The sequence below is a fragment of the Strongylocentrotus purpuratus genome, unplaced genomic scaffold (assembly GCF_000002235.5).
Source record: "Strongylocentrotus purpuratus isolate Spur 01 unplaced genomic scaffold, Spur_5.0 spur5_scaffold_17, whole genome shotgun sequence".
NCBI classification, from domain to species: Eukaryota; Metazoa; Echinodermata; class Echinoidea; order Camarodonta; family Strongylocentrotidae; genus Strongylocentrotus; species Strongylocentrotus purpuratus.
In genome coordinates this window covers 4,708,903-4,828,719 of record NW_022145602.1, presented here as the reverse complement: position 1 = coordinate 4,828,719, position 119,817 = coordinate 4,708,903, and the positions used below count along the sequence as shown (strand labels likewise).

The 119,817-nt window shown below is 37.2% G+C and overlaps 5 protein-coding genes, 1 long non-coding RNA gene and 1 other non-coding gene across 9 annotated transcripts; 4 read left to right on the top strand and 3 right to left on the bottom strand.

The window, feature by feature from the left end:
- Window positions 1-14,185: 14,185 nt before the first annotated feature.
- LOC591072 (28S ribosomal protein S35, mitochondrial) lies at window positions 14,186-23,190 on the bottom strand. Its single transcript, XM_011672267.2, has 9 exons — window positions 23,007-23,190; window positions 21,835-21,905; window positions 19,564-19,731; window positions 18,620-18,680; window positions 17,821-17,960; window positions 16,877-16,986; window positions 16,350-16,419; window positions 15,251-15,364; window positions 14,186-14,694 (listed from the first exon to the last, which is right to left on the bottom strand). The coding sequence occupies exons 1-9, from the start codon at window positions 23,179-23,181 to the stop codon at window positions 14,509-14,511; spliced, it is 1,095 nt and encodes a 364-aa protein (XP_011670569.2). The 5' UTR covers window positions 23,182-23,190; the 3' UTR covers window positions 14,186-14,508.
- A 9,463-nt stretch (window positions 23,191-32,653) lies between these two features.
- On the top strand, window positions 32,654-41,051 carry LOC584825 (proteasome subunit alpha type-1). Its single transcript, XM_030988513.1, has 9 exons — window positions 32,654-32,741; window positions 33,511-33,657; window positions 34,323-34,426; window positions 35,583-35,671; window positions 36,299-36,369; window positions 37,567-37,696; window positions 38,171-38,250; window positions 38,744-38,815; window positions 39,888-41,051. The coding sequence occupies exons 1-9, from the start codon at window positions 32,739-32,741 to the stop codon at window positions 40,029-40,031; spliced, it is 840 nt and encodes a 279-aa protein (XP_030844373.1). The 5' UTR covers window positions 32,654-32,738; the 3' UTR covers window positions 40,032-41,051.
- A 1,384-nt stretch (window positions 41,052-42,435) lies between these two features.
- LOC755119 (protein inscuteable homolog) lies at window positions 42,436-60,230 on the bottom strand. 3 transcript variants are annotated; one of them, XM_030988512.1, is made up of 13 exons: window positions 60,100-60,230; window positions 55,336-55,383; window positions 53,332-53,468; window positions 52,900-52,963; window positions 52,108-52,228; window positions 51,127-51,179; window positions 50,435-50,543; window positions 49,608-49,853; window positions 48,891-49,062; window positions 48,208-48,383; window positions 47,192-47,468; window positions 45,542-45,618; window positions 42,436-44,440 (listed from the first exon to the last, which is right to left on the bottom strand). In XM_030988512.1, exons 2-13 carry the CDS (start codon window positions 55,377-55,379, stop codon window positions 44,303-44,305), a joined length of 1,614 nt encoding a protein of 537 aa, XP_030844372.1. In that variant the 5' UTR covers window positions 55,380-55,383; window positions 60,100-60,230; the 3' UTR covers window positions 42,436-44,302. The 3 variants fall into 3 exon arrangements, with proteins under 3 accessions (XP_030844372.1, XP_030844370.1, XP_030844371.1); XM_030988510.1 differs by having other exon boundaries at window positions 60,104-60,230; XM_030988511.1 differs by lacking the exon at window positions 60,100-60,230 and adding an exon at window positions 56,592-56,960.
- A 1,200-nt stretch (window positions 60,231-61,430) lies between these two features.
- LOC579236 (histidine triad nucleotide-binding protein 1) lies at window positions 61,431-67,310 on the top strand. The gene is made up of 5 exons (XM_030988509.1): window positions 61,431-61,558; window positions 63,126-63,275; window positions 63,889-63,993; window positions 64,809-64,881; window positions 65,325-67,310. The coding sequence occupies exons 1-5, from the start codon at window positions 61,451-61,453 to the stop codon at window positions 65,414-65,416; spliced, it is 528 nt and encodes a 175-aa protein (XP_030844369.1). The 5' UTR covers window positions 61,431-61,450; the 3' UTR covers window positions 65,417-67,310.
- Window positions 67,311-70,849: 3,539 nt separating this feature from the next.
- LOC100891469 lies at window positions 70,850-97,216 on the top strand. The gene is made up of 6 exons (XM_030988508.1): window positions 70,850-71,796; window positions 78,269-78,604; window positions 79,194-79,253; window positions 90,118-90,213; window positions 91,174-91,217; window positions 92,729-97,216. Exons 1-6 carry the CDS (start codon window positions 71,682-71,684, stop codon window positions 92,891-92,893), a joined length of 816 nt encoding a protein of 271 aa, XP_030844368.1. The 5' UTR covers window positions 70,850-71,681; the 3' UTR covers window positions 92,894-97,216.
- A 3,427-nt stretch (window positions 97,217-100,643) lies between these two features.
- TRNAS-CGA lies at window positions 100,644-100,725 on the top strand. The gene has a single exon. It is a non-coding gene; the product is annotated as a tRNA-Ser (tRNA).
- A 6,926-nt stretch (window positions 100,726-107,651) lies between these two features.
- Window positions 107,652-111,716, bottom strand: LOC115925163. Its single transcript, XR_004064572.1, has 2 exons — window positions 109,203-111,716; window positions 107,652-108,979 (listed from the first exon to the last, which is right to left on the bottom strand). It is a non-coding gene; the product is annotated as an uncharacterized LOC115925163 (long non-coding RNA).
- Window positions 111,717-119,817: the final 8,101 nt, after the last annotated feature.

Below are 119,817 nucleotides of genomic sequence, written 5' to 3'. Positions count from 1 at the left end.
TGCTCATTCAAAAAAGAAATCAATCTTTTATATACCAATTTCTCAAAAACCTTTGAAATACTTGATAATAATGATATGGGACGATAATTTTGAAGTTTAGATGGGTCATCTTTTTTATGAATCGGTATAACCTTAGCAATTTTTAATAAGTTAGGACAGGAACCAGTAGAAAGAGAAATGTTACATATATGAACCAATGGAGAAACAATAAAGTGTATTAATTGCTTAATGAGATTCATACTTAACCCATCTGGTCCTGATGACTTGCTTGATTTCAGTGATTGAACTATACTAACTACCTCATGAATTGTTGTGGGAGTAAAGAATAATGAATTTTCAGAGGGTTCTAAAAGATATTGAGAAAAATGATTGTTGCCAGCATCTATCTTAGAGGCTAATGTGGGACCTACATTAACAAAGTACTCATTAAAATAATTAGCACATTCATTCAAATTATTAATGTCTTGTCCATTAACATTAATGGTTGTATAAATATGTTTTTTCTTACCCGTAAGATCTTTGATAATATTCCAAAGAGAATTATTATTTTGAGTACTCGCAATTTTATTTGAGTAATATAATTTGCGGGATAGCCGAATAATAGATGTTAACTTATTTCTATATTTTTTATATTTATCTAAATCAATATGATCTTTACTTCTTAATGCTTTCTTATATAATCGATTGCGAGTCGCAATCGATCGTAAAATGCCCCTCGTTGTCCATGGTTTCTTAGCCTTTTTTTTATTTAACTTAATTCGAACCAAAGGTATATTTTTGTTGTAATAATACATTAATTTATTCAAAAATATATCGTAAGCATCATTTGCAACTACTAAATTAAATACATCAACCCAAGATTCTGATGCTAAGTCCGCCCGAAAGATCTGAATATTAGCATCCGTTTCTTTCCGAACGTATATATACTTCATGGACTCATGTTTAAATAACTGAATTGTAGGGGAAATAACAAATATGGGGAGGTGATCAGAAATATCAGAATACAATATTCCATTCTGACTGTTTTCATTAAAAATATTCGAAAATATAGTGTCTATTAAAGTTTCAGTTATACTAGTAGGGAATAAGAAGAGAGTGTAGTTAGTAACCTAAGTCCAATATTATTCAATGCAGATGGTAGAAGATTAATATTATAATCCCCCATAAGATATATGATTTTATTTTCACGCGATATTAAAGAAAGACTTTCTTCTAATCTATCTACAAACATATCAATATTACTATGAGGAGGTCTATACATTACTCCAACAAGTATATTTTTAGCTTGTTTATTTATAATTTCAATAAAAATATATTCGGAGCCATCTACACTTAAGTCAGGTCTCTCTTTAAATGTTAAGGAATCATTAATGTACAAGGCTACTCCACCCCCTCGTCCATAATTACGATCAGCCCTAATAAGTTTATAATTTTCAATATTAAATAAAGGAGGTGATTTATTATTCAACCATGTTTCCGTTATCCCTATTATGGAAAACGGAAAATGTTGTATAGAAGAAAAAAATAAATCCATAGAATCGAAGTTTTTATTCATGCTTCTAGCATTAATATGCAACAAACTAAGGGACTGTTGATTATGGCCATCATTATTTAAATTAAAAGCAGCGTTGAAATCGTCAGTAGTAAAATATGTTGACTCATTTTCTGTTACATCTTGGTTAATTTCTAAATCAAAATTCATATGACTAAATTCAATATAGGCCTACAATTATCAAATAAAATAATTAAGAAATGGGCCCATGTAATGATTTGAATATGATGTAGAATAATAAAGTCTGTTTGATATGTAACGTTAAGTATGTAAAATGTTTCACTTCGTACTAGTCTCAATATAAACAGTCGTTTCACCGTGGGTGCATGTGCAATGACTTGTGCAAGTGCTAAAATAATATAAAGAATGGTGAGTGAATGAACGGAACAGCGAATTGCAGCCATTGGTGGCGGTTCCGGTTGAGTACTGACCACCGCCAGTTCAGGAAAAAAAAGGAAAAAAAGAAAAAAGAAAGAAAGGGGGGGGGAATAATTAAACATGAGAGAACGTACAGTATTTAAAGGCAAATATGTGTGGGTATATACAGGGACAGGTAAGAGGAATGCAGGTTAGAATAGATCATTTAAATGCGCAAGAGTGTATAGGTTACGAGGCTCCAAAGAAATGGATCAGGGTCTGCCATTCATATGCTACAACAGTATTGATGGTAAACAGCAAGGAATTTATATTACAATGAGTCGTATCGACACAGTTAACAATGTATTTTTATTCGACTTTATTTAACAATAAGAATGTTACACCTGCGAATTACCACGCAGTTAACCTCAATACATGTGGGCAGTTCTTAAACAAATAATAACAAAGACAATATAAAGAAAGAGGAACAGATCGCAATCTGGAGTCTTAATCTGTAAAAAGGGAATTGTTAACAATCAAGATAAAGTTGTTTAAGATCAATCCTTCCAATATAAATGTGTTTATATTACATAACATAACAGACGTAGGGAATAGAATTAAAATTTTAAAAAAACGGAAATTCTACAGTGTTAACATTTAGAAAGCATGTTTTCTGTTGTGGGTAAAGGGCACTCACCCCGAAAACGCACACACGACCCGGGAAGCACGACAAAAGGAACCGATACGCTTTACAAATCGTATAGAGCACGAGCTCCAGCCATGCATACCAAGCCGCGGGCAGGTCCTCGAAGAGAATGTCGTTAATTAGCATAGCAAAATATTTATTTCAAACAAAATTTTAAAAAGAAAAAAAAGAAAAAAAGAAAAGAAGAAGAAGAAGAAAAAAAAAAAAAAAAAAAAAAAACTCTGCGATAGGAAAAATTTCTATAGTATTTGAAAGGATAGTATTTTTAAGTTATCATAATACCAATACTGAAAAAAAAAAAAAAAAAAAATTGCAACTGGTAGAATTCATTTCAATGTCGATAACATGAGGAAAATACATGCATAACATTATGGCTAGTACAAATCCATGAAATATAACAAGTATAATGTATCACAGTGCAACATCTTTGGTTTCAACTAGTCTTTCGAGTCTGTATAGTGGTCACATAATTACAAACAAACAAAAATTCCATGATTGAAAATATTGCGGAAGTGACAACAAACGATTATAAATACAAAGAGGAAGAAAAAAAATCTATATATATATATATATATATAATATGACAAAAATACAAAAACATCATGGCGGGTACAAAATCCATGAAATAAAACAAGTAAATGTGCCACAGTACAACATTTTCAATTTCTACTAGTCTTTCAAGTCTGTATAGTGGTCACAACATTTTTAAAAAATTCCATGATTGAAAATATTGCGGAAGTGACAACAAACAATTATAAATACAAAGAGGAAGAAAAAAAATCTATATATATAGGATATGAAAAAAATACAAAAATATCTTGACATTTTTGCGTCAAGAAAAACAAAATATGTCATGTACTTAATTATATGCGTAAGTACATAAATACTTTAACATGCATTATGTATATACGTTTGATTTTTAAAGCGTATAATTCATATCATATGCAAGGGCGAGACATAAATAACCGAAGTTGAAAGTCGGTGTGTCCATACAGAGTTCTATTTCGGTTTAAGCATGTCCATTACATATTTCCTTAAAATGTTATGTAGAGGTTTTAATGGGCGAACATACAAGAGTCTAAAATAAATGTTCAATCAAATGTATAATTTGATCATTGTTCATTCTTTGTATGTAAAGTCATTGTTTCTCACATAGTATTTTTTCAATTTTTTTTTTCTCTTTCGGCGTAAATTAGAGTCTGTAATGTTGAACAGAGAGAAATATAATACAGCAAGCAAAGAAGAAAAAAAAGAAAACAAAAAACGTATTTTTATCGTAGAATAAATACGTAGTTCATGCTTACATCTTTTGTTGTTTTGATAGGTATCATTCCTGGTGATTATTCCATGTGTTGGTGCCTTTGTTTTTCCATTGTAAGATCACAGAGGTGCCTTGAACAATTATCCTGGTGGATAGACCTCGTTCCTTTCGGAGCTTGTAGGCCTCGTTAGCTAAGATGCCGCGTCGTTGTTTCAGTGATACGGCTCGCTTGGGCAGGTGGGGTGGGCGTTGGCTGGTTACCTCCTGGTCCGGCTCCTAGGGTGCGGCTGCGTAGTTGGCGCTGGAAGAGTGATAGGACGTGATAGGACGTGATCGCGGTCGGCCATGACGGCAAATCGGGCAATGATGGGGGTCGGTGATCGGGGCTGGTTGTTCTGACCCTGTGGTAGACGGCGGGGCAATCGGTGGGCGTTGATTAGCGGGATAGTTTCTGCTCTGGCATTCTCCATTCCGAGCTCTTTAAATGCTTTACGAACGATGATATATGTATCCTCGCTCTGCTCGGTCTCGTGTACTCCATTATGAGAAGGTTTTGCTTTCTGTTGTAAATCTCTAGTGACAACATTTTGTCCTCCATTTTTTGTATCTCTTCCTTCATTTTTGCTTTCAGAATAGGCAGCTCGGTCGTTTCAATATCGTGCAGTTTGTTAGAGTTGAAAGACCAAAGACCAATTCAAATACAAATTTAAATTTAATTTAAATTTAATTATTATATCAATGTATATCATGTATTCTAGTCATAACATATTTGTGTATTCATAATTGAACAATTGCACTAAATATTGTATTTTATAGAATTAAAATATCATATTTTAATCTTCGCTCTATATTTGAAAAGTTTAACCATGTACAATAGAAATATATATCATATAGCCTACATGTATATTTTTATATCTCTTTCAATATGATATTTGTGGTGTATTTTTGTAATATTCCTGCATGCATCTTTTAACATGTTCTATATACAAACATTGCTCCAAATTTGCCTGTTGGGTCGTTCATGGTTACGAAATCCCAAAATATGTAGCTTTAGTGTGCTTCTCTACATGTGTTTGTTGATGACTTTTCTGGTTTTACTAGTCAAGAAAATACAAAAAAGGAGATATACTGTTAAGATTATTTGTTCCCTTACCAAAAAAAAAAAAAAAGGTACAGTATGTAAATAAAATGTATTTGTCCCTATTTAGGTTTTTTTTTATAGAATTTACATATGAAGGTATTCAACAACGTCCCAATTCAACTATTTCACCTTTCTTTCTTGTTTAAAAAAATTCAAACATTGAAGATCAAATGTACAAGGGGAATGAATAAATCAGTTCTTTGTTATGTACAAACTGTAGACAGACATATTTTTATGAAGAGATGAATTTTGATAAGCTGTCCCAAACTTTCAATGGATTCAAGCACTGACTGGTATTCATAGGTATCCTGAAAATCAGGAAAAATCAGGAATTTTCATGCGATCCAAACAATAGGGCAGTCTGTATTATTTTGCTTTTTGTCCAAACAGCTTATCCACTGGATGGTTCGTGGATTTTATTGAAGTAAAATTCCTCGATTAATGTTTATGTTTAAAACTCTATCAGGGATTTTTGTTTCATTTCAATGCACGGAACCCAGTAGTATTTTTCTCGCATCCGTCAGTTTGTTGAAAAGTTCTTAACTGGTTTTAAATGAAAATGACAATCGGTATTAAATAGAGGTATAGATTTTTGAAAATAATTCATCACTGCCTGATTTCACTCCTCAAATTGGTATACAGTATACAGTATACATTTACGTGAATTTGCGTTCCAAACGTACTTGTCTAAAATATTAACTTTGTATTCCATATACATATGAAAATCATATTATGTATACAGACATGGATATGATTTGTAAGACTATCTGAAGATCGCACTGCTGTTTCTGTTTGAGGCGAACATTTTATTTAAATGCTTTGCCGTTCATTTAAATCGTTTATCATTCCTATAATTATGCGTTAATGTAACTATGTTTGCCATTTTGGGGTTTGTTTCATCATTAAACATCTTACAATCCACTTTCGTTTTAGTATATGAATTTCAAATCTATGCATGTTCCCAGAGAGAGAGAGAGAGAGAGAGAGAGAGAGAGAGAGAGGGGGGGGAGTCAGACAGACAAAAGATATGAGAGAGAGAGAGAAATAGAGAAGGAGAGAGAGAGAGAGTCGGACATACAGAAAGAAAGAACGAGGGTGAGAGATTCACACAGACAGACGTAAAGAAAGAAATTAAGATATGGGAGAGAGAGAGGGAGTCGGACAGACATACAGAAAGAAAGATATGAGAGAGGGAGAGAGTTTCAGACAGACAGACTGACAGAAATGAAGAGAGAAGAAAAGAATAGGAGGGAGACGGAGGAAGAAAGAGAGCGAGATGAAAGAAATGGAGAAAGGGAAGAGAAAGGGTAAGGTAGAGAGAAAGAAAAACAAATATTCATAGAAAAGACGATTCTTAAATGAAAAAGGAAAGTGTTTGATATTAGAAGATGTAAGTACTCATTTTACCCCCAGACCATTCGCATCTGAAATCAACTACCAGCCACCGCAGCAACTGCCTCAACAGTCGCTGCTTTCCGGATGACCGCCCTCCCTGTCATCAGAGGGTAGGAACCTCCTGTAGGTTCCAGAATGCTGTAAACCATATAGCAGCATGATTTTGTTTACTTGCACGTCACGGTTTTACTGTACATATAGAAATTATACACCCTTTTGCTGTCTGCACCTTCACCTGCTGTCACTACACATCCCATCCCAGTATAGCTTGGCAAAGCTGCTTCAGAGATTACCTCATCAAGTACGTATCAAGTATTATGAAAAAGGAAGTTAAAAGTTTTTTGAAAAGGAAGAAAAAGATTCTTTGGACATTCCGGAAGCTTCCACGTTCCTTGAGATCATCCACCCTGTTACAAAAGTTCATTACGCCCCCTTACAGACAACTGTGGCCTGATTACGTCACACTGCGCGGACAATAACGTCTATTTAAACGTCAATATTTGTTTGACAAAAGACTTTTTTATTTTGTTTTAGCGCCAAACAATAGCGTGATTTTAGAACAAATAGATCACTATTGTGTGACAAGCAGGACGTAGGACTGAGATGGCTTCTGCTATACGACGTCATTATAATTAACATTTTAAAGATGACTAATGGCTGAAACGCTGTTTCTTTGCCAGACAAAGGGGAGGGAGGAAGAGAGAGAGAGAGAGAGAGACAGACAGACAGACAGACAGACAGAGGGAGAGAGAGAGAGAGAGAGAGAGAGAGAGAGATAGATAGAGAGAGAGACAGACAGAGGGAGAGAGAGAGAGAGAGAGAGAGAGAGAGACAGACAGAGAGAGAGAGAGAGGGAGAGAGAGAGAAAGAGAGAGAGAGAGAAAGAGAGAGAGAGAGAGAGAGAGAGAGAGCAGCTGAATAACAAAAACCCTTTCCATATAATGGAATGACCTCTGCCATTTTGACTTCAATAGCCCATTTTAATGTGCTAATTAGGTCGATACACTGACCATGACGTTAAAACAATGTGAGGTTCTTGCTGCGGGGAAAGTGATCGATGACGAAATATATTAGTATGTTGAAGTTAAATAATGGTCCCCGCTGGTAATTTTGTTCAACAGTTAAATGTATTTGAAGCTTATTCGGCGCTAGTTCAGAAGTCTATCCAAAATTCGACCCGTTACTCTGGCGTGGAGATACCTTACCATAACATACCAACAATGAAGTAAATATTCATCAAATGTCCAAATAAAGGTCATGATTTAAAAGTCGATATGTTTGTTACCTGTTTCTTGTCAATTTTCTTATCTTTTTCGGAGTATTTTTCCTAAAAACGAAGACTTAAAATATGCATTCAGACAAGGATGAAGAATCGAGAACGGTATAATGAATTGCTTCTTTCTCTAATAGTTAAATGAAACGCCATAACTTTTGCGCTTCGCGCGGCGGGGGGGGGGGGGGGGGGGCGAAACAAGAATTAAGAGTCGAGAACGGTACAACGCATCGTCTTCTTTTTCTAAAAGTTTAATGAAGTGTCAAAGGGGGAAACTGAAAAATAACTTAGTTCCTGGCCCAGGGTTTATAGGGTTAAATTTGTAGACATTGGAACATTGGCATCAATATATTTGTCGGTAATTGGTGGCTACTTTTGTCGTAAATCGGTGGCCTCTACAACCCTCCCCCCCCCCCCCCACTGAAAAATGTCTAGCAACGCCCCTGGTCCCAAGTAAACTTGACATTCAATCTTAAACAGAGAAAATGAAAGGCCCCTCGAAACAAAATTGTGTAATATGAAATTTTTTAACCATACGAGAATATTAAATATGAGTTGTGTATCAAAACACCTTCACCTTTAAAAAAAAAAAAATCTTCGTTAAAAAGAAAAGAATAAACGATACAACAACCCCCTCCCATATAAAAAAAAAAAAAAAAAAAAAAAAAAAATCTTGATTATAAAAGCGTGACTATTTCTTTTTTTGTCACATCTTAATGTTTTCGTCAAATTATCTCCAATCCCGTCAAATCTCCTATGTTCATAATAATTTGCTTATCTCAGCACGCGCTAGGTAGGTCACAGAGGCTATACTCAATAGCAAATAACTCATAATCGTACGAGTTTTTTACGACTATATATTTGAGATAGAGGGCGAACTGGGAATAATGAATTTATTGGGGTGTAGTGAGTATTCCGGGTATATGTGAGGGTTTATTTTTCCAGACTGAACAAAAGAGCATGTCATTTTTCTGAAGGCAAATCAGATGAGAAGCTGTTTGTAGGTCTACATCACTTTTTTAATGGAGGTATCGTGGTAATGTGGTCACTCACCGTAACTCTTAATCAAAGGGTTGAGGGTTCGAATCCCAGTCCGGCCCCAGCATCATTTGGCAAGACATTAATCCACATTTGCCATTCTCCACCCAGGTGTTAAATGGGTTCCCGATAGGATGCGAAAGTCATTTTAGTTTGCTCAGCATTGTGAGCGTCTGTAAAATGGTGCCTAACTGGAATGCTCCCCATGGAGTGATGAATGTGCGCAGTGACAGATTGAATGTATACGACACTCAAAATCCCAGGAGACTTACGATTGCTTCGCAGTTTTTGAGATCCTATATACTAAACCATAGTCTGAAATGCAACCCTTAACCACGAAATGGGCTAACCCTGAATCCTGAGTATTATCAAAAATCCAATTGCAATTAACCCTATAACTCACAAAACAAGGGATACGAATTTTAACCCGGAGAATCGCAGGAGTGGAACTTTTTGAACCCTTTATTCCCCCCCCCCCCCCCCCCCCACCCAAGGTTGTCGCCAGCGAACAGATGGACATATCAAAGTAAATAATGTCCAATGGAAATGTAGTCACTCTGGGGTCTATTCAAGATAGTGATTTATATATTTGACTTGATCATAAACCTTTGCCCGATCTAATTGCCCTTTATTTGATCTTTTGTTGCATTTATTTCGACACTTCACTGCAATTCTGTCAAGTCATGAAGCGACGAATTGTGGTTTACTTGAGTAATAATGGTTTTAGGACAAGCATGCCGCGGGAAAGAAAATGTTTGTGTAGCATGATAACACGAAACCTCCACAAACCCATTAAAGGCCTTAATAGTCATGATGAATAACTGTATACATTCCTCAAACAATTATTTTATTGAGCCTTCTATATTGCGTTAACCATTCCCTCTACCCTACCCTCCCCGGCCTCCTCTCTCTCTCTCTCTCTCTCTTTCTCCCCCTGTTTTTTTTTTTTTTAAATTTTGCTCCATATTCACTAGACATTTCCTTCTCTAGTAGGCCTATTCCCTCTAACTTCTCAAATCCTTCAATCGCTTTCTCTCCTTCCATCCTCCTTCCCTCGATCCTCCCTCTTTCTCCCCCCCCCCCCCTCTCTCTCTCTCTCTCTCCCTCTCTATCTCTCTCTCTCCCTCCCTCCCTCTCTCCATCTGTCAATCCCCCCTTTCACCGTCTTTCCATCTCTATTAAACCATACCAAACACACGAGAGCAAGAAGAGTGTTAAGTCTGTATCAAAGTATTGCACTTAACGCCATTCTGGCTCTCGACAGACCGATTGTCATTTCAAAGCATCTACTGTGCGAGTCCAAAAGAAGTTTACACCTAGAAAATTGCAAATTAGTTAAAAAATCATCTATGAACAGTATATTATTATACATCCTATGAAGAGTGTTTTATCCCAAATTATTTGGTATCATTTTTGAGTGGTATGTATTTACGCTTGGATGAACAGGAGGCATTGTTTGTGAGAGTGCAAAAATATTCTTGCGCCAAAGTGAGAGAATGAATTGAATGTATCAAATGAAATGCATTGCACATGCTTTTTGCAGAAGCAAAGTCACACACACGCGCACAAATATTCGTTGGTATTTTATATTCGATATTTGATATGTGTGGCATGATTAATTCTGTTGGGGATGTTATTTGGATGTGCAAAGACCGAATTAATATCCAAATCCCAATTGTTTTATTCAAACATCACATAAGCAACTTTGGCGCAAGTCGATTTTTGCACTCTCGCAAACAATGCCTCCTGTTCGTCCATAAATGGGATAAAATACTCTTTCATAAGATGTATAATAATTTACTGTTCATAGATGATTTTCAAAATAATTAGCAATTTTCTTAGTGTAAACTGACTCACACTGTACTTGTCTAATGCCTCATAATAGAATAAAGTTCATTACAATAAATGTTCACTCATGAAAAAGACGATCATGTTGCCATACCTGAACATTGCGCACACACACACAATGCTTCAAAAATGAAAGTAAACAACAACAAAACAAGTTCAAGAAACTTTTCTCTAACATTTTGGCACAAGAATCTGTCACATCATCAAGTTCATTTGGAAAGAAAGATCATGATTTAGAAATGCTTCTGTTTTCTGAAGAAGAATTTAATTTGTTTGAAGAAGACTCTGATATAATGATAACAAAATGCCAATCAAAGCCTGTGTAGATATGGCTACATTGCAAACAGACGTGTGTAATGATAATGGCCTACCTAGTCAAGTTCAATGAACTGAGTTTCCTGCCAAAATGGTAAAATAAACGATATAATCGCATCAGGGATGAAACTCTCTTTGGAAAAGTTCCAGGGCTTACTAAAAAAATGAGGTGTGTTTTCTTAGAGCACAATGAAAGAAGTGTAGTAAATATCCATGAAAGGATACCGGTAGCTTATTGTGACAGATTAGCATCCACTTGGTTTTTAACCTGTGTCCTTCCACTCACAAGACCACTGCTCTACCACTGAGCCATCACAGAACTCGGTATTCAGAAGACCATTTTTGTAATGTAACCAAATTTAATGATTATGTCTTTGTGAAGTGCCTCAATACAAACATTTCATTCACCTGTAGTGAATAATTGCATTTCAATAGTCAGAATGCAAAATGCATATGTAAGGTGTTGATAGGTAGGGCAAGCCATAATGTTTGTCCTACCTAGCAACAACTAATGTATGCAGTTCACATTCTGACTATTGAATTACAATTTCTCATAACAGATAATTGAAATAATTTGTAACATGGCACTCAACAAAGATTTATGCATTAAATTTGATTACATTACAAAATGGTATATTGGTTAACTATCAGCATAATAGTAATGTTCACTCCACTACTCTCAATCCAAATACAGTCAAACGTGTCTTAGTGACCACCTGTCTACAAAGACCACATTTTTGTTTTCCTTGAAAACAGTTTCTCATTGAAACATGTACTATAGGAACCTGTCTACGAAGACCACATTTTTTGTTTCCCTTGAAAATGATTTCTTATTGAAACATGTACTATAGAAACCTGTCTACAAAGACCACTTTTTGTGTTTCCCTCAGGCGGTCACTATAGACAGGTTTGACTGTATAGCAATATCACACAGTGTATCAGAGCCACACATACTGGACATCCATAAATCATTCATAGACAGCCGGTGAATAGTTTCTCAATCGGTTTTCTTTTTACACAATACTTTGTAAACAAACAGGATGCACGCGTGTATCAATAAAACAATTGTAAAAAGACAATCAAGTAGTTTTCAATCTCTGTAATCTTTTTATACAATACTCTCAGTAAACTGGGCGATTTTTTAATTGTTGAGAATACAATACTCTCTTTAAGCAAAACATAAGGTAAAGAGGAAGGGGTCAAGGTAACAAATTTTGCAATGGTAATCAGATTTATTGCAGCCCGTTTTTTTTATGAGGTCACTAAACTTTGACGTTCTTGTGTAACAAAGCCATAAACCCACTTGCTTTGACCTTCACAAGAATATAGAAGGTGATCTTCCTCCAATGGCAGATATTTATCAAAACACTTCAACTTTCATCCGGGGGTTTATGGAGCGCTTAGTGTTAATCTCCCCATCTCTTACTGTTCTTTCTATGGCAATGCCCAACCTATTTTGCCTCATTCTTTTGCGAACACATGTATGATTTAAAGCGTATCTGCCATAGTTTACAGGAGGGATTAGACTGCCCTGCAAGGTCAATGGACAGATGGTTATCTCATCAACTCAGCTCTCAGTTAACATAAGAAAAAGAGGATCATGGGGGACCAATGGTCACCGATTAGGCATGGTTTGTTATATAGAGGGCGCAAGTAGCTACAAGTAGTGCAGTGGGCCTTTAAGTATTTCCAAAGACCACATTGATTTGAAAGCCCTATTACAGCTTGAATCAAATAGAATATCAAGTATGACAACAAATTTTGTATCAATCTATGTTCATAATTACTTTAAATCCTGTCTATACTAGTTTAGCCAGGGGGATAGATCTCCCTGCAAGGTCACTGACAGGTGGTTAACTCAACAAATCACCTCTCAATTAACATAAGGAAAAGAGGATCATGGGGGACCAATAGGGACCGATTAGGCATTGTTTGCTAAATAGAGGGCGCAAGTAGCTATAAGCAGTGAAGTGGGGCTTTAGGTCCATCCTAAAATCAATAACATGCAACTACTGACAACTTTGAGAGGCACAGTTAAAACTATTGATCTTCAAACTAGTGATCTTCAAACTGTACTGTTCCCTGAGATTAAAGGTAGAGACCAGTTCTGCAGCCTTTTCACACACAGCTAAAATTCTATAAACATGACTAGTATAAACGTGTTTCGAACGTGTTTAAACTAATCACGAGCCTTTCACACACAGAAATTTCGTTGCGATCGTTAATAGTTTCGTGATTAACTACTGCTCGTAAAATGCGCAGTAGTGCCATTGCGCATTGAAGATCATGTCATATCAATCAAAGCGCACGCTCCATCCAGTTTAAACACGTTTAAACACGAATTTCCTTTCACACACAAAATGTCAAGCTCTCTAGATACGAACTTCGTATCTGCAGCCTGCTTTTAGGGGCGTATGGATCGCGACTTCGTATCTATCCCAACATCGTATAAACGATGTTCACACTGGGAAATTTTGTCTATAAACATGTTTAAAAATGTTGAGTGATTCTAATCATCTCTAGATACGATGAATTTTAGCTGTGTGTGAAAAGGCTGCAAGTCATGCGATTGCATTTTTGGAATCATCAAAATGATAAAAAATTTGGCCCAGTCTTGGGAAAGTTACAAGTACTGTACACAGAAAGATGTATATGGGACTATGCGATATCTATCCAGGCCTGATAGATAATGATAATTTACCAAATATATCAATTAGTAATTTGTATCATCATGTATTAGTCAAAACATATTCTTTCACCTGATTGGTAAGAAGAGCTTCCGTTAAATGTTTTAAGAGGGGGGGGGGGGCGATTCCAAAATGGGTCTTTACTTTTAAGTCGAGGGGGTAAAGTATAGTCTCAAGATCACAGAGGAGCTATAGTTTTATCCATGACCCCCAAAATAAAGGGTGAATAATTGTTTTATGTAGAGCACTCCCTGCATCGATTCTCAAAAAGAGATTTTTAACAAATTATGCATGTCAGAATGTATTTATTTGTAGGGACATTTACTCATCTAAGAGTATTGTGCATGTCTCACTACGCATATTCATAGTTAAAGGTAAAGACCAGTTAAGGTCATGTGATTGCATTGTGAAAGAAACGTTGTGGAATTGATCAGAAAAGGTTGATCATCTAGCATCTAGCATCTGCAAGGTTCTGGAATCATCAAAATGATAAGAAATTTGGCCCATTCTTCGTAAAGTTACAAGCACTATACACAGAAAGATGTATAAGGGACTACCCTATATCTCTCACAGACCATGAGAGAAACAAATTTACCAAATATATGAATTAGTAGGCGGTTTCCTGGTAAATTTGTTATCATCATGTATTGGTCAAAACATATTCTTTCACATGATTGGTAATGAGAGCTTCCATTTCATTTCTTGAAATTGGGGCGTTTCCAATACTGGTCTTTACCTTTAACTCCCAACTCAACCATTGTATCCTCACATGGTACACTCAAGTAGAACTAAGCCTGGTCAATGTATTTTGCCATAATGACCAGCAGGCAACGGTCAGTAGCGAATTTCATGCCTGCACTGTTGACCAATCAGAGGGCGAGAATCTCCATACACGGTTCACAAATTCATAAAGTCCATCGATAAAGGAAGGGTTATCAACTGCTTGCTAGTGTAGCTTTACTACGAACGATCCCCAGCACTGCTTCTTTGTATCTCTCCAGATTGTCTAAGGACTCTCCTGCGTTTCTTATGTCTAAGACGGAATCTCTGAGCTCCTGAACTTCTTTGCTCTCCAAGATCTCCTCCTCCAGCTGTGGGTCTACTTCGCCGTTGCCCATCGTCTGAAAGAAAGAAAGGGAGAAACAAATTGAAATATACTGACTGGTAGTTGATATTGCGCAATTCTTTTCTTTGAAGGGAAATCAGGGAAATGAGCAAATAACTGTTGGAATCATTACAATTGATTTTAGTTACATTTAACCGTATCCGGACACCTACCCCTTGGACATCCATTCCTGGATAACCACCTCGAGGATAAGCAACCTCTAGGACAACTACCCCATGGGGCAAGCACCCTCTAGGACTACCCCCTAGGACAACTACCCCCCAGACAATTACCCCGTTGGTCAACTACCCCCTGGACAACTACCCCCCAGACAACTGCCCACTAGGATAGTTGTCTGAGGGGTAGTTGTCCTAGAGGGTGGTTGTCCAGGGGGTACGTGTCCTAGGACCACATTTAACATATCACCTAAATTTCTTCACCTTTCTCCGTAATTCCCTGAAAAACCTCATAAGGCTGGCTCTTTAAACAGAAGATGTATCACCAGGCTTTTACGATTAAAGGCTACTGCATGTCAGCTAGAGCCTCAATTGTTAAAAGTGGAGAAGACATACCTTATTCCTTATCCTGGCTATTGTACTGATGATGGAGGTCTTTGAAGGACTGATGTCCCACACATACTCTTCCATGTCATCATCAGTGATCTCTGATTCCCAGGGCTCACAGATCTAAGAATGAATCATTCAAAAGAACATTTAAATATGATCTTTAATCATTATTTCTACTCTCCTATTTTAGAAAATACATAATTTCATTATTTTTCCATTTCAAAAACAATTAAATTATCATGCCATGAAATATTGAGTTTCACACAGGTAGCTAAACTTCATTCTCTTTCAAACTTTAATAGTGAGCAAAAATAATTATCATGAATATATTCAACCACTGTAAAATTTCATGCACCTACAGATTCTGTATATTTTCACAAATTAGTACAATAAAAATCGGTATATATTCTTGTTTTTCTCCTTGTTTTTCTTCTTGTTTTTCTCCTTATATGGTTCACAATTTGAATCCCACTGCTGCACTACTATCCTTTGGCAAGACATCAGTCTACATTTGCCACTCTCCACCCATGAGTTAAATGGGTACTGGTAGGAATTAACTCCTTGAATGCGGTGAGCACCAAAAATGGTAGCCTAGCAGAGCCGGCGGAGCACCTTGAGAGGTGGATATGTGTGCTATAAAACATACAATATTATTATTAAAGGGATTGGGAATCTTTGTCTCAGATTCTGAAACAAAATCCTGGATTTAGCTCATGCTGTTATGATAATTATAAATCTTTCGGTCAGTTAGGAACCCCATCACTTTAAGAAGCTGATCGCCTGTCCGATTATCAAGATATTAATGATTGGAAATCGAGATTTCAAAAACCCGTCTTCCTAACGGTTGTCATAACACTACAGTCTATTAGGGGAAAAGAGTATGGGAAAACCGGTCACTCAAAGATTTTTACTTTTTGAGGCACTTCCTGATCATTTTGAAGTGCAAATTTTTTAGGGCTTCTATATTACACCATATCACAGACACTGATAACATGTAGGGCCATGCATCTCAGATTTAACATTGTTAAACGATGCTTTTAATTGATTTACAACATCACTAATACAGAACAAATTTTAGAACAGAATATTTTGAATGAACTCTTACCCATGCTTCATGATAGAGCACACTCATGATATACATGCAGTAATCATAATTCTGTTTCTTCAGGGGGCACCTACATGTAAAGAAAAAGGATAAAGGGACAATAAAGTGGATGCCTTTTCAAGATTATGTAAACAAAATTGCATTTAATAGATAAGATATATAGACAACGCGAGAAGTCAAATTGATGCATTTTTAAGAGATTCAAAATAGACAAAATCAAAATTTCAAAGATAAGATGAAGGCAAAGAGAGAACTTGAGTGGATGCCTTTAAAAAGTAATCCCTGCAGACAAAACTATACGTTTATTAATATATAACAATAGGTCTCATTATCGAAGGGATAATTTCTTAATCTCAAAAGGAATTATTAACACTTTTCATTCACCCACCATGCCAACATATTTTCCAAGACAATTGCAGAAGGGGTTTGAAAAAATAATGAATAAAGATCAAAATCCATTACCACATGGATTATTTAAATGCCTAGTTTCCTCTAAACTTTTCATTTCATGATCTACATTGACTAACCTGTCTGCTGAGATAGTGATTATATCTGTCTCCTTGTCGTATCTATCTCCGACCAGTTGAATGTACTTCCATCGTGCGTGCTTGTCCAGGGATAACTCACTTAATTTTACCTGAAATTAATAATTAAGATAATTAATTAAGATTATTACCTGGGAAATCAGTTAAACAAATGGTAGAGGTAGACTAAAGTGTGTTCCTTTTTATGTACAGTGTTATATATTAGATATGTACTGGATATTGGATGAAAAATAAGATAAATTATGGAATTTTATAGTTTCACATAATTTCATGAAATAGTGATATACATCACATGGGCTGTATGCAAATTAGGGAGTTGATGATGTCATCCTCTCACATTTATTTATCTTTTTTTTGCATAAATTAAACTAAAATATGACTTTTCTGCTCTGGAAGTGTAGAAGATGGCTTGAATCCTCATGGAATACTGTGCAAAGTCACCATTACTGAAACTTATAAAGGAACACTTTTATACAGGGTGTCCAAGAAAAGGATAACTGTGTAATTTCATAGACAAAATACATAGGGAAAGTGAAGGGGATGTATTATCAACTCACTAATTTGTATACAGCCTATGTGATACATTCACTGTTTCATGAAATTATATGAAACTTTAAAATTCCAAACTTTCTTATTTTTCATCTGATTCTGATGAAACTTTCAATGTTTTATTAATTTAATTTTTTTCTTGTTTTATTCTATTCAACTTGCAACTTTAACTTAAAAACCTAAAAGGTAGCACAAGTGCTAGTCGCGATTGGTTCTCTGAGTTTCTAAAACTGTATGCAAAGTCATATTAAGTATATGTATTCACACTCAACAATTAAGCAGAAACATATTATTTGAACCTTATGATCCATTTCTGAATCAGACTTGACCTTAAACACCCTATCCGAAGGACTTAATACAGATGACCTAACACTGACCTTTACAGTGACCTCCCTTGACTGTGGATGTCTGAGAGACGACCCAACGAAGGTGTAATCAGATTCCACTGTCTCTAGAGGAAAGTGTCTTTCACAGTCAGCGTCTGTCTCTAGACCTTCTGGCCAGTCTGAGCACAGCTCTGTAAATAAACAGAATAGGTAGAAAAATAGCAGTGATAGGAATAGCATACTGGCCTAATGGGTTAGCTGTCTCATATAATGAATAAATATTATTGGTGACCCGACATCATTCTTACTTAAACCCCCCCCCCCCCCCCTCTTCTCTCTCTGTCTGTCTCTGTCTGTCTGTCTCTCTCTACATTTTTCTCTCTTTCTCTTTTTCTTATGCACCCCCTATCAGTGAATCCTGGAACTACCAATAATTCACACTACTAGCAATCTTAGCACTAGACGAAAATAAATATTTCCCGGCTTATAGTTTACTGCACTGTAAGAGGAGAGGCTTGGTTTGAACCAGGGTAGTTTAATTAATTTTGACATTTTTCTCTCTTTCTCTTTTTCTTATGCACCCCCTATCAGTGAATCCTGGAACTACCAATAATTCACACTACTAGCAATCTTAGCACTAGACGAAAATAAATATTTCCCGGCTTATAGTTTACTGCACTGTAAGAGGAGAGGCTTGGTTTGAACCAGGGTAGTTTAATTAATTTTGACATGTTTCATTTAAGATTCAAAAATTGCATCTTGGACACTAGGCAAAGAACCTTTTCAAGGAATTAAGAAATACAACTTTTATTTTCACAACAAAGGGATCCCTGAGTTTGTGAATGCTCACCTTTCAGAGCTGCGCAATGTTTCTTGATGGCCGGTGGAGTCAGATGAAGGAAATTGGGAATCTGTTCATAAAAAGATGTGGAAAAATATCACAGATAACATACATATCATGTAGTACACAGGTTTGAAAATTTGAAAATCAATAAAATATTACATCACATATGCATTGTGTGTGAATGAACAAATCTACATGTACTGGATAATGTATTCAGATACTAATGAGCACAAGTTATGTAGTTCATGGCAATAAATAAATACTATAAGTATTAATACTATTGTCTTTTTCTATTGCATCATCCCCCCCCCCCCCCCCCCCCCCCGCCTGCCATGAACAAGAGCATAAATGGAATACAACTATTTTTATTTTTTTTAATTACCACTTTCACACTATCCCAAAGGGCGAGCAGTGCAGTGAATGGAGGTGGGGGGGGGGGGGGGGTCAGGGCCTGCAGTGATGCTAGGAGGACAAAATAATTTCAAAGTACAAGTAGTAGGAAATTAAATCCAACTATCATCAATTCAATTCAGCTCAATAATCCTTTACATCAAGGGCACTGCCTTGTTCCTGTCATAATGGTTATCAATCTTCCTTAGAATTGAAAAGTAATGACTTCAGATAATATTATTTTTAAAAGGAAATTTCTACATAATATGTTGGAATTATTTCCAACAACCTATGGTAATCAATGCTCTGAATGTATATTATTTTACCTACATGTACAGTGAAACCTGTCTGTTAAGACCACCCAAGGGAGACAAGAAAAGTGGTCCTTATAGGCAGGTGATTTTCATGTACAGGTTCTTGTAGTACATGTTTCAATCTGAAACCACTTTCAAGGGTAACACAAAATGTGGTCTTTGTAGACAGGTGGTCTGTCTGTACTGGTGGTCACCTTAGTAGGTTGACTGTACATGTAAAAACTCCATAATTAGACTAAAACCAACCTTGATAAGTTCTAGATTTCCAAACTTATGAGGGGGAATTCCCCTCCTGACAGGGTATCCCATCCGGAGTGGGAGGGGTACAGCAGACCACTTGAAGCTGGCTGCAGTGGGGTACACCCCCGCCCATTCCTGGTCGTCCACCATTTTGGATTCCCTTGGAGCTGGAAGCTACAAAAGAACAAATATAAAAGAAAATATAGGAAAGAAAGAGGAATATAGAATGATTCATGACTTTAAACATTCTGAACAATGTTGAAGAAATGAAATACAGATAACCATTTACTAGTTTTGTTTATACTGTCTGCAACAATATTCTGTCAGTAAAATAAATATTGTAGTATGTATGTACTTGCCATGCTATTTCCTAATGTTATGGTTCATTCGCCTTTTATCAATGATTATTATTTGTATTGTGGTAAGAAAATGTGAATACAAGGCATATTAAGTTCAACCAAAATAATAGGGCATTACTTTTAATAGTAAAATAAATAAATGATATAATTTGGATTTTTGTTTGCTTCTGATATGTAAAGATGCAACTCATCCTGATTTAATCAAGTAAATGAGAAATAATTTGGGTAACTTGGGATGCTTTTAGATAATACAACAGGAAATTGGAAAGACATGTGTAAACATTGGTTTGACTGTTTGGGAGGGCTGCATCTACTGCTCAATTGCAATTATACTGATTATACTTTAAATCTCTTAAAACTTAGAAATGTCCCATATTTTTACATAGAAATATTACATGCATGGTACCTCATAAACAAATACACATCAGCTGAATGTCAGACACAGAAACATGTCGACGAAAATATTTTATGGTATAATCAAGATATTGTTTTTGAAAAGAAAATGTTATTTTATGAAGACTGGTATAAAAGTGGTATTATATACTTAAATGATATCTTTAAAAATGGTACTTTTGTTTCAGTAAATGAATTATTTATCCGCCTTAAAACTAGGAGAAGTAAACAATTTTTGATTTTTGACTATACAAAGTTACAAAAATCAATTCCAAAAATTTGGATAAATGATAAGCATAGGGTACCTTTGGTTTTCAAAGACCATAATTTCTCTATCCCCCATTTTGTATTTGGAAAATCAGTTAAGCCTGTTAGTCTTTTGAGTAGTAAACAGTGGTATAATATGATTAGTTTTTGAACAAATTAAAATAAATAAATGTTGTTTGTATTGGGAAGATGTCTTGCAGAAGGACGTTAAATGGTCCTCTGTTTTTAATAGGAATTTGATTGGGATAAAAGATTTTCGTCTACGTGAATTTAATTTCAAGCTTTTATATAATATGTAACCAGTTCGTAACAATCTGTTCAAGTGGGGTCTCTCATACGATGACCTTTGTTTAAAATGCAAAAAGACTGAAGATGTGCTTCATGCGTTCATGTAAGGCAAATGAAACCTTCTTTGCCTATTTAAAGGACTTATTTTCACGTGCTTTCAATCTTAGAATAGAGATAGATATTGTTTTATTACTCAAAATGAATTCGCAAACCGAAATCGATTTGATAATGACTATTGCTTTTTGGTCGATTTATAAAATGATTATTTTTCGTAATAAGTATGGGTATGATAATAGAGATTTGAGTTTGATTTACTTATTTAAGAGAGAAATGACTAACAGAATAGAAATAAACGAACATTTGAAAGTACAAAATATGAAATTTCCTGCGAATTTGCTTAGTTATATTTGAATAAATAACTTGTGTATTATTGATGTTCCATTGATTTGCTGAATTGTAAGCAAAATTATGTTATTGTTTGAATATTGAATAAACACCTCTAAGAGGCAAAGAGAAAAAAAAAAAAAAGTTCAACCAAAATAATAGGGCATTACTTTTAATAGTAAAATAAATAAATGATATAATTTGGATTTTTGTTTGCTTCTGATATGTAAAGATGCAACTTATCCTGATTTAATCAAGTAAATGAGAAATAATTTGGGTGAAAATAATATTTTCTTTGCAGAAATCGTAGGAAAAGTTCCTTTTAACTTGCTTTCTGTAGAGTAGTTATATCTCATTGTATATACAGTCAAACCTGCTTTAGTGACCACCTGTCTAAAACAAACATATTATTTGTTTCCCTTGAAAATGGTTTTACGTTGAAACATGTACTAAAGGAACCTGTCTACAAAGACCCCTTTTTTTGCGTTTCCCTGGGCGTTCGCTGTAGACAGGTTTGACTGTATAATATTATGAACATCTGAGGGTGCTTGGCTCTAAGAGCCACTGCCATTATATTACTACTTACTGGTGTGAATCTCTTTAATCTCATCTCCATGGCTCTCATCGCCTTCCCTCGCATGGAGTGTGGAGATACCTCTGAAAAAGAAATAAGGATAGAAAATAATGTTTTCAATCATATGTAACTCTTTATATCATATATGCCACACAAATAGTATCCATGTGCTACATTGTATTTGTCATGAAATATAAATACTTCAAGCTTTCTCAATATTATCAAGTGTTTCCAGTACAAGATTAATCTATAATAGTTTTGTCATTAAGCTAATGTACTAGATTTTCAGGACAAAGATTTTATCCTGCATCTTTCTGGTGATACACATGTATTGCAAAGTTCTTGCTTGTAAACATTACTGTGAAAATCTATCTTCTAGGCCTACTGATCAGCTGATTTACCGGTAGGTATTTTCAGTCTTATCTTCTTTTGTCCTTTTCTGGCTTCTCTCAGAAAGAGTTTCATTTTTGCTCCTCTTTTTTCGTCTTAAAAAGCAAGGAAATGGTCATTCACCTTGGAAACTTGTGAAGGCTTAGACAAATCTAAAACTTTACTTAGTGAGGCTCTCTCTCTCTCTCTCTAGCTTCCTCTTTCTCTTTCCTGCCTTTTCTCTCTCTCTCTCTCTCTCTCTCTCCAGATTTCCCTTGGCCTTGCTTCGTCTTGCTCAATTTTTGTTCTCCTACCATCCCTCTGACCCTCTCCCCCCCCCCCCCCCCCCCCCTCTCTCTCTCTGACTCTCCATTTTCAAGGCCTATCAGTCTAGTCTCTAGTTGAACATAACTCGGGTCGAACTATTTCACTTGTCTTTAAAATTGTAATCTTTAAAAATTATTCTAGAGTCTACTCTAGACTAGATCTAGATTAGTCTAGATCTAGTCTACGTCTAAGTTCTAACTGAGTAGGCTAACTCCCTATCGATCATTTCTCAATCTCTTCCTGATCTTGCCATAGTAGAATAGACCTATGCCATAGATTTACCATATTTCTTCATCTATTTCCCCCATTCTTCTCATATTCTTGTTATTTGTATAATTTTCATTTCCTAAAATTAAAACTAACAGAGATTAGACCTATTATGAAGTCCACACTACTAGATCTATGCACTACACAGCCTACCAGCATGACAAACTCACACAATAATACACAGGTGGGACTACAATGGATCATTCATATATTTAACTCACTTTCAATTTCTGAATCTACATCTGGTAAACTTGTTGATACCAACGATCCGTAGAATTCTTTATTCTTTTTCGCCGTAGTATATCTGGACACCACACCAAGCTCAGCTCGAGCAGGAATTTTACAGGTACAACTCAATATTAGAGGACGAAAAGTTGCAGACATAACGGCCGCCATGTTTTTTGGGTGAAGCTTTTCTTCACACACCTAATCGGAGATGAAGGTAGCCCATCCAATGTGTAAAAATTGCCAATTTGATAAGTGTAAGGATCGCATTGTACACATACAACCGCTATACTACACACACGCAATATATTCTTTGTGTATTGTATCCGTCAGGCATGATCAATGCAACGATGGCTGGCTACCAATTAAAATAGGCATGGTGGTCGGATATAATGAGAGTAGATGATGGAGGGGGGGGGGGGGGGGGGGGTAAAGCGCAGTACTTAGGGGGCAAATCAAAGAATTATACTAAGACCTCACCTCATGTATGTTAGAAATTAAAAAGTTATTATCTTCTTTTGAATTGCAATATATCCCCGCACCATAATTATAAGTCATGCATGAATGTTATTTGTCATATGTTATATATTTGAAAGGTGGTACACGATTCAAGCTCTATTTGCTTATGTTTCATCACGTACCTTTGTGTGTTCTTTCTTCAAACTGTATATTAGTTGCAACGTGTCTATGATACATCATTGTTATATTCTTTTTCATGTGAAGTCAATTCAAATGGATTGTAAAATTGAAATGATTTGTTATATTATTTTATATTCATTTTTCATGTGATGTTAACTTCAATGAATTATGAAATTGTGAACATGCATGCATGCATGCATAAATAAATAAATAAATAAATATGCCTTCTCTGGGAAAAGGGGCATTGACTCTTTAAATACCAAATCACAGAAACTATTCACCATTATGTCACCGTCATGTACATATTTTCTATGGATATATTTTTTTAAATCTCAACTCTTTACCACATCAGCGTCATGTACATTGTCGATGGATAAAGTGGAATATTTATTCTTCACCACCCTACGCTATCTATTCACCACCCTAGCGTCATGTACATTGTCTATGGATAAACTGGAATATTAATTCTTCACCACCCTACGCTAACTTTTCACCACCCTAGCGCCATGTACATTGTCTATGGATAAAGTGGAATATTAACTCTTCACCACCCTACGCTATCTATTCACCACCCTAGCGTCATGTACATTGTCTATGGATAAGCTGGAATATTAACTCTTCACCACCCTACGCTAACTTTTCACCACCCTACAGCGCAATGTACATTGTCTATGGATAAACTGCACTCTTAATTTTTCACCACCCTACGCTAACTTTTCACCACCCTATATAGCGCCATGTACATATAGTCTATAAACTGGAATATTAACTCTTTACCGTGTTAGTTTGTGTTAGTTATGCCTATGCCTTCACGGCGACCATAATGGTAGGAATACTCCCCAGCAGAGGCCGCACTCCTGGGGGGAGTAGGGGCACAGTGCCCCCTCCCCCCACTTTTTCAAGCACCCGAAAAGTGCCCCTTTTTACATAGGAATAGTGCTCCTTTTACTCTGATAAGTGCCCCTTTTATTTTGACACGTGCCCCTTTTCCTTCGACAAGTTCCCATTTTCCATTGCCATAAGTGTCCATTTTCCATTCTCATAAGTGCCCTCTTTAATCTCTAGTACTAGGATAGGTGTGGGGAATTGGAGACCCTTAAGCACATTTCCATAATTTACATAAACATGAAAAATGTTACACATACAGAAAGTTTTGTTTTCTCTTTAGTAACTTCTTCTCTTTATTGGGAAACAAAATTGTGGTCATGATGTAACTGATTAATAAGATAAAAATAATTTATGACGTCATCACCAAAGGTCTCTCATTACCAATATGCGTAGGTAATAAGGGACAGTTACAAATCAAGACATTTCAAATCAAGATATCAAGACAAAAATGGGATTGTTATAGTTAGTTCAAACACTTTTTGAAAGAGATACATGCAGCCAATAAACTTACTGTAATTTTGAAATGATTTTGAAAGAAGAAATTAATCCCATGTTATCCGCTTGTTATGCTTTATAATTCATTGATATTACAGTATATAACATATTGCAATTTAGTATTGGCCACCAGCGCCAAAATCAAAATCAACTCTATTTATTTATTGCAAAAGAAAGCCCTTCGTATTATGTACTGGTTCACCATTATTTATCGCACACAAGTCCAATATTTTACAAACTGAAAACCTTTACAGTATTCGACATAAATTCGCTACAATGTTTACTGATCATGTTTAAGTATTTAAAAAATATGCTCCCTCTTTCATTTCAAAACTTTTACACTATGAATAAAGCTATTCACTCTTACCCTACTCGTAATTCCTCAATTTTCATCTAGTATACCCGAAATAAATCCATAAGACACCATGGTCCTGACCTATGGAACTTTCTCCCAGAATCTATTAAATCATGTTGCTCCCTCCCAGGGCCGTAGCCAGAGTTTGATGTTTAGGGGGGGGGGGGGACACATACATGTAATTGATCGACGTTCTGGGGAGGGGTCTAAACAATTTCAATTTTTTGGGGGGGGGGCACGTGCCCCCCCCCCCCCCCCCCCCCCCCGTGGCTACGGGCCTGCTCACTCTACTCATTTAAGGCCAAAGTTAAAACGATGTTATTATCAGAATACTCAAGGTAGAATTTCTGTGTCAACTATTCATTGTTTATCATGTCATCTCTTCTTTCATTCGAATCATTATCATCATCATCATCATCATCATCATCGTCTTCATCATCATCATCATCCTCATCTGCATTGTCGATATCACCATCATCGAAATTTGTACTTTAAATTACCTATCCGTATCTGCTTAATATGTGTTAATATATTCATGAGTTTTTGTCTAGGGTTGTCGTTTTATCAAGCAATCTGCTTACGATGACAGTCCTTCTTCCGCAAATAATAATATTGTATCATGTTTTATAATGTTTGAGGAAACTTAGTATTTATGACATATTTATGACACTCACCTTCCAGGGGCAGTGACGTAATGAGAAAAAACGTTCGGAAGGGGGGGGGGGCAGAGGAAAAAATCTGCATCACCACCAGTCTTACATGTTACATGCAGCTCCCGCGGAACGTTTTTCAAAGTGGAGTATTAACGATCAGGTAGAGCGTAAATTGGCGTAGGGTCCAGGGCATGAGTCTCGGTAGGGGGGTCAAGGGGCAGAGCCCGCGGAAGCTCAGGTGCTTAGGTATTTAATTACGGTCAGATGAGCATCCAGGGCCCGCCTTAGGGCCATTGACGTGTTCCAGGGGGGGGGAAACCCCAGAAGCCCAGAGGTTTTACTATTTGACTACGGTCAGATGAGCATCCAGGGGCCCGCCTTAGGGCCATTGACGTGTTCCATGGGGGGGGGGACCCCCAGAAGCCTAGAGGTTTTAATATTTGACTACGGTCAGATGAGCATCCAGGGGCCCGCCCTATAGTGGGTCCAGGGGCAGAGCCCCGGAAGCTCAGGGGTTTTAGGTATTTAATTACGATCAGATGAGCATCCACGGGCCCGCCTTAGGGCCCTTGGTGGGGTCCAGGGGGCAGAGCCCGCGGAAGCTCAGGGGCTTAGGTATTTAATTACGGTCAGATGAGCATCCAGGGCCCGCCTTAGGGCCATTGACGTGTTCCAGGGGGGGGGAACCCCCAGAAGCCCAGAGGTTTTAATATTTAACTACGGTCAGATGAGCATCCAGGGGCCCGCCCTATAGTGGGTCCAGGGGGCAGAGCCCCCGGAAGCTCAGGGGTTTTAGGTTTTTAATTACGATCAGATGAGCATCCACGGGCCCGCCTTAGGGCCCCTGGTGGGCTCCAGGGGGGCAGAGCCCGCGGAAGCTCAGGGGCTTAGGTATTTAATTACGGTCAGATGAGCATCCAGGAGCATCCAGGAGCCTGCCTTAGGGACATTGGTGGGGTCTAGGGGGCATAACCCCCGAAATCTCGGGTTTTTTAGGTATTTAATTACGGTCAGATGAGCATCCAAGGACAGAGCCCCCGGAAGCTCAGGGTTTTAGGTATATTACGGTCAGATGAGCATCAAGGGGGCCGCCTTAAGGCACTTGGTGGGGTTCGGGGCGGAGCCCCTTAAGCTCTGGGGTTTAAGGCATTTAATTACGGTCAGATGAGCATTTTTTATACCTTATTTGTGACATTGGCAGGTCACTTATTTTCTCTCTCCGTCTTTCTTTCTTTTTCTATTTAACATACTTTTTCAAAAGTGAGGGGGGGGGGAGGCTAGAGCCCAACCACTTTGCAGACCATGACATAAAGGCTTCTAAATAAGCGTATTTTTCGCTCGACTGTAATTTGGGAATTTCTTATCGTCCAACAACGCATAAAAAGGTAAGACTTACACAAAAAAATGGAGAAAAAATATCGGAAAATCATGTCATAACAAGAACATTTATAAATTACTGGTATCGAATAAGAAATACACCCCCCCCCCCCCCATCAGTACGCCAGCGTTCGGGGGCTCATGTCTTCTCACCCCTATAACAACAAAAACAGACACACTTTCCCATTTTCGCACAATATGTCCATGATTTGCGCTATTATAAAGACCTCCATTGATAAATACCGTATAGGTGGCATGCGCAATGTTTATGAAATTTAATTCCTGTGAACGTTTCTTTTCTTTGAATGGAATTGTATATGTGATTTAATTCAGGATTTTATTATTGTTATGTTCTTTTGGGTTAAAAATACAAACCATGTTTACTCCTTTTTTTTTTTCTTTTTTTTTTTTTTGGAGGGGGGGGGGCGTTTTTGTGTGGGGGGGGGCAAAATGCGTTTTGTTAACAAATTCGTTGTTATTCACATTCTCTCTAGTATAATTATATGGGAGATAAATTCAATGTTGTACAGTCAGTTTACATCTCAAATGCAGCTGTGCACATATTTAAAACATTAGACATGGCAACCAAGTCACAATGAAAACCACATATTATTAAAAACATTTACGAGACCAGCTTTGCCTTCGTGCTTCATTATGTTGTCATCCCTTTGGAATCAATGTGGAATTGTGTGGAGGTCCTACATAAACAGCACAACAATTTGGCCGTTCATTTCCGATTCTCTTGAATTCATAACGACTGAAATAAGATCCATTCAAGTTGCAAACTTCCGACGAATCAACAGTTTCCCAGTTGCATGTACCTGCATAAGATCTTGCGGTACCGCAAAATATTTCGGGAACAAGGTAATTTGCCAGGTATATCGAGGTTCATTTGTAAAATATATTCCACATATTACAGAATGTTACAATATATGTTTTCTCTACAGTTGTATTAGAAAAAGATATACAGGATAGTACAATATAATTTTAAATTCTTGACGATAATATTTTGGAGAGTGCAAGTTTTATAATTTGTTTTTATAGTCTGTTAAATGAAGAGGACTGTTTCATTGTTAAAGTATCTCACCCGTCTACATATCAAGCCCTATATATTTTTTTAAAATTTATATAGGCGACAGAAGGGGATCGCATCTGTTTATTTCAGTTCATCCTCGTGAAGCAATTGCTTATACATAAACCCACCGATCGGAAATAATAAATCTCTTAAAGGTTTTATTTGAACCCCATGATCTCTTTTTCAGCCAACATGAAAGTCTGAAGAACTTTGCAGGAATTGTGAATATGTCACGTATATCTGTTAGCAGTGTCCTATAGAATTCAAATTATGCAAGGAAACCTGTTTACTTTTAAGACTTGACCGTCAGACGCTATTGAATGAATGATTGACTTGCTTTGGTAATAAATAGAGCTGTAAGGGGTACATGCAGGCACGGATCCAGGATTTCTTAGGGGGGGGGCAATTTGAAATCATGCGAGCCAAATATTGGTACGTTATGGTGACCAGCAGTGACGTAATTGGGAGGGGGTGGGTGCAAGTAGGGGCGAGTTTTCCCCGGAAGCTTTGACATTTCAAAAATTATTAGAGAAAGAAGACGATTCGTTGTACCGTTATCGACTCTTAATCTTCGTCTAAATTCAGTTTCCCCCCCCCCCCCTCCCGCGCGAAGCTTTTACGTTTCATTAAATCATTAGAGAAAGAAGACGATTCGTTGTATCGTTCTTGACTCTTAATCCTTGTCTAACTTCAGTTCCCCCCCCCCCCCCTGTGCGAACCGCGGAAGCTTTTACGTTTCATTAAATCATTAGAGAAAGAAGACGATTCGTTGTACCGTTCTCGACTCTTAATCCTTGTTTAAATTCAGTCTCCTCCCCCTCCTCCCGCGCGAAGCGCGGAAGCTACGACGTTTCATTAAATTATTAGAGAAAGAAGACGATTCGTTGTACCGCTCTCGAAGATAATCCTCGTCTGAATTTATTTTCTTCCTCCTGCGTGAAGCGCGGAAGCTTTTACGTTTTATTAAATCATTAAAGAAAGAAGACGATTCGTTGTACCGTTCTCGACTCTTAATCCTTGTCTAAATTCAGTTCCCCCCCCCTCCCGTGCGAAGCGCGGAAGCTTCGACGTTTCATTTATTTTTTAGAGAAAGAAGACGATTCGTTGTACCGCTCTCGAAAATATTCTTCGTCTGAATTCAGTTTCCCCCCTCCCGCGCTCCCTCGCTACGCGTTTTTTGGGGGACCACCCCACCGCCCCCCTGGCTACGCGCCTGCAGTCAGATGAACTTATGTTGATACCTTGTCTGCCCATTGTGACATTTGCAGGTCACTAATTGGCGTGGGGGTCAAGAGGCGGAGCCCCCGGAAACTCAAGAGTTTTAGGCACTCAATTACGGTCAGATGAGTATCAAGGGCCCGCCTTGAGGCTTTTCGTTGGGGTCAGGGGCCAGAGCCCCCGGAAGCTCAGGGGTTTTAGGCGTTTAATTACTGTCAGATGAGCATCTAAGGGCCCGCCTTAGGCATTTAATTTAATCATGGTCAGATGAGCATATTTTGATACATCATTATAATGTGTCACTGGCAGTTAACTATTTTTTCTTTCTTGCTCTCTTTCTTTCTATTTCTCTTTATATACTTTTTCAAAAAAAAAGTGGGGGGGGGAGGCTCGAGGATCCCGATCCCCGCCGTTCCGCGGGCCCTGACATGTAGGCATCTCAAGAAGCATTTTCTTGCCTGGCTGTAAATTTAGGAGTTTGTCATTTTCCAACAAACGCATACAAAAGTACAATTTACTTAAAAGTGATGAAAAATCTCGGAAAATTATGTCATTTCAGCATTATTTGTAAACCACCGTTATGGAATTAGAAATTAACCACGTTTGAATTTTATTTCCCCAAAGCCCCCCCCCCCCTCCCCTATCAGTACGCCAGTGCCCCCCCCCCCCCCCCCCCAGATTTACACCTTGTTGACGAGAAAATTACAACTGATATCCCTTACCTTTCTTCATTCTCTTTTTGCTCTTTCCCTTTCTCTCCTCTTTCCCTTTCCCTTCCCTTCTCTCTCTTTTAAGTTTGCCTGGGGGGGGGGGGGGAGGTCATTTTGGCCCCACTCCGCTCCACACATTGTTGATTGATCTCCCCTTCTTTTCTCCCTTTTCTTTTCTTCTTCCTCTTTTTTGTTCCCTTTTAGCTCTCCTCTTTTCCTTTTCCTTCCTTCTCTTTTTTTTAACGCGGGGACGGGGGGGGGGGGGGGGAGGCAAGGGCCTTTTGCCTCCAACCCCCCCCCCCCCCGATCGGGAAAATTGCAACTGATATCCCCCTTCTTTTCTTTTCTTCTTCCTCTTTTTTTCTTCCCTTTATCTCATTTTTTCCTTTTTTTCTTCCCTTTCCTTCCTTCTCTTTTATTTTTTGATTGGGGGAGGGGGCAGCAGCCTGGGAGGCAATTCATTTTGCCCCCCCCCCCGATCTCCTTCTTCCCTCTTTTCTTTTCTTCTTCCTTTTTTTCCCTTTTTCTCCTCTTTCCCTTTCCCTTCTTTTCCTTTTCTTTCTCTCCTTTTTTTTCGGGGGGGGGGGGGGCAAGGCCCGCTCGCCCCCCCCCCCGGATCCGCGCCTCTCTACATGTACTAAATGTACATTTGTCTATTATGTAAAAATCAGACTAATTAAACGAGCGTGCTCGCTAAATTCAATTTGACAACTAATGATCATTATTTTCTCACAAAAAGACATTTTCAAACCTTTTGGTTTTGAGGGAAGTTCTAAATTATTATTATCATTCAAATTACGTTGGAATTTAACCTCGTCATTATTTTTGGCCTGCACATAGGACAATACACTGTATTGTAATTGGATGGTGACAAATTAATATTCCAGTTTATCCATAGACAATGTACATGACGCTAGGTTGGTGAAAAGTTAGCGTAGAGTGGTGAAAAATTAATATTCCAGTTTATCCATAGACAATGTACATGACGCTAGGGTGGTGAAAAGTTAGCGTAGGGTGGTGAAGAGTTAATATTCCACTTTATCCATAGACAATGTACATGGCGTTAGGGTGGTGAAAAGTTAGCGTAGGGTGGTGAAGAGTTAATATTCCACTTTATCCATAGACAATGTACATGACGCTAGGGTGGTGAAGAGTTAGCGTAGGGTGGTGAAGAGTTAATATTCCACTTTATCCATAGACAATGTACATGACGGTAGGGTGGTGAAAAGTTAGCGTAGGGTGGTGAAGAATTAATATTACCATTTATCCATAGACAATGTACATGACGGTAGGGTGGTGAAAACTTAGCGTAGGGTGGTGAAGAGTTAATATTACCTATCCATAGACAATGTACATGACGGTAGGGTGGTGAAAAGTTAGCGTAGGGTGGTGAAGAGTTAATATTCCACTTTATCCATAGACAATGTACACGACGCTAGGGTGGTGAAAAGTTAGCGTAGGGTGGTGAATTTATGTGATTTGGTATTTAAAGAGTCAATGCTCCCTTTCGCAGAGAAAAGGCATATATATGCATGACATGCTTATAATTCTCATCACCAGGTCCCGCGGAGAGGACCTAAAGCCGTCGGCCGTCTGGTTGCTTACTTATACAAGCATTAATGCTTTCTTAGCAGTCAGGTAAAATAACCACCACCATTCCATTCCATTCCAATTATGGTGCGGGGATATATTGCAATTCGAAAGAAGATAATAACGTTTTAATTTATAACATAAATGAGGTGAGGTCGTAGTATAATTCTTTGATTTGCCCTTAAGTTCTGCGCTTTAACCCCCCCCCCCCCCCCCCCCCCCCATCATCTACTCTCATTATATCCGACCACCATGCCTATTTTAATTGGTAGCCAGCCATCGTTGCACTGATCATGCCTGATGGATACAATACACAAAGAATATATTGCGTGTGTGTAGTATAGCGGTTGTACGTGTACAATGCGATCCTTACACTTATCAAATTGGCAATTTTTACACATTGGATGGGCTACCTTCATCTCCGATTAGGTGTGTGAAGAAAAGCTTCACCCATGTTTTTTCAGCAATGTCGTTCATGCAAACTTGACAATTGTAAAAGAATAAATGAATTTTAAAAAGAATGATGTTGATTATTGTTATTTAATTAAATTTATTGGATATTTTTAATTATTTTTAATATGAATTTAATTTTTTGCAAAACTTATATCATATCTCTTTCATTCTTAAAAACAACTTCTTGCGAAAAGATGCGATTTGCTTGCTCACGTTTCGTTTGACAAAAAGGGAGACCGAGTAATCCAAAGAAATACTGTCTAAATTAGTACATAATGGTAAGTTTTTTTTAATTATGGTACGGTCGATATAAGAATGAATTTTATTATCTTTTTAAAATGTATACAGTACTTAATTCTTAAATCTTCAATATGATATGAGACTATAAACAAACATCTTCAGAGAGGGTCGCTGCGCGCTGGGCAGTGATCCTCTGAAGGTTAGCGGTTACTCTAGCGAGCTTTGCCCCGGAGGAGTGCGAGGGATATCGGAGCTGATGGTACGGGGGCTGGCAGCTGCAGTTGGGAATTGGGCTGGACGTAATTGGCTGCGCTGCACTGCTGAGTGATATTGCCATTGATGACTTCTTTCATTTGCCATTTCGTACATTAAATTCTTCGTTATTTATATCTTTGTGTGTAGATAGATCTATTGTTAATTGTTAGGCTAATTATCTGTAATCAGGGCTGTAGTGTCATTCAACTTTGGGGAACTGCTTCGAGGGAGATCATAATTTCATATGCAATTCTTTTTGGCTCAACCCAACAGGGGAGGGGGCAAAATAATTGCTGAAAAACATCAAAAATAATACCAAAATCATCACCCTAGGTCAACAAATAGCGAAATAACGATTAATGTTTAAAAAAAAAACACCCTTCTTCTTCTTCGTCGTCGTCTTCTCCTTCTTTTACTTTTCATCTTAATCAATGTGAATTGTTAATTCATTTGTAGATTTAATATACTTTAAACTAAACTAAAGTGCACTCATTGCTCCTTCAAAACAGCACATTTTACTCAAACTTATCATCTGTGCTTATCTTTGTTTAGTTTCGTAACCAGTATGACAACGACGTGACAGTATGGAGTCCCCAGGGGCGGATCCATCAGATCGAGTATGCCATGGAGGCCGTCAAGCAGGGCTCTGCAACCGTGGGTCTCAAGTCCAAGACCCATGCCGTACTTGTAGCCCTTAAGGTAACCATTCTTCTTCTGAGTATTGTTTCCCTAAACTGTCATGAGTACAAATTCACTGGCACCCTATTGAAACATGTGTTAATTACAATACTAAAAATACCTGCATATGAGATGTAGGTGAACTTGTACTTAAAACAGTTTGTAAAACAAATTAAACAATGTCTTGGTATTCTTCATAGGGCTATGCAGGCTATAATGAAGATGAAGTTCAGATTGCTACTAGTGAGGAGGAATTCAAGTGTTCTATGTTCAGGGCAGCCTTTTATTTTCTAAATTTTCTGTGAAACTTCTACACATAATATTGCTATTGCATTATTAATTTCTTTTGAAATCGCACTCTTAAGGCTTATTGAGAGCTCTTCTTTGAAATTCAGTTAATGTTTGTCACCATGGCATTAACCCACCAATTTCATACTTTGGGTCTTCAAAGCATTTTGAAAAATTAATTGTATCAATATGCAAGAACCTTAGTCTTCTCATATCTTTTGTAAGAATACTTTGATGTGTTTTTCTGTGAAGTTGCCCTATGCAATTTTTTTTCACTTCCTATTTTATTTCTTTTTCCAGAGGTAAAAAAAGAAGAACAGTTCCAAGGACTGCGAACTTTTTTTATTAGTTTAATATCAACTTTGTAATCTTTATCTATCGTAATTTTTCTTTTCCAGAGAGCTTCTTCTGAGCTGTCCTCTCATCAGAAGAAGATCATCCCCATTGATGATCACATCGGTATCTCTATCGCTGGACTTACATCAGACGCTAGGATGCTTAGGTAAGGAGGAACCATTCAACCATGCATGTAGTCTCATTAGGCATAACGACTGAGAAGAAAGAGAAGAAGAAGACTCATGCAATATTGATTATTAATTATCAATTGATTGCTGGTCGCTACTGAATAAAAAATGGTCTATAGAATTTAGTTACAAAAAAACTTCTATAGAATTCTATAAAAAAATCTATAGAATTTCTATGGGCCATCATCTGTCTTCATCAGCTAGAGTTTGTCAAATAACCAGCTATTTTCAGACTCAAAATATTATCCCGAAGCTCGAAATTGTGTCTTCACCCAACCGATACGCTCATCAAAAACTAGCTCAGACAGGCGCAAAATTAGCAGGCTGTATTGGAAACAGGACCAAGATTACTCTGGATATTTTCTCGACCTAATATCCAGCTAATTGCAACTGCAGTTAATTTGCGATCGGGATATTTTAAAAAGCGGGTTATTTGGCAAACTCGAGCTGATGAAATGCAGGCTTCTGCATGACCTCAAATCTATCATTTGTTTTTGAAATACTATCCAAATATTGTATAATGAATTCAATTATACATAGATGAAATTGCATGTACGCATATCTGTAGATTAAGCAAAACGACTTACAAGATCTTGAGTTAAAACAAATTGGATTCATATATAAATGTAATGCTTCCTGGGAGAAATTTCAATTGTTTAAACATATTTGTGGCTTACACCCAGTAAATAAGATTGATTGATCGATCTGTAATTGAAAAACAAGTCAGAAAAAATCTTGGTTCAAATTCTGCTGGTTCCAAGATTTTTTCTGACTTGTTTTTCAATTACAGATCGATTAATCGATCTGATTTACTGGGTGTAAGTCACAAATATGTTTAAACTAGATTGGATTTAGTTGTTTACTCCATGTTTATGTGATCTCATAAATAAAAGACATACAGTAGGATATCTACTAGTTATAATACATTCTTTGTATCAGTTTTTTGTTATATATAATTTATCTTATTCCTTCGTGAGATTAAAAAGAAGGAAAGAAAAGAGCATGTGTCAGTGAAAAAAGAGGACTACATTCAAATTTCTGCAGACCGTCACACTTCTTTCCTCAAATACCTTGTTCTGATGTTTAAAAAAAATTTTACTTAAAGATGTGTCCTGTTTTTGTCTTCCCTTGCAGCAAATTCATGAGGACAGAGTGTTTGAACTCCCGCTATGCCTACGAGACACCCCTACCTGTTTCCCGATTAGTTTCAGAAATTGGCAACAGTATCCTTTGATTTATTTCTGATGTGCTTATGATATGGGACAAGCTTTTACTCTCATTTTTTGTGAGAGGGAAATAATTTCCCTTAGGGCAAAATGCTCCAACAATATAAGCTTTTTTATGAAAACGAGATCTCTGTAAGATGATTTCAATAACATGCATGTTGGCAGAAACCTTTTTCACTTTTAAGATATACACTTTCCTTGCCTCTCTTTTCACTCTATATAAAAGGTCATTCTTGGAGATTGCACTTGCAGTTATGCCGCTTCAAGACCCACATATTTTCAGACATGTTCAAATAGATTTCTTCTCTGATACTCAAGCATTTTAAGGAGTTTTAAATCAAAGAGTAGGGTACATTTGTAAATTCTATAGTATCTGCACTTTATCAAATCATCATTATTATTTTCCAGAGATCCGTAAGGACATGCATTGGTAGAAGACGAAAACTAAAGGAGTTATAGGGATTACTTGCAACACCAGATTATGTGAGGAAGGATAAAATGGAAAGTTATGTGGTTTTGTTAATATTATCTGTTATAAAAAAAATAATGCCCAGTAGTTTTGAATACATTGATGAACTGTCCTATCCATTCCAAATGTTGACGATCTTAACACCACCATCTCAGAATCTCAAATTAACACACAGCGGTATGGCAGGAGACCGTATGGTGTGGGACTTCTTGTTGCTGGCTATGACGTAAGTATGCCCTCTCTGGTGAGAGGTTTGTGGGATTTTATAGTCTCACGTGTGCCTGATAGCATTATGGTGAAAAATATTGTATTCAGGGTTTTTGTTTTCTCTCATAACAAAATATGTATATTTATATTGTCTTAAAGGTATTACAAAGTTTTTGGAAATTTTGAAAAATGGGTGAATAGAAATTCTTTACAATTTTAATATATTTGGATGCCCCTGTGGATGTATTAAAAACACCAGAAATTTTAGCCCCTAAAACACTTCTGCTTTCGAGAAAAATTGAATATAAGGATTTACCGGTGCTCCCGGTAAATTTTGATGAATTTCAAATAGCTCCTACGGCCGTACAATGGTAGCTGTGACCATGAAAATCTCAGAATATGTAGTTGTGGTATATAATTTCCGAACAAGAATAGCTAATCAGTCAATTTTAGTCAATAAAAATTGTTTTGTAGCTTAATTAATATCTTGAGCTTGAGAGGGAGCTATTCAACATGAAGTGTTTATTATTTACAATTTCATAACATTAGAGTCGATTTCGACCGCGACAACGATCACTGAATATTGTAGGATCGTATATGCTTCCAATATGTTTATTTGAACCAAATTCATGACCCCATACCAAAACGTTGTATTACCTTTAATGGGAAAGGAAACAAATATGTGTGTAGTGTATGGTAAAAGTTGTAAAAGCTGAGTTTATTCATGAAAAGCCACTCTCTATGTCAGATCTGAGAAATAAAAAGTTTCATATGTTCAACATTTGGGTTGGTTAATTGACCCCCCCCCCCCCCCCCAGTTATTAGCCATGGTTAATTAGAAATCAAATGACAATCAAATAAACAACAATGGTAAAGCACGATTCCAGTTGCAGTATGAACGCATACACTGTACAGTTAACAACTAACTTATTTGTACCCCTTGTAAATTTAATGTTTTTTGTAACTCAAGAATGAAAGGTGGACTGGTTGAATTAGGGCCTTTGGAGAATTCTTTCAGATGTAACTTTCTCAAGAAACATAAATCAGGACAAATCAATCAAGGGTTTGAAAAATTCAGTTCCTTATTTATGTCTTAATTTCAAAAGGCATGAAAAAACAATCCAGTTTTGATTTTGTCCTATTTACTACTATCCTATCGGGCAAAACAAGAGTTGAATTATAACGCTACTGTGTTCTCTCTTCCATCCCTCTACAGGAGATGGGCCCACACATCTTCCAGACGTGCCCATCCGCAAACTACTTTGATTGTAAGTGCATGGCCATCGGAGCTCGCTCCCAGTCAGCAAGGACCTACCTCGAGAAGAAGATTGATGATTTCCAGACCGGTGAGTAGATTTTGTTCAAAAATATTTCTATAATTCTCATTTGTTGACATTCAATTCTGTAAATCGTGAATGATATGCATCTACAGAAAAAGGGGAATCAAGATTTTATGGTCAATACATATTGCAGACAAAAATTCTCCATCGGTGTAACATGTAATATGTGAAACAAAAACATGGTGTTGTGTGCTGAAAGCCAGAAGGGCGTCAGGACTCTATAAAGAAAAAAGTCTATGAGCAGGTACGGTCCTCCGGCTTTCAGCACACAACATAACAAGACAATATTGCATTCCATTTTCCAACACGATGGAATTATAGAAAAGATTTGCGTGTCTCTTTATCCAAGGCAAATGTTAAAGGGGCCTCCTGGTGAAACATGAATGAGATCTTGATTGTGGCAATGCCCATGTCGATTCCATATCATTAGGTAGACGTGCTTATGGACCATTCTTTTTTGTTCACCATCTTTGTTTTTAGCTACCCTTGAAGAGCTGGTGAAACATGGGTTGAGAGCTTTGAGGGATACGCTACCCAATGAAAGTGAACTCAATACAAAGGTAATGGCATCATTTGAGGATTATGAGGATTATGATTATGAGGATGATGATGATGACGACGATGGTGAGGATGATGATGATGATGATGATGATGATGATGATGATGATGATGATGATGATGATGATGATGATGATGATGATGATGATGAGGATGATGATGATGATGATGATGATGATGAGGATGATGATGATGATGATGATAATGATGATGATGATGATGATGATGATGATGATGAGGATGAGGATGAGGATGATGAGGATGAGGATGATGATGATGATGATGATGATGATGATGATGATGATGAGGATGATGATGATGATGTCATGAGAGATATACTACCCATTGAAAGTGACAAACAATTAAGTTGTTGCAGTAATGTAGCGTCACTGCCCTCTTTAAAACCTACACATTTTACTCTACAATATATTTTATGATAGTATTTGTATTATAGTATTGTTGATATTATCCATTTTCTTCTCCAATATCTTATAGAATTGTTCAGTGGCTATCGTAGGCAAGGACGAGAAGTTCACAGTCTACGAAGACGATGACGTCGCCAAATTTGTATCCTTTTATGAAGCATTACATAACTATGTGAAACCAAATAAGTTATTTGATGTTTAAATTTTGAAGAATACTATTTAGATGATTTTCATCAAGTGGAAGGGTTGTCCAAGGATACACTAGATGATGCCTGGGGTATGATAGTGTAGATGGTAATTGTAGACTTTACTTTGTACAATTTGTAGCATGAAGATTCCTGGAGTTGGTTAAAGATGTTCTGATGCCTTTTTTTTTTTTTCATCTTAAATTTTTGTGAGGTTTCTTCTTTTGGAAAGGAAAATGAAAGGACAAGATCCTGAGAAGAGAGGATTAGTCCTAAAGGCAATGTCAGTCTGTATTTCCAAATTCTAAAGCCCAACCTGCTTGCTACAATTCTCAATATGTAAGGATAACCAGGGCCTGTCCAGGGGAAATGTATTTATGCTCCATAGATGCATTCTTGGTCATGATAATTTCAATTGACCTCCATTGCAATATCAGATAATTATGTTAGCGAGTATCCTCAATTATAGGGGAAGGAGTAGACAAGGGCAACAAATAAATCTTGTTGAAATCTCATTTGAACATTAAATACATCTTGTTTTCTGTGTAATACATATCTTAGTAGGTCTTTGTGACATCAAATGTAGCAGCAGTATATAACAAGTTAACCTGTTGTCTATTGGAACTAGGTTCTTCCTGTATTAACCCTTTGGCTACTGAATTATTGTATTCCCATAGGTTTAATACAGGAGCTACTTGGTTCTCAAAGGGAATGGGTTAATTCTATATGGAAGGTGAGAAAATTCAGTCGTCAACGGCTCAAATACTATTAGCGTGCCTGTGTTTTTGTCCATGTTTAAAACTCCACTGTACTACTTGTAGCTACTTGCTCCCTCTGTATAGCAAACAATGCCTAATTGGTGACCGTTGGTCCCCATGATCCTCTTTTTCTTATGTTAACTCAGAGTTGATTTGATGAGATAACCACCTGTCCAGTGACCTTGCAGGGTGGTCTAATCCCTCCTGTAAACTAGTACAGATGGGCTTTAAGACAATGTTCATTTTCCTTGACTAGTGTCCTTTCCTCTAGCTGGCTGGTATTGAGACGGAGGCCCGCTCCAGGGGCCGTCGGGCACCCGACGCAGCAAGCATGGATACAGATGCCCCAGCAGCGCCAGCAGCTGAAGGTGACCCAGCGCCCGCTACAGGTTCAGATCAGCCAATGGAGCATTAACACTGATAGTGGTGCTGCTGTGTTAGGGTGCAAGCGTTTTGTAATCTATACTGTTCATAGTCTTACTGCTTATCTTAGTTTGTTAAAAAAGTGTCCTATGTGGGGATAATTTCATCCAACAATTTCTCAAAATGTTAAGTGCAACCTGTCCCCCTCTTATAAAAGAGATCACACTCCGGAACGATTGCAAGTGCTCCATTGAATCACAAACTTTAAAATTGCTCTGTTTGTCTTGAATAGAGTTCTGATTAATATTGTTTATAAGACAGGGCTCGGGAAACAATAAAGACCCTTTGTAATAAATCTGAGGTTTCATTGAGAAACGGGTGAAATACACTCATTTAATTTAATAACAATATCAAGTTTGTAACTTTATGCAGATCTTACTGTAGCCCAGTTTACTTCAGAATTCCTTTCCATGTACGTGGGTCACATCAATATGTAAGGGCTAGTGAATATTTAATTTTCTTGTTGTCCTATTCCAGAAGATTTTTAATACCAAATAGTGGAAGATATTATTTAAAAGACATGATTAGTTATAACTGTAACATGAGTATCAAGTATCAACAAATGGTTTCTTGTGCATTTAACAAAAAAAAATGTTGGAGTATTCAGCGGAACAGCCGTTGATATCAGAGACTGAAGCTTTCGGACTAGTTTTTCCCATGCAATGGGGATGAACGTTTCATTGATGGCTCTGCTCAACATCCACCTGCGTGAAGCTAGATCTCAGATACCTAATACGTACCTTTCTTTAAATTAGAAGAAAACCCCATAGTGTTTGCAGGATTCAAGATAATTAGACATTTCCTACGTTTAATTCTAGGGAGGATTGGACTATTGATTCTAGATTCACTGTACAACTTATTTGCTGTAAATTAATTGTTTCTTTTTTTTTTTACTGTAAAGATATGTGATATCACAAGCATCTTGTACAAGTTGAATTCCATTCAGTGCAACATATTGCACAACTGTGTAGTTGTCCTCTGTAATAAATTGTGTATCAGATATGTCTGAAAATTATTGTTTTATTTGTGATTATTGTACAGTGCGTTACTCTCTGCCTGGCCACGTACATGTATCGATGCATAGAGAGGAAGAGGAAGGGAAAGAAGAAAAGTAAGGAGGTAGCTGAAATATATTGTGAACACATCATGGGGAGAAGACGTGTGGCTAGATAACTATATACTTAGAGAGAGAGAAACAAAGAAGGAAAGGGAGAGAGAGAAAGAAAGTTGGAGGGAGTTAGAGAGAAAGAAAAAAGGTGGAGGGAGTCGGAGAGAAAGAAAGAGTGGGAGGGAGAGAGGAGAGAAAGAAAAAATTTGGAGAGAGTCAGAGAAAGAAAGAAAGAGAGTGGGAGGGAAAGAGGAGAGAAAGAAAAAAAGTTGGGAGGGAGTCAGAGAGAAAGAAAGAGTGGGAGGGAGAGAGTGTAAATTATGCCATCTCTCCTCTATCTCTCCCCTTTCCCTTTGGACCCTTACTAACTCTCCCTATATTTCTCTCTTTTATCAGTCCTTCGAGCTTGAGCTCTCTTTTCCTTTCCCTTTCTGCTCGTATTTCGATTGTGATGCTGCTCCTATTCTACTTTCATATTCACATCTATATTCATACCTGAATTTATTCATGATGTGATTCAGAATTGTATTTAAAATTCTTGCTATGTATAAGTCATATAACTGTTTTGTCATGTTTTGTGCTGGAAGCCAGAGGACCGTACCTGCTCATAGACTTTTTCTTATAGAGTTTTGACGCCCTTCTGGCTTCAGCACACGACACCATGTGTTTGTCTCATGTTTTATGTATTACATGTTACACCAATGGAAAACAACTTTCTGTATTATATTATGGACAATAAAATCATGAATTATGAGAGGAGTGGAAGAGAGAAAATAGAAGAAAGAAAGAAAGAGGGAGTGGAGAGAGAAAGAGCAGATGAAAATGGCATTCCGATTCAAATAGAATAGAGATTGGCTGGATAATGATACTAATAGAAACGGATGGAAAACTAGATAAGGCTATAAGACACAAAGAGAATAATAGTCGTACAGGTGTATTTGCATTTCATAGCTCAATGGATTCATGTTTTACTGAGGAGCCGATTTGGATATTATAGCCCATTAGTTGTAAGATATTCAAGATTTCAACAAATGTAAATCATTTATCTTTTTATTGTTTGTGATGATTGATCATATTTTCTTGGGCAATGGCAAGTTATCTCATTAAATCCTTTGCAGATCAAACTAAATCGAAATCACAACACAAAATGTACAGTCTCAGTCGGAATACTTTGTCAACTTTATTTTCTTTTTCAAGGTGTACTAAAGTAGAAAATAATATAAATATAATTTTGATTTGCATAGAGATTCTCAAATACATGTACTTACATTATTTTTTCTTTCTTCAAATAAACAAACAAAACAATAAACTGGTAAACTCTTTCAAAAAGAATTAGCCATGATGCAATACTCTCAAACATACCCATATAAATCTGATCTATTGTATTAAACTTCTCTAAACTTATACAAAACTAAATTATGCACTCTCAGGCACTTGGCAAAAGAAATTACATATATTATGAGTTGTCCCTGATGACAACTTACAAATGCTGAGATGGGTTGGACTGCACTTACAGTTAGCTTCAAGATTGTAAATACTTAGTCCATAATAAATAAATTTGGAAGCTAATGTTGGGCTTCATATAATTACATGTACGCACTATATTCATGTCTCCTAATTCTGTGAGCTGTGATTGGGATTCAGTCATAAATATTATAGACATTGTATTCATGTATTTTGCTTCTTCAATATACATAATCAACATGCAATAAAAGTACAGTCAAACCTGTCTATAAAGGCCACCCAATGAGGAAAACAGAAAAAGTGGCCACTGTTGACAGGTTGCCTTTCCAGACATGTTCGTCTTTACACACTTCTATCTACAGGGAGACAAAATGCATGACCACTACAGACAGGTGGTCTTTATGGAGAGGTAGCCACTAAGACAGGTTCAAATTGACTACATGATTTTACACAATACCAATTTTAAGTCAGAATTTTCAATTAATGTATACATGGACTTACTTGTACAAAAAATATGTACAGAGAAAATATAAAGTGGACGTCCTCATTTTCATAAAGGAGTACTGTACGTAATACTGAATCAATAGAGGGTCATTATATGGCTAAATTATATTTTTCAAGACGTTCATGATTATTGATAGAAAACATGAAATATGAGTTGATTGAATAAGGCCTCATGCTTCTACACTCATTCCCTAAATTCTAAATGCACATTGATGACACCAACAAAATATTTTGGAACTATTATTTGATCAACTTTTTCAAAATAAATACATGTTTTCTGTTATTTCTTTGGTACATTGTTTTTCCAAGGTGTATTAAAATAGAAATACTTAATTTGAATGATGATATACAAAAATACAAACATATTTTCTTTTTCAAATTTTCATTTTCATAACCATGATTGTTTAACTTTTTTTAAAGATTTGCCCCTAAAAACAAGGTAACATTCCATGATAAATTGATAATTCTGATTTCATACCCCCAAAAAACAGAGTTGATTTAGGTAAAGTAACAGTTCCATGTAAATGAATCTGATTGCACTTTTGCTACTGAAAATGTACATACAGTATACATGTGTAGCTTGCTTCATCAATTCAATTATAACCTGATTTGTTTGGTATAGTTGCAGTTGTAATTCACACTCTTTCTTCCACTTACATTTCCAGCTTCTCATTTTTTTTCCTCCTGATTCAAAGGTTACAAAAAAACAAAATGTGGCAAGTTTGAGTTGAAGGAGATTTCGTTTGATGCATAACTTAAATTTGTCTCTAATCATCATGTTGTCTTCTACAACGATGGGTCAAAAGTCAAAGGTCACTTGAGTTTGTGCTGTCTGACAGGACAAGAGCTGTGAAGGTCGGAAAATGGAAGACTTTGTCAAAGGTCAAGGGTCATACATTTCTATCTCTCTCTCTCTCTCTCTCCCTCTCACACACACACACACACACAAAGGCCTATATAGCAATGGAGTTCGAGGTAGGATTCCATAAGGTGAGCTGAATCACAGAGTCAAAATCATACAAATATTTCTCTTCCAAAGGTGAAAGGTCATACAAGTGCTGGAGCAGTGTAGGAAGGATTCCAAAGATTAAGGTGGGAACCAATGGTCAACGATGAAAGGTAATTCTAAATGACATACAGGCTAGCGTAATGTAGGATGACTTAGGAGGCTGATCAACGGTCAAAGGTCACACAAATGTCTCTCTCCTGACCGTGGTGGAGCAGTGGAGGAAGGATTCCATAAGACGAGGCTGGATCAGCTGCTCTACATCGTTCTCTTTCAAAGGAGACGACCCTATGTGGCTGTGGATTCTCCTTAGGGCAGCCTGTAACACAGGAGGAAAATGGCATATTTAAAGCCCCATTGCACTACATATAGCTACTCCGTCCTCTATACAGCCAACAATGCCTAAGCGGTACCCGTTGATCTCCCATGATGCCTTTTTTCTTATGCTAATTGAGAGCTGATTTGATAATATAACCACCTGCCAGTGACCATGCAGGGATCAAGGTCTAATCCCTCCAGAGTCCTGGCCAAACTAGTGCAAAGGGTCTTTAACCCATTGCCTATGAGAACTGCGTGGTCCTTGTATTAAAGGGCAAGTCCGAACCATTTGCAAGTTAAATTGAATAATAAGAGAAGAATCAAGCAAAACAGTGTAAGTTTCAAAATAGGACAAAAGCTTCTTTTTTTAAGTTTTGGAATCTTAAAGCTTAAAGGCCCTCTGCACTACTTGTGGCTACTTGCGCCCTCAATCTATATAACAAACAATGCGTAATAGGTGACCATTGGTCCCCCATGATCCTCTTTTCCTTATGTTAACTGAGAGCTGAGTTGATAAGAAAACCACCAGTCAGTGATCATGCAGGGAGGTCTAATCCCTCCTGGCCAAACTAGTGCAGAGGGGCTTTAACAAATTGCCTATGAGAATTGGGTAGTCCTTGTATAAAAGGGCAAGTCAAACCATTTGCAAGTTTAATTAGATAAAAAGAGAAAAACTAAGCACACAAAACGGTGTAAGTTCCATCAAAATAGGAAAATTTATTTGCTTTAAGTTATGGAATTTTAAAGTTTTTAGAATTTTAGAGTTTTGCATGATTTCATAAAACAGTGATATGTATCCCATAGGCTGTATGCAAATTAGAGAGTTGATGATGTCATCCCCTCACTATTTCCCAAATATTTTGCTTATGAAATTTTAAGTTGTTTTTTGTTGGAACATCTGTATAAAATGTTTACTTTATATTACAATATAAGTTACAGTAATGGTGATTTTGCCCAAATTCCATGAGGATTCAAGCCTTAGCCACGTCTCACATTCAAAAGTGATATTGCAATTAAATTTATTTACAAAATCAGTTAGAGAAAAGTGAAAACTTTACTAGTACTGCATCATGCAAAAGAAATGGTTGAAAGTGTTACTCACCAGACATGCTACTAGTACATCACTTCTATGATTCCTCTCTCTTGCATGCTTGCATAGGTCAGCCAGTCTAGCTACCACTGGAGAAGAAAATAGACAGAGCGTGAATTGAGATGATGATGGTGGTGGTGGTGGTGGAGGTGGTGATGATGATGATAATGATGATGGGTGTGGTGATGATAAAATTGATTGTAATTGTGATGATAGTTGTCATAGTAAATGTGGTGACAAATTGATGGTGGTGATGGTGGTGATGAAGATGATCTGGTTGTGGCTGCCAGTCGTAATCGTGGAGTTGAAAGTTACAATGAGAAAGATTGCTCTAGCTAAAGGATATTGATGGTAATGATGATGATGATGATGATGGTGACAAACAATAATGAAGATTGTGAACATGATAATAGTATCTTAATCAATCATGGTTCCTTGTAAAGTGCACATATCCACCATACAATCCACCACCTGGGAGGCCCCCTCTATGATCTCGGCCGTCGAATGTCCAATGAATGCGAAAATTTGCACGTTTGTAGATATTTACGTAAGGAACAAGATGGTATAATTAGTTTTTTCCTAATATGCAAATTTTTGTCGTTATAGCCTAACTAATTATGCAAAAAAAAATTTTATGTATATTACAGAAAACTCTACATATTTGTCCGTAGACTTGTGAAGAATCTTGAAAATGTATTGAATAAATGTTTCCTTCACCTCAAATTCATGAGGTTTCATTATTTTTATGATTTTTGAAAATGCATAGGTTAATTTGCATAAATTATGAATACGCATTCATGAATATCAAATCTGGAAATATATAGGGAACTAGAATCATTACAAAAATTGTCAGACTCCACTTTTTTAATGTTAATTGAAACCCTTTATTCATATGAAACTTCTTTTCTAACACAAAATAGTTATTTGATGTAATTAATAATGATAATTTATGCAAATTTGATGCGATTTTCAACTATTTATTTTCTTATGTATTTTATTGTTTTTTATTTCTTATTATATCTATTGTTTTATTTCTGATGTATTCTTTTGTTCTGAAATACATCAAGTTACTTTGAGAAACATATAAAAGCAATTTGATATCAATTCATATCTTCACATTTCCGCTGTACATGAATATATGCAATTATAGCACTTTTTTTATGACATGCGCATACTAATTGTTATGTAACACCTTACAGGTATATCCGATTTCAACGAAAATGGTATCAAAATGTGCGTAAGACTTGAGGGGAAAAAGTCATGAAATGACAATTCAAAATTCCGGGCGGTTGCGGCGCGATCTCCAAAAATGTCGAGGGGGGGCCTCCCAGGCCCCCCCCCTCCAGTACAGTAAGGGTTAACCTGTTCATTAATGACCTTTCTTTTTCCCATAGGCCTGACACGGGATCTATCCAGTTCCTCTACGCAACTGCGTCATCTAGTCTTTGGTTAAAGCCATGCCTGGTAGTCCAACTTTAAGGTCTACAGACCAGTCAACTTACTCTGAACAAATATTAAGGCAGGGGCAGAACATACATTAAGAACTAAAACTTGGGCCAATCTTGTCTCAATCTCAAGACATTGTTCCGGAGATATTTTGCACCGCCCATGATTTTGCCCAGGCATCCTTTATGAGTTCCAATGGATGAGACAGAAACATACCTTTCAAGTCCACCGCCATCTTGCAAGTCTCGTAGTCCTGGCACAGCCGCCCGAGAGCCGTTGCCGCTTTCTGATAGATGTCTTCGTAGGCGCTCTCCTCCCCCATCTGCCCCAGTGATACGTTCCCATCGAAGCTGAGCTTCCTGGAGAGGGAAGTGGGCCGGCTGGTGGACGGGACTCCTTGGAGAAGTTCTGCGAGGATGTTCATCCCGCCGGAGGATACGATCTGCTCACGACAGGACTTGGAACACGAGATGTTCGCAATGATGGTGATGACCTGAGGGTAAAAGAGAGAGGTGATATATTAGGCCTATATCTTCATCAGCTCGAGTTTTCCAAATAACCCGCTATTTTCAGACTCGGGATATTATCCTGTAGCTCAAAATTGCTCCTTCACCGGACCGATATGCTCATCACAAACAAGTTTGGACGGGCGCAAATTAGCCCGCTATTTCCTAAATAGCAGGATATTTTGGAAACAAGACCAAGATTTCTCTGGATATTTTCTCAAACAAATATCCCGCTAATTGCAACTGCGGCTGATGAAGACGCAGAGTAGCTGATAATTTGCGATTGGGATAGTTAAAATAGTAAGTAATTTGGAAAACTCGAGCTGATGAAGACAAGCCTATTGATTAGTAAAATGGATGCATAGGGATGTTAGCCATATTGAGAGCCGCGTTCCTAAATGGAAGAGTTCTGTGATAACGTTCATCCCACCAGAGAAAATTATTTGATCTTGGCTCATCTTTAAAAAAAAGACGTTGGTAATGATGGTTATGATATAATTAAGAACGAAGATTGACTTAAATTGTGATAAAAATATTGTTACAATCAAATAGAGAGACAGACAGATGGACACGACGATGAGAGAATGAGCAACAAGACAGATAGAAAAAGACAGAGAGGAAGAGGGGTTTACAGTGGAACATAACTGTGTTGTCCCATTCCTGCTCTCTTTCTCTTTTTCTCACTAGTTTCCTCTTACTCTCTTCACTATACTCTAAGAAACTTACCTGATGCTTGCTGTAGATGCTTGGTGCCTTTCCCTTCAGATAGCCTTGTATCAAGACTTCTGCAGTTTGAAACTCGGCCAAGTAATCCGAGGCCATGGCGTCCATGAATGTGATGTTTGCTATTGCAGTGGTCGCCACCAGAAACACACCAGGGCTTGAGGTCTGGTCACACAAGACTACAGGCAGAATACACAGAACCATTAGAAAGAAAATTACAATAGGATTCTACATGAATCTGCTTCTTGTTACCCATTGTTTACTGAATCCCCCCATTCCCACGGACTAATCTCTTAAAGGGATCAGGTAACTTTGTCTTAGATTCTGAAACAAAATTCTGGATTTAGCTCATGCTGCATGATATTTATAAACCTTTAGGTCAGTCAGGAACCCCATGACTTTTACAAGCCGATCGCCTGTCTGATTATCAAGATATTTATGATTGGAAATCGAAACCAAATTTAGTGTTTTCCTAACGGTTTTCATAACACTACAGTCTATTGGGGGAAATGAGTACTGGGTATGGTAAAACCGGTCACTAAAAGCTTTTTACTTTTTGAGGCACTTCATGATCATTATGAAGCGCAATTTTTTTAGGGCTTCAATATTACACCGTATCACAGACACTGATAAAACGTAGGGCCATGCATCTCAGATTTAACATTGTTAAACGATCCCTGCAATACCTGTAAGGTTTCTGAGTAGATCCTCCATGTGCTCTATGAAGCACAGCATACGATGAAAGATATCAGCATCCGGCGATGTGATCTCCGCAAGGACGGACGCAGCCTCCTTCTTCACCGCCTCCAGAGTGATCGGCGAGGCAAGAATCTCACTCAGCGCACCCACTCCTCCTACCTACATGTACGCAGGAAAATCAAATTGGGATTTAACTTCATTCCTATAGCACTTTATATACCTCTCTTTAGAAATCTAGTCAACTGATTGGTCAAAATTGGAGTCGTGATTTTAGCCATTCCCGTAAAGAAACAAATACAGTAAATAGTTCATGAGTGAGATTCCCTAAAGATTCCGGGTACCTACATGTAGGAAATAGTAAAAAAAAAAATAGTAAAAAAGTTAGTTTGTGCGAGCACGGATATCATACAGTGCTTTTCGTCTGCGATTCCCAAATGATTTAACATTCAGTCGTCTTTCCAGCAAAGATTTACAGAAAGTGTCCCAGATTTTTTGTGATTTTTTAACCAGTCTTTACTTCTTTGTAGAATTATTTTGTGAATTCTGTATTCAAAAGATATAAAGACTGATTCAAATCCCTAGCAGCATAGCTACACCTTCATCAGATGGCAAAAGAGATAGATAGATAGATAGATAGAGGAGGCGGAAGGAGATCGAAGGAGAAGAGACGGGAAGAGGTAGAAATGGAAGAAGACCACCCTCACCTTCTCAAGCTCAGCTCTCCCTTCTACCTCTGTACAAAGTATGGAAACAATCTCCAGGGCCGTCATCGGAATGCTGCGTATCGAGAATGTCGTGATCCGACAGATGGCCAATAGCGCCCTCATCGTGTCCTCCTGTATGAGTAGTCTCCGCAGCCAGACCCCGTCCTGTGCCAGGCTGTGGACGGTGAGAACGGCAAATTTGACGTTGAGCTCGGTGGCTGCACCTTGCACCATATCTACCAGTTTCTGCATAGGTTGGAACATTGAGACGGGAAATGGAAGTTCCTAATTACAAGCATCATGATACAGGAAAAATGTACAATACAATATTTTTAACCAAATTTGTGGAAGAATGTTTCTTTCAAAAATACAAATATATAACTGCAGTTGTGTCCACCAACCTCATAGATTCTACTAGAAATCCCACATCCTTAGAAATCTCTTGACCAATGTTTATTTGTGTATCATATTCATGACCCAACTAGATATTGTTGATATTAGATGTCTATTTCAGGAAAATTTGATAATAATCAATCAACTTATCACTGTTTAACAAAGATTTGTTTACAATTGCAATGTTTAAGACTGCTGCCAAACTTATCTATTTTCAAAATTATAATTATTTGTTGTAGTGGAGTATTATTTGATGTAATTTAATTTGCAATTTGTATGCCAGACTGCAATTATCTATAATTTGTATGTAATAATTTAAAGCGCATAGAGGATTGTCATCAATGATTACTATGCGCTATATAAATCACAATTGTTACTATTATTATTATTAATCATCAAGAAAAAGGTGAAAAGTATATGACCTCTGACCTTACCCGAACGAGAGCACCTTGGACCATTTCAAGATAAGCCTTGATAGCTTTGGCTACAGTCGTTAGAGATTGTATGAACAGCTTGACTGATTGGTCACTTATATCTAAACACCTGCAGATAGACAAATACAAGATGATTGGACATTTGCTACAGGAACAATCACTTTGAATTGAATTTGAAATTATTTTGGTGGGACATTATCCATCCAACCCAAGTTGAAAAAAGCTTATCATCAATATCACCATCATTATATGTACATGTATATCCTCCTCCTCCTCTTCTTTCTCCTTCTCCTCCTCCCCCTCCTCCCCCTCCTCCTCCTTCTCCTCATCCCCCTCCCCCTCTCTCTCTCTCTCTCTCTCTCTCCCTCCTCCTCCTCTTCTTCCTCCTTCTCCTCCTCCCCCTCCTCTTCCCCCTCCTCTTTCTCCGCCCCCCCCCTCCTCCTCCCCCTCCTCATCCCCCTCCTCCTTCACCTCCTCTTCCCCCTCTTCTTCTTCTTCTTCTTCTTCTTCCTCCTCCTCCTCCTCCTCCTCCTCCTCCTCCTCCTCCTCCTCCTCCTCCTCCTCCTCCTTCCCCTCCTCCCCCTCCCCCTCCCCCTCCCCCTCCCCCTCCCCCTCCCCCTCCCCCTCCTCCTCCTCCTCCTCCTCCTCCTCCTCCTCCTCCTCTCCTCCTCCTCCTCCTCATGATCACTTACATATCAAAACTTCTGATCAGGTTCCTCATCTCATCAATAATCTCCTGTTGCTTCTGGAATCAAGTAGATCAAAATTACACCAATAAAATATTTTGTTTACCATGGTTAAACTTTGAGTATGCTTGTTTATCAGATTCATTTTAGTCTTCATTTCTTTTGATTTTCTTCTTATTCTCTCAAACAAACTTAGTTTCTACAGAGGAATGCTAGATTCTGCTATCTTGAATACACATTTTTTTTCCTCCTCAAAAAGTAAAAGTATGAACAGAAATTTCTGTGAAGGGATCATCAGATCATCTTTAAACTTGGTATCCTAATAGGCTATTTTCACAATTTAACCAAATTTAATGCTAACATCTTTGTGAAGTGCCTTGATACAAATTATTCCATTAACCTGTTACAAATAATTGTGTTCCAATAGTCAGAACAGGGTTGGGGAGATAGATATATAAATAGAGAGAGAGAAGGGGAGAAGGGGAACGGAGAGGGGGGAAAGAGGGGGGGGGGGGGGTAAAAAGGTCAAGCCATAATGTTTGTCCTATCTAACAACAATTAATGTATGCAATTCACATTCTGACTTTTGAAATACAATAATTTGTAACAGGTGAATGAAAAAAATTGTAACATGACACTTAAAAAAGATTTACAGTATGCATTTAATCTTGTTAATCTGTCCAATGATCATTTGCACCAGTTTACTTTTTTTAAACTTATGAGAGATAAAAAAAGATCAGTAACCAGATTCGTAAAGAAATGAAAATTCATTAATGCACCAAACTCGAGATGAGACAAACATTGGTCTACTAAAGCAAGCCCAAATGGCACTTTTACATCAATTGCCCAGCACTTTCAAAGTATAGTTGTTCAGCTGGGCCACACAAGAAACTAAAATTTGACCGTGCTGAGAAAATACACCCTTATTTAAGCTCTAACCAAAAATAACATCACACAACTGGACGTACAGTAAAATACCAGTTTTACCTGTTCCATATTTTGCAGTTCTGGACAGAGCTTAGAACATTCTCCCAGACCGGCCTTAATCCTGATGTTAAGCGAGAGGATCAGGGGACGAAACTGGCTGCTGATTCCTTCCTTATGATTTCTGAGGAGAAAATAAGAAAAGATATATCACAACTGAAGCTAGGCAGAGTCAGAGAAATGCCCTTTATTGTGAAATGCTCTTCCTCGAGAAGATTCATAAAAGCAGTTAAAGGATCAAAAAGTAATCTAAAAATGATCTGTTCGATTTTGCATATAATTACTTGTTCTCTTTAACTTGTATGTTTTATCTCACTCTTGTTGTTCTTTTGTGTACAGTGCGCAAGTGCGCCTTGACCATTTAATTTTCAAGTGGACTAGGCGCTTTATAAATCCTAAATATTATTATTAAATTTGGAGACCTTGTCTTTATTAATACCTCCATTTAAGGCCTAACAAAAAAAGACATTGTATTGCCCTTTAGGCGCCAAAACATGGGTCAGTCGGTCCAAAATCTTTTTTCACTTTTTTTTCTTCTTCTCCCTCTTTGGGCTGATATTTCTCAGTTTGAATGCTTCAATACATATTTTTGTATTCATTAAACATTGTTTTTCTAAAATAAAGTATTATCATTATATTTATTTATTTAAAGCCGACTGTACATTTCAAGATTTTTGGATCGGTCGCAAAGGACAATACAACATCTTTTTTGTTATGCCTTATGCATGAACCATTGTATTTTTAAAAAATTTCTTTAGGCACTTTAGTCTTTAATCTCTCAAGTTGTGTACTCACATGTAAATCTGTGAAAGATCTGAGAAGAGGCCATCTTTAATGCTCTGTAATCTGTAGACACTTTCTGGAAGAAAATAAGAAGAAAAAGATGTGATAATCGATCACAAGGTCCGCGGTTCGAGTCCAGCCGCAGCACTAATGTCCTTTGGCAAGACATTGATCTACATTTGCCACACTCAACCCAGGTGATGTAAATGGGTACCTGGCAGGAATTAATTCCTTGAAATGCTAGAGCGCTGTATGGCAGCCATGCTAAAGCCAGGGTAATAATCAGGAGCACCAGGAGTGTCAAGTCTGACAGACATGAGCGCTATACAAGTACCCACTATCATTATTATTATTAATATTATTCTCAACCATCTTGTATTTGATGTCTCTAAGAGCACAAAAAACCAAAAATAAATACAACTATCTTGCATCTTATATATTTACCTTTGACCGTTGCAGCCAGGTTTTCCAGGTTTAGTGGTGAGTTGTGGATTGGTTTGGTTTCCATGACAGTTGTACATTCTTGCTCCGGCATCAGGCGAATATCTATCAGCCACTGCTGGACAGAGTCTACATCACATCTGAGAGAAAGTAAAGATTTGGAACCAGAAAGTGTTAATGGAAAATAAACAAATCAAAACATAATCCATTTTCAGGACTCCTCAATCCTCCCTCTCTCTCTCTCACATGGTGCACCTGCAAGCCTACTGTATATATTCCATGTTGTTCTCAGTTTTAAAAAACGACTCTTTTCTTTAAAAATGAGGCCAGAGCATTTTCCTAGACCTCTACATCAACTTTTTTTTTCCAGAAATCTTTCAGTATTCTTTTTATCGGATATCTTTCAACCACTGTTAGACAGAGTCTACATCACATCTGAAAGAAAAGATGCGGAATCGGAACAGTGTTTATGGAAAATAAACAAAACAAAACATAATCCATTTTCAGAACTCCTCAATCCTCCCTCTCTCTCACATGGTGCACCTGCAAGCCTACTGTACATGTATATATTCCATGTTGTTCTCAGTTTTAAAATACGACTCTTTTCTTTAAAAATGAGGACAGAGCATTTTCCTAGACCTCTGCATCAACTTTTTTTCAGGAAAGCTTTCAGTATTCTTATTATCAGACATCTTTCAGCCACTGTTGGACAGAGTCTACATCACATCTGAAAGAAAAGATGTGGAATCAGAACATTGTGTATGGAAAATAAACAAGACAAAACAAAACAAAACATTTTCCATGTCTTGGAGAGTGTTTCACAAAGATCTTAAGTCAAACTTAATTCTCTAAGTTGGACTTAAACACTATGGAGAGCCAAAAAATGAAATATATTCAAAAGCAAAAATTTAAGTATTTTAGACTTTTTGTAAATTCCAAGTCAAGAACATAAAATTTCCTTAATATGAATGATTTGAATCAACATTTTATGCCTTTTGAAATAACTTTAACAAAATATTTCGTAATGGCAAAGATGCCATAGGCTTTCCATAATTGTTAAGTCCAACTTAGAGATATTGTGCATGTAAGTTCAACTTAGGGTCTTTGTGAAACACTCCCCTGCTCAGTTTAAAGAAAAGGATAGAGGACTCTTTTCTTTAAAAAGGAGGCCGGAGCATTTTCCTAGACATCTGGATTGACTTTTTTTTCTCAGGAAAACCTGCATTAAATTTTTTTTAGACACAGCTTGGAATCTGGAAATGATCTGCTGTTTTATAGGCTAGATGCAACGGAAATAGGTCACTGAGCAAGTTTTGTTTTCTTCTCTTTTTCTTTCTTTCTTACTTTTAATTTGTTCTTTCTTGTGGCATTTTAACATTTTTGCAATCCATGAAGTTATTACCACATTGCTAATGTACTTTGTACTGAAATTTTTTGCATAGAAAAGTAAAGATCCATATACATGTAGGGTCCTTTCATTTCAAATTATCTTTTTTTTTAAATGAATCATGAATGATTAATGCCAGTGGGAAGCAATTGACTGATAACACACTAAAAAATAACACCTAGTATGGCACAACATCCAAGTAACTAAAATGATTCTCTATAGGCCTGTTTTCATCAGCTCGAGATTGCCAAATATTTCGCTATTTGAACTATCCCAATCGCAAATTATCCAGTTAATTTGTGTCTTCATCCGCCCGAATTAGCAATTGGCGGGATATTTGGTTGAGATAATCATCCCAAGATATCTTGGGCTAGTTTGCAAAATATCCCGCTATTTGTCCAGTGTGTCCTCACCAGCCTGAAGACTCGCACTATGCGCGAATGCTGAGCAAAATATCTCTAGCTACCAATAATTTCCCGAGCTTGAGTTTCAAGTTTCAAGGTCAAGTCTCGAGCTGATGAAGACGCAATTTGTAACTTCAGGATTATTTCCCAAATCAGAAATATGGGGATATTTGGCAATCTCGAGCTGATGATGACAGGCCTTTTATATGACTGTACCTGAACGGGAACAAGCCTCTGTAGCCGATAGGTGATTCTTCCATTTTCCTGAAGTGAAACAAAAGGAAGAAGAAAAATAATCAAAATTAAGAATAAGAGTACAGACTTTAATTTATCTAATTAATGACATTTCTAATGACTTACCAACAGTTAATGTTTGCACTCTATCTATAAACCAGAGATACCTGCCAATAAACAGAGCAATTATCGGCCCAATTTCCGGTTTACAATGCAAATATTTGTCATTTCAACTCATTTGCCTACAAATGTAAGTTGTGCAAAATATTTTCAACCTCCACAGTATCATGATTTTTTTTTTAAATGTCACTTGCACAGACTATAAACTTAGAGTAAAGTGACACATATTTAAAAAGGTCTTAAATTGGTCTTATATAGGTAGGTTCTCCTCCTCTCATCCTTGATCCGTCTGCCTCCTCCTCCTCCATTTCTTCCTCTACTTCTTCTTCTTCTTCTTCTTCTTCTTCTTCTTCTTCTTCTTCTTCTTCTTCTTCTTCTTCTTCTTCTTCTTCTTCTTCTTCTTCTTCTTCTTCTTCTTCTTCTTCTTCTTCTTCTTCTTCTTCTTCTTCTTCTTCTTCTTCTTCTTCTTCTTCTTCTTCTTCTTCTTCTTCTTCTTCTTCTTTCTTCTTCTTCTTCTTCTTCTTCTTCTTCTTCTTCTTCTTCTTCTTCTTCTTCTTCTTCTTCTTCTTCTTCTTCTTCTTCTTCTTCTTCTCCTCCTCTTCCTTCTTCCTCCTCCTCTTCCTCAACCCCGGCCCTCTTCTTCCTCTTCTTCTTCTCCTGCTCCTTCTCCTTCTTCTTCTTCTCTTCCTCAACCCCTTCTTCTTTCCCCTCCTCCTCCTCTTCTTCTTTACCTTCCTCTTCTTCTCCTCCTCCTTCTCTTCCTCCTATTCCTCCTTCTTCTTCTTCTTTTCCTCATCTACTACTTCTTCCCCTCTCCCTCTCCCTCTTCTTCTTCTTCTTCTCTTTCGCGAAGTCTCCTTCCTTCAAGCTCTAAGATAATCACAGTTCTAACATTATAGTAAGCATCATCAGAATAGGTGCATGACATGTGCCAATAATGAACAAGTACACCAAAGCATGGAACTAATTTACATTCACTGTCCAAAACAAGCTCATACAATCACCCAGCTGCTTGTAACTAAAGGCTGGAAAACAAGGCAAATGATCAAAGGCCGACAATTTCTACTACATATTTGATTAAAATACCTAAGAAATGAAAACATTAACCATATTTCTACCTGTAACCAAGTCAAAGCTGTCTGCTCTCTGTGTCTCCTTCTTACATGCATCAACCAAGCAACAGTTAAGCCTGTAGGACATGTATTTTCCTTTGAACTATCCAACAAAAGCAATCTACACCCAAACCTGCGCCTTGCTCAATCTCAGGGATGAGATCTGGCTTAATCTCCACCTCTGGGGATTAAAACAGGGGATGACATAAGGTTTCACACTTGGCACAGAGCTCCCCCACACTCCTGCGCCACAATAAAGTACAAGACTTGTATACTTTAAACAAACAAATCTCAAGTGCCAACAGGCCCACATCTTACAGATAGGAAACAGGTTGCAAACAATGGGGTTGTTTACACAAGAGAGTGTCCTATTGACACTAACTTAGTTTGTGTCATAAGTAGGTTATTGTTAGTAACCACTGGATGGTATTCAAATTGGTAATCAAACCTAATTGGATATTTAAAGTACCGTTAAGCACCTACCAAGGAACTCCTTGCTAGCAGTTTTCAAATTTATGATGTGTTCTTTTTTGGGAGAAGTGGGTTTCAAATTAAAAGAGCTATTTAAAACACAAATGAATCTAGGTTTTTTTTTTATACCTTTTAAGTTCTCTCTCTCTCTCTCTCTCTATCAAATACTGGAATATAGTTTGAATTAATAATGTGCTTGAAATGTGCTTGAAAGTAAAAAGCAGATCAATCATGTATGGGGAAACTCAAGTATATAAATACAATAAAAATCAACCATAAAGAGAGTGTCTGGGGGGGGGGGGATGAAGAGGAGAAAATCTAAATCTCTTTCTGAATTAAAGGAGCTAATAGGAAGGGAAAAATCAAAATGTTAACTTCTTAGAAAGAATGCCTGGGTATTCAATCAACAGTTGTTGAATGAATGAATGAGTTCATAAATAAATAAATAAATGAATGAACAAATGCTAATTTTAGATCAAGAGAAATTCATAACTTTTCTAGTTTCTACTCAAATTTCATAACATACAAAGAAGATGCATTATGAGTCACCAAACCTGAAATGCAAATCCCAGAAACTTGGGGATGCTCTGTCACAAAGGTTATTAAAAAAAAATGATGTCCTTCTCAGTTCATTGCACAATGTAAATGGATAAAGCTATTACAATACTGGCATCAATTCTTCTAGTACAAATCCATTTGATTTTACATGTACAATAACAATCTGATTATTGGATTATCCATGCACGGAACAATTCCTATGATCACCTTTAATAGCTATGGAGCCATGGGCGATTTGGCATTTCGGGAATAAAAGAAATCAGTCACAAACGGCTTGCATTCAACCACTTCGACCCCCTGTCAAGGTTCAATATTCTTGTTCGGAAGTTGTTTGTACTTCTCTCTATACATGTAAAATACACAGCTTTGAGCTTACAATTAATTTTCTATCAACTATTTTCTTGCTCCCTCATAGTTTCTCTCTTTTTTCAGCCTGCCTCATTTTTTTTTATTCAATGCTTTTATTTTGAAATGAAAAAATAATCAGGAAATTAAAAAAAACAAAATAAAATATAGATCTGTAAAAACATCTATAGTGCAGACAGTGAGATCAAACAAATCATTGGATACCATTTCCTTTTGTTTTGAGCATCTAAAGTGCATGTACAAGAAATTAAAGTTTTACAAAATTGTCATGTATTGACGAAGAAAAATTATGAAATAATATTACATGGAAATTGGAAGCCCCTCCTCCTATTTTTTGAAATACTTGGACAAACAATTAGTTGTGACTTGTCCAGATATTTCAAAAAACAAACACTAATTATTAGTTGAATAAGAAAAACGTACAAAACAAAAATTAAGAGGAATTACTTCATAAAAATGGGAGAGTGGCATTCCATCTCTAGGCATTCCAAAACCGCTCACTATTCATTTTTCACTCTACAGAGAAAAATACTTTGGGGCCTGATAACGATTGATGTATAACGTACCGGTAAGAGCTTGTTCAAAACAGTTGTATACAAACAGTAACCCAATGACTGAAAGGGATTGAATTAATAGGATTACAATGTCTGTCCCTTGACAAAATTAGCTCACAGTGTAAGCTGAGCTTTTGATCCCCTGAGACATTTCAATAAGGCCCTCTTTGTATTCCAGCCACAAAAGGCCTGTCCTCATCAGCTCGAGATTGCCAAATAGCCTGCTATTTATTATTTGGGAAATAATCCTGAAGTTGCAAATCGCGTCCTCGTCGACTCGAGATACGACCTCGAAACTTGACCTCAAGGAATTAGCGGCTATAGCCCGAGATATTTTGCTCAGCGTTCGCCCATAGTGCGAGTCTTCGGGCTGGTGATGATGCACCGGACAAATAGCAGAATATTTTGCCAAGTAGTGGGATATTTTGCAAACTATCCCAAGATATCTTGGGATGATTATCCCGATCAAATATCCAGCTAATTGCAACTTCGGGCTGATGAAGACGCAAACTAACTGGATAATTTGTGATCAGCATAGTTGAAATAGCTGGAAATTTGGCAATCTCGAGCTGATGAAGACAGGCATAAAGAAAAAGGAATTATGCAAAGGCAAGTGAATAGTAAAGCACACTCACACAGGCAAAAGCTGAAGTTTTCTGCACAACAAAAAATCAAGAAAATGATCCTGGAATCTATGAACAATCCTTGAAAATGCTATTATAGTACAAGAAGATTCATATAGATTTACAAAGTACTAGTTACTCATTCATGAAGCTGAAAAGTGACGAGTCTGAACTCTAAAGACTACAATTTATGTTAGCATTATGTGCCAGAATCCTTGTCTAAAATATTCTTAAAAATCAATACACTTTAGTTTAGAGGCAAACATATTTGATGATAGACTTTTAAAATTATTAGTTAGTTAAATAACCTTAAGGACTAGCAATTGAATTGAGTAAGTCCAGCTCAAGCATGCATCAAGCCTTCTTGAAAGGTAAATTTGGAGGGAAGAAAATTAAGAGCTAGAGTCTAGAGATATACAAGAATGGAAGCATTCCTCATTCAAATGCAACAACAAGTGTGAGCTACTACTAGTACTAGGAATCAAAGACCCAAGCCTCAAGGGTGGGGGGGCCGGGTTAAAGATTGAGAGATTTTTCAAGATGAGTGACCTAATCTAATTCTAAAGAACAGGCAAGAAGTCAAATTTCACTGCAGAAAATAGAGAGGCAAACATAAACAAATCAAGGCTTGGTAATTTAGTTTTCAAAAATGACGTTTCAGCCTAGACACGTCTATACAATTAATATTTGCTGTCGTCAGGTATTAGTAGTCAGCTCAGCCAGCTATGTAGTTTATTTAGAGCTAGAGGCAGCTAGCAGAGCAAAGCCCTTTCCCCGTGAGCTGAGGGTCTTGATGCAGTCCAATCGGTCCGGCCGCGCAGGCATGGAAGCGGCAACATTCGCGGTCATGGAACTTGAAAGATATTTGCCTGGTTTACTGTAAAGTGTTTTAGTGCAAACAAATCACTTTTAATGGAAAGGTACAGGAAGAATCTTGCTTACCTACAGGACTTTGCCTTTGGTGATCATCTATATCAGTCAGCCGTAATCATTTAATTGTCACCGCTGAGTTGTAGACATTCAAAAGGTGAGCTGAGTGTCAATCTCCCGAACTAGAATTGTAACTCTCCAAAGATGCGCGTGTTATGATTGCATAATCTGATCGCGCAGCGCAGGCGCGACGTACGGTACGGGGGGGGGGGGGGGGGGGGGCGGGGGGGGGGCGGGGGGGGGCGGGGGGGGGGGCTAGGATGGGTTGGGAGGGTGAGCGGAAGGGGGGGGTGTATGTATTGTAGGGCCGTCTCGAAGCTGATAAGTTAGACATGGTTGCTTTGAGGAGGGTATTCAGCTGAGAGACGGGGTAATGAGCAGGGGCGGCGATTTCTTTCATGACGGGGGGCGGGGGCGGAGGGGTGTGAGGGACGAGAGAGCATGGTGAGTGAGAGGGGCGAAGGTGACGGAAGCAATGGCGTACGCAGGATTTTTTCAAGGAGGGTGTTTTAAAATTTGGAAATTGCGCCGACCGGAATTTCGCCCGGGGGGGGGGGTTAGGGGGCAAGGAATGTTTTTCCCAAAAAAAAAATCCAGGGGGGTTAACGCCCAAACACCCCCCCCCCCCCCCCTGCGTACGCGTCTAGACGGAAGAGACTAACCTCTCACAGGTTTTGAAGTTTTGTCAGCAAAACTATAGTAAAACTATATAGCAATATCCTTTTTTCACACTTCACTTTTACTTTGCCGGTAATGCAGTCCGAAGAGTTATAAATATTTAGTAGGTATAGTAGGAAGCTTGGGCATACATGGGATTTATTACACTCTAGGCCTCTGTCCTGTACATGTTCATTGGTTTGGTATCGCTACTGGAGTTAATTGAAATGGAAAATATACAGAAATGTATATAGACTATGTGGTTGGAACTATTAAACCAACCAATATAATCACGGAATACCTGTAACATGCAAAATGGCACTTTTTGTAGCACTGATCTATGTCTATAAAGGACAAAAATATTGAAAAGATGAATATATTGAATAGATAAATATATTTAAAAGATGAATATATTGAATTGATAAATATATTGAAAAGATTAATAAATACAAAACAATACTAAAATTAGTGATAGGATGAACTTATACAATAATGAATATATTAAAAAACGAACATATTGAAAAGGAGAATATATTAGAATCACAAATATAATGAGTAGATGAATATATAACATGTTGAAAGATGAATATATTTATTCAGAGATGAATATAAAGAATATGAATACAAGAGGTGAATATATTACCTTTTGGCTTGCCATACACAGCCAGTGGTTGTGTACGTGCAGCTCGATTCGTACACATCCAAAATGGCTCATTTCGTGAAAGGAGGGCGACTTGTATGGGCAACTTTTAGGACTCAACAGGTGCTAAATACGCCTAGAAAATCTATTCAAAGATGTCTAGCATATAGCCAGGTAATTATGATATGCTATTATATCATTAGAACCGATTAGCCTAATGCCATGCCATGCACTATCAAAGAAATGTAAAAACTATAGGCCTAAGTGGTGTTCAATTTTGGTGAACTAACACAGATATGAATATATGGGAACGAAGTAAATCTTTGAAACGTATCTAGAATAGATAGGGGGGGGGGGGGGTGGCGCCGGGGTAGACTAGCCTCTAGTGCCTTTTTGTGTTGAACGACTATTTTGACATTTGCCGTTCTTCATCTTTTCCTCATTCTCCTCCTCATTCTTCTCCTCCTCCTCATTATATTTCTTCTCATTCTTTTTCTTCTCCCTTTTCTTTTTTCTTCAAACTTCTTCGGTTCTTCTTCTCAGCTCCGCCTCCGGCTACTCCTCCTCCTCTTCCTTCCTCCCTCCCTCCCTCCCTCCCTCCCTCCCTCCCTCCCTCCCTCCCTCCCTCCCTCCTTCCCTCCCTCCTCCTCCCTCTCCTCCTCCTCCTCCTCCCTCCTCCTCCTCCCTCCTCCTCCTCCCTCCTCCTCCTCCCTCCCTCCCTCCTCTTCCTCCTCTTCATCCTCTTCCTCTTCCTCCTCCTCCTCCTCCTCCTACTGCCTCCTCCCTTCCTCCTCCTTCCTCCCTCCCTCCTCCTTCTTCACCCTGAATTAAGAAACTGTCTATCATGATTAGATGCTTTTAAAGGGAGTGTAGCCTGACTTCAAAACAATCTCAGAGTCTGAAATTAAGAGCTAAACTTAATTATAAAGGGAGTGTAGCTTGATGAGACTACGTGTCTTTCCAGTGGCCTGACTCCAGGGCCAATCGGGTATAATACGACTGCAGTCAACGCGACCGCAGCAATCTCGTGCGTGCAACATACATGTACATGAAACCGAAGCGTGAGGAGAACTTCGGTCTGTTTCGCGAAAGCGACCATGTACAGATTAAGTTGCTGACTACCATTAATCAAGTCCATTCGTTTCGTGCAGTTGTCCAAAAGAAGACATAGATGGAATTCTTTACCATCAGATATTACTTCTTTTAATAGTTTGAATTCATTTTAAAGAAAGCTTAAAATATATTTTATTTCCAATGATCTTACATTGTAACAATACTCATATCACTCCCCAGGGCAATTTTGTTTAAGGTTGTGCGGTCTATTTTCTTGTTTTTGTTTATGTTCTATTTTGTTTTTGTTCTTTAGTTATTGTTTATTCATATATCATTTTGCATGATTCTTTTATTAATTGTACTGTTTATGTGAATCTATCTCATTTCATGGTGGCTGCAACAGCAACCAATTTCCTATTTTTTACAGTCAATATTTTACTATTTTGTTAACTGCAATCGAAGATAATAATTATGTATAAGTAGTACTATTTACTGCATGTTGATGTAGCTGTTTTTTTTATGGAATTATGGAATTGAGTAAATGCTGAATTAAATTGATGGCGTTAACCAGTATTTGCCAAGCTATACTCCCTTTAAGAGTAGATAGAGTAGGACTGTACTGTCATCGAACCCAATATTATTAGATGATTAATTCCCTTTTATTATTAATTTTTCTCCAATTTAACAGCCGCGTTTTGTCGTTGAGGATGGCGAAGTACGAGCCAGCATCCTGGCCTCTGAGGCGAGGAAAGCCGACCCCAAGAAAGACAAACCAAACGTCTTCACAAAGATTATCAACAAGGAGATACCAGCTGATATAATCTATGAAGATGATCAGGTAAGGCATTTCATCTGCATTGCTTCTCTTCACCAAGGTGATAAAGATAAGCTTGAGTTCTGGTAATGAGAGATAATAAATTTTCATAGAATCCAACAAAACTTACACTGAATATCCAAGATTAAAAATAAATGCCATGCGCTGAATGATGTTGGTAGAAAATGTATAGAGGCTGAATAATGAGCTGGTTGGGTCAAAACACAAATTTAGCTTTGTTGTTTCTTTCTTCCATATATACAGCCACTGTACATGATTTAAAGGCATTAATCCTTATGCCCCAAACCCCCAAGTTACTTTCTAGTAATATCAGATAACATGTTCTATGTTATTTTGTTCATTTACATGTTAATGTTTAAATGCAAGAAAGAAAAAGTGAAATCCAAATTTAATTCAATTTTTTTTTTCACTCTCTCCCTCCCCCCCCCCCTTTTTTTTTCTCTCTCTCTCTCTCTCTCTCTCTCTTTCTCTCTTTCTCTCTTTCTTTTTTTCCCTCCCTTTTTTTCCCTCTCTCCCTTCCCCCTCCTCTTCCCCTTCTCTCTCTCTCTCTCCCTCCCTCCCTCCCTTTTCTCTCTCTCTGTCTCTCTTTCTCTGTCTCATCCATATATGCTTCCAGTGTATAGCTTTCCGAGATGTCAACGCTGTTGCCCCAACCCATTTCCTAGTGATCCCCCGCAAAGAGATCCCATGCATCAGTGAGGCAGGGGATGAAGACACGCCGGTAAGACCTTAAAATATTGTTCTGTGAAGAAAAATTGTATCGTAAATCTGGGCCCCATCTTACATAGAGTTGGTATCAATCGCACCTTATTTGTGATTGATATCAATAGCAAATATGTACATAAGAGAGAGGAGACTGCAATTCATTAATGTGCATAAATAAATGAGATTTCATGGGTATAAAATTGTTAAACCCTCTGGGGCAAGGCAAAGACCTCGGTCCTGTCTTTTAAAGAGTTGTGATTGATCGGAATCGATCGCAAGTTTGCATTTTCCTATCTCTTATATACATACTACATAGTTGCAATTAATCACAGCTTTTTAAAGCCCCACTGTCCTACTTGTAGCTACTTGCTCCCTCTATATAGAAAACTTCCCCAATCAGTGCCTGTTGGTCCCCCATGATCCTCTTTTTCTTATGTTATTTGAGAGCTGAGTTGATGAGATAACCACCTGTCAGTGATCTCGCTGTGTGGTCTAATCCCTCCTAGCCACACTAGTGTTGATAAGCTTTAAAGGACAGGTCCCTGGATATGCGTGCTTGTGAAAGATGAGCAATTCATAAAAGGCACCAGCATTACATTCCACAATATAGTTGCCACACTCTTACCAAGTGAGGTACGTGGGGACCTCACTTGGTAGGTTTATTCCTTGAATGAAAATAATACCAAAAAAAATCTACTGATAACGGCTGCTGGAGGTAATACCAGGGTAATAATTCCTGAAGCTCATCGAAGGCTCATAGGGATTCTCTAATGTGATATGTGCTACCCAAGAGAGAAATATGATTATTTTTCTTTCTTTTCTGTTACAAAGTTGCTTGGCCATCTGATGACGGTAGCCAGAAAGCTAGCGGACAAGGAACCATTGGAGGATGGATACCGAGTTGGTAAGATAGAGCTTATCTTTAATTATTCTGGTTATAAGGACACAACAAGTAAATCTTGGGGGGGGGGGGGATTCTGGGTGCCCAACTATCGGGAAATCAGAGAAAACCTAGGATATTAGTCCCCCTTTTTTCTTATTTCAGGAAAGTCAATGAAAGTGATAAATATTGAGAAAAATCGCTCAATCGGGGAAAAATAACAATTCCATTAACCCCCCAAAAGAGAGCAGTCTCGTCTGGATTTTCTCTTGTCAAACAGCGTTTTCAGACATTGAATTTGTTTTCAAACTGGATATATTTTGAAATAATATTTTTGATATTCTATCTGGGGAAAAGTCAGGTAAAAATAAGGGAATTTTTTGTCTTGCTAAAATACTTGGATTCCTTCAATTTCATTTTGTGCATCATACATCTAAAATACGTAAAATTTCTTTGTTCTTTTGTAGTCATCAATAACGGACAGCACGGCTGTCAATCCGTCTATCATCTACACGTTCACGTGATCGGAGGACGACAGATGAAATGGCCTCCAGGTTAGGTCAAAGGTCAACGTGATCCTGCTTCGGAAAGTGAAGGAGGTTTTCCAAACATTACTTGCATGTTATAAGATGCCATACAGGTCAATATTGAACTGTAAATCTCTCATGGTAATTGATAAGTGATCATTTCATAAATTGTTGATTTGGAACTTAGAAAATGGAATCAGAGTAAAAGCTGGTTTGCTAGAGAAGTGGCTCAGCAAATTGTCGGGGCACATAAAGATCTGATGTTTAATAAACTAATGTATAGTTATAATATTGATGTAATTTGGTTAAAAGGAGCTAACAAAAACTAGAAATATGCTAATTGAATTTAGTCCCATGATCATTATACGCCATTAGTTGACATCAAATTGAAACCTTTTTATTGCTTCTTAGAGCAAGGGTCCCTAGTTACTTCAATTTTGCCAAAGAAATATTGAATTTGAGATAAAGTCTAGAAATGTCACGCTTCAAATGAGAAAAAGGAGTTCATATTGTTATTTCTTAAGACATAAGTCAGTGATAAATCTATGGTCTTCTTTGCATTTACTGGCATATCTATTCAGATTTGAAAATAAGTGTTAGATTTAGAATCATGAAGTATGTACCCTTTTCTTGGTTTACGGAAAGAATATAAAGATATTATACCTTGCAGCTGTTTAGAATATTCTTTACAAATATTTCAATATTTCACTAACCCCTGTAGATATTCATGGAGGTGTTGAAATCATCATAAGGAGCTTAATCACTGTTTTTCATAATCATGTATGATTAAGATAATCCAAAGTTAACATGATCTGGAACATGTTAATCATGATTATGAAATCATATTAATGAATATGCTTATTGAATGTCAATTATATGTAGTATCGTAGTAGATGATGCACAGGTACCTTTTGTGTTAGTGTATGATTGAAATGATCATCAATTAATATTATTGGGGTTCTAGAATGTAGGGAATCTAATTGGTCAAATGACGACATGTGACAATGCATCATTCTATCCTACACCGCCTACCGTGCGAAATAGTTCCCATCGTATACTGTAGTGATAACTCGTGGCTTAAAGTGATAATGTACGACCGAGATGCGGCTATGTGTATCTCTGGCATCTACAAAATTAAAGACGCAATGAAATGTACATCGTTTCAAATATCAATGACATTGATACACACACTGAGATGTACATAACACTGTCGGCTTGTGCTTATTTACTAAGATATCATTCAAATTAAATGGCGGCCCCCAAACTCTGAATTTTGATCAGAAATTTTGCTTACCGGCATTTCTTAACTTTATACTCATATTTTAGACCTGTTTTATTAAACAAATAAGTCATGTTTTAAAGCTCATGCATAAGTGATTAGTGCACTGCACTTGGTTTAGTTACGATTCGGTAGGGTAGTGAACTTGACAAGTCTTGTCTACTTTATCTTCTCTTAAAAGCACTATGTACATGCAAATATGATTTATCTGTGAGGTAATACTAATACTACCCCACCCCCCCCCCCCCCCCCTCCATTCCTTTGTGAACCAGACACATGAAAAGTGGTAATGTTTATTTCTCATGTAGCTTACTTTCATCACATATGTTATCGATCTCTTTTTAAAAGAAAAACATAATGCAATCTTAAATCAATCGACTTGTAAGATCGATGAAGTGCGTGGATTGTAGGTTTATAACTTCATGTATAAAAACAGTCAGTATTTTATGTTTTCTGTTTGTAATTTGTTTAATTTCTTTGCATGTTACATGCCTATGTTTTTAATCTAGATTTTATGTTTATACAGCTTGCCACAAGTATATCACTATGTACCATTGGAATGCTACAGGTGCAGATATAATAGTTTCAATAAAAGTCAATCAAGACCGATCGATACTTTCAAAAATAACTCGATCAGGTACAGTTCATTTCACTTTGTATTCCAAAGGAGTTTGCCCAAGTAGATAGTCACGTGTAACAAAATCGTATGGGGAGAGAAGAGAAAGGGAGAGACAGAGAGTTGGGAGAAGGATGAAGAGAGAGAGAGAGAGGGGAGATGGGAAGAGAGAGATATAGAGAAAGGGGGGAAAGCAGGAGGAGGAAGAGACGGAGGAGAGGGGGTAAGAGTGAGATAACAAACCTCTTAGTCTTGTAGACTTTTGATGCTTATGAAATTGTTATGACCTTTAAAAGGGTCAAATTATTGAGGGGGTAATAAATAATTTTTCCAGCATGAAGATGTTCTAGCAACGCCCATTGTTGTCGGAAGATTGCAATATAGGACAGATAAATAAATTAAGAAAATCGAAAATAGTACAACTCGCGCTTGAATTGAAATGAAAGTACCCCATCTACTGCTGAAATCGAGACGATTTCTTCTGTGAATAACAATCGCAATCAAATTGAATTTGTGTAGCGTTTCTCAGCACTGTACATGGCAATCATTATTACCCCTGTCTTTGGATCAAATTGCTAACCCGCATAATTATGAGAGTATGCACGCTTCGCTCCCTGGGGAGTATTCAATCCAACCAATTCAATTCAATTCAATTCAATTCAATTTCGGTTTATTAATATCAACATATACAATGTACAATGCAGTAGTCCAGGGACCAATAATGCAATGTTTACATAGAATGTGCATAAAAACAGGAATGATCATATAAATGTATAATAAAAATGATAAAAGATAAAGTTAAAATTATTGTTCATACCTAAAGTTGTATACATATATAAATAAATGATAAAAGATGGATGATAATAAATGTTGAACCAGTTATTGCAAGTACAAATAATCTTTAAATTAAACAATTATTTAAAAACAAAAACAAAATATATATAGAGAGAGAGAGGGGGGGAGAGAGAGAGAGAGAGAGAGAGAGGAAATTGTTATATTGCAATTGTTAACATGAGATCCATAGACTGAAAAATATACATGCAGGTGTAATTAATATTCGCATCCAAACGGGTATCAATTTATAACACCTGGGTGGAGAGTGGCAAACGTAAATTAATATCAGTTGCCAAAGAACAGCGGTGTCGCGATGGGACTCGAACCGGCACGGACCATGTGTGAAAACCAAGCGACCAGATCCTGATTTAGTTTTGAAGTTGTGGCTAGTAACCCCATTTTTCATTTTTATTGTTCCATTTGTTGATCGAGTAATGTTAATAATATATTTTTGTCGGGCCCAATTCGGTGCAAAAAAACACAAAACACTTGTACATAAAAAATAGACGATATATATCTATGGACTGTAGTCAAACTTAAAAAACATTTAGACCCCCTACTGGGGTGGCATTTTTTTTGTGGAGAAATACTAATAATAATCATGCTTTAATACACAGGAAGCTAAAAACAAATTTTAAAATGAGCGCAGTGATGAATCGACTAACTTTTAACTCAAACTTATTACTAAAGTGAATTAACCGAAACCATGACGTAATTAATCTACATCAAAATAATATAAGTCATAACGTTGCAAAATAAACACTCTTTAAAATAAATTGTACGGGATCTAGAGACGAGTGGAAACAAACAAAAAAGAAACGGTGAAGAGGGAAATAAAGGCATGACTTCATTATTGTGAAATCGCTCGAAAGTGGTTACCAGGCCATTATCAAAATCGTGATAAAAATTATTCACATTTTCATTGGTCAATTTGTTGTTTAATTACATGACACTCTTTAGTACCATCTTGACAACACATAGTTTTGTGATATTTTGTCTTGTCGTAAACCAAATGTAGGTTTAGGGCGAGGGGGACTGAATCAAAAACTCTCTCCGAATAGATTTTTTCTTTTACTCAAACACAGCGAATTGGAGAGTGTTCTGATATTCACAGCTTCACAGTGTGAATGAATGGTGATGCTTATTTTACCTGACTGCTAAGAAAGCATACTGATTGTAAGTAAGCAACCAGACGACCGACGGCTTTAGGTCCTCTCTGAGGGACCTTGTAATGAGGATTAATACCTTACCAAAGGGCACTAGCGCATTGCCTTGGTTTCGAACCCGGGTCACCGGATTACGAGACCACTGCTCTACCGACTGAGCTATTATTTGTTCTATTTTCGTCACATTGTAATGAGATCACTTTCTGTATTTCCATCTGTTTTCTCTCATTTTCCTTCCCACGCGTATGACGTCACAATAGCGCCACTCGGCTCTGAAAGTAATGGTTTCACTATAAGTTTGAACTGAAAGAAATGATAAAGAAAAAAGGGGCGTCAACGTATACTTTTTGAAACTTCAGGAAAACGGAAGCAATAAATTCAAGTGGAGGCCCTTCGAACATTTATGCTCATTTTTAATTTCGGTTTTAGAATAGCTGTCAAGCATGATTGGAAAATCGGATTATTTCCGTAATAATCATGATTATAATGCCGATAGAAGTTTTGACATGGTGGGTTGAACTCAAGAAATACACTGACAAATTATCGCTATTTTGGCCCTAGTTTGTGCACTTGTCTTTTTGATTTATTGTTTTAATTAATTAATTAATTAATTAATTGATTGATTCATTCATTCATTCATTCATTCATTCATTTATTTATCTATTTATTTATTTATTCACTCAATTATTTACTTAATTATTTATTCATGCATTCATTCATGTATTCATTTAATTCAATTCAATTCAATTCACTTCAATTTTATTTCGTCCATTAATGACATGAAAATTTATTGTGGGATTTTATATATTGCGTTCACATTAAAATCATGAATACAAAGACATCAAAAGCATGACATTGAAATAGGAAATAATTACATTCAAAATCGGTGATAAATTGGAAAAAAAATAACATGACATCGACACAATGCACAAATATACTTAGTTAAAAGGCCCCACGATTTTCAACATAACGTTAGTACACAATACCTCGATCCTGCACCCCCCCCCCCCCCCCCCCCCCCCCGCCAGAAACTCATCCCAAGCCGGAGAGACATAGACAAAGAGAGAGAGAGAGAGAGAGAGAGAGAGAGAGAGAGAGAGAAAGAGAGAGAGAGAGAGAAAGAGAGAGAGAGAGAGAGAAAGAGAGAGAGAGAGAAAGAGAGAGACAGAGACAGTGAGCAATAACGAAAGACAAAGATAGAGAGAGAGAGAGAGGAAGACGATGATCTAAGAGAGAGAAAATAAAAGAGAGAGAGAGAGAGAGAGAGAGAGAGAGAGTAACAAAGAGAAAATAGAGAGAGAGGGATTCAATCATGTATTGTATCATAATTATTATCATTTTGAGGTATTGACATAGAAATTACAATCTATGGGATAGTTTTTCCACTGCACAAGTCCAAGGATGTAACGTATGCCCATATTTGTCAGCCTATACGGCTACGTCATGCTGTAACAACCGACCAATCCCATGCAGCCTTTGCAAGATGGGGTGATGGGGATTCCCCCGTAACATGCCGACGCCATACAGTTCGCGCCACGGCGCGTGTCATTGGATAATATTTACCCCCGGGTATTACCACATAAAACTACAGGTACTTGAAGATAATGGTTATTATCGGCTGTTATGAGACCGCAGACACAACCGCGAAAATCACCTCGTACTCGCTGTGGTTTGTCCAGGTTCCTCGAATTATGTCTCAATCTGTTTGAGTGTCGGAAGAAAAGCCTGCTACCAACTAGTTTCAATTTGTCAAACATATCTTTCAGCCAGATTGTTAATTATTATGGTTATGAAGAAGACACACGATTATATACTCTCCAGACAAATCTATCAATTGAACACGGTGCGACGCCGCGAGTGTGTTTTCAAAACGAGTGCACCACATTGTGATCATTGCCTTTATCTGGAGTAGTCGGTGTTTGTTCACGTGCTTGACAGGACTGTCTTTTTAAGGCGAGTTAGGACTTCTTTCCTGCTTTCGATTTTTAATTAGACTGGAATTATTATTTTCAAGCAAGCTTTCACCATTTCCAGAAACTGAAGAATAGCTCATAGAGTTGTCATAAACCGCCATAATCTCCTCTATACAAACTTCGTGGGTACAAAGCACATCACTGTCAACAACGAGCGTATAATAAACTTAGGGAGAGAGGAACGCATGTTACAGATTCTTTTTTCATTGGTTGGTGTAATCATCGGGCCAACTAATTCTTCATATATTTAGTTTCTTGCTGTCTGTTGCCTCGCGATCACAGGAGAGAAACGGTATTTCTGCAATCAGTTATATCGGAATAGGAGCCAGGACAGCTCTTTTCTGAAACTACTTCCTCGTTTGCTGCCCACGAGCATCGCTGTCTCACCCTCTCCCACCCCTCCGGAGATCCAGCGATAAACAGTACAGAATGATGGCGTCGTCACCGAGAGCTGTCTTTACGAGACAAAGGAACATCACGACAAGGGTGTATGTCGCCATTAGTTCAATAATACTGCTGTACCTCAGTATTAGTGTCGAAGCCAGTAAGTCGAAAATTTGTTTCATGATTTGTTATTGTATGTCACTAAATATTGCCATTGAAGTGAAGGTGATTGTTATATTGACATTAGGCACTCCCTATCGTAAAAGACAACGTGTCGCCTGAGGATTAAAGAATATTTTTAATCCCTTCGTCATTTTTCCTTTTATTCATTTATCTTATTTTTATCTATCATTTACGTGTATTTTATTTATCTATTCATTTATTTATTTATTGGGGGTGTTAAATATAAAACAGATCAAAACAACAAACTCGTTGAGGCACCATGGTGGGGAGGGTATCAAGTGAGAAATGGGGCTATTTTGTTTGTTCAAACGGAAAAAAAAGTTTTCTCAAAACAATTTTCCTTGAGAGGTGTTTTTTTCAGTTCAGTTTATTCCACTATTTATTCCGCTCACACCAAACATACAAGTGCATAAAACATTTTAGTTAACAACTACATTTTTCATAGGCTTACCCCTTGTATATTTGTCGTGTTTTTTAATATTTTTTTTCTTCAATAACTCAAGAATGAAAGGTGAACTGTTGGAAACATTTAAATGTAATCCTTAATTATGTCACATTTTCAAGAAACATTAATCGGGACAAATTAATTTGATACATACTTGAACAAACTTGGAAACGAGATTAATAGTTAAGTTGTTAACTATATGGTCGTAACATAGGCATATTGACAAGGCTACATACATGTTCAAGTCTTTAAAATATCATGTACAACGTAATGGAAAGTTTGCAAGTAGAGGGACCTTTTAAAAAGCCAAAGGCCCTGCTGGTAGATTTTTTGTAAAAAAACAAATCATTATTTGAAACAGAAGGAGGCAAAGGCAGAGAGAAATATATATCAATGACGGAATGAAAGATAGAACGAGATGGATAGGCAGGGAAAGAGGAAGAGGAAAAAAGAGAAGAGAAAGAGAGAGAAAGAGAAGGGTATGCAGAGAAAGAGAATGAAAGAGAAGGAAACAATATTGGAAACGGAAGGAAACAGCATGAGGCAAAGTATGGATTACAAGACAACAATAATTATTCAGTTAATACAAAAACCAGTACAATGATATTGTAACTCGCCTCATAGTAAATGTTGACATAACATAAGATTAATTGTTTATTTACAAGGAAAGGTCTGATGCCAAGATAAAGCTTGTTTGTTCCCCTCCCAGTGTTAACTTATGATCCCGCCAGATTGTTTATCAGGGAAGAGACGCTGTTTATTTAAAAAAAAAAAAAAAACAGGATGAACAATGTTTATTGCTATCATTCTCATAACAAGTTATGAATGATCATTCTGAAAAAATATAAATTATCATTCTCAAAAAAAATATAAAATGATGAGAGGCAATTAACAAATAAATTATTGTGACCCTTCCCGAAATAGTGGTCTCATATTTCAATATCATACTGAAAATGTACATTAAAATGATTCGGTAACTTTGTCTTAGATCCTTTAAAAAAATGCTTGAGCAATGATAATTATAAACCTTTAGGTCAGTCAGGAACCACATGACTTCTACAAGCCAATGGCCTGTCTGATTATCAAGATATTTATGATTGAAAATCGAAATTAAATTTTGCGTTTGCTAAACGGTTTTCATAACACTACAGTCTATTGGGGAAATCGAGTATGGTAAAACCGGTCACTCAAAGGTTTTTACTTTTTGAGGCAATTCTTGATCATTTTGAAGCGCAATTTTTGTTAGGGCTTCAATAAAACATCATATCACAGGCACTGATAAGACGTAGGGCCGTTCATCTCAGATTTAACATTGTTAAACGATCCCTTTAAGATTGTTGTGCTGAATATTAGATAATTGTGTACCAAACTTGCATTGTCATTTTGTACGGTACCTATTCGCCACTCGGCATGGCGCCTTAAGGCGTTCCTGTACGTGATGTACATGTAACTGCCATGGCAATGGTAGCCAGGCTACGAATTTCGCTGCTTACAGCATGCATTTTATAGATAATAGCACGTTATGAAAAGAAAGGAAAATGAATAAAAACATGTTTAGTAAAATAGAAGAGGCAGTTCCAAAATTAGAGCACCCTTGCACACATTTTTGATAACTATTTCTTAAAGGTATAAACCAGTTCTGGTCATGCGATTGCACTGTGAAAGAAACGTTGTGGAATCGATCAGAAAAGGTTGATTATCTAGCATATACGTATTGGTGTGTACTACAAGGTTCTGGAATCCTTAAAAAGATACGAAATTTGGCCCAGTCTTCGTAAAGTTACAAGCACTGTACACAGAAAGATGTATATAGGACTACGCGATATCTATCCAGTCCGGATAGATATAATGATTTACCAAATATATCAATTAGTAGGCGGTTTACCGGCAAAATTTGTATCATCACGTGTTAGTCAAAACATATTCTTTCACATGATTGGTTATAAGAGCTTCCATTTCATTTTTTAGAGGGCGGGGGGCATTTCCAAAACTGGTATATACCTTTAATGTTCTACAATTAATGAACATGAGGAAGTAATTTAGCGATGTATCCATTACATGCAGGCCATGGAGTATTTCAATCGCGATAGTACCCACATACGATCATAATTGTATTACAATACAACATTAGCACGAAAGATAAGTATTGAGTTTGTGTCGCCTAGATGTCGGCGGCTTGTGGTTCCACTCTTTGTCAACAACACAAAATTAATTAAAAATATTTCATAACAGACGTTTGTATTTTTATCTAAGCTAACATTTTCACTGTTGAATAGCTATGCTTTTGAATAACTTACATTACAAAAACCACATTATTTTGGTAAGAAAATGACTATTACATTATAGTCAGTTATTGAACGTCATCAAACAGACTTTGAGCGCACACACAACATGATGTCTCACTTTTTGACAGTATTATACATCTGTTTTTAATGCTTTGATTGCTTTGAATAGGTGTTTTTGATGGGAGGAAAGATGTTCCTATGTCGCCTTGACATAGACAAAAGTGGTCAAAGATCACAATCAAAGCAGCATTAAATAAACCTTTACAAACTGTTCCCTATATTTTATTTATTTGGAGGGGGGTATAATAAAAGGAATAGAAAGAGATGGGAGAGGGAGCAAGTGTGTGTGTGAGAGAGAGAGAGAGAGAGAGAGAGAGAGAGAGAGAGGAGAGAATGAGGAAGGTTGATCATCTAGCATATTGGTGTGTACTGCAAGGTTCTGAAATCATTAAAATGATAAGAAATTTGGCCCAGTCTTGGTAAAGTTACAAGCACTGTACACAGAAAGATGTATATGGGACTACACGAAATCTATCCAGTCCGGATAGATAAGATAATTTACCAAATATATCAATTAGTAGGCGTTTAACCGGCAAAATTTGTATCATCACGTATTAGTCAAAATATATTCTTTCACATGATTGGTTAAATTATACGAGCTTCCATTTCATTTTTTGAGAGGGGGGCATTTCCAAAACTGTTCTTTACCTTTAATGTTCTACAATTAATGAACACGAGGAGGTGATTAACCGATGTATCCATGCAGGCCATACATTATTTAAATCATGATAGTACCCGCATAATCATAGTTGTATTATCTTACAACATTAAGCACGAAAGATAGGTATTGACACAAATTAATAAAAAAAAATATCCCATAACAGACGTTTGTATTTCTATCTAAGCAAACAAACATGTACTCCGTTGAATGGTTGCGTTTTGAATTACTGACTTTACAAAACACATTATTTCGATAAACCATGACTATTACATTATAGTCAGTTATTGAACGTTATCAAACAGACTTTGAACGCACACACAACACGGTGTCTCTCTCTCTCTCTCTCTCTCTGACAGTATTATTTATACGTTTGTTTTGAATGCTTTGATTGCTATGAATAGGTGTTTTTGATGGGAGGAAAGATGTTCCTTTGTCCCCTTGACATCGTCAAAAGTGGTCCAAGATCACAATCAAAGCAGCATTAAATAAACCTTTACAAACTGTTCCCTACAGTTTATTCTTTTGGAGGGGGGGGGGGGGAGTATAATAAAAGGAATAGAAAGAGATGGGAGAGGGAGCAAGCGAGTGAGAGAGAGAAAGATATGGAGAGAAAGAGAGAGAGGGAGAGAGAAAGAGAGAGAGAGGGAAGGGGGAAATAGAGAGAGAGGCTACATAAAAATACATATTCTTATAAAAATGTTGTTGGCGTTGTTGCCGATGTAGTTGGTGATGGTGGTGCTTTTTTAATAACGTAATAGGGTACATTTATAAAAGGTAAAGACCAGTTATGTCATGCGATTGCATTGTGAAAGAAACGTTGTGAAATCGATCAGAAAATGTTGATCATCTAGCATCTAGCATCTGCAAGGTTCTGGAATCATCAAAATGATAAGAAATTTGGCCCATTCTTCGTAAAGTTACAAGCACTATACACAAAAAGATGTATATGGGACTACCCTATATCTCTCACAGACCATGAGAGAAACAAATTTACCAAATATATGAATTAATAGGCTGTTTCCCGGCAAATTTTTTATCCTCGTGTATTAGTCAAAACATATTCTTTCACATGATTGGTAATGAGAGCTTCCATTTCATTTTTTGAAATTGGGGCGTTTCCAATACTGGTCTTTACCTTGAAACAAGTTTCAAATCGCTTTGTAAAAAAAAATTGACTGATATTATGTTGTTGGGAAATGTGCTCATGTTATATTGCTTTTCACTGTTTCAAGTCGTTTTTATTGTTAATTACGGTCATGTAGGCTTTGTCACCAAGCCTTTTATTAACCGGGCGCCGGGCGATTTTTACCCTACGGTCCCTGACTTTTGGCGCCCGGTAAGACGGGGAAAATGAGTACCGGGCGCCGGTCATTTTTTATTTCTGGCGCCCGGTCTGGGAGAATTAACATTTTCTGTTTCATAAACTTCCACATGTCTAGCACTAAATGTTCACAAATGTGACAAAAACTTACTTGATACAAGTTATACGTGGACTGAATGAACCCTAACAAATCATTATAATGAGAATCCTAATTAAAATCGCCCAGAAACAATTGCAGCACGAATACGAGCGGCCGCTATTTCCTACTCCTAACGGAGAACGGAGCACACAATACAGGGGATGTACACCACTCAAAGACGAGCGCATTTCCCCAGCCCAGGCCATGCATACACACACAAATGACATCGGTGCTGTACTGCAGTACACACACAGTGTCAGTACAAGAAAGTCTCGATGTAACTTCCAAAAATCCATCCGAAAAGCCAAATTTTGCTGTCAAAAATGCGGAATCGGAGCCATATTTCCAAAGCTCACGGGGGTTAAGCTCAGTTTTAAGAAACAGTTTCATCAAAATAGCGCTAAAAATCAAGAAATCAGCGATTTTGTTACCAGTTTTTTTGCCTATCGCATGCCCTTCGAATGTAATGGTATCTTCAAAAAAGCAAATGAAAATCAAAACACCGGATCTGCTGCATTGACTTTATGTACAAAGTTGATTGCAACTCCAGACTTGCCTTGATTCAGCGGCCCTCGTACTCATTGACTAAAATTCTGTGATGTTTTGAATAATGGACTTTTCTGATAAAATAGATAAATATATTTAACAAATCTTTTTTTGTAAATTTTCTAATTATTATTATATTATTATTATTATTATTTTGACAGGTCGGTCGTTCTCAATGATTAAATGCGTTTTTATTCAAAGAAACATGAATGCAATAGCATTTTATAGGGAAAATAACAAAAACGTAAAACAGGCATAATCTTTTTTTTTCACCTAAAATATGTTTTTTCAAGCTGAATAATATGTTTTTTGGAAAGCGACAGGTTGGAAGCTCTGCATTGTCATTATAGATCTGGTTTTTCTTAAATATTTTTTTATAGAAATAATTTAATTCCCCCCTTCCCAACATTTTTAAATTTTTGACATTTAACGGCATGAAAATAGTATTAAACATGAACTACAACAACTACAAATGACAGATTTATCTAAGGTATGAGTGATTTAATATTAGAGTGCTCAAAATTTAAACAAAAAATTAAACTACCGTATGTATAAATAAAAGGTAACGTTTAACAAATAATTTAAAAGAAAACGGTACATATTTTCATCAATTTTGGAAACGGCTCCTGGTCCTGGAAAATGGTTCCCGGTTCTCGAAAAAAAATAAGGACCGGGAGCCGCTTTTTCAGATATTTGGCTCCCGGTCTGCTTTGACTTAATAAAAGGCTTGTTTGTCACACTATTTACTTTAATTATAAAACGCATAATATTTTGGAGTTCATAAATTAATTCTCTGCCTGTTTAGCTCTATCTCTCCTTTTCTCCCTATATCTGTCTTTCATCCTCCCCCACTCTCTCTCTCTCTCTCTCTCTCTCTCTCTATATATATATATATATTCTCTCTCTTATAATTATTACTATTACTAATATTATTGTTATTATCATATTTGTATTATTATTATCATTTTTTATCATTATTATCATCATTTCAGGTATACATAGTGTTCAGGAAAGATTCACTTCTAGAGTCGGAGGTACCGTAAATATCCCCTTTGAATACTGTGACAAACCTTCTTCATCATGTACGCACCATAGGTTCAATCTGTCCGCTCCGAACCCGACATGTACCGTAGATCGCTATGGACACTGTGAAGTGGCCCGAGCTCCCGACAACGACCCTTTCCGAGAGGACATGGGTATGGGTTGTGAACTTTGCGTGCTCGTCATTCACGGAGTGACGCAGAAAGACGCAGGCCGTTACTCCATGTGTCAAACCTCTGGCGCCTGTACGAGTTCCTTTTGGCGCTACATCTCGACGTTGGAAGTTGGTAAGTGGTGTCGCCAGACTTCCGGAATGAAAGCCCCCGGGTGATTAAGGCTCTATTGTTAGCAAACAAAATACAAACAATCATCCCTTTAAATACAAAGATCCTCTCAATGTGAATTGTGCCATACTCGAAATACCCTTGAAAAAAGATAATTAAACATGTCATTATAAAGAGATGAATGAATGATACTCAAATCTGAAATAATTAGAAATGGAAGCGATTTGAACCGTTACAAACGAATCGTTATCTGCTGACGTAAAGGTGCGTCAGCACAGACACTCTTGAATTCCTGTTGCACTCAGGCGTCACCCTGAAAATCTTATTACCTGCGCTAATCTAACATGTAAAAGCAACCATACATGCACCTTTTCTACAATCGCCACCTCCCTCCCCCTTCCAAGAGATTCTGGATCCGCTACAGGCCACCTTTAACATATTTAAGACAAATACCAGATTAAACGATTGTCCATAAACTGCTCACTATTCTCATATAATGTAAAACTTTGACTATTTCTATTTGAAGAAAAAAAATGCTGCTGTGGTCATGTTTGGTGAAATAAATTGTTTCCTTTTCTAATGTTTCTTTCAGAAGAACCGCTAACGCCGACCAACTCGACTTTCACAACAGTGTCAACGAAACCCACCACTGGTATGTCACTATTCGATACTACCTTTTTGTTGTTGATATTGTCGTTTTATGTCTTCATATATATAGAAAGTAATTGATTAGGTAAATTCAAAAGTATGGAGTTGGTGCGTCCCAATGTATTGCAAAATATCAGTGGCGTAGACAGGTTCGTACACCTGGGGGGGATGACTCAGGGGCGGATCTAGCTTTTTGCTAAGGGGGGGGGTGACCAATAATGACGATGCGGAGCATCGTCCACGAGCCGCGAAGCGGCGAGCCGATTTTTTTTGGGGTGTTTATTTGAACCCCGTAAGTGATGTTTTCCTGGCATCTATTAACACAATGGAGACCATAAAAAAGCAGTGCATGATAACGTCTTTTTAAATCAAGTAACAGTTAAATACACAGTTATATCCAGAGTTATCATGTGTTTGGTTAAGTTACCAGATGAGTTGAATATCTTCTCACAATATTTGCACTTGAAAGGGTTTCTCTCCAGCGTGCGTTCTTTTTTCTTTCTTTTTTTATTTTTTTTCTTCTTTTTTTTCCCTTTTTTTTTTGGTTTGTTTTTTGGGCCGCCCAAGGGGGGGGTTAAACCCCCTAAACCCCCCCCCCCCGTAGATCCGCGCCTGTTTAATCTTGTGGTTATCTTGTGGTTTCCAAACCACAAGATAACCACAAAATACTTGTAAGATTTTCTTTTTTTTACCGTCTGAATTGGCTTTCACCGTGTGAATGCGGCTAATAACAATAAACACAATTACAATAATGAATAGGAATATTATTATCATCATCATAATTATTATTATTATTAATATTATAATTGTTATCATTATTATTATTACTATTATTATCATCATTATGACTTATTAAGTAAGCAAATATCATTTCCCAAAACCTGGGGGGGGGATGATTGTACATGCCATCCCCCCCACCTTGTGAGGTGGGGGGGATGCATCCCCCTCATCCCCCCCGTTGTCTACGCCCCTGCAAAATATACAACTATACATCGGTTATATTGAATTAATGTTACTCCGTACGTGCTTTTGAGTTTTGGGAGTGCCAATGTGCCAGAGATGAGCGCTATACAAGTCGTAGAAGTAATAGTAGAAGCAGTGTACTTGTACTAGGAGTAGTAATAGTATTAGTAATAGTATACAAATATACACTGCCTTGAGAGGTTCTGGTTAAAACTATGCGCAAGAGGTGACTCCAATAGTACTATTTGCTGGGGGGGCGCAGCCCCGAAGCAAATGGTACTTTTGGAGTCACCGAGGCCCATAGTTTAACCAGTACCTCGAATAGAAGGCATGGTATATTTGTTTTATATCCTGCATCAAAATTTATTTTTTTTTAATTTAAAAAAAAAACATTTTTGGGGAAAAAAATTTAGAACAAAAATAATGTCAATTTTTATCTAAAAAGATTTAAAATATTTTGTTTTCATTAAATTTAGATTTGAAGAAAAAAAATTGATTCAATTCAACAACAAAAAATTACATTTTTTTTCCAACTCCCAAATAGTAAACCAAAATAGTACTCTCATATAGTACTTTCTAAAAATAGCTCAAATATTTTTGGTCATGTGACGAGCTCTCAACCAATCAAAAGCCAACAAATTTTTGATGCAGGATATAATAGAAGTTAAAGTAGATAGTAGTAGAAGTAGTAGTAGTATTAGTATAGTAGTAGTAGTAGAAGAAGTAGTAGCAGGAGTAGTGGTAGTAGTAGTAGCAGTAGTAGTAGTAGCAGCAGCAGTATAGTAGTAGTAGTAGTAGTGGAAGTATTAGTAGTAGAAGTAGTAGTAGTAGTAGTAGTAGTAGTTGGAAATTGACTCATCGTGGGAAGATATACATGTATGAATTATGAAGACCCCGTATTTGCCTAAGAACTGACCTTGACCTGATGTCAGATCGGAGATTGAAAGTTTAGGTTACAATCTCATTTGTCAATGATTCAATATAAATCAATCAATTACGTCATAATCAACTACGTTTTACTTGCTCCAACACAATCTCGAGAAGATAACTCCGATTACAGGAATATTAAAAAGCACAATTTGCATATTCATATCACTAAGATTAGGTTAACAATAATTTTGCTGATTTGGGTTTTTATGAATCCTCCGTTGTGAGATTGTTCACCATAATTTAATGACCTATTGATACTTACCTGTGTAGGGTTGTGGGGTTTTTTCCCGCTGTTTGAGTGAACATGGTGTCCTTCAGAAGAAGAAAAAAGGCAAAACATAATTGGTAACTTTCTTGTTGCACGCAACATGATAATCCGCCATGGCTTATTGTTGATCTACCCCCTTCTAATTTCTTTCTTTCTTCTATTTTATGTTATCTTTCTCTCTCTCTCTCTCTCTCTCTCTCTCTCTCTCTCTCTCTCTCCGTTTCCATCTTTCACCTGTTCCACTTCTCTCTCTCTCCCTCCATGCCATCTCCCTTTTTCTTCCTGATAATAATGATGTTGCTGATTATAATAATAATGATAATGATAACAATAATAATGAAATTAATAATCCTATTACTACTGCTACAACTACTAATAGTAATAATGATAATAATCAAATGAATAGTTATAATAATGATGATGATTATGATAATGATAATGATGATAATGGTGATAATAACGACGATAATGATAATAATAAGAAAGAAACGAACAAAACAAAAACACAAATTGCCCTCCTCTTTAGGTATGTATATTTTTTTCATTTTGGGGGTAAAAACCTATCTCAACAAACAAAATATACATCGAATATCCAGGAAGAATGATTGTTATGTTTGCACCTTGAATGTAAAGCTTGTTACCAAAGTGACCTATTACATGATTACACATGGTAGGTTCTTAGAATAAGGTACCTGGATTCTGGTAGTGGTAGGCAAATATTTACGTATCTGTCATTCTGCCTGCTTGCGTTAATTTCCCTACCATTAAAACAGGGAGAATCCCTCCCGTCTCCCTGGTCAAACCCCACGATAGAATGATACTCATAAGACAGTCATCGCATATATACTTCGCTAGAAGTCACTTTCCTTCTTAAATGAGACAAGCCTTTGTTTTACTAAAATTCCACACATAGCAGTTGAATGTCACCCGCCCCGTAGTGACGCTATATCGTTGTATTTTGATCAACAAAGCTCCGATCTATAAATTGTACTTGACAAGAAAAATCACTTGAAATTTTGAGTCATTTCTGTTGCAGTAACATTGTGCTGGTCATGAATAAGAACCTAGCACCAGAAGTCAGAAGTGGACATTGTTTTCTTCTCGAAAACGCAAAAAGGTCGCTCATGATGATGCACCAGTAAACTTTAGGGAATTTTGGAAATTAATTTGCAATCTTTCCTGAGACGGGATTTTTTAGACTCATCTGGAAATGAGAAGGGTGGCGAAACCATATCAACTACTTCATTCCAATTCAAAAATGCTCACTAGAATATTTGATGTTATACAATAACCTTAACTGGGGTCCCAATGTTTGAAAACCCTTTTTTCTCAAAACGAACACACAAAACAGGTCTTTCCAGCTCATCAATGTCGTACATGCCTCACTCAAACTAGGGAGGGGATTTTGATGGGATTTTTTGCAATAACATGCTCGGATGGTTGGGGATAAACAGACAAAAGAGGCTTTTTTTACACTTGAACTACTATATAACTCCCATTCAAAACGGTAAATAGACTTTAAAGGCTGTTTATTCAACCGACACTATTTCAGATGTAGGTTTACTGACATTTTTTGGGCCCCGTCTTATAAAGAGTTGTGATTTATCAAAGTCAATCGAAGTTTTCCAATCAATCACAAGTTTGCAGCCTCCCCCTTGTTATGTACATAGTTGCGATTATCATCAACTCTTTATAAGACTGCTGCTCACAATGTCGCGATGTGTCGACAGCCATGTTCCATAATGCATTACCAACTGATGATGCGCGCTTGATGATGCTTAGGGCTGGAGTACAGGAACCAGAAATCGCCATTTCGTAAACGCCTTCAAAGAAAGATGGCACAATTGAAAATTCTTTAAAGCAATGACAGCGATTTCGGTAATATTAGGTTATTAGGTTGATTTGTTTGTTTTACCTGAGTGCTAAGCATGCATATGTATGCTTGTAAGTAAGCAACCAGGGACCGACGGCTTTAAGTGCTTTTCAAGGGAAAATACCCTGTCTTTAACGCCATACAAAACCTGCAACAATGATAAAGCACACAAAACCTACTCACATCATGATTTTTCTTCCCTCGAATTGATCAGTGAACTATGGGGATTTTCAAAAAATATTATGCAATACTGCCTGAAACGGGAATTTACAGGTTATTTGGGGTTTTTTCCAGGGCGGACGGGAATTCCCACAAGTACAAAGGAACCTTTTTCCCTTTGGAGATAGAAAGGCAGATACCAAGTCACCATGGAAACCTCCTATAGTAGATTTCCATGGTGAGTGAGTATTCATAATTGTCTGTTTAATATCGGGAACAAAAATTTGGAGGCCTTTGTGAAAAAGCTGTTGACCCGAATTTCCCTGCCCACCCCTACATGACGTTTGGAGGAGTTCAAAGAAAATATAAATAATGTAGCATTTTTCGATAGTTGGGTAGACAAAAACCCTTCTCATGACTTTTTAAATCAAAACCAAGCCTCCTCTTTAGCAGAAGCTATCTGAAACTCTTTTAGAGGTGTTAGGTAACTTTGCCTCTGATTTTAAACAAAATCCTGGATTTAGCTCATGCAGCTGCAATCATAATATTATAAACCTTTATGTCAGAAATGAATCCCATGACTTTTACAAGCTAATCGCATGTTTGATCAAGATATTTATGATAAGAATTCGAAATGTCAAAACCTTTTTCCCAACGTTTTTTTAAATATAACACTACAGTCTATTGGGGAGATGAGTATGGTAAAAACCGGTCACTCAAAGATTTTACTTTTGTGAAGCACTTCATGATGATTTTGAAGCGCAGTTTTGTTTAGGGCTTCAATATTACACCATATCACAGCAATTGTACGGGTAGGGCCATGCATCTCAGATTTATAAAACTGGAAACATTGTTAAACAATGCCTTTAACCCGTTGACGACTGAATTATCTCATTCCGAAAGACTTTTATTTAACAACCACCTGGTGCCAGAATATTCGTAAAAGGTTTATGACCTAATTATACGAAGAGAGTGCTGTCAGTTATATCACAGTATTTTGGTGTTGTCGGAAACTGATGAAATATCAGGAACTTCCCTCTTCATATGATATCCTACCTGGGAATCCCAGCACATGATCAGAGCTCTGCTTTAATCTTCTTTCCCACGATAAATTTGTTTAAATTTGCTGTCAATTTCTCGCACGAATAATTCAAAAGCGACCTTGCCAAAAGCCACAACAGCTTTCTTGTTGAGTCGGATTTCCATCTTAAAGGTAAAGGCCAGTATTGGAAAAGCCCCCATTTAAAAAAATGAAATGGAAGCTCTTATTACCAATCATGTGAAAGAGTATGTTTTGACTAATACATGATGCTAACAATTTTGCCGGGAAACCGCCTACTTATTGATATATTTGGTAAATTAGTTTATCCATTGGTGTGTGAGAGATAAACGCACGTGTCGCGCACGTGTGCGTAGTCCCATATACATCTTTCTGTGTACAGTGCTTGTAACTTTACGAAGAATGGGCTAAATTTCTTATCATTTTGATGATTCCAGAACCTGCAGTACACACCAATACTTATATGCTAGATGATCAACCTTTTCTGATCGATTCCACAACGTTTCTTTCACAATGCAATCGCCTGACCATTACTGGTCTTTATCTTTAACTCCAAAATGTTACCGAATTCTAACCTTACAACCCAAAGTCTTCTAGGCAGGCTCCTACATTAGGTGTTTGGTTGCTTGCTGGCTCAGAGATTTCTGAGTTCCTGTCGTGCTTTATATTAATACATGAGATATAGCGCCATTATCCATTTTAATTAAATGCTCAAGGCGCTTATATCATATTAAAGTATCAACCCAAGCAAAATAAGCTCTGTCCCTCGTGGTATTGGAATGATAAATAAATGATTTTTAGATTGTGAGAACGCGAAATATTCACTCAGTAAGTGGAGGGGGCTTTCAGGCTGGCACTCTTAAAGATCACCCTCTCCGCCCCCCCCCCGCCCCCGTTCCCCCTCCCGAAGAGTATAGAACATAGTTATTAACGTAGACAATAATATTTAACTACTTAATATTCAGAAGCTTTTCAGTCCCATTAGCGCCTTTTATTATAAGGGTTTATAGATATTCGCGCTCTACTGATTCCTGGAATGGATTGGATTGGATATTTTAAAGGCCCACTACACTACTTGTAGCTACTTGCGCCCTCTATATAACAAACGATGCCTGATCGGTAAACATTGGTCCCCCATGATCCTCTTTTTCTTATGTTAACTGAGAGCTGAGTTGATGAGATAACCACCTGTCTAATGACCTTGCAGGGAAGTCTAATCCCTTCTGTAAACTGTGGCAGATACGCTTTAAACATGATATCATAAGTCTTTGGACTCCAATCGTGTATCATATCAAGCGATTCTTAAAAAACCTGAATGAACTGTAGGAAAAAGTTAATTGATTTCAAATGTCCCTTTAAGTACCTTTGGGTGCACAATGTCTGAGAGTCTACTTCAACATCAGGAAGTAGAACTGGGAGCGGTATTAATTTCAAAGTTTCAAGAATCTAAGTGCTTAATTTCCCATATTTCTTTCATTCACATTATCAAAAACATCTTTTCAAGCTGAATTCCATAAAAGCCTCTAAAGATCAATACAGAAGAATAATAAGAAAAGAAACAAATCTGGAGCAACAAATTCAACTCTTTAACATGCCATTTGTGAACACGGCACCATACCAGAATAATTAAAATTCATGTAGTGGGGAATTCCATCTTGCCCACGACCTCTTGACCCAAATTTATCCAAGGATAAGGGATGCACATGGGGACCGCCCAGTAATTTACAGCTTCCTGACTTTTGTTTAATCCAATGTCAATGTCTTCAATGTTGCGTGTGTTTTTTTTTTTTTTTTTTTTTTGGGGGGGGGGAGGGGTGAAGAAGGGTGGTAGGAAAAGTTTGGAAGTTTACGTCACTGCACTTTTACTTTTGTATCAGTGGATTTATCATTATGTCATGTTAAATATTTTAAAAATTAAAAATACTAACCAATATGGGGTTTATCTCTATTGATGGAAATTTGGCGTCATGAAATATTCACGAATTTTGGATCATTCGCAAAAGCCTCATGCGGCACGAAGAATTATGGTTCTACACTGACTAATATCCACTGTTCCCCATTACATTAGAATATTTTTTTCTTACCTTTTGCCATGAAGTGACAATATGGTTTACTCTTGGTAGATGGAGTTTATATCTTCTAAAAACTAAATAATAATAATAATATTTAATTTTTATAAAGCTCTTAATACAAATGTCTCTAAGCGCTTAACAAATATACTTTTACCCCGGTCATTGGATTCAGAGCTTGCCCGCACACACTGTGTGCACAATCTCCACTTCCTGGGGAGCATTCCAGCTGGGCGTTACTTGACGCTCACAAGCTGTTTGACCAAGAATGACGGCCGCATCCTACCGAGTACCCATTTAACACCTGGGTGGAGAGTAGCAAGTGCAGGTTAATATCTTGCCAAAGGATATTAGTGCCGTGTCGGGATTCGAACCCTCGACCTTTCGCATCTCCAGTCAAGCGCCTTAAACCACTCGACCACGACACTCCCACGTTTAAAGAGTCCTAGAGTTTGGTCAGTATAGCTCTAAGAAGATATAATCTACATGTATATAGCTAGGGAGAATAAATCATATTGCTACAATCATTTCATGAAAAGAGGTCATTTTATTTCATGGAGGATAAACATTAAAAATGAAAGTTTTGGGGATATTATGGGCCTTGAACATCTGACAAGACAATAGATTCGTTTCAAGGTCAGTGGCCTCATTATTTATATTGCCTCTGTCAGCGGATCTGTTCAAGATGAAACGGATGAGACGGAACAAGATTAATTCATGAGATAATGAGATTAATCGATGCTAATTACCTTGATAAATTTCCCCGCGGTAAAGATCCATTAGTGAGATTAGTAAAACGTATGACACGCGATGTTATGAAAATCAATGAATTCAAGCATCATTTGGAAATTAAAGTGACACCGCGCCTAACATTAATAGAAAATAGGCTACATGGTGCCCCATCCCCTGAAAAAGGGGACTTGCATCCTTCCGTTAATTAAGGTTCGAATCACTGGTACCCAGCCGAAGAAGAATCTTTTCAAATGAAAAATTATACTAAGGTTGACAAATTCGTTTAAGTTTTTTCTTGTTGCTTTAATGTGCAAATGTGTACAGTACGCCAATGAAACTGCGTTTTAAACAATTCACATGTATAAGTTCATGTCTGTGTTTAAACATTCATTAAACACGTCTGAAAGATGAAAAATGTGTGTGGAATGTTACGTTTGTGTAATCTGACGTCTTTTACACTTTAGCCTAAGTTCAGACATAAATACCATTTTTAGAAAAATCTACCAACAATGATACGTTATTTTCCGCAAGGAGTAGTTGCCAGTGGATCATACATTGTGACAACAACAAAAAATGCGCGTAAAATATTTATACAAAAAAGACAAATAAATGGTAATAATATTTATTCAAACAATAATTTTAGTAAATACAATCAACCAATTTGGCAAATTTGGAATTGTTTTCTTCTTAAAAGATTCTCCAACTATGCACCGGTAAAATTTGCCCCGCATTATATGCAAATTATGCTAGCCCCCTTTGTATTGTCCACTCTGTATGATGTTAAAGGTGTCGTTAAATAGGTATAATGGCAGATTTATGATGGATTACTTTGACCTAAGAATTAAAACAGCAATTTATGCTTGTAAAATTCTGGGGACCGAAATTGACTTATTGAAGATTGTGTTTCCCTTGCTGGAAGTTTACGCCCCTATTTACAATATATCATATTCATACCCCTTGAGAACGGAAGATACTGCTGGTAAAATATCAATAAAAATTCCTTTTGGCTCTTATAAAGTTGAATTATCGCGCGTACCTAAATCATTGCTCGTATGGCGAACATTCACTGTTATTTGCACCTACCGCGTGTTACACAATTATCAATACATTGTGAAATTTTCTCAATACCCGCCATGCGTTTTATCGGCTATAAAAACCTTTGTCATAAAGTTGAGAGGAGTTCGCGCTCATTTTACCATCAATTATTCCATATTGTGCTTATTATGCTAGAGCGGGTTTTGCTTGCATTGTTGAACGAAAAATAAAAAGGTTGTTTTTGTGTCATGTCTTTATCAATGCAGTCAACACCTGGCTAGAATAGCATGGCTTGAATTAAACGGGAAAGAAAAGGAATAAAGGAGAACCTGGGGACCGTTTCTCGAAATCGTCATAAGTCTAAGTTCGTGGATATCCCATAGAAATGCGAGGTAATCCTATAACACACGGTTCAATGGGATGTCTAAGAAGTTAGACTTATGACAGTTTCGAGAAACGGCCCCCTGGTTTTCAGAAATTCAAGAAAGAATAAGCAAAACTGAAGGTAAAGGTCTTTCGTTACCTCTAATCTGCCTCTGTAATGATTGATTTCTATTCCATGATAAGGCATTCATGCAAGGCATAATAAACGACCTTTTTTAAATATCTATTTCGTCCAAGAATGAAATAAACCATTTGATATTACCGCTGAAGGATTTTAATAGTACAAAAATATCAGAAAGAACCATAAATACATGGTTAAGGCTGATTTTTCGCCTTCGGATGAAATAAATGGATTTAAGTCATATATCTTATAGAACTCATTGCACAAAATTGGCGATTTAGTTTTACACCAAGAAGTAGCTTTTAATTTAGGCCCATCTTTAACAAAAAATTCTTCCAAGATATGTATGTTGAAAACCATTTGATTGATAACTTTTCAAAAATATTTCTTGAAATGTACTCTGCTGGATATTCTATTACCAATTACTTTACAAGATGTGAAGTTCTTTTTGAAAATCAACGTTCATATTTAAACTTTTTCTTGCACCTCTCCCCTAAAACGCGGATTACTAAAAAAAAAAAAGTTTTTTAGGATAGACTTTTAGAGAATTTCCAGACAGATCGTTATTCAATACCCTTTTTATGAGAAAAGGTGAAAGCCGAAACATTGGTACATCATGAACAGTAGATATCAATGGATATACTATGCTTTTAAAGATAAACTTTAGTACTGGTAATGCGATTGCATTGTGAAAGAAAAGGTGTGAAAGGATCAGAAACAGTTGATCATGTAGCATGTAAGTATTGGTGAGCACTGCAAGGTTCTGGAGTCATCAAAATGATAAGAAATTGGCCAAGTCTTGATAAAGTTACAAACACTGTACACAAAAAGATGTATATGGGACTACACGAACACGTGGCGTAAAAAACCTACCCCCCCCCCCCGAGTTTTACGATGTACATGACATATTTAGAATATGAAGGCATTTGAAGAGCCATGCTTTTCAGGAAACATGTCTTATCTGATGTTCTTCCAAACTTGCATAATAAGAATGATAACGCTCACAAATTATTTTTCACCTCTTCTCAGAACTCAACCTTCTCTTTAATGTCGTGAATTAATAACAAAACAACACAATAAGTACTTACGACAATTTTGACATCATACCATCGCGAAAGGGGGTGTAGGTGAAGTAAAAATACTAGAAGGAACCCAGTTAGGAAAAACAGTTATGAATGGACACAAACAAAGTGACCCTGTCAAAGCAATTATCTTGTGATTAGTCTAGAGATGAATAACTACTTGAAATTATTTTCCCTATTTCTTTCTTTCAGATTTGAAAAAGACCACCAAGCCAGAAGATGCTCCGACAAATGTTTCCGAGATCAACACCCTAACCGGCACAGACGCGCAACCCGGCAATACTGCTCGTTAGTATTTTTTTTTTTTTAATACAAGTTTATATTTTTTCAATTTAGAAAATATAATTAATTCCTCATGTATACAGTAAAAATATGGATTATTATTTCGGTTAGCTAAGAAATACGATGAGAATTTCATATCACATTCACAAGAAGGCGCAGTTTGAACAAAAAAACTTGCAAACTTCCCCCGTCCGACTTACGCAAAAAGCCTCCCCCTCCCCCTCCCCATCCCATTCCGAAAAATATCACAGACCTGGGGGTGTTTAACAAAGATCCCTTAGTTGGACCTAGCTATTATGGAAAGCCGTTAGCATCTTTGAAAGTGTTTTTTTAAAAGTTATTTTAAAAGCCATAAAATGTTGATTCAAATCATTCATAATCTCTATTTTTTGTTCTTGCTGTGGAATTCATGAGAAGTCTAAAATACCTAAATTTTTGCTTCTAAATATATTTTGTTTTAAGGCTACAAATGGCTCCCCATAATGTTTAAGTCCAACTTAGAGTTAGGTTTGACTTAGGATCTTTGTGAAACGTACAACCCCAGCAGGTATAGTGGTATTTAACTTTTATTTAGATGATCGTGAAAATACTGGTTGGGAGGCAATCTTCTCCGTTACAACTAAAGAACGCATTGAGCGCCTTGGCCTTCATTTTACGAAAGAGCTATACTCATAATTAAAAGAAACACATATTTTCAAATAATTGTGATTTGTTTTGCGAAAAATTAATTTTCGAAATATTCTACATACAGATCTCTAAAAAGCCATCGATAAAAGTCGGTTTGCTTCGCATGTGGTCGTTATAAACTTTACAATAGTTCGTGTTTTGTTGTTGTTATCGAAATCTTAATAAGAAATTGTTTGTAACCTAATAATGACCGAAAGACCTTATTTGACATTCTTTTATCTATATTGATCCACAATCAAAGACTATTTTATTCATATTTTTCTAAAATCTTCTTTTCAGGCTCGAGCACCTCCTCTGCGGTCGGAATCCCAATTACCATCGTGGTAAGTAAACTCATTATCTTCAATTTTTGTCATTAATATCAACATGACAGTTTTAATTCGATCTTTGATGGCCATCAAGTTATACTCTAATTTTCTGATAGCAGTGCGACTCGCTTTCATGTAAACTATTTGTCATGTATTTTGTAGCATGGATGTCATGCAGAAAAAGACTATATAGATATTGGCCACAGAAAAGAAAAGAATAGAATTTAAACGAAAGAATCAGAAAAGATCAGTACATGGTATGATAACGAAATTCGAACGCAGTACTTGAGGCCTATTTTGAGTGGGTGAAAACACACGCGCGCGCGCACACACAACCCACACCCGCACACAAATGTGAAAAACTTTGGAATTCTTATAAGAAAAATTCTTTTACCACACGGAAATCGTATCTTCCCACTTTAGTGTTGTAGATACGTGGTAGTTATAATACACTCTAATGTGAATAATGATTCACATCTGATTTCTGTACGACACAGCTATACCCAAGTCTTAAGTCCATTATCATTGTGGTAGGGGAAGTTATTGTTTATTTATATTATTGTGTGTGTTTTGTTTATGTGCTTCTTACACGAAATGCTTTAAATTTCCCACATAATGTTATGTCAGTTATGAAAGACCTCCGCCATGCCTCCAATCGGATTTTAACACCGCAACGTATGCCAAATGATTTCTTGAAGACCTAATATAAGTTTTCCCCGAGCTAAATAGTTGGGTGGGTAGGTGCTCTCAAAATATTTTTAAGATAAGCAGTCTAATCTATGCTGACTTTCGGGATAAAAACTCTTGAGACAAACTGGATTGCGCGAGGCTTTAATATCTGATATAACAACTCTAGCATTTGTGAATCATTGCTGTCGAACATTTTAATTAACTTGAATATTTGCATTATTTTTACAATAATAAAACAAGTGAGTTAAAATAACTAACCCTCGAACTAGCCGGCAGTATTAAAAACATTTCTGATGTCAAACATCAATCTTATATAGAGAGCCTTACTGAAGCCCAAGGATAACATAAAGTTCCTAGTATGGTTTTAACCCGTAAAATAGTGTATACTGTGCAATCTAAATTTATAACCCTCTGTGAACCTTGTGTGTGTGGGTGTGTTCGTGTGCGTGTGTGTATGTGTGAATTTGCTAGGGGCCTAGAATGTATTATATGGTTTATGATATCTTGTTTTATTCTTTTCTCTCCCTCTCTCTTTGTTTGTCTGTCCCCCTTCTCTCTCCCTCTCCCTCTCTCTCTCTCTCTCTCTCCCTCTCTCTCACATACATATACACACACACACACGCACACACACTCTCTCTCTCTCTCCCTCGCCTTTTCTCTTTCTCACTCTCTCTCTCTCTCACATACACACACACACACACACTCTCTCTCTCTTTCCCTCGCCTTTTCTTTCTCTCTTTCTCTCTCACACACACACGCACACACACTCTCTCTTTCCCTCACCTCTTCTGTTTTTCACTCTCTCTCTCTCTCTCTCTCTCTCGTTCATGTTACAGTTTCTAGTTATCCTGTTCATCGTCGGTGCAGTTTATTTCTGGAAGAGGAGAAACAGAAGACAAAACACAACTTTGTCGCCTGCATCACCTTATGCCGATACGACTACAGTGACTATCACAGACGAAGTCACACGTTTGAGAGCAGAATCTGAGTCAGATACATAATGAGAATTCGAAACTTCACCCCTCTGTCCCAACCTGTTTTGGTAATGCATTGTCTTTGACTGTATTTGAGCGTTGAGATCATTGGGGGAGGATGAACAAGAGAGTGAGGCAATTTTGAGAAGAAGGATATCGGAACATTTCTCCATGTTACAAACAATTGGATTCAGTGTTCTCTCCTTAATCATGTGGCCACGGTTCATGGATGGATCAATGGAAACCATATTTTTGATAGTTTTCTATTTAAGTCGAAGAGATGAAGTAGACCGAAGGAATAGTCGTTCAGTGTCACACCAGTTTACAGCTTCATTCATCGAGTCGTCAAGACAGCGAATATTTTAGAAGAGCAAAAGTGACAAACTTAAGCATCCTTGTCTGACCCTTGAAGTAGGGAAGCCATTTTGGCTAGACATCAACATTGTCTGTCGGCGATTATATCTGATACTTGAGTGGGCCTCCAGTATAATGGAGGACGGTTTGGAATTCCTGTAACTCGGGGAAAACCCAGTTCGCAAACCTGAAACAATATTGTAAGAGTTGGTAGATCATTACATTTAGGAACGTGACTCTACCAAGGCAGTTATTAAAGACACTGAGTGATATCGCTGTCGCAGCTTGCCAATGGCTTACATACAGGGGATTTGGGCATACACCCTCCCCTAAATCACGTGGTGAGAAGGGGGGGGGGCGGATTAGAAAGAAAAAGGGGGAATGAATGCAAGAGCCATTAGAGCACCCAGGCCCCAAAGCCCCGCACCCCTATTTTTTAAATTCTAGAACAATACCTGCCATCAGATGACTAGTATAGCCCAATAAATATACACACTAATTATTTATCCACATTTTCTGGCATTTATCCAACATCATGATCCCAAATGTCACAGGCATATTAAAGTAGGTCGGAACACTCCTCGTTTTTTTTATATTAGATGAGTGTCACGTTTCCCGGTACGTGGCCTCTTCTAGTCTACAGACGGCTAGCCGAAGGCAAATGAAGACATTCACCTCGTTGTCGCCTTTCAGCGATCAGAATTGGTACTCAAATGAAGCATGTATAATTCAAAAGATACACGGTGTCATGATTTCATGTATAATTGACTAGTACGGCTTCACGCGAATTATTTATTTGTGGGTATAACTAAGAGTGATAAGTACAGATGGTGTACAGTAGTAGGAATACGGGTGGGATACAATCCAACTGTTATTGTTGATTTATACACACTTTATACAACTTGGTCGTTTTTCGTATTATTTAAGAGTAGAAATGTTAGCGCTAATACATCGGTCATACCAACGAGACCGACTAAAGACCGAGCGAAGAATTACATTACCCCCAATAGCTCCAACCTGGTCGGTCAGGAGTCGGTCTGGAATCGGTTTGGCGGTGTGACCGAGGCCTACTACAGACTCTGTTTACAGCAATAAATGTAATAACAGATCGAGTCTGCTTTAGTAGCATTTTACATACTGTAGTTTCTATCTTATAATCGACGGATGTCCCTCTTTTAGATGATCATTGTACAGGCTATTTTCATAATGTACCTAATAAATGCAAATGTATTTGTTGAAGTGCATCATAACAAATTATTCATTCACCTGTTACAAATAATAATTTGTTGTACATCAATGGTCAATAAGCAAATTGCATACCTAAGTTCATACGTGTTGTTTGTAGAGCAAGTCACAATGCTTGTCCGACCTAGCAACAACTGATGTATGCACTGTGCATTGTGACTATTTCGATCCTATTACAAGTGAGTGTAATAATATCTCCTCACTGAGTAATTGTTTATACATTTAAAAAATTGACTGTTTTGAATTGACGATTGTCAAACATGATGAGTCATAAACACGGTTGTAATGCGTGTCATTCAAAGGAAGGACTTGACTTCTTTTTATTTATACAATATGAGATAAACAGGTTAATAGCATGCAAGGTCTCTGGTGCTCCTAAACTTTAGACTGTATTATTTACCGTGTTGTGTACATAAATAATACAGATCAATTTTTTGTATATTGTTCTCTACCAGGTTTGATTGAGACTGACAGATAATTCGTTTCATAGACATGTATAAAGGTCATCTGGGTCCCCGTCGCATAACACTTGACATTGGTGGTGACTTTGCCATCATCATTAACTACCATGGCAACATCAGTCAACAGTGCATTCTTTATCTTCCAATCAAATCAAGGTTTCAATGGAAGTTACCATTAATGACCAAGTAACCATTAATGGCCAAGTTACCACTGATAGTAAGTTACCATTAATGGCAAAGTTACCTTCGATAGTAAGTTTTATTCATCGGCCGGGGCCCTGTGGTTATTCTAGTGGGGAAAGCACTGCATTCAGAAGTACCAGATTCGAGCCCTGAGTAGGAGAGGCGTATCATTACATATTTTTCTTCTTAAGGAATTTGTTTTATTGAGAAATTCACGTAGATTTGCCACTCCCCTCCCAGGAACGAATTGAATTGTTGGTTAAGGATGGGAATGTTTTGCAGTAAAAAAAAATGCCTGTATTATATTGGTACATGTTTATGATCTGATATACACTTACATTCGATAGCATGATATGTTTACTATACGACCATATCGTTCACGTATGTAATCGTCATTAATGTTTTGATATTAAAAAGGGGGAAGGGGTCGTGTAAAGCAAACCTTGAGCTAACAAACAAACGAACAAACACAAAGACTCAACTGGGTGTGAAGTAAACGATTATAAATTCTTAGGCTGCTTTTACAATGGCGTTGAAAATAGGAATAAATGGTATTTATTCGTTGTGGCACCGTCATACAAAAAGAAGACCAATACTATCGATTAACTGAACCTAGGATATATAAAACAAAACTATCTAATATTCGAGAAAACGGTAAAAATACAGGGTAGCAGGCAGAAGATTGTTCATCTGTATTTTATCATTGTACATAATACATCAAAGAGTATAATGGTATACAAGTCGTTCCTGTATAAGTAAATAACTCCATGTACATGCATATGATGTTTGGTAGAGGACATAGTAATTTTCTGTTCGACAGTACCATGGGTTATATTACTTTTTTTCTGGACTACGATTGAGTGTTATATATTTGTTTTTACAGTTTTATTTTTAAAAAGAGGCTGACGGAATTTATTTTTTCATAAACAGATATTTGAAATGTAGTTTCATATAAATGCACATGTATATTTATCAACTTAAAAATGATACTTGAGAGTCAGATGTTTGAGCAAAATAATAGTTTTCTCTTAATGTTGGAAGATATAAGAAAAAATGCTTCTTCAAAGGAAGAATACGTCCAAACTGAGGAAGAAAATGAAAAGAGGAGAAGGGTAATACGAAAAAACATCAAAAGAGTAAAGAGAAGAAGAAGAGAATTAGAACGAACAGAGTAACAAGGAGAACGGGGAGAAAAGAAAAGGAAGACGAAGTAAGAAGAAGAACAAGAAGATTTCAAACGAGAACAAGAAGAAGAGGACGAGGAAGGAGTATAGGAGAAGATTAAGAAGAAGAATAAGGAGGGGTGGAAATTAAAGTGGAGTAGGAGACGGTGAGACTGAGAAATAGCTTTAACTATTTTATAGACATGAAAGATCAGTATTAGAGAGAGCGAGACCTCTTGAAGAATTTTATTTTGATTATGTAAAAGAAAAAAGTATGAAATGTACTGTAAATAGTCATTGTATTTATCTCATGAAATGTTCTGTGTATGACTCCCAATGTATCATCATGACCGTACGGTATGCTGTACGTGTGTAGTTTTTTATCTGTAATCTGAAAAGCATTACATTTCAATATATTTTATCAATCTTGAGCTCCCTCGAATCAATCAATTATAATTCTTAATAACATTCGGAAACCAATCCAATATTTTTACACTTTTTATGGCAAATAAATCATGCTTGTTTAGTGATTTTTTTTTATATTATGCTTAACAACAAACAAAAAGGGGGAAATTTAATTCCTTGATCTTTTTTTGGATTCGGGTATATAGGCTAGGAGAAACTATTTTTGTGAGACCATGAGTAGTATTAATTTCATTTTAATTTGATATTATTTTGAGATAGAACTATCGGACTTGAGTACCTCATTTGTCCACAATACATAGTTAGCAAACACATTGAACATATTTTATCATAATTACGACAAGGAATTATGTAAATTTATGTATTTGCAATGTACATTTTGAAGTATCTTTTTAACATGTCACTTTGTCAAAATATTGTTTTTTATAATTATTTTACTACTATGTACAACGGTTAATTTGTGTCAACTATGCCTTCATAATCTTGCATTTATGTAATAAACCATTACATTTTACTCGTAATTACTATGGCCATATTGTGTTTATTTTTATACTTACGCGGTATCAAGTTCATCTGATTATGATCAATGATTTGAGCTTCGACTTTTCTTCTGCTGATCCTAGTGAGTACGAATTTGTTTCGAAAAAGAATTAAACTCTTACATTTATTTACATATTTGAGTGTATGGGTGGGTGGGTGTGTGTGTTCGTGAATTTGTGTGGGTGAGTGGGTGAGTGAACATGAGTGCGAGTGTGGGGTGTGTGTGTGTGCGTGCGTGTGTGCGTGTGTTCCTACGTGTGTGCGGTGGTGTGTGTGTGTGTGTGTGCGCGTGTGTGTGTGTCGGAGCCAAATAGTTGAATGCGATGGAATAATAAAAGTTGACGTGTCCAATTGAGTGCTATTCGGAACAAATTTATAAGTATAACTACACAAACGAGATAAATGAACAAAATAAAAAGCAAAGTGAAATGTGGAGGGACCTGTGATGAGCAAAAGAATTAGAATAATAATAATAATGTAATAATGTAACTTATATCGCGCCAAATCCACTCTGTGGAGTGCTCAAGGCGCGTGTAAACAGGAAAAACGATCAAGACTTGAAAAGGAATGTTTTGAGATGAGTTTTGAAAGAATCAGAAGATGAACATTTTGTTGATGTCTTCAGTAAGGCCATTCCATAATTTAGGACTAGAGTATGCAAATGATCTTCCCCCCCCCCCCACACGTTTTGGTAATTTTTGGGGTCACAAGAAAATTGGAAGTGGATGAGCGTAGAGGTCTTGCAGGAGTGTAGTTTTGGATTAGAGAGATAAGGTATTGAGGAGCAGAGCCGTGAACGCAATGAAAGGTAAGCAACAAAATTTTGAAAACAATGCGATCTTTTACTGGGAGCCAGGCACGTACACAGGGGGGGGGGGGGGGTTTAAACCCCCCCCCCTTTGGTAATTTTTTGTGTGTAAACCCCCCTAAATTTCTCTAAACCCCCCCCCCCCCCCTTTTGATTTTTTTTTTTTTTTTTTTTTTTTATTAAAAAAAAAAAAAGAATTTTTTTCCCCATGGTCGACCTAAAAAAGCTGACCTTACCCCCCCAAAGACAATTCGAGACCAAAAAAAAAAAAAAAGTGACCTCTTACCCCCCCCCCCCCCCCTGTACTTTGGAACCAAATATAAGGAATTTGCATTTGTCAAAATTTAATTTCAAGGAACGTGCGAGCATCCAATCATGAGCATCAGCCATGCAAGATTCAAGGCGATGAACGGCTCGTTCTGCAGCGGCTTGATCTGAATTGAAGGAAATCATAAGTTGAATATCGTCTGCATAAATATGATAATCTATGCCATGTTGTAACAAAACTTGTCGCAATCCAATTAAATAAATTGAGAAGAGAGTAGGCCCGCCCACAGAATGAAATATGACTGTGTGGCGGTGAGATACGAGAGAGATAAGGGGGGACTGGAGGGTAAAAACTACGAGAGAGAACTGGTGATTAAGAGACTATTATAGTGATTTCAGGGACAATACCTGAATAGTTACGGAACTCGCTGCATATGAGACATCATGATGAACAACATGATGGACACTATTGCCAAGAATTACATAAATAAAAGCCAGCTTAGATTAGGAAAGTGCATGATTAGAGGTAAAACTTGTAATACTTCATGCGAAAATAGTACAAAATAACGGCACTCAACTATTTCAAATCCATCCATGACTTCGCCTCCTGTTTTCTGTTTTGACACACTCTTTCAAAGGCTTCAGTTTTTTTTCTGACGGAGGAGGAAGGAAACAAAACTACAATCAATTTTGACAATGTCAATATTCAATGGCCCGAGATTTATTGCAAGAATGTTTATGAGACATAAACATGTTAGAATGCTATAATATTTGTGTTATTGCGATTTCCCAAAATGTTGTATTGCGTTATCCAATGCTGACATCACACGTGGATGAAAGTTTGCTACCGAGTTGGACCGTCAACAAAGTCAGCTCGGCAAAATTCGGCAAAACTCGGGATTCTTCGGTACAACTGATAGTAACCCGAAAAGCGTTTAAAAGCAATTAAAACAAATTCAAGTTTAGCGTCCCCGCCTACTCTCTATTTAGAGCCCGCATGTTTTTGTTTTTTTAATGTATGAAAACATACTGCTAAAATGATCTTTTTCTAAATTAAAAAAAAAAATGCTGGCGGCCATTGTGAAAAATAGCCTAACCGCCTGGATTTCAAAATATACCAAGCGGCCATTTGGAGAGAAAATAAATGTTTTTCCTCCTCGGAAGCAACTTTCAGGAAAACACAACAAAGGTCTAGATCCCTTTAACATGTTTCACCCATTCATTACAACATGTTATTACATGGTATAACACATATCTTGGAGTATTTGTCTTCTTTTCGGATATTTCATAAAGTATTCAGTGGGCTAATTTTTCTACCCGTGTTTGTATCTTCAAAACAATCGCAACTACTTTCGATAATCGACTTAAGGCAATTCCTATTGCCTTGTTCGTCACCTATTGAAATATGAGAACATTACATGACACTGAGACAATACGAAATCCAAACATGTTTTTGGCTAACTCGGCTCAAAGACATCTCGGCCCAGCTGCAAAACGATCATTTTTTGTAATTTAACCCTAACCCTGACTCTGACCTTAACCCTAACCCTAACCCTAATCGTTTTTGCAGCTGGGCCGAGTTGTTTTTGAGCCGAGTTATAATTAGCCCGACTCCGATGTACAATAGGGAATTGAAATTGTGCTCGAGTTGATTTTATCGAAATTAGTTGTGATCATAATCTTAAATGCTCGTAAGCTTATCCGACCATAGCGTACGTGACTGGTCCAACCTACGACCCTTCTATTGCTGACGAAGTGAGCTTTGACCTTGAGACTTGAGAGGGATAATTTCCAAATAAAGCGGTGAGAAATTTATCTGAGAGAATGGAATAGAATAAAACAGGGAGAGACAGAGAGAGGGGAAGTGAGGGAGGGAGAGAGAGAGAGAGAGAGGGGGGAGAGGGTGGCGAAGAGAAGCGCGAAGCATTTGGATTAGAAAATTGTGTTCCTTTACAGTCATTGTTTAAAAAAAACCGACTGTATTTTGTGACTTTTTGTCTAAACTAATATCATGCAAATTACTTTCATGACTTCAGAAAGAAGAAAAAATATTACTTAAATGTGGATAAATTAAGATGGACATTATTGAACTTATTGATTCAGAAGTAAATATCTGGTTGCACGGATATGCTTCATGCATTAACTATAAAAAGGCATAGGCTATGAAAATTAGAGTATAAATCATTTAATGGATTTGTTGTTTAATGATTTACAAAACCTTAGTAGTTCAGTCTGGTTGTAATGATTAACAATTGTCACAAGTTAACGATGCAGTGCATAATTGCTTCAGCAAGAATGAAAAAAAGAATCGAAATCATTATGTCTTTCGTAGAGCTGTGATGGCCGAGTGGTTAAGGCGTTGGACTCGAAATCCAATGGGATCTTCCCGCGTAGGTTCGAACCCTACTCGCAGCGTTATTTTTTTTTTAATTCTCCTTTCCCTCTTGTAACACCTTTCTAACATTATTAGTTGGTAAATGCATTTTTCTCTAATGATAAATTTTATCGCAAAATAAATAATGGGATAAAGATTAAGTGCTTTCTTACTTCTTTATTTTTCCCCTATACATGTTTTACGTAAAACAAAGATTGTTTTAATATACAGCGCATGAAACAATGTAGACAAAAAAGACATTAGTGTACATGTATACTAACATCTGAAGGTAACTCTACAGACAATTATATTCAAGCATGCAAATATAGTTCTTATAAACAGAGATCCCAGTATATCATATAAAAAAAACCTTTGTACTTAATAATTCGGCTATTAAATATATGCAGCATATATATGCTGCATGTTATGGGTGCCCGTCGTACATAAGTGAGTTAATGTTACCTGAGATCAAAATATATCGTAGTATTTTGGGATCACGGTAAACAAAAAAGTAATAGTACTATAGTACAAAACAAACATTTTCTTGGCAGAGCTTCCAACACCTACCTGGGGTTATTATACTCTAATCATGATTAGGATATTTTATCAGGATTGCGATATTGACACATCTACATTAACCGTCTCGTAAACACTGCTGTGAACTTTGTTTCGAGATTTAATGTGATTGTCATTGTATATCCTTTACGCAAAATTATGTACATAAACATATTCCTCTCCAATTTTACAATTATGCAACTGAAATGCCGCTTTTTTGTAAAAAATATGTAAGAGAGAGAAATGGGGAAAATAGAAATACAGAGAGAGAGAGATAGAGAGAGAGAGAGGGAAAAATCGTAAACAAGTAAAATATAAATGGTTCATACAGCAAAACAATATAACAAGACAATTATTAAAATTACATGCAGATGCAGAATATGGATTATATTACATGTAGCAGATTGCCTTATTGCTTACTTGCTAGGTGCCTTATCTGTTCCTGACATTTCAATCAGGGCTTTCCATCTACTTCTATCTCTGGTTCTTTGTATTGACTTTGCTTCTGTTACCAATCAGCCCAATAGTCTTATCCATGTATTTGACGCGCTCTCTCTCTCTGTTTCTCTTTCCCTCGAATTTGTTCCTGTCAGTATCCCGTTTTATGTGCCTTCTCTTCTCATAATACGTCCAACAAACTGAAGTGGATTGCCTTATAAACATGATAAATATTTCCTTATTTTCTGCTGGAGCATACCCATCGCAACCCCCCTCCCCCCCCCCCCTCCCCCTATCCCCTCAAACCCTCCAAGCGCTCAAGTGGCAAGCGAGTCTGACTTTGAAACATATCCAATGCACCCTCTCCCCGCTAACAATCCTTCTTTTTAACACGCCATTGGCTTACATGATATACGTGCATTTAAGAATATAACTTCAAGTATACGGTGCCTAGCATTGACTGTTCCTATACAATTTTCTTCAAATAGAAAACACTCATAAAAGAGGCAGGAGAGGAAGATTCTACGAAAAATGCCTCGTACTATTTTGACAAGCGATGACCTCGAAGGCTTTTTTTTTATTGACTATGTCAAATTTATGTTTGTTCTTATTGATATTTAAATGTTGATAGGGGTAATAGTAGAAGTCGGAATGAACTATGATCAGCTGAAAGGCATAGTTTATTTGCTAAGAAGGTTTACCTACTTTAATAAGTGGTTGTTTGCCAACATTAGCACGCACTTGTTATTATACTGAAAGACATATTCTGGTTGTATAGCAATTTTGAAGTAACTATCTTTTCAATAATGTGAGGCACAAAGGACACGTCTAAACCACAATTTATTCACTTTTTACTAATTTAGAATATCAATCGTATGAGTTATAATATTTATCAATATAGGCCTATTCAAATAAACATTTGTGAAATCTCTTTCAATAAATTTCTTTTACTCCAATAGAAATCGAACGGAATACCAATCATGTATAAAACACCTCGAATAGTTTTTATCAAACAATATTTTCGCAGGGAGTACATGTTTAGAAGAAGGAAAAAAACCACAACAAAGTAGTCTAACATGCAAATGCGTTGTTGGAAGTAGCAATTTCAAAGAAAAGGAAAACAACGCCCTTAAGGTCCAACGAGTCGTATAGCTGTACTTGCTTTACATTTTTGAGGGGGGGGGGGGACATACACCTGTCACGCCATTTTGGATACACCACTGGTAGCGTCTTATAATATTAAATAGAATATGACTGCCACTTATTATTACCAGGGACCCCTCTGTCATGACCCGGTCAACATACTTATTCCAAGTAATACCTGAATATGAGTCAGAACAATGACATTACTATGTTTGTACTGATATCATAATGTAAACAACAGATGTAAAAACAACCACTCCAAGTAAAAATAGAACAATATTATTTGGCAGACTTCGGGATCAAAACAGAACAAGAAGGCAAAATGCCGCACTTGTATCCCGGGGTCAATCCTAGAAGAGGGGCATACCCTTGCCCCAAAAATGTATATTTCAGGGGCGTGGGGCAGGTGAAATGAAATTTAAAAGTGGATGTAACATTCTATTTCATTTGTTTTCTTTAAATCATATTTTTTAATAAGATTGAAGTTATTCCAGAGACGCTGGCTCTTGGAGCAGCAGATAGAAAGAAAATCCACTCTTTCGAAATGTGGTGATGGCGGAGGGTGCTAAGGATATCCTGGAAAGTTCATAATTCTCATGATTTTGTCAAGAACCAAAATGGAGCGAAGGTCACCCTATGCCAGAAGATAGATAAGAATAAGTTGCAGTATGTTGGACTTATTTCTAGGAGAGAAGGTGACAACCCGGAGAAGATCATTTCCAAAGGTCATGTTGAGGGTCAACGAAAACGTGGTAGGCCAAAAGTTCGTCGGGCTGGCGGAATATGAACATCTGCACAGCTATTCGCTATATATGCCCAGGCGAATCCGGACACCTACCCCCTGGACATCGACCCCCAGTCAACTACCCCCTAGGACAACTACCCCCTAGGGTAACCACCCTCTAGGACGACTACCCCCAAGGACAACTACCCCGGACAACTACCCCATAGGACAACTACCCCCGAACAACTACCCCAAGGACAACTACCCCCAGACAACTACCCCTAGGATAGTTGTCCGGGGGTAGTTGTCCTAGAGGATGGTTGTCGTATGGGGAAGTTGTCTGGGGGGGGGGTGGTTGCCCTAGGGGTAGTTGTCCTGGGGTTAGTTGACTGGGGGTGGTTATCCGGGGGTGGATGTCCAGGGGTAGATGTCCTAGAACCATGCCCAGGATAGAAGTGTTCGGAACGTCATCATCAATAGGGTCACAAACGGTCAGTCATGACTCGTGGAACGATGACGCAACTATTTAAAAAAAGTTTGTACCGTGTAGGGCTTACATTTTCGATATATTTTAGTCTTCTTCTGTAACTACATGTATAATTTATTGGATTTCCATATATTTACACCCAGTGAGAGGGGAAACTGTCCCTATCCACCAGGATTTCTTAGGGGAGGGGGCCCAACTTTTTTTTTTTTGCTCCCGAAAACTTGAAAATCGCGCCGGCCGGGGGGGGGGGATTAGTGAAATTTGAAGAAAAAAATTCAGGGGGGCGGCCCCCCCCCCCTGGATCCGCCACTGTCCACAACTACAATACGACGCCTCTGTTGTCTTTCATACCATGGGTCATTCATTGTTCATCGGCAAATTATGAAATATACTTTGACCGGTTGAGTTATGATCATTAGCATGATGTTAAATCATATTTCATATCCAGGTACTTACCACCATTTAATATGGAAAGACGTCTATTAATCGTTGGGAGCTGTTAACCCCTCCCCCCCCCCCCCCCACTCCGGCGTCGGAAAGACCGCATGCGTGTCACCAAAATGTCCGGTAAAGGGGTACTTTTCGTGCGACAAAGTCTGGCCCGAGAATTGTAAAAAAACGGGGTGTATTTGATTTTTCGCCCGGAGATTTCTTTAAAAAGGGGGTGTTTTTCTTTTTTTTCTCAATTCTTTGGACTCCTGAGAAATTGTTCCGAATTTAGGGGGGTACATTGAGCATTTTTCCGTATTTAGGGGGGTCTCCAAGGCAGGAAAAGCCCGCAAAAAGCCCGCGAAAGGGGGTTTCGGAAATGTTGGCAGTCCTCAGATAGGGGGTGCTTTCAAAAAGAGGGAACGAGCATACGCGTACCCTAAATAACACTGAATGGGGGGCCGGGCTGTTAACGGTTATTTGTTCAATGTTGTAAGACGAAATTTAACTTTAAAAGTAATTTTCAGTCGCTACGAAATTTGTTTTCTTTATCTCATCAGACTGAGTTTGTTCCGCGAACGCTAGCCATGTAGAGATTAAGTCGCTGATTACCGTTTATTCGTTTACGTGCAGTTGTCCAAAAGGAGACATAGATGGCGTTCCCTGTATTCGTCAGTTTAAACCCCCTTTAACATGCATGTACAAAGATGAGTAGTATTTTTAAAGGTTTTGACGCTAAGGATTGATCCATTATTATCAGAATTGGGTGAAATTGTTTAAGTTGCATGATTGCGGGAACCTTGCTGGCGTCTCTCTCTCTCTCTCTCTCTCTCTCTCTCTCTCTCGCCATCTGGGTGGGGGGAGGGGGAGGGGGTGTGTTGGGGTTACATTAGAGCTGCTATTTCCTTTAAAAAAGAAAGGGGCATGTGATCCCCCGAATTACAACGATTTTTATCCTTATTAAAAAATAATGGACTGTTCGCCTTTTTCTGCCCAGACCTTATATTTTGTTTTAATGCATTAAGAAAATAATAAACGTCATAGGAAACATCCACTATATATTAGCTTATAAATAGTACATTGACCTTAAACAGTATACGTTGTAATTCGTCCGAATGATAATGATCGAGGGAATTTTTGCTTGTAAGTTTATTTATTCTTTGAGCTAATTGTAGATATCCATTGTCGTAAATATTTTATTAGCGGTAGTGAACATCAGAAGAGAGGAATTTAGATGTAGGATTTTATTATTGAATAATGAGAATTACTGTCGTTAATTTGATGGCTTCATATCACTATGACATCGAAATAAAAGATCATTTCTATTTCACTTCTATTGCCGGTTTATTGATTGATTGATCAAATCCATTATCACAACATAATTATCCAGAGCCATAGAAACATAGCTAAGGCCCAATTTGGTAAGTGTACGTTTGACGTGTACACAAATACACTGTATACAGTATTTGTTTTCTTTTTTTTCTCCTAAGTGCCTTCTCCCTTGGGGCACTACTCAATATCATGGACTTTTTTTTAATCCAAACAACAAAAAAATTGAGGGGGGGGGGGTCCGATCTCCATTAATCTTTCATCATTCTGCTTATCCAGTTTTTCTGCTTTCTTTTAAATTAGTTGCCTGTCTAAGGTTGGATTCCCTTTGTGAAACTAATAATTATTGAGAGGGAGTAGCGGAAATTTGACCCCCCCCCCCCTGACCTCAAAAAGATCCCATAACACCAGCCCTGTTAAGTTGAGAAAATTTCAATTATTTTCATGTTTCATTATACATTATTAAGAAGAAAATACACTCAAATTTACACGTGACTTTTATAACTCCATCGCATTCAACCATTTTGCTCCGACACACACACAAATACCTCGTTAGTAAAAAAAAAAAAAATGAACACAATATAGCCATAGTAATTATGAATAAAATGTAATGTTATATTACATGAATGCAATATTATGAAGGCAAAGTTGAAACGATATCAGCCGTTGCAAATAGTAGTAAAAATATTATAAAAAACATTGTTTTGACAAAGTGGCATGTTAAAAAAGAAGCTTCAAAATGTACATTGCAAACAAATAAATGTGCATATATTCTCGACGTAATTATGATAAACCTGCACAATGTTTTATTGATTGAAAAGGTTTTATTAATTGCACTTCGCAGCCAGAAGGCTGAATTATGAACAATTTACATTGGCAATAAATTATAATACATACAAATGTGGTTTGACATTCTCACAAAGTATAATAAACAGTATATAACAAAATTCATAACAAAGTTCATAACTAATATGACTAAGGCAATAACAAGCAAATTAAGTCACGTTTAAAATATATTTTGTTGAGGTGACACAAGAGTAAGTCAAAAGATGAGCAAGCAGGCCCTTTGCTCTTCAATACACGCTCTCATTCCTATACACGCTCCTATTCTCACTCCTGTACCATGGACACTCTCATAAACACTCACATTTACACTCTTATACACACTCCCATTCACACTCCCATACACTAGCTAACGGTCTGCTCGCTCATTCTTGGACTTCTCTTGTGTCAAGGAGTGTCGGGAATTTCAAAAAAAATATACAACAACAAAACAAGTAAGCTCCTTCCCGACTTTCGTACATTGGGGAAAAATAAGCAAATGAATTAAAAACTTGAACACCATCTGATCTGAATTGCCATGTCATGATTGCTACAAAACCTTATCACTATTCAATGTACATTTTATAAAGATGTTACAAGTAATTATACAAGCATAAAATTTAAAATTTTAAATGCGGAATGTAAAATGTAAAAATGTAAAAATGTACACAGACAATGAGAGTCCGGACCATTTAACAGGTAGACGATAAAGATTCATTCATGCATTCAACAGGTCTATTAGGTACGGAATTGAGCTATTTCTATAGCGGTTCGTTTTGACGGTACTTGGTCCTTCTTCGTAGGGAATAATCTACATTATTGTTAATAGGTATCTTTTTTAACTTTATATGTTGGCATTTTAGGTACACCAGTTCAATAGTTCCATCTCAAATTGATATCGAAATAGTTAAAACTATTTCGCAGTCTCACTGTCTCCTACCCCACTTTACTTCCCACCCCCTCCTTATTCTTCTTCTTTTTCTTCTTCCTCCTTGTCCTTCTATACTTCTTGTTTTTGTTTTACATATTTTTTTTAATTCTTCTTCATTCTTCGTCTTCTTCCTGTCCTCCTCCTTATTCTTACGGCTCTGTTAGTTCTTCTTTTCTATTCTTCTCCTCTTTAGTCTTTTGAGGTGTTTCAAATTATTCTTCTCTTTTTTCTCTCCATTTTCTTCCTGAGCTTGGACGACTTTCCCTAAAGGATGCATTTGTTTTCTTATATATTCCCACATTATAAGAAAACTATTATTATGCTCCAGTGTCTGGGTCTCAATTATAATTTTACTACATGAGAAATATACAATTGCATGTACAGGTATATATGAACATACCTTTCAAATATCTGTTCATGAAGAAATAGATTCCGTCAACCTCTTTTTTTTAAATAAAATTGCTAACAAAAATATATAACACTAATCGTCGTCCAGATAAACAAAGTTATAAAACCCATGGTACTGTCGTACAGAAAATTACTATGTTCTCTACAAAACATGATATACATTAACATAGAGTTATTTACTTACACAGAAACGACTTGTATACCATGACACTCTTTGATGTAATATGTACAACGATAAATTCAGATGAAGAATCTTCTGCCTGCATGCGACCCTCTATGTTTGCCGTTTTTCTCGAATATTAAATAGTTTTGTTTATATTCTAGGTTTACTGAAACTATATTCTTGGTCTTCTTGTTGTATAAAGGTGCCACAACAAATAAATACCATTTATTTCTATTTTCAACGCCGTTGCAAAAGCAGCCTATGAATTTGAAATCGTTTATTGCACACCCAGTTGAGTCTTTGTGTTTGTTCGTTTGTCAGCTCAAGTTTTGCTTTTGAAGACCACCTCCCTCCCCCTCCCCCTTTTTTAATATTAAAACTTTAATTACGATTATACATGTGAACAATATGGTCGTGTGGTAAACATATTATGCTATCGAATGTAAGTGTAGGTCAGATAATATACATGTAACAGTACAGGCATTTTTTTTACTGCAAACATTACCATCCTGTACCAAAAATTCAATTCTTTCCTGGGTGGGGAGTGGCAAATCTACGTGAGTTTCTCGACTTCAAAAAAACATGTAATGATACGCTTCTCCTACTCAGGACTCGAATCCGGTACTTCTGAATGCAGTGCTTTCTCCACTAGAATGCCCACAGGGCCCCCGGCCGATGAATAGAACTTACTAACAATGGTAACTAGGACATTAATGATTACTTGGCCATTAATGGTAACTTCCATTGGAACTTTGATTTGATTGGAAGATAAAGAATGCACTGTTGAGTGATGTTGCCATGGTAGTGAATGATGATGGCAAAGTCACCACCAATTTCAAGTTTTATGCAACGGGGCTCCATATGACCTTTAAGGTGACACGACATTTGCTCCTGCGACAATTGCTCCGGGCTTTATTTCGTCTAAGATGTAGGGTTAGGGTTAGGGTTTCAATAGGGTTTTATGTTAGGTTTAGGGTTAGGTTTAGGGTAGGGTATAGTGTTGAATCCAGGGTTGAAGTTAGCCATTCGATTAGTGTATGAAATTTACAGCGGAGCAATTGTCGCCGGAGCAAATGTCATGGAATCGACCTTTAAATATGAAATGAACTACATGTATGTCTAAGATGTTAGCCTCAATCAAACCTGGTACAGAACAATATCGACAGAGAATCGATCTGTATTATTTATGTACACAGCATGGTAAATAATACAGTCTAAAGTTTAAGGGCACCAGGGCCCATGCATGCTATTCACCTGTTTATTTCATATTGTACAAATAACAAGAAATCAGGTCCTTCTTTTGAATGACACGCATTAAAACCGTGTTTATGACACATCGTGTTTGTACAATCGTCAATTCAAACAAGTCAATTTTCTAAATGTATTGCAAATTTATATATAATCACTTAGCTACGAGCTATTATTATTCTCACTTGTCATATGATCGCAATAGTCAGAATGCAAAATGTATCGGTTGGTGCTAGGTCGGACAAACATATGACTTGCTCTACAAAACAACACGTGGAAACTTAAGTTTGCAATTTGCTTATTGACCATTGATGTTCAACAATTATTCGTTACAGGTGAATGAACAATTTGTTATGATGCACTTTAACACAATACAATATTCCAATAGCCAGTACAATGATTGTCTAAAGGAGAGACATCCATTGATTATACATAAATCTCCAATTTCGTTGAAAAAGTAGGAACTACACTACGGAGGCTCGATCTGTTACTTCTTTTATTGCTGTAAACAGAATCTGTAGTAGGCCTAATTAGTTATACCTCGGTCACACTGCCATACCGACCCCAGACCGACCAGGTTTGGGCTTTTGGGGGTAATGTCATTCTTTGCTCGGTCTTTAGTCGGCCTCGTTGATGTGACCGATGTATAATAGTTTACATTTCTGCTCTTGAATAAGTCGAAAAACGACAAAGTGTGATAAAGTTTGATTAAATTAACAACAATAGTTAGATTGTATCCCAATCGCGTTCCTACTAATGTACCCTATCTGTTTTTATTACTCGCAGTTACACACAAATAAATAATTCGCGTGACGCCGTACCAGTCAATAATACATAACCAGACATTATGACACCAGGGAGGTGATAGGAAGGAGTAGAATCAAGCCGCTTTCCTTTAACCCCATGCTCCAAGCCGCCGAAAAGTTATGCGCTAATCTGCAACTGTTGACCAGGTGGTGAAATAGAAGAGTGCACGCAATATCAGGATTTAGAATTCCTACATCAGAAAATGGAGCACGGAACTTCAAATCCAAGTGGAAAGTTACACATCCCATTGTTACACTTTAGAAGTCACGCATGCGTTTGAATAAATTACAAAAATTCTTCCTACCACCTCCCTGATGATACCATGTATCTTTTGAATTATACATGCTTCATTCAATCTTGCAGGCTGAGGACCAATACTGATCGCTGAAAGCGGCAACGAGCTGAATGCCTTCGCTTGCCTTTCGGCTAGCCGTCTGTAGACTAGAAGAGGCCACGTACCGGGAAACATGACACTCATCTAATATAAAAACGAGGAGTGTTCCGACCTACTTCAATATGATTATGACATTAGGGGGCATCATGTTGGACAAATGCCAGAAAAGTGAATAAATAATTAGTGTGTATCTATTGGGCTATACTATGTCATCTGATGGCAGGTATGGTTCTAGATGAAGAATTAGTGGGACGGGGCTTTGGGGCATGGGGGCTCTGCATTCATTCCCCCTTTTATTTCCCATTCACCCCCTTGTAACCACGTGATTTGGGGGAAGGGTGTATGCCCCAGTCTGACAGTCCCCCGGTATGTAAGCCACTGGCAAGCTGCGACACTGACTCAGTGTCTAAATTTAATGATCTACATGTGCCAATTCGTACAATATTCTTTCAGGTTTGCGAAGTGGGTTTTCCCCGAGTACCAGGAATTCCAACCGTCCTCTACCGGAGGCCCACTCAATTATCAGTATAATCGCCGACAGACAATGTTGATGTCTAGCCAAAAGTGGCTTCCATACTTCAGGGGTCAGACAAGGATGCTTCAGTTTGTAACTTTTCCTCTTCCAAATAATTTGCTGTCTTAACGACTCGATGAATGAAGCTGTAAACTGCTGCCACACTGTAAGACTGTTCCTTTAGTCTACTTCATCTCTTCGACTTTAATAGAAAACTATCACAAATATGGTTTCCATTGATCCATCCATGAGCTGTGACCACATAATTAAGGAGAGAACACAGAATCCAATTGTTTGTAACATGGAGAAATGTTTCGATATTCTTCTTCAAAATATTGCCCCACTCTCTTTTTCATCTTCCCCTAAAGATCCCAACACGCAAATAAATACATGTAAGACAGTGCATTACCAAAACAGGTGGAGACAGAGGGGTGAAGTTTCGAATTCTCATTATGTATCTGACTCAGATTCTGCTCTCAAAAGTTTGACTTCGTTTGCGATTTGAATGTTGTATACATCAGGACTTCCTCCAGTGATAGGCTCTGTAGTTGTATCGACATAAGGTGATTTAGGCGACAGAGGTGTGGTTCGTCTTCTGTTTCTCCTCTTCCAGAAATAAACAGCACTGACGATGAACAGGATAACTACAAACTGAAACATGAACGAGAAAGAGAGAAAGAAAAGGCGAGGGAAAGAGAGAGAGAAAGAGAGAAAGTGAGAAAGAGAAAAGGCGAGGGAAAGAGAGAGAGAGTGTGCGTGTGCGTGCATGTGTGTATGTGTGTGTGAGAGAGAGAGAGAGGGGGAGAGGGAGAGAGAAGGGGGACAGACAAACAGAGAGAGAGGGAGAGAAAAGAATAAAGCAAGATATCATAAACCATATTATACACTCTAGGCCCCTAGAAAATTCACACATACACACACGCACACGAACACACCCACACACACAAGGTTCACAGATGATAATAGATTCGGATTGCACAGTATACACTATTTTATTTATCGCTCGGCTTCAGTAAGGCTCTCTACATAAGATTAATGTTTGACATCAGAATTTTTTTTAATACTGCCGGCTAGTTCAAGGGTTAGTTATTTTAACTCACTTTTTTTTTCAAGTATTGTAAACAGACTGCAAATATTCAAGTTATTTACATGTTCGGCAGCAATGACTCACAAATGCTAGTGTTGTTATATCAGATAAGCCTCGCGCAAACCGGTATGTCTCAAGAGTTTTTATCCCGAAAGTCAGCATAGATTAAACTGCTTACCTTCCAAACATTTTGAAAGCACCTACCCACCCAACTATTTAGCTCGGGGAAAACTTATATAAGGTCTTCAAGAAATAATTTTGCATACGTTGTGGTGTGAAAATCGGATTGGAGGCATGGGGGAGGTCTTTCATAACTGACATAACATTATGTGGGAAATTCGAAAGCATTTCGTGCCAGAAGCAAATAAACATAACACGCACAAAAAATATCAGTAAACAATAACTTCCCCTATCATATTAAATGACAATGGACTTAAGACTTGGGAGTATAGCTGTGTCGTACAGAAACCATATGTGAATCATTATTCACATTACAGTATATTATACTACCTCTATTTTCCAGAGTGGAACAATACTATAGTCGGAAGATACGATTTCCGTGTGTTAAAAGAATGTTCCAAAGTTTTTAACATTTTGAGTGTGGGTGTGTGTTTGTGGACGCGCGCGTGTCTTTTCACCCACTCAAAATAGGCCTCAAGTACTGCCTTCGAATTTCGGTATCATACCATGCACTGATCTTTTCTTATTCTTTCTTTTAAATTCTTTTTTTTTTCTTTTCTGTGGCCAATATCTATATAGTCTTTTTCTGCATGACATCCATGCTACAAAATACATGACAAATAATTTACATGAAAGCGAATCACACTGCTATCAGAAATTTAGAGTGTAACTTGATGGCCATCAAAGATCGAATTAAAACTGTCATATTGATATATATTAATGACACAAATTCAAGATAATATGTTTACTTACCACGATGGTAATTGGGATTCCGACCGCAGAGGAGGTGCTTGAGCCTGAAAAGAAGATTTTAGAAAAATATGAATGAAATAGTCTTTGATTGTGGATCAATATAGATAAAAGAATGTCAAATAAGGTCTTTCGGTCATTATTAGGTTACAAACAATTTCTTATTAAGATTTAGATAACAACAACAAAACAATTGTAAAATTTATAACGACCACATGCGAAGCAAACCGACTTTTATCGATGGCTTTTTAGAGATCTGTGTGTAGAATATTTCGAAAATATATCTTTCGCAAAGCAAATCACAATTATTTAAAAATATGTGTTTCTTCTAATTCTTAGTATGCCGTTCCGTAAAATGAAGACCATCTTCTTTTAATACGTAAAAGAGAAGTTTGTTTCCCATCCAGTATTTTCACGATCATATAAATAAAAGTTAAATACCACTATACCTGCTGGGGGTGTATGTTTCACAAAGATCCTAAGTCAAACTTAAGTCTAAGTTGGACTTAAACATTATGGGGAGCCCTTTTGTAGCCTTGAAATAAAATATATTCAGAAGCAAAAATTTAAGCATTTTAGACTTCTCATGAATTCCACAGTAAGAAGATGAGATTTCCTTGACTAAAGAAAATATGAACGATTTGAATCAACAGTTTATGCCTCTTAAAATAACGTTTACAAAATACTTTCAAAGATGCTAACGGCTGTCCATAATTGCTAAGTCCAACTAAGAGATAAGTTCAACTAAGGAATCTTTGTGAAACACCCCCAGGTCTGTGATATTTTTCGGAATGGGATGGGGAGGGGGAGGCTTTTTGTGTAAGGCGGGACGGGGGAAGTTTGCAAGTTTTTTTGTTCAAGCTGCGCCTCTTGTAACTTCTATATGAACTTTTTATCGTAGTTCTCAGTTACCTGAAATACTAATCCATACTTATACTGTATACAAGAGGAATTAATTATATTTTTCTAAATTGATAAAAATATACACATGTAGTAAAAGAACAAATACTAACGAGCAGTATTGCCGGGTTGCGCGTCTGTGCCGGGTAGGGTGTCGATCTCGAAAACATTTTTCGGAGCATCTTCTTGCTTGGTGGTCTTTGTCGAATCTGAAAAAAAAAGAAAAAGGGAAAATAATTTCAATAAGTTATTCATCTCTATAGACTTCGCCCTTTGGTTAAAAACACGATATTAATGACAAGATAGGCTAATTGCCTTTACAGTGTCACTTTGTTCGTTTGTCAATTCAGAACTGTTTTCTCTTTGAGTCTTTTTACTTCACCTTCTTTACCTTTCGCATGATGTAAAAATAGTCGTAAGTATTTATTGTGTTGTTTGGTTGTTAATTCACGATATTTACAGCAAAGTTTATCCTTTGATATTTTCTGATTATGATGAACTAATGTTTCGGCTTTCACCTTTTCTCATAAAAAAAGGTATTGAATAACAATATGTCCGGAAATTCCCTAAAAGTTCATCTTTTGAAAAAAATTATCCGCGTTTTGGGGGAGAGGTGCAAGAAAAAGTTTTAATATCAATGTTGATTTTCAAAAAGAACCTTTACATATTGTAAAGTCATCGGTAATAGAATATCCAACAGAGTAAATTTCAAAAAATATTTTGAAACGTTATTAATCAAATGGTTTCCATTTCTTGGAAGATTTTTGTTTAAAGATAAAATAAAAGCTACTTCTTGGTGTAAAACTAAATGGCCGATTCTGTGCAATGATATGTATCCATTTATTTCATCCGAATGCGAAAAATCATTTGCCCTAACCATTTATTAATAATAATAATAATAATAATTGTAAATTTATAATGCGCAGTTTCTATATGTATATACTCAACTGCGCATGACATATTGGATATTATTATTACCCCGGCTTTAGCTGTGCTGCCATTATAGCGCTCTAGCATTTCAAGGAATAAATTCCTGATATTTTCTGATATTTTTTGTATTATTAAAATCATTCAGCGGTTTTAATTCTTGGACGAAATAGATATTTTAAAAGGTCGTTTATTATGTCATATGGGACACATTGCATGAATGCCTTATTATGGAATAGAAATCAATCATATTTCAGAGGCAGATTATAGGTAACGAAAATCCTTTACCTTATCTGAAAACCAGGGGCCGTTTCTCGAAACCGAGGAACGGCCCCAAGGTTCTCCTTTATTCCTTTTCTTTCCCGTTTAATTCAAGCCATGCTATACTAGCCAGGTGTTGACTACATCGAAACAGACACGACACAAAAACAACCTTTTTATTTTTCGTTCAACAATGCAAGCAAAACCCGCTCTAGCATATAAGCACAATATGGAATAATTGATTGTAAAATGAGTGCGAACTCCTCTCAACTTTATATAACAAAGGTTTTTATAGCCGATAAAACGCATGGCGGGTATTGAGAACATTTCACAATGTCTTGATAATTGTAACAAGCGGAAGGTGCAAGATAACACTGAATGCTCGTCATACGAGCAATGATTTAGGTAGGCGCGATAATTCCACTTTATTTGAACAAAGAGGTATTTTTATTGATATTTTACCAGCAGTAATCATCTTCCTTTCTCAAGGGCTATGAATATGATAAATTGCATATACTGTATAGGGGCGTAAACTTCCAGCAAGGAAAACCCAAACTTTAATTAGTCAATATTATTGGTCCCCAGAATTTATAAGCCTAAATTGCTGTTTTAATGTTTAGGTCAAAGTAATCAATCAAAAATCTGCCATTATACCTATTTAACGACACCTTTAACATCATACAGAGTGAACAATAAAAAAGGGGCTAGCATAATTTGAATATAAAGCGGGGCAAATTTTACCGGGGCAAGTAGTTGGGGAATCTTTTAAGAAGAAAACAATAGTGGTTGATTGCGTTTATTGTTATTATTTCTTTAAATTATTATTATTACCATTTATTTTTCATTTTCATTTTACACACTGTGTTCTATTTCCAATTAATGTAAGGCACGGTGTCACTCGAATTTCCAAATGATGCTTGAATTTCATTGATTTGCATAACATTGCGTGTTATCAACACTGTACTAATCTCACTAATGGATCTTTACAGCGGGGAAATTTATCAAGGTATCACATAAGGAGCATCTGTATCAGGACAATAACCCCCTGGACATTCACCCCCGAAAAAACTACCCCCAAGGACAATTCCCCCCCCCCCCGGAAAATGTAAATGTAATATTGAATGCAATATGGAATGCATCAGACCATGCAGTTACGTAGTCTCAAAGTCCAAACACTCTCTTACTCACTACAACTGACCGGGTCTGAACCTACAAACTAATCTTTTAGACGGAGACGTTGAAATATGCATCCGTACGGGGATTCCCCTGTATAGTTGTGATGTTGGACCCCCATCTCAATTTCAATTTATTGTGTGCTGTATGCAGCTGCCATAGAATAGAAACTTTCGTTTGTAAGATATTCAATTTGTTTTTGCTGCCTTAGTTGTAAAATATCTTTGTACCATTTATCTGTATTTCTTATTTGCCCCAGGTGGGGCCGTTTAAGAAATGAAATAAACCTTTCAAACCTTTCGAATCTTTCAAAACCTCCCTTGGTATGGGGTGAAACATGATCATTAAACCAGGCGGATATGTAACCATAGAATGCCATTTCAAATTGATTCTTAGTTTCCCGCACGGACCCTTTTTCGAGCATTCGTAGGTGGGGTTCTATGTCATTTATGCCTTTGAATGTTTTTTTATTCAGATATATGGCGCAATACAACTTAATGCTGTTCATCATCATCATCATTTAATGTTCTATGTTTTTTCTGTAGATATAAAAACAATTGTTTGGTTAATTGTAAAACAAAGTTTTTTTTTTTATTTAATATCATTTTCATATGGTCTCATAATACGGTGAAATTGCAGTAAACTAAACGATTTTTCTGATTATAGATTATACCGGATATAATATGTGTCATTAGAATCTTGTTTATTTCCTTTCAGAATATAATCAGAATGAACGAAAGTAATAACAAATGAAGAGAGGCAAAAACTGAAAGAAAGGAGGACGAGATCAAGGAAGTCAACTTATTTAATTCGACCTAAAGCAAAGTAAACTTGAATTACTCATGTTGTTTCTCGTACAGATTTAAGGAAACAAGGAAGGGCTCCACGATATTTGAAATTTGATTTCTTCCAGTAAATGCAATGTAAATTCGCACAATTATATATATATATATATTTATTTCTTTGGGGGAGGTAAGGTGGTTACCTCTTTGTAGATGTCCTCACAATCCACTATATTTAATTTTAAAATAAACAAACAAACACATAAACAAATCAAAAAAGGAAGGGAGATGGGGGAGGGGGGGGGAGAGAAACTATGAATCAGTTTTACTTGGCCAAACTTGACAATACCAGCACGAGTAATCACTCCTGGCGTAGGCGGGAAGGTGAGGGTACAAGGAGGATATTACAATAGCTGGTATCTCTTTGACTTTACCATGAGTTGGTATAAAGTCCTGTAAATTGTTTAGTATCACCTATGCGTATATTAGCTCATTTGGTTGTGCGAAAAGAAAAAGTGAATGTTGATGTCTGCGAACTCAGTAAGAGGTACCATTGTAATGATTATAATAATAATAGCTTTATTTTTATTACGCACGCATCCATCCCAGGTGATACTAAAGGCGCCTACAAACTAGTATTATCACTGGCTGAATCCCAGCTGCCTTTAAGGTTATTTTACATGTTAAATATCACGTATGCGTATATCCAATTTACCCCCTTTAATGCACTTACAGTATTCAAGAGATAGTTACCAGGTACCCACTTACTACACCTGGGTTGAGTGTTGCAAATGTATATTATTGTCTTGCTGAAGGACATTAGTGCCGCGGCGGGACTTGAACTGCGAAACATGTGATCCACATTCCGGTGACGTATCCTTTAGACAACGACACCTCTTATAGCATTCGAAGGCTTTCACACGATATTGATTTGTTCATAATCCATATTTTTCGACGAGTTTATCTTACAATTATCATCGGTACGAACAAACAGAGTGGAATATTCTTTCAGATTTAATCTTATTAGATTCTGAGACTAAGCACCATGTTAGTCATTATTTGCTCGTTTTCCTCAAATGCTTACAAACCTTTATTTATTTTTTATTATGCTTCGTTCACTTAAATTCATCTCGATATCAAAAGTAAGGTTTATTATTATTGGTTTCCGCATTGCCTCTGTATAACATGTGTATAAGGTAAAAAGTTGTTTCACATCAAATTAAGATACAGGAACAAGTAAAATAATGAAGTTGTTCAAACTTTCATAAACCATTTTTTTTCTGATTATGCTTCAATTTTGGTTTTCCTAGATTGCCCCTGTGCTATCAGGAAAAAGTTGTTTCAAATCAGGCTAAGATACTAGAAAAAGAAGAAACTTGAAGGTGAACAATTCTTAGACGTGTAAACTATGTTGAATGATCTCTTGCAATAATCAATTCATACATAAATTGCACCTTTAAGTTTGCTCCGGCCAGCCTCCCAATACAGAGCATTGACTGATTGTATGTACATGGTCGGTTGATTTGTCAGCTACTAGCTGGTAAAATCACGCCTACTATTACCCTCTTCCCATCCTTCCCTATTCCCTTCCGATTGCAAAACCATAAACCAATGTTTTAGGAGAAGCGACAATTTAATAACGTTAGCTGTCAGAATAGCAGACAGAACATCTATACAGATAGTGAAACACATCGCCGAAATAATAACATCGAGACGGAGAAAACGCATACGCAGAAGAGCGTAAGCTGGGAAAGGCCCGGTCACACACAGGGGACGCATGGGGGACTCATGGCCAGCGCATTGGAAATTTGCAATTTGGGCCAGTGCGTTGTCGTCAGCATCATCATTCGTTACTCGTTCATCGAGCGCGCTGGACCAACCCTGGACCAACGTTATGCATTCGTCGTCATTCGCTAGGTGCGTCAGGTTTTTTTTTAGCACGCTCAAAAGTGTGCGCGGAGCTCGACGCATGAATGTTCATGCTAAAAGGACGCCAGACATGCGCGAAGCGCGCTAGACCAACGCCAGACGAACGCGGAGCCCACGCCCCGATACGCGCAGCGCTAGCAACACGCTATGCATTCGGTATACGCTCGCTAGCTTCTCCCAAATCCTGAAAAATGTCGGGCTCACGACTTTTTCCGATTTTCAATGCGCCGGCTGTGCGTCTATATAAGATCACGTGCACTTAGCGTATGACAGTATATTTACACTTGTTGCAATGATTGTCTACATGGTATCCCAGGGTAACTTCTGCAAACAGCTATCCAGGGGGGCGATGAATAAATAATTCACGAGACTCATTAGTAATTGATTCTGTTCTGCCTGAGGGCCCTGTAATGGTAACCTAGACTTTAGCACGGCTAAACCATATTATGGCGCACCCGGAGCCCCCCTCACTCAATGTTATTTAGGGTACGCATATGCGTGTTCCCAGCACCCCCCCCCCCCTCCTTTTGAATAAGTCCAGTGTGTAAAGTCAATACGGGTAGATCTTTTTCTTCGGAGACTTTTGTCATTTCTTTCTCGTGGTTGCACGCGGTTACTTCACCCAAGGAGTTACCAGCACTTCACCTGCGTGGATGAGGAGTGGCAAATGTAGACTATGTCTTCCCAATGGATAACACTTCAATGATAAGGATTTGAACCCTGTACCTTGTGCTTCAGAGTCCATGCAGGGA

What these genes read in the sequence shown, in the direction of transcription:
- LOC755119 (XM_030988510.1), bottom strand. Translation starts at nt 60,126, where the DNA reads ATGATCACCAAAGGCAAAGTCCT. An exon ending in GATCTTTCACAGATTTACAT is followed by an intron (nt 52,229 to 52,899) that starts GTGAGTACACAA and finishes TTTTCTCCTCAG; the next exon opens with AAATCATAAGGAAGGAATCA. An exon ending in TCTACTCAGAAACCTTACAG is followed by an intron (nt 48,384 to 48,890) that starts GTATTGCAGGGA and finishes TTCTGCCTGTAG; the next exon opens with TCTTGTGTGACCAGACCTCA.
- LOC584825 (XM_030988513.1), top strand. An exon ending in TCAGACGCTAGGATGCTTAG is followed by an intron (nt 34,427 to 35,582) that starts GTAAGGAGGAAC and finishes CTTCCCTTGCAG; the next exon opens with CAAATTCATGAGGACAGAGT. An exon ending in GATTGATGATTTCCAGACCG is followed by an intron (nt 37,697 to 38,170) that starts GTGAGTAGATTT and finishes CTTTGTTTTTAG; the next exon opens with CTACCCTTGAAGAGCTGGTG.
- LOC100891469 (XM_030988508.1), top strand. Translation starts at nt 71,682, where the DNA reads ATGATGGCGTCGTCACCGAGAGCTGTCTTTACGAGACAAAGGAACATC. An exon ending in CAGTATTAGTGTCGAAGCCA is followed by an intron (nt 71,797 to 78,268) that starts GTAAGTCGAAAA and finishes TCATCATTTCAG; the next exon opens with GTATACATAGTGTTCAGGAA. An exon ending in GTCAACGAAACCCACCACTG is followed by an intron (nt 79,254 to 90,117) that starts GTATGTCACTAT and finishes TCTTTCTTTCAG; the next exon opens with ATTTGAAAAAGACCACCAAG.
- LOC591072 (XM_011672267.2), bottom strand. Translation starts at nt 23,181, where the DNA reads ATGGCGGCCGTTATGTCTGCAACTTTTCGTCCTCTAATATTGAGTTGT. An exon ending in GAAATCTAGAACTTATCAAG is followed by an intron (nt 18,681 to 19,563) that starts GTTGGTTTTAGT and finishes TTTTATGAACAG; the next exon opens with ATTCCCAATTTCCTTCATCT. An exon ending in TAGCCAGGATAAGGAATAAG is followed by an intron (nt 14,695 to 15,250) that starts GTATGTCTTCTC and finishes TCTTTCTTTCAG; the next exon opens with ACGATGGGCAACGGCGAAGT.
- LOC579236 (XM_030988509.1), top strand. Translation starts at nt 61,451, where the DNA reads ATGGCTCATTTCGTGAAAGGAGGGCGACTTGTATGGGCAACTTTTAGG. An exon ending in GATGTCTAGCATATAGCCAG is followed by an intron (nt 61,559 to 63,125) that starts GTAATTATGATA and finishes CCAATTTAACAG; the next exon opens with CCGCGTTTTGTCGTTGAGGA. An exon ending in TAATCTATGAAGATGATCAG is followed by an intron (nt 63,276 to 63,888) that starts GTAAGGCATTTC and finishes ATATGCTTCCAG; the next exon opens with TGTATAGCTTTCCGAGATGT.